The sequence below is a fragment of the Anguilla anguilla genome, chromosome 10 (assembly GCF_013347855.1).
Source record: "Anguilla anguilla isolate fAngAng1 chromosome 10, fAngAng1.pri, whole genome shotgun sequence".
NCBI lineage: Eukaryota > Metazoa > Chordata > Actinopteri > Anguilliformes > Anguillidae > Anguilla > Anguilla anguilla.
The window spans coordinates 45110005-45254183 of NC_049210.1; the positions used below are offsets into that span (position 1 = coordinate 45110005).

Sequence of the window (144179 nt, forward strand, 5' to 3'; positions counted from 1 at the left end):
ACCAAAGTCCTTCATGAGTACACTCAACATGTTTCAACAACTCTCCGGCTGAAACACAGTCCCCTCACATCTTCTTGAATGATCTTCATTGGCGGTAATGTAATACAAAAGTCATGCAAGACCAGAATTTCCCATTATACCACTTACAAGATAAAGGATGCTTCTTCTGAAGGCAGGGCTTTGATAGCTGGGGAAAAGCCTAGCACATGCTCAAATTATGCTCCTGATCCTTTTCTGCTAATTAACGCAAAAGTTAACCCTGTAAATGTCTTATGTTCTTAAAATGCAGCACAGAAAGATGATAAAATATGGCTAAAATGTCACTTTTGTCACTTTGGCTGAAGTCACTTGACCATGCACCGCCAAATGACCATGAGAAGCAGCACATTTTCATTGTACACTGTAACCGTGCTGAGCCATCTTCTGGCTTTGTGCATCCTTTTCTGCTGTAGGCACTGTTAAGGAATCTACATTTTGTATGGAAGATCATTATTATATAATCATTATACACACTCAGTTTTAAACTACTGACACAAAGCTAATACAATTAAGCTATATAATGATAATATAATTAACAAATTAACATTTTATCTAAACATTCATGACTTGATCAAACATCTGCAACTTTCTTGTGGAATTTTGCACCAATTCTCACATAGATCCTGGACAAACATTGATCACGGGTATCTTCAGTCCTTCAGATCTTCAGATGCCACACACACCATCATTCATTACATTACAGGCATTTAGCAGACACTCTTATCCAGAGCGACTTACACAACTTTTCTTCACATAACATGTACATTGCATTTATACAGCTATATATACTGAAGCAATGCAGGTTAAGTACCTTGTTCAACGGCAGTGTTCTCTGGGGGAATCAAACCTGTGACCTTTAGGTTACAAGACTAGTTCCTTATCCATTATACTACACTGCCACCTCACACAAATGACCAATGGGGGTTGGGTGAGACAGCCAAGAAGCATTGTTCTCTTAAGAAGCAGAGCACACTGGTCAGTGTATTCTTTCTTCTTTTCCTCCATGATTGTCATTCAAGAGGTTAAATGACCTCATCATTTCTGGAACCTCTACTCCTCCCTAATGAGGTGGGCAAAGTGTTTATGCAACTTTATTTCGCTAAATGCCATGTGCTGTTGTGCACGTATTTTGTGATATTGCATTTACATTTACATTTGCATGGTCAAATAAAAAAAATATATAAACAGTTAAATACACAAAATAACAAGGCCTTTAAAAAACAACAGCAAATAAAGTTTAATGCAGACAAACAATGACACAGCCATCACAGGAACCACTTACACTAAAGGGACTGACGTTTCAGTGTCCGCAGTGTCTATATGCTGAGTGACAGCAATGGTGACACTTTCAAAGGAATGACAAGACAATGACAAAATGGGCTCTGACACTGTATGTACAACGCTGTCGATGGCTAAATATTACTCCGCGTCGCAGCCATCAAAGGACATGAAGCATTCTGGGTACAGTTCTTTCGCTGGTCACATGACACAGGCAAGAATGAGGACCTTGTCGCCCGCCATTAAGGGAGACTGTTTGACCGCCATCAAGTGAGAGAGTCCAGTTGGCCCTGGATCGTCTCCAGCTGCAAGACAAAGACCAACCGACAATTAAACAAGACCAGGTCAAAACCTAGTATATGGCTGGACCTAACACACGTGATCCAGTCGAACCAATGGTGTAACTTCATAACTCCGCCGGCCAATGGCGTAACTTCATCACTCACTCACTCACTCAGTCACAGACATTCGCGTTTGTAGGGCTGGCCCCGCTGTTGCGGTCCAGCCAAAAACCATCCAAAGAGAGGCCAGCATTTCCGGGGGTTGTGTGTGGGAACACAGAGAGATTCTGAACCCACCTTGTTGTAGAACTGGAGCAGTTCCTGGTGGCTGAACTCCACAAAAAGCTTCTCGGCGTTCTGGAAGAGAAGGCACACCCTGAGCATTACGGGGCTCCCACACAAACACGTCCACCGGCTCTCTGTAAAAAGCCTCCCATGAATAATTGCTGCGTTTTTGTCCAGGCAAAGAGTCCATTTCCCTTCCCCCGCCATAAAGGAAGTGCAGCCTTTTTCATCTTTTCTGGAAAATGCACAAAAACCTCTTTCCACTGATTTTCACCTTTTCAGACACGACAATAAATGAAACATAAATATTAGGAGTGGCACCATATTGTCACGTATAAAATGCAACCAACTTATAACCAAATCAAAAAGCACAGTTTCCAACAGCATGCACAGAAAAGCATTTCCAACAGCAAGCACAGAAAAACGTTTTTTTGGTCATCTTTGTACCTTAAGATCTGACACGGTTACACTTCATTAAGTACCACCCTTAAAAGCTAATTATGAGGGCATCTACATACCACAGTTTTCATGACCATCCAGCAGTCATGCACGTCAGCGACATCATTTGAAGTCTTTAGCGAGAATGTTTCTCGCCAAAGCGAACGGTCAGCGCTTCGGGGCAAGAACCACAACGGGGGAGGGAATGTGTCAGGGCACATTAATGAGAGGGAAATTAATGAGAGCCTACATTATCATCCATAATTAAGAGCAACGAGAGGAAGAATGTGATGTTTAGCACAAACTCACTTGACAAGTGCGAATGTTGAAAAGTAGGGCAGACTTGGATTTGGATTAGACAAGAGCAACAGCTTCTGTTTTTACTCCGCATAAAACAACAACAACAACAAAAAAAACCGTACAGCAACAGTGCTTTCTATGCAAATTAACGGCAAACAAATGTCAAGCTATTATCTGCTTCAACAACGCACTGGTTACCCACACTTCTACCTTGTTTTCCATTCCACTGAACTGTATAAATGCAGAATAGTCATTTTAATACCATCAATACGAGAGCGAATCAATCACATCTCTCCCAACAAGCTGCATCACTGGTCCTCACAATGACCAATATGAGAATAAAAAATTAGAAGGGAAGAAGGCCACAAAACACAACGCCTGCTTATTTAAACGTGTCGTGACAAAATGGTGGAAGGGGTAAACTGTGTACCGTTGTTGTAAAGAAAACTACCACAAAACAGAAAGAATAGAGAGAGAGAGAGAGAGAGAGAGAGAGAAAACGTCTGAAACGCTCTCGATTTGAAACTTTCATTTGTGAAACGAAGCATTCATTCGTTTCAGAATTACCATGAAATTGGTTCTCGGGGTGGCGCTTTGATATCACACTTTAATTAGGAAAGGGAAGAGCGGCTCAAACAATGGGGAGCCGCGGACGCCGATGTGACCTTTACGTTCATTTCCGACAGAGATATCTCCGCCATCCCAGAAAACGGCAACGAGACCGACGGCATATTTGAGTTCCGCAGGTACGGTTTCCAATAGCGATTTGGACGGTTTGTGGGTCTTTATTAGAAAAAAGCATGTTGCGACACTGTTAATACGTCAGCTTACTGTTGGTTAACACATATTGTGTCCTGTGTCCTGTGTTAAGGTCATTCCGCTATAAAAAAAAGTCCTGGCCATGACAACGTTGTTGTGAAAGGCAGCCAATATCACTGGACTGGAAGAAGGAAAATCAGGATTTTTTTTTTCACTTAATCATGTGGGGGTGGCAAGTCAAAAAAATGGAAGGATGGAGGGATGGTGTGGGGGCGACGGCAGAGGAAAAGACACTAAAAAGAAACAAACATAATATTCCTAAGACCTGAAAACCTCACAGTCTAGTTTTAAACACACTTTAGATACTGCAGGTGAAAATCTACACACACACACACGTTCGCACACACACTCCACACATGCGTGCGCGTGTGAAAATAATGAATTATGGGTAAAAAAAAAAAAACACTGCAGAGATCCAGACAAAAATAAGTGTGAGGAGCCCCATCTTCACACACCTTAATTAGATCTTAATTTGATCTTCAGGCGAGTTATTAATGATCACATCATTTATTCGATCTTTGTGAAAAGCGTGGCTGCAGCACAACAGCGATTAATGTAACACGCCCCCCCTGAGCTCCAGAATCGTGCAAAATGACACTGCCAAAACGCACTGCGTGAAGTGGACAACTCTCAATGCACAGCCAATACTCTTCTAGGTTCACTGCACCTATATTTTAATCCAGAAAGTGTTTGCAAACAGTTACTTCACAAGGTAAATTTTGGGATAACTAGTTGTTTTAAATAACTTGTCAATAAATATAGGATGGATTGTTTAAGATTCTTTGTTAAATAATCCACCGCTTGCCAGTGCCCGTTTCTGGGTTTGTCAATCAGCGCCAGCACTTCCTGGACGGCTGACTTCCACTCAGCCAATCACATCACGAGGACATTACACCATACGCGCCAGTCCTCAGGTGAGTTTTCCTCAGGTAAACCTCGAGTGTTCTGAAGCGGTCTCGCCGTACAATTACACAAGAAAATGTTTCAGTTACCATGGAAATCTAATGTGGGATTTCCCATTGCCTCGAGAGGTTGCTAAAGTGTGCAACTTCCAGGAGGAACCGGAGTGAGAAATTAATGGAGTTCGTTCGGCTAACCAGCGTCACATTTGATTTAGTTTCTCATGAGTCTATTACCCAGTTAGGATAAATATAGGCTCGGTTCAAAGAACGCCTGTTGCATTAGTACATCTGTATCGTTTAATCTCTGACAGCAGTGAAACTTCCCGCAATCACAAGTTAATTTTGCTTCTATAACACATCCCCAAGAATATGTAAGCTGTAAATTGTAATTGTTCTCTTGCACAATTTTGTTCTTTGCAAATTCCCCCCGAACACTTTTCGAATATCTCTTTCTAAAACGTCCTTCTCCCTCAACCATACCAATTTTCCACTCTGAGAATACCTGAAAGGGACGAATACAAAATGTTCCAATGAAATATCTTTTAGAAATGCAAGACGTATAATTACAGCTAATAAATTGAAGAGTCTTTGTTAGTTGACAGTTTGAAGAAATCCTCATTAAAAGACAGTTCACAAAGCTGTTGCCAAATTATGTTCTTTTACCAGCTGAAAGACATTTTGATTTAGCTGATCATGGACAACTGAAAAGCAAAGAAAAGTAAGTAAAGAAGGCTGCAGGGTGATATTAAAAGGATTCAGTTACGAACATGTGGTGCCTGGTGGCTTTTTCAAAGCCTGACAACGTACTGGGGACAAACCTACAGTTCACCTGTTGACATTAATTGCAACTAAGTACAAACATACGCGTATACAGAATGAATTTATGCAGTGTTTCAGTAATACAAAATTCATTTGAAAAGCATGGTCATTTTATGTGTGGCAACAACAGCTCTAATAGGTAGCCCTCAACTATTCTCTCTTTGAAAGAGTTCCTGAAAAATGTTTTCATTGTTTTAAACAAAATGGAATAACAAACATTTTTAAATTTGATTTAAGATGGAAACAGATTGTCAGTGAACATATTAAGGGGGAAAATACCCATCAACTGAGGCTTTTTTGAAGGTTTAAGTTCTTCTTTGATGGCTCAATCAAACTCAACAGACTGTAAATGCCGTCAGTGGAATATAAACCAGTAATGAGTCTGCGTTTGCTCTCCACTGGGATTAACGAGGTGATTCATAAGAACTCTCCAATACCGAGGTTGTATTTTATAAAACATAAACATGTGCGCATTTCTCCAGCACGCGGTCCCATTGTTTGGTTTCATAAAGAAGTGTCAGGCGGGCGATGTCACGATGTGGAATCTGGAGCATTTGAAGAAGGAAAAAAAAAAAAAAAAACCGATGAGGAGGAGGGAATGTGTGTCAGGAGGTAAGGGTTAAACCCCCTCCCACGTTTCGACACGAAGGCGCCGCGCGCGACTCGACATATCTGGGCTAACGGTGACGGGTTCCACGGACGGGCGGAGCCAACCAAAAACAGCACGATGAGCGATAAGACGGGGGGAACTCCGGAGAGTTCCGCTGCGTGTTTAGTGGCTTTTCGCCCGCAACCCAGGGGGGGGGCAGGAGGACGCCGCGAAGATGAGGACGCTGCCGTTGGTTCTGCCGGGCGAAAAAGCTAAAATACAATCTCGCCACGGGGCTCGGACGACGCTAACCCCGCGCAGACGGCGAGCCAACAGAGACGGCTTATTTATGAGTTTTAAATTAAACATCAGGCATTAATGTCAATTTATCCGATGACATTGCAGCACGTAGTGTTTTTTTATGTCTCCTTGAGTTGGTACTGATGAGGAGAGCGAGACATAAAAAAGCACTTCTCATGAATTATTTGCCGGGTGCTAAAATTTATGGTTTCCAGGGGTTTTATTAAAATAAAATTTTTGACGTCTCTCGTTCCTGTACGCCGAGTGTTTCTGGTGAGAAGAGGGAGCTCATTATTGTTTAAAGTCCAGAAAAATAACCCTGCTAGAATCTCTCAGTGCTAATGGAGAAAGCACTGGACCCTACCAGTACTGAGAATGCTTAGTGTTTTTACATTGACCTTCTCTGGCAGAAGAACCCTGGCATAGCAGAAGAACTCAGGCATGCACTCAAAACCCTACACACCGCCACAGCCGACCCCCAGAAACAAGGGGCCAATTAAACACAGGTAAGACAGTCCTGATGCCACATGACTGGTAGAAAGTTGAGCTCCTCCAATCATGGAGTGTGTTGGTAACAACCAAAAGAACACCACTGAAGGCCATTGGAGGATACTAACTACTTCCTCATAATACCAGGGAGCCGGGAAGCCTAACCAGAAATCGACCAATCACAATAAGCACTGTTCTATTGGTTGTAACCTATGTCATCTCTGAGCGATTAGTTGCGCTCTGTTTTCTATACGTAGGGTGAGACCACAATTCATATCTCATACCTATTATTCCTGTCCAGAACCTGATAAAAACCAAACTTCCTTAAGACAAAACCAACGGAACCAACAATTATGCAAATTGCCCTACAACCGAGGCAGGATGATCTGCTTCCCGGTCTTCTTAGCTGCCAAACTGTCACAGGTGTTTTCGCCAGTTTGAAAGGTTATCAATCGCAGTTTTCAATTATCTTTTCTAAATGGGGGACCAGGGAGAAGAGCGTTAGACTCGCGCGTTGCTCTGGTGATTATCTTGCCTGGTATTTTCGAGACCCCTTGTTATTTCTGAGCGAGTCACGGTGAATGATATCCCCGCTGTCGCCAGTGATTTGAAAACTCTGGAAAAGAAGGGAGGCAGAAGTAACTTTTGAGTTACATTTTTGCGCCCTTGACTTAAAAAAATTTTTTTTTTTAAAAACGCAGCTCATTGGCCAGTCATAGATTCTTTACAAACAGTGAGGCCCTGATCATTCTATAGGGCTGGATGGTGTTAACAGCCACTGGGCTCCATCAGACCACACAGAAGAAAACTCTGGAAGGCCCGGTCATCAACAGGAAGACTGCGGGCACGGCACTTCCTCCCGATTAAGCCCGATTCAGACTACCAGAGTCCGTATTCGATTATTAACTTGACCCTAAATTTCACTCGCTGTTCATTTCGAGCGTTAGTTTTCCGACCTTTACCAAGGTCTTCGGGTTCAGTTCAGTGACCATCGAAAACTTGCACCTGCATCGAAGGCACTTGCACTCATTTGTCATTCTAATTCATGGACAAACAATTTGCTTAGAATTTACAAGTTGCGGTCTAAAGCTGTCCCACGGACGGATGCTCCGTTTAAGGAACGTCGCACATCGACAAAATACGGCTGTTTGCCATTCATAAATACAGCACGACCTGCATCTGCGTTTTACACGTCATTAAACAGGGTTTAGCCAAAACACAGCGGACCACTGTATACAAACTGGAACCCAGCAGCTGCTTCTCAACACAGGAGCCTTCAGCCAAAACATAATCTGATCAAACATGTAAAATAATCATTTCATGCACAACCCCGGTGTCAGAGTTAAGCAAATAATGAAGCTCCATTATGAGCAGGGGACGACGCTGTGTCCTGTGTGCCTTATCACAAAGCCACAGTAACGATGGAAAATGACTCCGTATGCTGAATAATGCCAAAATGCACTCAACCAGGCATCACATTTCCATAAGATAACACTGAAAGTGTCCTGAGGACATTACAATGTTATGGAAGGGGGGGGGGGGGGGTGCCGTTCACAAACCATCCTGGTCGGCCAACATTAAGCAAATTGTTGAATTTATTTCACCAGAAAACAAGTCCACAATGTTTTAACTTAGCGGGAAAGCAAGTTTTTCCCTCTTTCTCTGGCACAATTCAATCTAACCACAAAGTATTTTAATTATCCTCTCAACTGCCACACTTTCCAGAAATGTCAGTTAGAGCTACAATGATGTGTGGGATGAAAAATTTAAAACCCATTATTAATGTATATTTGGGAGTATTTAGAATACGAATTGAAACGTATTAATTAAATATACCTTCAAAATAACAGGATGGATTTATACATGAATCACTGCAAGCCACAGGCTCCCTTGGTGCCCTCCTTAGTCTTCTCTACCCTCCCACCCTCCCTCCATCTCATCCTCCATCTCGTCATCTGCATGTATAGTGCACAATAGGGTCAGGTCACAAACTATAAAACTGTCATCAATACTTTTAAAATAGGTTAAACCATAAATATGAACAGTATACTGATCTGACACATTCACTGGGAGAGGTATGTTGCAAATATATTTTGTAAAATAATCTAATATGACGTGGAGTACTTGGCACTACACCTTTCAGACTGTACTGAGCATATTTCATTATATGCATAAAATATCTAAGCGAAGTACGATATGAGTGAAGGGTAAGCATATTTATTTGACTGTCTCCTGATACTCGTTCACCTGAGGAAACACGCTTCCTCTTTGATACCGACACAGATAAAATATCGCAGTCTTCCTGCTCTTCTTGCCTCGCGAATGTCTCGTGGAAATCTTGATGGAAACAGGAGCTCAGGGCAGAGCTGCTTGTTTTTGGCACTTCACCCTCAGCTCCCCAAACATTCTTAATTATGAATAAAATCCAGGACTCCCGGGTTAACCAGTTGCCATGGACACCGAGCTCTTAAAACCCTTCTTGTTATACTACTAGGCTGTCTCAGTCAGTCTCCTGTATGGTCGATGTCTGGCATTTATTTATTTATTAATTTTGACTGGATAGTGAGCAAATGAGATAAATTTCAATATAAATGTAACTGTTCTTTTTTTGGGGTCGCTGGGAAATAATTAAATTTTTTTTGAAAGAAATCATTTTACTTTTCTTCTGTGTCAATCATTTCATAGGAACAGTGACCAATTCGCTCCCATGAACAGTGACAAAAGCCTCTGGTCTTTGAAGAAAAGTTCAATGAGACGGTCCACAGCAGACTGTCAGAAAAGTGTGTTTTTGTGTGTGTCTGTGTGTGTGTGTGTGTGTGTGTGTGAGTCTGAAAGAAAAGACAGAGATGGAAGAGTACAAAGCCAGTGAAGAGAAAAACAGTGACAGCTGAGGAAGAAAGGAAAATAAAACAGGGAAGAGACGCCACAGAGGAGAACTCCAACAGGACTGATTAATATTGCATAGCAATTCTTTTCAGCTTTATTGCGGAAACGTTCCGTCCCTTTGGAAAATAATATTTTTGCCGAAGCCGTTGTGATTTACACACACGCAAAACGGGCGACGTCTGGCACCCCGCCGCCTGGCTAATTTCCGTCTTTCGGTTAAATTTAACCGGAGAGACGCGGGCACACAGTGTGTGTGCAAGCGCGGCGTGGCGGCAGTGCACTGTCACTGATCAAACATTCGCCTAGAAACACACGACAGGCTTGTCCTATTGTAAGCCAGGCACAGGGACAGCTAAATCAAATTCTGGCATTCGCTATGCATTCACAGAGGCTTGTTCGAAGCACGGGTCAAAATAAATAAAAATAATAAAAACATTCCCCACCTTATTCGAAAATTACTAGCGCTCGTATGGAAACCTCAACCGAGTTTGGAAGTTGTTTGTTTCCTGGCTGACATCTAGCATTCGGGTTTCAGATGAATAGACCCTTAAGTGGCTGGCTCATAATAACAGCTCCCCCTCCCCCCCCGCCATCCCCCCGGTGCATCACCGGAATCCCAAGAGAAAGCGTTTATGAAGCCTCGCTCAAGCCGCCATGCAGAACAAGCGACCAATCAGACATCTGAGGGGGGAGGAAGTGATGTCACGCACAGGCTGATTGGCGTTCTGGAGCCAACGCCAGCGTGGGGTGCGCTGAGATGCCGAGCTCAGCGAGAGTCCAGAGTCAGGGAGCAGCGCCGTTCCCTCCTCTTGTTTACCAAACCGATAATCGCCCCAAAGAACGCAAGCCAAAGGTGACTTTACAAAAAGGGGGGGGGGGGACAAACAAACAAACAAACAAACAAACAAACAAACAAACAAACAAAAAACGACTCGGTGAAACTGGCAAAGATCTCAAATAGATAGGCAGATCATCCAGATTCCTGGAGCGTGCTATCAGCAGACAAAGGTGCGGGGGGGGGGGGGGGGGGGGCGCGACCTGAACGGTGACCCTCAGGTTACAGCGAGCAGGTGTGGGGGGGGGGGGGGGGGGGATGACGAACGTGCTGCCTCATAACCCGAGCTGGCCTCAAAACCCCGAACAGGAAGTCCCATTTTCACAGCCGTGTGCTCCCCCCCCCCCCCCCCACCCCCCGCCTCGGCCTTCCCGCCCAGCAAACCCACATCCTCCATCGCGGCGGCCTGGCGGTAGCGAAGGAGACGTGCCGCGCGCACACATCCGTCTCCCGCCGCCCGCAAGATCTGCATGGGGTGACCGCAGCAGCCAGAGCCGCTCCCTCCCTGGGGCTGAGGTCTGGGGCCACAGAGGCGAGAGAGAGAGAGGGAGGGAGGGAGGGAGGGAGAGAGAGAGCCGTTCCCTCCCGGGGGCTGAGGGTCTGGGGCCACGGAGGCGAGAGAGAGAGGGAGGGAGAGAGAGAGAGAGAGAGAGAGAGAGAGAGAGAGAGGGAGGGAGGGAGGGAGAGAGAGAGAGAGAGAGCCGTTCCCTCCCTGGGGCTGAGGGTCTGGGGCCTCCGAGAAGAGAGAGAGAGAGGGAGGGAGGGAGGGAGAGAGAGAGAGAGCCGCTCCCTCCCTGAGGCTGAAGCCCGGCTGAGGGTCTGGGGCCTTGGAGGCGAGAGAGAGAGAGGGAGGGAGGGAGAGAGAGAGAGAGAGACAGGGAGGGAGGGAGGGAGAGAGAGAGAGAGAGAGAGAGGGAGGGAGGGAGGGAGGGAGAGAGAGAGAGAGAGAGAGAGAGAGCCGCTCCCTCCCTGAGGCTGAAGCCCGGCTGAGGGTCTGGGGCCTTGGAGGCATTCGTCTGGTCAATCTGCCTTCAATTAGCCAGAGAGAAAGAAAGAAAGAAAGAAAGAAAGAGGGGGAGAGACACAGCGAGAGGGAGTAAGAGGGAGGGAGGGAGAGTGGAAAGAAAACAGGTTTATTGTCCTATTGAGGACTTGTGTCCCCAAGCGGGCTGAATTCACCACAGCCCGGTGGGGGGGGGGCGAGGGTGGGATTTTCGCAGGGCTTTCACACCCCCATTCAGTACAGTACTCAGCGGAGAGCAATAACCCGGCACAAAGGCAGCGATTGTCAGGAGCGGCTCTGCGCCGAGAAGCTCCTAATTACAGACCGGGGCGCACAGAGCCCCCTTTCAGACACGGCCTCATCCCTGGACACGGGTCACGTCTCACCTTCCCTTTCGGCTCCCCACAACATCCCCCCCCCCACCCTGCTCCCCCTCCCCCCCCCGCCAATTCACAATACCCCCCCATCCTCCACCCCCCACCAAGCCTGACCCCCGACCTCCCGGGGATTATGGGAAAGAGGTTCCTTCGACCCCAGGGCTCTTCCAATCTCGGGGCGGAGGAGAGGAGCAGGAAATCAGGTCGAGACGTCATTCCGACAGCCCGTTAGCCCGTTAGCGGTGCCGCGCTCCCGCACGGACAGCGAGGGAATTAAATCCGCGAGCCGTACTCCGCACGCCGTATTCCACGCGGCGTATTCCGAGCGTCGCCCGGGCTGATGGGTTTTTTTTCCCGTCGCTCTGTCTTCTCGACATTCTTTGACGTGTCCATTGAAAGAGGCTGTCGAGAGCTTTGGGGGGTGGGGGGGGGGCAGGGGGGGAGATGGGGCATGGGGCGGGGGGGGGGGGGGGTGCCAGTCAAACGTGTGAAAGAGCAGAGCTCTGACTGACGGGTTTTGTGCCGACGGGTCTGTGGTAAATGCCAAATGCGAGGGGGCCGGGCCGGGCCATCGGGGAACGGGCTTCCCCCCTTCAATCGCACGACAAGGGACTGGCATTACGCCCCGCTCCCCAAAACCCGAGGGCACTGCGCCCCGCTCCCCAAACCAGAGGACACTGCACCCCGATCCCCAAAACCCGAGGGCACTGCGGCCCGCTCCCCAAAACTGAGGGCACTGCCCCCCAGCACCCCAAAACCCGAGAGCATTGCGCCCCGCACCCCAAATCCGAGGGCACTGCGCCCCGCACCCCAAAACCCGAGGGCGGGGGGTTGCTCCACGTTTGGAAGCACGCCCCACTTCCTTTCGGCGCTTGCTGTTCCGAACCTGCCGGGGCTCCCAGAGTTCCATGCCCCGCGTTTCTCTGAGGGAGGCCGTCCAGACGGGCCGCCTGAGAGGGTGTTTCAGCCCCCCCCTTAACCCCCCCACCGCCACGGCCTCCCCCCCCCCCCCCCCCCCCCCCCCCATCGTCTGAGAGGGCGTTTCAGCCCCCTCCTTAACCCCCCCACCGCCACCACCCCCCCCCCCCCACCACTTGCGCGCACAGACCGCCACTTCCTGTGGTAATATCCCGCACGAGGCGTTTGATTGGTGGACGGCGCAGCGTCCTGCGGAGTAAGTGTCTTCCACGAGCCGGACGGCGCCCCAGTTACACGTAAACGCATAAAGAGCGAGCTCCCTCCTTCGATGAGGACTTGGAATGGACCCTGTGCATCTGCCGCTGTTTTTAATCTGCTTATTATCCAAATATAGAGCTCAGAAAAAGGAGTTATTCTCACCGTAAACTATGCATGGCTGGCAATCACACTCAACATAAAAAAATACTCAAAAAAGGAGTTTTAAATTATTTTCCATGCATTTATCTCACTAGTGTTCAAGATGGCCGTTAAACTATTTGTTTTGTAAACAGATTTTTCAGGGTATAAAACAGATTTAAGGAAAGGGCAACAGTGACAAGCAGTAAAGTAATGATAGCTGACAAAATGCAGTTGTCAGTTTAGTCAATTTTAGCAATGTTGACATGCACGCAAGCTCTTCGATTCTGAATCTGAGAACAAGTAGGATCCACCAGTGTGAAAAAAAACACCAACTAACACCACCATGCATAGCGTCGCCCGTCAATTGTGTACAAGAGAAGCTCCAAACAGCCCACCCCTGTGTTCTGCAAAGAGCCTAGTGTCACAAAGGTTAGTAAATATTCCTGAGGGCGGGCATTTTGTAAAACATCATGCAAAAATGTCTGGACTGGAACAAACTGTAATACAGCAGCTGCCATTTCACAGACTTTTCACAAAGCATTAATGTTTTCAAAAAGCTTATATGCGAGAATCTCGACAAACACGCGCAGCCTGTCGCATCGAACGTTACACATCCCGAGCTTTGGTTCGGTAAATAATCACAGGGACTTGTAATTATCCGCTTGTTTGAATGCCCTTCAATAGTTCCTGAAGATATGCAGGGTTTTTGTGTGTTTTTTTTTTTGTTTTTTTCGCGGGTCTGATGTCGGTGCCCTTTCAGCCGAACGTCGCGGTCGTCAGCGGCGACGGTGACTTGTTTACACCACCTACTCGTGTGCCTTCACAGAGAGCGCAGACTTCACAGGGCACGCATCACTCAGTCATCGAGTCATCGCGCTCGTTTGTTTGTTTGCGTCTCCTCTGGTTTCGCCGTCTCAGAGGACGGCGCGCCTCATTAAAAGAGAAAAAAGCGGTGGAGAGGGGGGGTGGGGGAAATGGGGGGGGGAGCGGTCCTTAAAAGTGGAAATAAGGCGCACATTTCCCCCCCGTCCCACGGCGGAACGCATTTCCATAACGCGGCGTTCGCGCAGGGCGGCCCGCCCTCATTAGCGCCGCCGCCGCGGAGGAAATTAGCGGCTAATTAGCATACGGGAGGGCCTCGCAACGACGGAGGCTTTTCCACACGACGGAGCGAGGGAGCGAGAGAGAGAGCGAGGCCAGGCAGAGCGTGGGGGGGGGGGGGTGGGGGCTGAGGGGGGGTGGGGGCTGGGGGGGTGTGGGAATCGGGGGGGGTGGGGGGGTTTGAGAGCGAGCGCGGTTCAGCTCCCGCGCAGCTGCTCCCCGGAAGCCGTCGAAGTCGCGGAGCCCAGAGACGTTCAGATCAACCTGCGGCGGGGAAAAAAAAATGTTAAAAGTTGCGGAGAAACGGAAGCGCTGGACGGGATACGGCTTTTAACGAACCCTGCGCCGGCGTCGGGCCCCCTGATTGGCGAGCGGAGGGAAGCGGGGCCGTTTCCAGAACGTTCCGCGGGGGCGCGTGTCGGAACGCGGCCGCACCAAAAAGACGAGGGCCAGACCGCTCCGCCCGTGCCTCCAGAGACTGCTTCTGTGAATTGGGCCCCGGGGGGGAGCAGATTAACCTTTGACACCGGCCTGTTATCAAAATGGCTGACTCAACTCCAACTGCCATTTCAAACTGCCGGATCGAGTAGAGGAGCTCAGAAAAGCGAACACACGTTCCTAATTGCTTCGGCGGCTTTGTAATTAGTCAAAATATTGAAAGTTCATTTCGGAGTGAGCACACTTAGCACGTTCACCCATGCTAATGGGAGAAGCTGAGCCAAGCAGCAGTTCTAAATGAACGTGAAAGCTGGATTTTTAAAGGGGTCACCCGTATTTGGATTGCACTCGGATTCAGGTCCTTTTGACTTCACTTTTTCACTTGACGTCAGGTAATCCATTAGTGAAAAATGAGTTAAGTGGAACAGCACCTCACTGTACTTTAACTTCACTGCCATTTAGCAGACACTCTTACTCAGAGCAGCTCGCGATGCGAAAAGGCATCTGCAAGTTTTGGGTCTGCATACAGGCCTATGTTTGCGTGCGCTCTGACACTCATTAGAGGGAATGCACAATCTTATTTCGATAAGGATTCAAACTGCGTTGAAAGCACTTAAAGGCCATGACATCCTGCATTTTGTCAGAAAAGATCCATATGCAAATCCATATCTTGTGCATATTTACACAGGTGTCTTCACCTCCGATTAGTGAAAAACATTTTAAACCTTAAAGCTGAAAGCACGTATCTTAGGATAAGTGCCTCGATTATGCCAACAAGCGCTCTGATAAGGACGGCAGACGGCTTAATTAAAGTCAATATATTACTGCAAATGCATAACAGCCTTAAGTTCTCCTCGTTCCAACTCCCCCGAGCATGCCATTAAAGGTGTCATTAATCAATATTTACACAGTTTAATTACATAGCGTATGTTTGTCCAAACTGCGCTGGCTGTCAAGCTATCATTCTTCCCACAGAGCAGCCAAACGTCAAAGAATCGCTAAACGTTTTCTTAGACAGCAGCGTGCATGACAGGCGAACAGGCCTAGGCCCAACAAGCAATTTTCTGTAGTTTTTTTTTTTTTTCCCTCCAAAGACTTTGAAAAAAAGATGTTGATTTGCTTACAGCCAGTAGAGTCTCCAGGGACTTCTTTTTTTCCCCACTCTTGCGCAATAACCCAGCTCGGCTGCGATCTCTATCGCGCCGTTTACTGATTTTTACCATACGAGGGTAGAATTCCACCGCAAAAAGCCAGAAACCACACGCGCCACACAACTCCGGTGCGGAAACGCGGCGCGACAATCGCGGATGGCACAAATGACTGGCAGCAGGCAAACTTCGGCTGGAGAGCGGCCTTAGCCGGTCTAAGATAGCGGGGGCTATCTTTATGTTCTCGGTAAATAAAACCTTCAGAGGATTCGCGCGGAGCCACAACCAGACCACCACACGGTTTCAGAGCTCTCATCTTTCAACATTAAAATGCACGAGCACGTAAAAAACACTTCTGAAATTTAACAATAACTTTCAAAAAGGAGAAGAAGAAGAAAAACAACCGTGCGGCTGAAAAAACCGAGCCCAACTGCCCATTTGGGGAGGAACATAAATCACTCGCCCCAGCGCCAGTCTTCGGCGGGATGGTGTCTGTCCTGATTTTTATATCGCCCACAGTGAAAAAGCAGAAGGAAATTAAAACCTCTCCTGGCTCTGAGGCTCACGTCAACACCTAACGACGGGGGGAAGGGGGGGGGGGGGGGGGGGGCCTCGATATGCCCCTCGATATCCTGCTATCGGCAGCCCTGTGGAAACGCTTCCCTGATCTGACGCAGAGAAATACCTGCGCGTGTACATTTCAGCATGAATTATTCACCGGCTTTCGCCTTAAAAATATTGCGGGGCAAACATTCCGAACGTATGGTTTCGGGTGAATTGCTCCGCATTGCCTTCGGGCCGTCGAATAACCAAAAACAGTTTCTTGTCAACGTACTGTAAGCGAAACACTACAGAGTGCTTTGAATGGCTGTTTTTTTTTTCCCCTCCTCCCCGACCAGTTAAGTCTTGAGCTTTCCTCCATAAAACTGCACACACTCTGCACAGTTCTGTCCGCTCTCCAGCACCGACGGGAGACAGGTAGGGAAGGCGAGCATCACGGCAGCAAGTTCCACGGACGAGCGAGCGCCCCCAGAAAAGCGAGTGGGCAAATTGCCTTCCTCCCGAGCGCCTTTCTTCCCCGCGCGACTGTGACCAAACGGATTCCGGAAGGTTGCGGCGTGGGCTCGGAGAAAGGCTGGCCAGTCGGGGTAATTGCCAAGGGCTGACTTTTCTCCAGCCTCTGAGTTTTATCTCTTTGCGCGGCTCCGCGCCGACGCGCCTCTTTAGGGGCTTCTGGAGCTCGGCGTCTTATCGGGGATCCGCAGGACCCCCGTAAAACCGGGGCCAGGACGTCCCTCAAAGCCTCGCCCACTCGCCCCCTTTCACAGCAGGACGACAGCGCCGCGCCGACACCCGCCGACACCCACCCCGCCCCCCCACTGCCCCCCACACATTTCCCCCCAAAAATTTTACCATCAGCGCTAAATTTACTTCTACATTGCACACGATATTAACGCGCGCGCTACGTAGCATATGCAAAGCAGGATTACTTATAAAAACGACCCATAAGATGACAACTACAGTAGCCAGAAACCAACCAATCATTAAAACCGATATTTAATGAAGTATTACATGCATGTCACACATATTCAGTTTCCATGAACTGGAGGTAATAAGTTATAATACAGTGAACGATGCTAACGTTGTACAGGCAGGTACAGAGAGGGTGCAGGCCTACGTCCGGTACGTTTGCCTGCCGCTCTTTAGTAATTACCGCGCGTGTATTTCAGAGCCCTGTTCTGTGCTGGCGGCCGAGCGGCATGAATGAAACCGTTCGCGCGCGTGCTGGCGGGACCGCGGGCCTGACAGCGAGACGGTGAAATACACGCGTTCTGTGAAGGAGGCGGCGGCGTGTCACACGAAAGATTTGATGCCGTTCCTCGCGGCCTCCTCAAGGCACCGCGCGCACCTCTTTTTTTTGCTTTTCTTTTCCCCAAAAAACCCCGCTCCGCACTTCCCCTCTTCATATTTCCTTTTGCCTCTCGCTTCAATCTTCCGAAAAAACGGTTTGGACCTGATATACGGCAGCAATCTGTCGGCGCGTGAAATGTGCGCCGTGCGCTCTGTGTGATATTATGGGGGGGATGGAGATGCCCTTCCCAATCCGAGATAGGCCAGTATTTTCAGACGGGTTTTTTCTCCTCTGAATATTATGTTGTTTCAATCATTTTAACGCGCTTCGCCGAAACGCGTTTCAATCATTTAAATATGTTTCACTCAAGCGCTCGGCGAAAATGTTTCTTTTTCCTACATAAAAATGACCTCAAGTAACTGGAGAACAAAACCAGAAGAAAAACACACACATAAACTTGCCTTCCTCAGTCCTGTGTCTGTACATTCCTATTTCTGATGAAGTCTGCTTGCTTAAGACGCACACTCTCACCAGTGCACAGTATAATTTCTCTCAGGCATTCTTGCTTCGTTGCATTTAATGAACAATAATAGGAACGACCGCGCGTAATGAGTTCTTTTTCTGGTTTGTTTCTGTACTTAAAGACATAATTATGAGGAGACGGCACTCTGTTTTTCATTAACAATCTATTGCCATCGATAGCTGGAAGTACACGGAGCAAGCTGATTGGCCCAATTTCGCCCATAGTGCAGCGGCGTTCACTCTTCGCTGGATTTCACTGTTACTCAGCCATTAATTGTTCAATTAAAGAAGTCGACAAAATGTGGTTACGCTCGATTCTCGGCCTGTTAATTGGGCCAGAATTGGTCGCGGAATTTAACGTTTAAAAAAAAAAAACCGAAAAGCAGCAGTGGATCTCAGCAGAGGCTCCGAAGGTCAAGTGTTGCAGAGAGGGGCGAGTCGAATTAGACGAGACCTTAATGATGCCTAGCCTTACTGTACCTCCCGAAAGGGGCCATCCTCTGGCGTTCTCTACCCTACTCCCCCCCCCCCCCCCGCTATGGGGCAAGCTACAATCTGCACGTCAGTCACAGCCAATTTCCTGCCACAGACTGAAAACTGACTTATTTAAACTACACCTTGGCTCGCCTAATACCAAAACATTCTGCATGGGTTTACTGGCTGTATCCATGCCAAATCGAAACCTACATTCCCAAACCCATTTACACCCCAATTCTGTATTCTCTGTCCCCATCCTGTGCCTCCCTGTGGCATCTGAAGGCATGTTGTAGGATGACGTGTCGTGTGTCACTGGTTGCGACCCAGATGGCCGGGATTCAGACCTGGATGTACCGCACACTGCTTATGTAAGCCGCTGTGGATAACAGGGGCTGTTAAATGACTAAATGTAAATGTACGGGCGAGTGACAGAACTGCAAACATGCTCTGGGAAATGCATTACACAGCGGGAAAACACACAGATGGGGAAGCTAGCGTAGCTCCTGTTTCAAATTTAAGGGAGGAGGGGGGCAGGGGGTCCCAGCAATCAGGCCCAGCAAGGTCTGGCTTACAGGTCTCGGTATATATGTGGATGAGATTACAGCGCGTTTATATGTACACAGAGTCCCAAATCTGCGATTCAAAAACAGCATAAAAAAAGCACCGCTGACTGTGACACCGGATAGCCCTGAGCACCGGGACAAGCTCAGGCCCCGCGATTATCCGCAGAAGCCCAAGGACTCCGCTCGACTGCTGAAGGTGACCTTCCTCCGCAAGTACGAACAGGCGAAGTCTGAGCCGAGACGGCCCGTCAGCCTTGGGAAGCCCGATTCACAGGATATCAGGATAAAATTACCATTAATCATCAAAACAACCCCCAGAGGCCTTAATCTCTGAATGCTTAGACAGGCAGGGCTGCAAAAAAAAAAAAAAAAAACAATAAACAGAAGTGCACGACGTCGAGTGAAGAACAATGCGCTCGCCCTGCCGAGCAGCCTTTGATTTTCGGGTTTTCCGGAATAGGGGCGTCAATCCGTCCAAAAGCCGCAACCAAATATGAGCGATCGGATGCGCCTGTGTGTGTGTGTGTGTGTGTGTGTGAACGTGGGTATGTGTGTGAGCGAGTTGGAGGAGACAAAAGACAGGAGGAATGGCGTAACCCACAAGCCTTGGCCAGGGCTCAGCGACAACCCACCTGCAGGATGCGTCACGCTCGGACTTCCTGCCCCAGGATACGGTTTCGGAAATAACCTGCCCGCGTCCAGGAAGCCCTCGCCTCGCAAATACGGTCACGTGACCGCTCTCCTGGAACGAACAGGCCCAGGAGAACAATGGGAGAGAGAGTCGTGCCCGTCCAATGAAGAGTTTCAAAAACAAACCGTCATTTTTACAGCGTTTACTCCTGGAACAGAGCAGAGAAGCCGCTAGAGAGAGAAAAGGCCTGATGGGTTGTGAAACATCAGCAGGAGGTTCTTCTCCAGTCGTGGGTTAGTTACAGGAATATAAAGGGCCAATCAGTCGCAGTCGAAGTCTAAACATTCGACCGAACGTTTATAGCGAGCTTCTCCAAATATTCTCAGAAAACCTGCCTTCTCTGGCGTATGAACCGAGCATCGGGGTCGACCGAGATCATTACGACGGTTTAAACCACAATGGGAACACAATAACCCGCCTCTCTGAATTATGTAAATCTCTTTTGAGGAAAAAAGATGGGAAAAGTTGGGCAACTGTAAAGTCCTGGGGAAAGGGAGCAGTAGTGCTGATTACCATTCGCCCAAGCACTGATAAGGAAATGTAAAAAGGGTGAGGATGCTTCATGTGTCCTCTTTTCTGTTGCTAAGCAACACCCAAAGAAAACAAAACCGTTTTTTTTTTCTCCATTTCAGCCTATAAAAAACCAATAAGCAATCATAAAAACAAAGCAATCAACCGCACGGCCCAGTAGGAGTTTCGACACGCTATCGGGCTAATTCCGAAATAAAACAGAGATAATAAATGACGGGTGATAATTTTGTCCCTCTCCGCATTCTGGAACTCGAATTTTCCTCGGTCCTTTGTCTGATTGGCTGCACACGGCTACAGTCACAGACTCTGCGGACCACCGCGGCGCAGAAGTTGAACATCTTTCGAACCCCCGCGCGCCAGTTAGCGCGCGCACGGCTAACGACCGGGGGGGGCGCTCAGCCGAACCCCTCGCCTTCCGCGAAAAACGGCGAATGGACCTTAATGCGCTACATTCGCCGGACGCTACGTAACAAGTAGCCACCGCAGTTAACGCAGCGATGACAAAATCAGGAAGTACAAAAAAAAACAAAATAAAACACGAAAAACAAAAAAACTAACGGTCCAGAAGCGGTTATGGACCGTCCTTCTCCACACCGATTTTGCCAGCCTCGTGTTTCCCCTGGCGTTTTGAGAAATTGCGGACGATACCCAAATTTCTCGAAACGCGTTCGGCTCACGCCCCACCGTCCGTTGCTACGCGGAGGAAAGTGCGCCTCTCGTCGCGACCTGGCGGCGTCTGTTCGGATGCCAGTTTTCCGCGCTTGCCTTTCTCAGCGGCCGCGCGGTCCTGCGGCAGCTGCTCCCGCGTTCGCGTCTGTTTCGCATCTCGGACGGCGCACGCGGATACCTCGGCGAACCCTTTTTTTAAAAAAAGCCCGATAGCGATCGCGTTTGTTTCGTGTTTCGGCTTCATCGTCCCAGCGTCCTAGACAGGATGTTTTAGTTCGCCTCGTAATTTCATTTTAATCTGATTTGGGGCCTGGATGTCGGAGACTGGAGTAATACAGAGTTATAAGTTAGAGGTCTAGTCAACGGCGACAGACAGACAGACAGACAGACAGACAGACAGGGGTTGCAGCACCATTAATGAGATGTACCCCATCCACACACACAGGTAATTACAGGGAGTTTCACAGACGACTTAACATTGTTTCATCTACCACAGTTTCATTTTTAAAGAGCCTGAACGCGCCACATAATGTTTTTGAAGAGCAGTTCACGCGTATTTATTTCAGGGCCCAAATGAAGTGCGTCTCCGTGGCGATCAGTCCCGCATTACGCGATCGGTTTCCTCTCGGGCGCCAGGCCGGCCCGTGTCATCCGGTACCAGAGGCCGGGATGTAATCACCGGCTCTCTCTATTTAGTTTGGACCGGCCTCTGCACTGCATCTCTGACACCGAAGCAATACGCAACTAATTTGTCATTCCTTTTTAGTTTATCATAACAATTACATTTCGTTAGGGTTTTTTTTTTTCCTTGCGCTTGCTCTTGATTTATGTTTTTGCCCGCTGCGACGTCTTTCCTGTGTGTGCACGTGTGTGTGTGTGTGTGCGTGGGTGTGCATGTGCAGGCATTTACATCTTTGGATGTACGCATGTATTCAAGGTTGTGCATGCTTGTGCATGTGTGTGTCTATGTGTGCAGGTGTTTATATGTTTAGGAGTATGCATGCGAGTGCGTGCATCTCTGTCCATGTTTGCGTGTGTTTGTGCGTGCATGTGTGTCTGTGTGGAGGCATTTTCATGTTTAAGTGTATGCGTGCATGCGATGTTTGCGTGTGAGTGTCCGTGTGTGTTTGTGTGTGCATGTGTGTCCTTGTATAGGCATTTTCATGTTTAAGTGTACGCGTGCATACGATTGTGTGCATGTCTGTGAATGTTTGCGTGTGTGTGCGAGAGCATCTGCATAAAGGTTAACCTCAGGTCACTTGACGGTCATACATCGTGACTAATTTAATCCAGTCTGAGGCGTTTGAGAGGTGCTAAGATGCCGCCATCTCTCCGTTTCTAAAGAGGGCGAGTTCTCCACTGACAGCAGACATGAAAGCGGCTTTCAGGACCGTCGCCGATGAAAGAAAAAGAATATTAAGCAAAACGGCACGTAAACAGGAATGCAGTTTTAATGGCCGCCCCTTAAAATGCGGGATGAATAATTTAGAGGGGGAATGCGCACAGCACCTTGATTACGCGCGCTCGGGGCCTGAGAGCTCAGCGGCGTGAGCGGCCCGTCGCGGGGAGCCTGGATGAGCTCATGCAACATCAGCACCGCCCACTGCCCCGCCCCGCCCGCTGCCCCGCCCCGCCCCGCCACGGCGGTCCACCGAAACACGCGATTACAGCCGCCGCCCAACTCTCTCTCTCTTTCACTCATTCTCTCTCTCTCTCTCTTTCTCAGACAGAGAGAAAGACAGACAGAGAGACAGGCAGACAGACAGATGGACAGACAGAAATGCAGACAGGCTGGCAGGCAGGCAGGCAGACTGACAGACAGAGAGACAGACAGAAAGGCAGGCAGGCAGGCAGACAGACAGAGAGACAGACAGACAGACAAACAGACAGAGACAGATACACTCCTCAGGTGGTGGGGACAGGAAGGCCAGTGGTGGCAAGCGCTGCCTACCACCTCTGCTCCGTGGCTGGGAATTACAAGATATTTACGCTCCTGTCACTTTTCCTGACGCGTCATTGCTCATTTACGCCATAAATATCATGACAGTCCACTTAGCTGAGAAACAGCTCCCCAGTTCCATACAGGCCCTGAAACAGTTTGCAGGTCTTTAAAAAAAAGTTTCCAAATTCCATAAACATGCCATTTTAAGATAGTGCCGCATAAGTGTTCCAACACCACCGTCAAACGCTTGAAGAAAAACAAACACAAAAAAAAAACGAGATAATTTGCAGCCATACAGGCGAAGCTGACTGGAGCAGCCTTTCATTTCGCCAGCTACAGCAGATAAAATACAAGGAAGTCGCGCAGCTGGCGTACAGTTTTACGAGTTGTTCCACAGGTTCCCGTGGGAGACAGACCTCGCATCGCAGCCGAGCAACCCCGCCGCTCCTCATAAACGCGCGTCTTTCAGGGCCGGACCGCGAGTTCACCGGGAGGCTACGTTTCATCGGCGGCGGCTGTCGGGTCGCTGTATGACGTCGCCCAGCGGCTCGTGTTAAAAGTTAAAAGCGTTTATACGCTCCCGTTCCGTCGAGTGCGCGCGCTCGCTTGCATACCGATCGTTTCGGTTACGAGACGCACCCGATTTGTTTTTTCTTCGGCTGTGCCGTGCCACCTTCTCGTCTGCACCCGTTCCCCCTGTGACAATTAACAACCCGGGCTACATTCCGTTAAAGTTTGGCTTCCCAAAATTTTTTAAATTAATTTGCTTCCTCAAAACTATCTGAAAGCTAATTTTAGCACGGAGACGGGAAAAGAGATCAGCCTGTCTCTGAACCGATAAAGAAAGAGGGTCTTCATTTTAGCTTCGACCATTCTGTATACTTTCAGCGTTCAGCGGGAAGCTACAATGAAACCGTTTTGACACTTTGTCATCAATTCAGACGGGATTGTTTTATATTTTTATATTATTCCTCCACCAGACCAGGAAGATTGCTGGCCAGTGAAATTAGTGACAGTGAAAGGAAATTAAAAACAGCGATAATAGATATAATATCACTTAGACAAGTGTAACAGCTACTTTAATTCACAGCTCAAAGTCGGGAGATGAAGTGCCATAATAGTTTCATCGAATGCCCCCCTTAGACCTGCTTTCAGTGTCTCTCAATGTCTAAAGATAAACAGACACCAGAATTACCATTTTAATGAAAAAATGATGAAAAACATGTTTATTTGAAGCCAGGATTCTTGCAAATTAATGGATGTCCTATTTGCATAGCATTTCGACCGGTCAGATTGGGGATTTCTGACAGTAGAGAATAGATGCGTTCCCCGACCCCCCCCCCCCCCCCCCCCCCCCCCCCGTAAAACAAAGAAAGGCTTTGATTTTTAGGGCCCCCGGTGACCAATCAAAACAAAACAAAACAAACAAAAAAAAAAAAATTTGGCGTGATTCTTGTAGATGTTGCCCCCCTTGAAGAGTATTTTGAGGACTCTGCATCATAAGAAATTGCACACTTTTAAGGATACGATCATGTTGGTCACGTAGGTCAACTGAAGATTGAAAAAATGAAAAGGAACTTTAATGTTCATTGATATTTCCAAAAACCGTATTCTCCTATGAAGTACCTGCCACACAAAACCAGCGAAAGCATTCACACTGCCCCTGACCTACATAACGTCTTTGAAATCCTGAAAGTAAATGATCAAAAAGTATCCCAGTGGATGGTTTGTTTTTCATCTTTTGGATGGATGGTGTAAAATTCTATGCTAATTTTTACTTTATAAAGCTTTTTAAAGCCATTGGCCAACCAGTGTGAAATCAAACTGGGTTAACTCATGATTTTTACTTTGTTGCAACTCATTTCAGTCCAACCAATTCCATAAATGAAACACACTTGGCCAAAAACACCTTACAAATGCCCAGGACAGAAACTGAAAATCAGCAATATACACTACATGGCCAAAAGTATGTGGACACCTGACATCCAACATTATTGGCATTAATATGGAGTTGGTCCAACCTTTGCTGCTATAACAACCACGACTCTTCTGGGAAGGCTTTATACTAGATGCTGGAGCATTGCGGCAGGGATTTGCTTCCATTCAGCCAGAAGAGCATTAGTGAGGTGGGGCACTGATTGGGCGATTAGGCCTGGCTTGCAGCTGGCTTTCCAAATGATCCCAAAGAAGTGGGATGGGGTTGTGGTCAGGGTTCTGTGCGGGCCAGTCAGGTTCCGCCACACCGTTCTCGACAAAACCATTTCTATAAGGACCTTGCTGTGTGTATAATAATCCAACACAACAGCAGTATTGCCTTCGACATACAGAACACACACTATGCTTCATCTTTGATAAATCCTACAGAACTCAAATTATAACTCCATTTCTCCTTTTAACAATTTATTGCATGAATTAAAAAATATAAATACAAATAATTCAATTTTAATTAAATCACGATTTCCTCCAATATTTGTCACAGCAGATGAGCACAAAAGTACTGCAGATCTCAAACTGAGTATTTTATCCCAGCGTTGCATTACCCCACCATTCAGTAAAGAAGTGCTCTTGAGCAGTGGGTCGCACAAAAGATTCAATAAGTCAACGTGGCCTCATGGAAATTCAGTCGAGTTCCCACTGTTCGTTCCAAGGCCACGAAAGAAATATAATAATAAATCTATTTTTGCTTTCTGGTAAGGGATGGGAGGGGGTGCCCACACATCCCAAAGTACTTTTATCCCAGGTGCAACAGAGACAGAAAACAAAGATAAACACGTATAAAGGAATGAAAGAAACCACAGCACACTGGGATTTATGGCGAGTCTCTTTAATTGTTAAGTTTTCGTCCAGGAGCCTGAAAGCTCCGCTATTAAAGAGATTTCCAATAAATCCCAGGGTGCCGAGGTTTCTTTTGTTCCCGCTTTCTTGGTGCCGCGAACATCGTTCCAACAAGACATTTCTTCGGCGGGGGAGTGCATGGGCGGATATTGTTCAAGCGATGTGAAACCCCGATCAACAGTTCAATAAAAAGCCAAATAATTATTTTTTTCGAACACCGTCTGGCCGGTGACGTGACTGCAGCTTTCTCTGCCGATCCAAGGGAGCCCCCCTCCCCCCAAAACAGTACACCAGCGGCCACTGCTTATTTTCACTCTGCTGGCCGACAGCTGCTTGCTCATTGGGCCTGAGAGCAGGCAGTAGTCTCCCATTGACCAGAGGGGGCGCTCTTGCATATCATGATTCAGAATTTGAGTGGGGGGGGGGTTCTCCCTGGTGTCCCTGGCTAAATTCCCAACCTGGCTCTCTCAACCTGCCCCCGAATCATCCCCCAATTTAATTTGCTAAAATAAAACTCTTCCACTCCGCCTTAGCTGATGTGTGGTGAGCATTCTGGCACAAAATGGCTGGTGTTCTGGCACAAAATGGCTGGTGTTCTGGCACAAAATGGTTGGTGTTCTGGCACAAAATGGCTGGTGTTCTGGCACAGAATGGCTGCCGTGCAGCTGGGATCTACACATTGGTGGTGGTTGAGGCGAGTTCCCCCACATCACCGTATATAGAGCCCTCTGAGTACCTGGAAAAGGGCTATATAACTGCAACGTTTCATTCATTCATTCATTCATTGAGAAATGCAGAACTAAAGCACTGGAGCGTGTATTTATGGGCAGGTAATCGGGGAAGAACAGCTCGTGGAAGCCGCAGAAAAAGACGGGCGCACTTCGTGGGAAACAAACGCTCAGTTCAGCTCCGGGGAGCACCAGGTCCACGCAGTAAAACGACAGAAGCACGACAAGAACCGCACGAATGTTCAAGCACACAGTGTGCCTAATTGCGCTCATTGTGTCCGTTGCTAATGTTCCATTTGTGTGGCTGGTTTTTTTCAACGGCGCAATTTGGAACGTCGCAAACGACTGTGTACAATCACTACCTCCAGGTGGCTCCTACGACAATGAGGTTTTTAATTAAAACATTTCAAATAAAATACATTTTATGTTTTCCCATCACTTTGGGGAAAAAAAATGTACAACATCGCCTCGCAGATGCACATTACATTTTAGTAATGTATTCGGGTATATACTGAACAATTCCTGGTTGTTCTTGGTTAGTGGCTTGCTACCCATCTCTATGAAGACAACAGAACAGGAAAGAATACAGTGAATATAGAAGACAAATGCTGCAGATAAACAATAAATGTAAGTTGTAAGAAGGGTTCCTATATGTTTCCTAAGCACTGACACTATGGAAAATGTTGATTCAAACAACTGATTCAACTAATGGACTAATCATGGTCAATCAAGACCTTGATTAGTTCAATCAAGTGTTTTAAGTGCTCATTGGAACAGAGCCATGGCAGCCCCCTCCAGTCCATCCATCCATTCATCTGCTATCTAAACCCGCTAATCCTGGTCAGGGTTGCGGGGGATCCGGGAGACTATCCCAGCATGCATTGTGCAAGAGGCAGGAATACAGCCGGGAGAGGTCCATCACAGGCCACTCCAGTCCCCTTTTTGAAAAAGACTGGCCATCACTGCACTACACTTATCATTTTTTTTCCCATTATTGAAACATTCCATGCAAATTCCACATTACAACATTACAATTTCACCTTAAGCGTCCGAAAATGAGAACGCCTCTGTGAAGGCAGCCTCCGCAACCTTACCCTGTCCGCCCTTTAAACCTGAACTTGCGTCAGGTGTCATCGAGTTCCGCACGCAAGTCTCGCGTTCGAAACCAGAGACCGCTTCGGCGACGGATACGCGCACCGGCGGAAGGTGCCGGGCTCCCTCGGCGGTATCAGAAGGGTGAAAAAAAAGCCGCCAGAGATGAACTCTCCGGCCACGTGCTGGAACCCCAGACTGCCGTATTTCCTCGGACCGAAATACTTCACCTCAGCTACCCTCTACCTCAGCAGCTCCCGAGTAAATGGCTTAAATAAAGCACCAGCCAAGAGTTACACAAGCCCAAATAGACCCAGAGTTGCGTCACAACGTCTCACAAGGTGCTCTGGACAGGACAGATGCATTTTTGCTAAACAGTGAGATGTCACACCATCATAATTGACACTGTAAGACTTCACCCGAATATGAACAGCTTTACTGAACGTTAGCAACAGCTAAATGCTCCTGAATACACTGTACACATGCAGGCATCGTTCAGTGATGGGGAGGTGTCATCAGCCTATTTATTCCACGTTAGGTCTCGCGCAACAAAGAAGAAAACCATCAAAGACGTTCAGCCAGCGTTTCAATATCTATTTTGCTCAACGTCTCAAAGATCTATTCTGCATCTCACAACGTCACAGTCACTTATAGCAGACGATCTAAATCCACGGTAACTCGAAGGGGGAACATCGTTGTTGGTCTCAGGAACAAAAAAAGCGTGATGTCACAGAGGAGGCGCGGCAGACGCGTTTATAAACCGGCGACTGTGATGTCACACGGTCGCCATTCTCAATCCTCACAGACCACCCCCCCCCCCCCGGTTACCGAGTGGGGAAAAGCTTCCTCTTGCGTGCGGAGCTGAAGGCCACCCCCGAGGCTCTCCAGGTAGATGTGACAGCCCTTCCTGGCCGTTTCCCAGGGTGCACTCTGATACGGTAGGGGAAGCACGAAGCGACACACTGATGCCGCCGCTTCTTTTCTGTATCTATAATTCATCTGCCCCTCTCCAAACAAAGGCCTGAGCACACAGGAATATGACTGCACACACACACGAGAGAGAGAGAGAGGGGAGAGAGAGACAGAGAGAGAGAGAGAGAGGGAAGAGAGAGAGAGAGAGACAGAGAGAGAGAGAGAGAGAGACGAGAGAGAGGAGAGAGAGGCCGACAGAGAGAGAGAGACAGTAATAGACAGAGAGAGAGAGATGGAAAGAGGGAGAGGAAGAGGGGGGGGGGGCGGGGGGGGGGACAACGGTGACCTGGGAGCACTTCTACAGAGTCAGATCCGAGGCACTCTTTGGGTAAGTGTCTCTCTCTCTCTCACTATCCCTCTCCCTCCCTCCCTCCCTCCCTCCCCCCCCCCCTCAGTCTCTTTAAATAATCATCTGGGTGTGCATTATTAAGTGTTCCTGTTCGGGCGCAGACCGCTTCGGGACAGAGTGACGTAACTGAGGCCGTCTCTAATCGCTGGATAGAGCACAAGCTGAGCTCACACAGGCCTGCGTTAGAGGCTAAACAAATGATGTCGCGGCACAAACAGACCCGTACCCAGAATTTATGGCGCACGCAGCAAACGGCACCATGCTGTACCTTCAGTGCAGCCAGCCTCCAAGACAGTGGTAACCAACCCTGCTCCTGGAGATCTACCATCCTGTAGGTTTCCATTTCAACCCTAATTTGGCACACCTGACTCTACTGATTAGCAATTGAACAAGAGCTCCAGCTGTAGAATGAGGTGTGCTTTGGAATGAACCTACAGGATGGCAGATATCCAGGAATAGGGTTGGGAACCAGCCCTCTAATAGATGCTCAACAATAAAAAAAGAACACCAAACAGCTACAACACCCACAACGATCAAAGACAACTGAAAAAAAATCAATTAGTGAGAAGTAAGAAAGAAGAAACGCAGACATGCTACCCAGAGAGTCAGGGAAGTATTCACACTTTAAAAGGTCAGAAATAAGTGCTTTTTCACCCTATCATGTGAAAAGGGCAGGGAAATATGAGATTTGGTCAAACATTTGTCCTCTGTCCTCATTCAAATTGCCAACATTTTTTATTCCACCATTCAAACACTTTCAATCAACATCAGTTCTGTGCTCTTATACTAGAGTTGTATGCCAAGAAATCCCAGATATTACAACACTGCCATTTTTATTATGATATTAATATTTCAATGATCCTGCAATGATTCTGACTTTTATCAAAACATTTTTTCTGTATACCATTTGCAAAAAACAAAAAAACAAAAAAAAAAAAGAACAGGCAATGCAGATGTTGTGTTTGTTTCACAGTAACAGACTGCTAGCAGGACACTGTTTTTATTTTATTTTTTTATTTATTGATTCATGGCATTCGCTCGGTCTATTTATACGGGTCTGACTCATCCTCTGGTCAAAGATTTCACACCGGAAACCTAACAGCTTCCTCCCGTTCGGTCCCCGGTTCCTCCATCACCGAAAACGGTTCGGCGCGATTAGAACGCCCCGCCCCCTCAGCAGGCCGACGGAGAGGGCTGAGACCGGCAGAGCACACTGAGACCGGCAGAGCACACTGAGACCGGCAGAGCACACTGAGACCGACAGAGCACACAGCCACCGGCAGAGCACACTGAGACCGGCAGAGCACACAGCCACCGGCAGAGCACACTGAGACCGGCAGAGCACACAGCCACCGGCAGAGCACACTGAGACCGGCAGAGCACACAGCCACCGGCAGAGCACACTGAGACCGGCAGAGCACACAGCCACCGGCAGAGCACACTGAGACCGGCAGAGCACACAGCCACCGGCATCGTTCTCTGAGAAAACGCGTGTGTGTTTAAACAGAGAGAGGCGAGCGCCAACTGGGGATTCGGTAATCCCATGCGCGGCTGAACGATATGCATTAAAAAAAAAAATTAATTTAATAAAAAAATATGCAATTGGGTTATTCCCAAAACATACCCTCAGCTCAGAATACATATTTTGGCAGATGCTGATTTTATTCACAATTAAAAAATCAACCCAAAAAAAGGCATGCGTGCAGTCAAGGCCACAGTATGACTGTATGGCGTTCAGGCAAACGCCTCAAAACCTTAACGTGTTTTTCCACTAATTACTCAACGTTATGGAGCGAGGTCCATGTTATAATGTTCTGTCACTGGATCTGAAATATGACACCAAATCAGAGAGTGCGGTTTCAATATTTAGTCGAGGCAAAGCACTGCACACACAGATCTTAATTTAACACAATTCTTTTTTCAAAGTCGCCAATGTAGACAATACATAATGCCTTTTATGGACATGTGTTGCGACTCAGAAGAAAATTAATTACAGGGATAAGCCATCTGCTTACTGGAGCAGACTCCTGATACAATACGCGCGCAGTTCTAGCTTACGCGATTGCTTTGGCACACGTGCCGTATAGCATCTTTGACAGCGCTACCTGTGCTGCAGCCATAATCCAAGCTGTATTCTGCCAGACAAAAGATGCTCACAATGGGCGAGAGGACACAAATGAATGCCTCTCACATCCTCCACGATAGCGGGGACGATGAGGAAGTTGCTGAAATGGAGAAAGCTTTTCAAAGGGGTGTATTCCATCCACCTAGAACCTTTGTCAGAAATTTAGATGAAAACATATCCCTGTTGTCCTCATCCACATAATTTAAGCCTGAAACGTATGATAGATAGCCAGGCTAACACATCCATTGTTAAAAATATAATTTGAGCAATAAAGTCTGTACACAAAATTTATTCTTTTCCCTCAAGAACTAAAACAGCGAATAGGCTTTTGTCGCCAAAAACATCACTACCTATAACTAAGACGAGCTCTTGTGCTAGCAACTTAAAAATATTAACTGAATGTATGGCCTGTTTTAGATCAAGTTTTGTCCTTGGAAAAATCCATGTAAAAATGAAAAATGTACACATTTTTTTACCATTTCCAGACTTTAAAACAAACACCAAGAGAACAATGCACACATTGTCCTGCTCTAAGATAATACTCCAAAAATGTAAAACATATTAACCATAATAACCATATGTATCTGGGAAGAACCAGGTGTAAGTCCATAATAAGGACATGGTCTTCTTGTTTTCACACGGTGCAAACATTTGTCGTTTTATTACACACAAAACCAAAGATAGGAAAATGAATTAATCAACATGCTGCGTGGAAACTTCCACCAGACACAATTCAGTCAGCGCAGGCAATTAAACCCAGACAAAAGCACTTTGTATGAATGGAAGCAGAGACAGCTACATCACAGTGTACCTGAAACACGTCAAAAATAAATGAGGATGTAGCACTTGCTCTGTTGCCCCGCTCAACACCTGTAAACAATCACGTTGCCATGAGAAGTTTCACGCTTACAGAATACCTCAAAGTACCTTGGCAAGCGGCAGGGGGTGTGCAGAACGAGACAACCTCACTCAAAATCTTTTGCCAGCTAATAATTTTTCTATGAGTTTGGAGGCATAACCTGTTGGGACACCTCAGAAATTCCCTGTACTATAATTTGGGTTCACTGAATTGTGTGGGGCCCTGCGATAGATTGGTGGCCTGTCCACTGTGTGTTCCTCCCTTCTGCCCAGTGCACGCAGGGATAGGCTCCAGCACCACCCGCAACCCTGCCCAGGACAAGCGGGTATAGATAATGGATGGACCCTGCCCAGGATAAGCGGGCATAGATAATGGATGGACCCTGCCCAGGATAAGCGGGTATAGATAATGGATGGACCCTGCCCAGGATGAGCAGGTATAGATAATGGATGGACCCTGTTCAGGATAAGCAGGTATAGATAATGGATGGATGAATTGTGCGGGTGGGACAGTGCCGTACTGAATGTACTGAGGCCATCACAGCTGTGAGGGAGGGTGATGTCATTCAGATAGAGCTACACAGCAGCTAATGACCTTTAATACTCTCCAGTATTTAACTGCATGGTTAGCTACATGGTAACAAGCCTGCTTACTCTGTGGGCAGCCATAGTGAGATTCCCCATTCACTAATGTGTCTAGCTATCGACTTATGCATCTATCTATCTATCTATCTATCAATGCACATCTGTCTATGTATATGGTTCAACTGATATGGATTTAAATACCCACACATGAAAGCTGACCGTCTGCATTTTGTGTCATTTTCAAACCCAATGTGCCAAAACAGCGGTATACACAGACATAGCACAAAGAGTGAAAAGTGAATGCACTAGAAGAAGAAAAAAAAAAAAAAAGAAAAGAAAAAAGACTACTCCTGTTGTGCAGCAAGACCACCTGGTCCCGTTCCCAATTTTAGGGACTAAGCAGAGATCAGTATGCAGGATTCCGCAGCCTTTTACTCCACTGGCGGATAAATGGAATTTGCTGGCCGTACCTGGTGGGGGTGTTTTCGCAGTGCTGGGTGGTATCTAAGCGCTTCCCCACAGAGACACCGACTCACCTGGAGGGATGACGGATCCAAATGTCAAACGGCGCGGCGGTGAGCCCAGGCCGCGCCTGAACGCGGAATAACGACGTTGCCCTGGACACCAAACGGGGCGGCGCAAACACAGATTAAAGAGACGGCCATTACAGGACCTGAAGGGCTCGACAACATTCGCTGGAAATTCATTAGAAATGGACTTTGACATAAACAGCCAAGTGCCTGTCTGGCGAAGGATAGTTTATTTTTTTTATTTTTTTTAAAAAGATTAATGGCAATGGTCTCCACTCAAACAAAACTAGGAACTGCAGGCCAGTGACAAAATTCCCCTGCTCCTGGGTAGAGGACACTGTCACGAGTATTCATGGGTGAGTCGAATTTCAGTCACAAGGTAAAAAAAAAATCAGGGTTTTTTTCCAGCAGATTTCAAACCTGATCCTTTATCATGCAACGACAAAAAACAAAAAGTTAAGGGAAACAATGCAACGCTGTTTATATGTTCCCTCCCCCTGTTTCAGAAGTGAAGAACGACGCTTTCGTAGACAGTACAGAGAAAATGAAGCTCACTGTTCTGTTCAGACAGGGGTGTGTACTCAGGCTAGTGTTATGAGGGATCTCGCAGTGGTTAACCACAAGAGAAGTTCTCAAATGCACCCAAAGTGAAGCATCATGCAAAAACTAAACCACCATTTTGGTGGATAAAACCATTCTACAGTGAAGTAACTGGCAGTAAGCACAACACACTAGTGCCAAAAATGTCTTTTAAAAATCTCCCAGGTTCAACCCTACAAACTGCGCTCTGTCATTTAAACAATCTGAATAAGCAACTGTCAGATTGATTTCTCCTGGAACGTTTAAACCCCAACTTACTTTTGACCACTTAAAAGAACAGAGCGCACACAATCTGCGCCCTAATTGTATTAAAAAACGATTACAGAGCTAAATAAATATATCACTGAACAAAAAAGAACACCAAAACGATATCAAATACGGTCTTGTGGAACTTCAGGAATTTCAACTCCACACGAAAAATAAATGCTCCACACAAAAAAAGCCCTCCAAGCCAGAGAGACTGAAAAGGCCACTTTCTTTCTTCACTTTTCTTCTTTTTTCTTTTCTTCTTTCTTCCTATTTTCTTCTGCCTCTTCTTCTTAAGCACTCAATTTGACTGCATTGCCAGACTTAAATCTGGCAGGCTCACAGTCCATAATCTATGGCTCTTAAATTTAAAATAAAACAAGAAAGAAAGAAAGAGAAAAAGAAAGAAAGCCAGGCCAGAATGCATGGCCTGACACATGCTTTTCTGGACAGAGTCCTGCACAGAACGGCACAAAGATAAGCAGCTTACAAAAGCCGAAACAACAGCCTTTATTATATAATACGTGTATGCCAACAGACAAATACAGCCAATGCTCATTCACATTATACACGCTTCATTCAGAATCGGGACCGTGCCAAAGCGTAAAACAGTGGCATACGCACAAAATGCGGCCCCGTGTGTGCTGTGTTTTCACGTGTACAACATCATAATTGCTTTTTTTGGTCGTATACGGGGGTCTAGAATCTACACCAGACCGGAGAAAACGGCCTGCTTCTGTCTCAGGAGTACGTTCCACTCCAGTAATTTTATAGTCCTTGCGAAAGAGGACTCTACTGAGGGGCGAGCAGTTTCCCAAACGGCTACAGCTCTCCTTAAAGACCAGATAAGAAACACATCTACATTCTTGTGCAAGTCTCTGTCATCCTCCCTTCCTGGCCCAGCCACACATGAAACAAAGACAACAATGATCCTATTGTGGGTTGTTTTTTCCCCCACTGAACTTTCAGCAAGCTTGCGACTGGGCTGCTAAAAAAAAAAAAAAAAAAAAAAAAAAAAAGTGCATACTCGTCCTAATCCGGACAATCTAAGCATTAACTAATCTTCCTTTCTGGAGAGAATGTTCCGGGAAGCATGTCTAACCACGACAAGTCCTTAACGCTGGCTGGAGAGAGCACAATCAAAACAGATTAACGCTTTAATTCCGCAGAGACGAAGGGGAGAACAAGCGCGCCATTACCATAAGCCGCAGTGAAGCGGCGAAGGGGAGCTCCGCCTGATCAGGCTACAAACGTGCGCTCGCTCCAACTGCCAGCTTAGCAGCCCTTTCAGCGTCGGCGTTGGCGACCACGGTGGCGGCGACGACGGCGGCGGCGGTGGCGGGCCCGGGGACAAAGCGCCGCGGTAAAAATGCCAGAAGCCGCGACACGCCGAATTCCGTTGTCGTCGCCGCCGCCGCGCACGCACAGGGAAATGTGCGGGCCTCCATTTTGAAACGCTGGGCCATTGTCTGCGATGTGCGGCGTGACCCGGGGGGGGGGGCATGGGGGGGGGGAGCCGCCATTCATAACCGCAGAAGAACCGCTCTTGTGTGGGGGGTGTGGGGGTATGGGGGAGGGGGGACTTGAACGATCGCCTAGGCACCCCTCCGGATCCTTCTGGAATGCAGATGCCACAGCGTTGGAGAGCCAGAGACCGCAATCCGCCCCCCCCACCCCCCATCCCGTTTATTTATTTATTTTTACAGTAGACTTGTGGGAAATGGGTGGATATTTGACCCGCTGGACGCCCAGCGCCGTAGGCCAGAAGGGGGCGCTCCTCCGTCGGAAAAAAAAAAAACATCAAAACCGCGACCGCACTACGTTTCGCCGAATTATTTCTGCGGAATCCGTCTAAAACAGAAAAGAAAAACGAGCTTCTGCCTTCAGCTCTTCCGCAGAGCAAGGCTACGCGCCTAAACGCCGAGCTGTCTGTCCGTAATTTCTCGTCGCCCGTGTCACTTTGCGATGCGAACGCTAAAAAATTCCACGAGGCATGCAAATAATTCTCAGGCGACGGCCTGTCACAGTACAGGAATGAGAATTAGCGCCGGTCCACACCAAGACCAATGACAACAGACAACAAATCTAAATGCAATGAGGACGAGAAGCGGATTTATAAATGAGGAAAAAAAAGAAAGACTGCAAAAACCAACATGAATCAACAGTGTGTGCAGACAGATTAAACAACCCATTAAACAGACAATAAATAAATGTATTTTACGCCATTTAAGCTGCATTTTACAGATTCACATTTTTCACGTTTGCTAATGCAGGCAAGGCATTGTGGGTAAAAGCTGGAGACCCCTCTTGTGAATGAATGCATTTGCATACACCGCAAATGTTCTTCACCTCCCTCTCTATACGTCAGTCGAGGCTTTCTTCTTCGACATTGCTATAGCAATGGCACTAGGCCACAGCTAGCAACAGCAAAACCATGGCAACGAAATGCATTAATAATTTGGCAACTGTATTTGAATCAAACAACCGCCCCCCTTCCCTTCTCGATAATTTTGGCCACCCATGGATCAAGCACCACACAGGAGCAAGCCGTAACAATACGAACACACAAAACCAGCGAGTGATCTAATCAAATGTTTTATAGAAAATAAACCACACATTGTTCCCCTGCAATCAGCAAACCTCAATTACATGATTAAGACCTGATTTGGAATGAGGACCTGGATCCTGCAAATCTCAAGTACACAACGGTGGGCTTACAGAACTTCACAGAACAAATCAGCGAAGGGAACAAAAAAGGTTTCTTTAACGTGACAAACAGTGCGGAACTTTCTATGGACCAACATCCATTAAAGCAAATCCCTAACACGCAAAGCTTACAGGCCAGCAAACAACCGAGTGCAGAGTGGCTGTGGAATTTCTCGGGGCTCTCTCTAAAGAAAGAACTCACTGTCAACTTCAATCACAAACTCCTCAGATTAAATTAACGCTGGTGAAGAAGTAAAATCGCTCAGTGGCGAACCAAAACCATTGCACATTCAAAAAAAGTCAGAGCAATTCAGCCGAATAACCCCACCTAGCCAAACTGGCAAGCTGTGGTCACTACACGACACCAACCCTAAGCAAACTTGTACGTGTTGTTCTCTAATTGAAAGCCTAATTTATGTACAATTGATACCTAAAAACGTCTTATTTGGCAAACTATGAAACAATGCTGCAGCAGTGCAGTGACACAAGCTGGTGGGGCACAATCCACAGGGAAGAACTCAAGGGGCCAGGCAGACTCCTCCCAAAGATATTTATTATTTATATTGTTTACTGTTGACATTATTAATTATTTGGGGCACGTCTCTGGTTCAAACAGTATTATTTATACGCAGGGTTTAAAATTTTTTTTTTTTTTTTTAATTCTCAACTTCACTTTTATCATCCAACCCTGGAGTGTCAATCAAGTCAAGATTTTTTTTTTTTTTTTAAATACAAGATTTTCACAATTTTTACAGTCGATGCCTTCCATTCCCTTTGATGTCCTCGACCTGTTAACGTTCAATAACACATCCCATAATTATTCATGAAAATACGAAATTAACCCTGTGAAACCCTGTCACTTCACTACAAGTCCTCATTCTCCCTCTTCGTCGATTCTGCCCACACACACACACATACACAGACACAGAAGCAGGAACGCACGTACACACACACACACACAGTAATTCAAAATATTGATGTTCTATAGCCCAATAACAGCAAAAAAAACAACTCCAGTAAGCAAGTGGGATTAGCCTGATAAAAACAGCCTTTATTTAGAAAAAATAAAAATTCTGAAATTTCAAATAACATTTTAGCTCAAAGTCTTTCATACTGATAAAAGTTTACACGCTTACGTATTCCAGCATGGCAGAGCCTACTATGTTTTTACTCACTTTTAGATTAAAAACATTGCAGAGGCAATACAGAGTCTTTTACGGACTCTTTTACCTTTTAAGATATTTTAATATCTACTGTGCTATCAGGGAAAAATAAAATCAGGGAAATGGCAGTATATCCAATCAGTGCACTCCAGATTAATTTACTCCACCCTTAGGCCAGCGAGTGCATACTAGAGACCTCAAATGAACTCACCCCAATAAAACTAGTCCACAGTATCTCCTTTTGTGAACCATCCAAAAATTGTGACTGTAGACTTGTTTACTATTTGGAAAATGGGGTAAACAACCTGACCTTATTTTGTGACAAAAAAAATCCCATAATCTGCACCTTGCATCGAATTTGTAAGAATAAAATGGCAAAATGCATACAACACAATTCTTTGTTCATGGCAATGTCAGATAAACACAGCATCACTGCATTTTCTAGTCACTGCAGTCTCTAGTCCTTGAAATCATAGAATATAATCTGCCTACCAAAGTACAGAAATATGTCATTTACATCATTCATAGGAGAAGAAAAATTTCACCATTTTAGGTTTTACAAAAAGATACTCTCTAGCCTGATCAAAACTTGGTATGTAAAGGGGCACAATCTATTTGTAAATGAGAGAACATGTAAATGAAATACAATTTTAATATGCATTAACTAAAAAAATAATTTGCAAGCACAAATATTCGAACTACCACACTATACTCTTTAAATATCCAAATACAGGAAGAAGTGCTCATACCCGTATACCAAGTCAATTTAAATACCACCCTGAATAAGGATTGCATGAACTCCTGAAACCCGTCGTGAGTGATTTCTGCGTAAACACTGCGAGCGTATTTGTGAGCGTGCAGTTGCACGTACTTGCAGGGCAGACCTGACAACCTGTACCGAGAGGCAATCCAGAGAGCAATTTGAATAAATTATCCTCCTGAGGTGACCAACAAGAGAAAGAAAAAAAAACGGAATTCTGGAGGCGCTCACAACCGCGTGCGTCCGCGCGCCAAAAAAAAAAAGGACCCCCAGGCAAGCTGTTAAGAAAGAAAAAGGCAAAGAGCTGAAAAGAAGCGCTGGATCGGGGGGTTAGATGAGGGGAGAGCAGAGGAAATCAATGGGCAAGGCACAAAATGTGACATCACCGGCCGGGACGCAGAGACCATTACACCAACTGGGCCGTGCACATCGGCAGAAGAATGGATAATCGTGGAACAATGGGAGCACAGAGCAGGATCCCCGAAGGACAAAAACGAATCACCCGGGAGAAGCCAGCCAGAAAGACGGGAGCAAAAAGCATTCGAGGGAAAGAGGACCGGGACGAGCCACGGGACAGGCAGTTTATTGTGGAGCCCTACGGGGACTTAACTCTCGCGCAGCGGTGGACTGACACCGTCTGATAAGGCTGACGCGCTCGCGTGAGCACTAATGGCGCGCAGAACACAGGAGGCATTGCTCCGGCCCGCAATTGCATCCGCTCGCTCCCTCGCTCAGCGAGAAAACAAAAAACTTTGTGTGCCGACGTCAAACCGCAAGTGTACCCAATACGTTCTTCTGAGCGTCGAAAAAAAGCAGTGACAACACGGATCTGTTGCAGCATTAAAATGAAGGATTCCGCTGAAAGAAACGTAAATCACATTCCAGTCAGACAAACTGAAATATTGTCATAAACAAATTTGAGGGGATACATTTTCAGCTACACGTAGCAGAAAATTAGTTCAGTATTCCAACAAGTAGGCTAGCCTACATTCTACTGGCATTTCGTTTTAATCACATTTTATCATGTGAAAACGAATGCTTCCCCAGCAGAATTAGCATTGAGCACATCTAATCTAAAATACCTAGTCTTCAAGAATGCTTGTGTTGGAGGCTCTTTTCTTTTTCATTCCAACCAGTTTCTTGATTGAAGTTATTGAAAAAGTATAAGTTTCATAATTTTGTGCCACAACTGATTTTAACCTTTTCTTTGTATTTAACTATTCATTCTCTGTTAAAAAACTAAGTAAATAAATAAAATAATTAATCACTGATTTCATCTGTAGCCTAGATCTATTGCAATTAAGCAGCCTGAAATGTAGCCTACCCTCTTTCGAAAGAAACCCCGTTCCACAGAATATTACAAAAAAAATAAAAGCATTAGTTGTTTTAGAATTGATGACTGGCTAATAATCCTAAAGTAAATGTGGAATACTTGTTGGCAACGTCACACTCTCTGTTGCCCGCAAAACGCGGCTTTAAGAGAGTGAACCTCACCGAGGTTATGCCTCATTAGACAGTAAGTGCCTGATTAAAAACAATTAATGCTTGTTATACAACAGGAGTCGCAATTAAGGCTGGAATGAAAAGCAGCACACACAGGACAAGGGCTGGGAACTCCTGTAATAAAATAAATGAATGCTCTAGGCCTACCCTTAAGATGAATCACATTCTACAATGGCCAATTGGCAATTACGTGTTAATGTTATTTAAAAAGGACAATTGGAAAAAAGTGATATTTCACACGACAATTTGTTTTGTTCGGATACACAATGAAAATAAAATGGACAATGCTCAAAGATACATTCAGCGCGTGCAATCTGAGCAGCGCTTCACCCCTCAATGAATCCTACTTGCATGACGTAACAAGAGCTAAGCTCATTAGCGGTTTAATTTAAATGCCGAGGAGTCACAAAAAAGGCTACGTCATTTCGCAACTTTCTGTCTGCCGCGCACTCGCACACAACTTCCCAGGCAACAGACCCAGCAAAGTCATTTCAATTTAGTAGATGCGGTTGTATTATTGACAGGAGGGCGATATTTTCACGGGGGCAATAAGCGGCTTCTGTTGTCTCGTTGCTTCAAGGTTAATTGACAATCCTTTTATCCACCTGCTACCGTAAACAGTTTCTGGAAGCTGATCTGCTCTATAACTCGATAGGCGAGCCTTTCCGCGAGACAAGTTAGAATAGAACAGCCAGATTTCTTCTCCATCCTTCTGTGCCCTGAACACAGACAATAGCTCTAATTATTCCATTAGCACCGGTGCTCAGGGAAGTAGCCATACGGGTAATGAAACTCGTTCTTCCCGAGCGTTGAGCGCAACCCTAGCACGAGCTTTAAATTATAGGGAAAGGTGCCGTATCTGGGGGAATTCTTTCCGACGCTGCGGGTTTGTCGCTGCCGAAGCTCTCTCTTCATAACTTCCTACGGAGCTCTGAATGGGGCCTGCGGTGCAGTGTTTATCAGTGGCAAAGATGTCAGAACCACAGATGGCTTCCAATGAAATGATCACAGCGCCTCTTCACAAGTCAAAATTGGATATTTAATTGTGTTCTTTATCTCGAGGTGATAATAAATGAGGTCACAGTCTTCGCCATGTGAATTCCGACAAAGCGCTTCCGCTCCACGGCGGCTGAACCCAGAAAAAAACAAATTCCAATCAGCGCGCTTTTCAAGTCAGATGCGCCGATAACAATTATGAAGGTTTAGTGGGAAAATCGGATTAGGAAGCACTTTTGCGTAAAATGCCTGAAAGTTACAGATGAGACAAGGAAATTGCAGAAACCCCCCACACAAAAACAAAAAACAAAACAAAAAAATAATAATAAAAATACAAGACAACCACCATAGTCAGAAGTTAAGGAAATGTCACGTTATACTACACTTAGCATTCCGTTTGTTCTCACCCCTGTCTGGGTCATTTAAAGTCAAGGCTAGGGAGTGGGAGCAGTCGGCGGTCTGCAGTTTAATAGGGTAGAGTCAGCCCATATTAAACCTACAGGCATTCAATATTAAAGCCTGGCAAAAAAAACCTGGAATTTGATGGATTGTATTTGTTAAAATTCAGAGAGTTCGCCCCAGAAGACAAAAAGGAGATTCCAAATTCTAACAAAGTACACATAAAACCGAGTTCGTCTCGAACTTTCCCCGTGGCTACAAAACACACGGTTGTTAGACAACTCATCAACTTTTTAACGGTTCCTCCAGACGCTTCGTGCTTGCGAATGCAGCGCGCTTTCTCGTTTCACTACAAACGAGAGAAGTTTCAGATGTTGAGCTCATGGGCTCTTTGGAACCCGTCAAAGGATTTGACACATATTAAACATTGATGAAATCACAGGGCTGTGGCAGGGCTTCCCACTTAACCCAAATAAGCAAATGCCAAAAAAAAAAAACATTACCTCAGCAGCATGTATCCCCCACCTTACTGCAAATGAAAAACAATAAATTAAAAAACCATCATTTTAATCACATCTCGGTGCTAACAGATCCCGGGGGGGTCAATACCGGTTTGAACTTAAGCACCCGAAGCGCACCCTGGAGTATTTGGGCGGAAATGTGCACCGTGAACTCCGTCCGAGCTCCGCGACCCGGCTGGAAAGTGCGGAGGTCAGCAGAAACTTGCAGGCGCTGCCCTGCGTTGTCTCTCTCTCTCTCTCTGGCCTGCCGTTCAGCCCCTTCCGAAAGTAAACCGCCAACCCCGCCACTTCGCGAAGCCACCTGTCGAGCGATCTTCAACCGCCATCCCACTGCGGCGTCTGACTCACCCCCAATTAGTCATTTAATTATTACTAATTATGTGCAATCGCATGTCGATTCATGCGTTTATTGACATTTTATTCCACACATTTTTATTCAGGGCCTTTTTCGAGATGTGTCAATAAAACAATCCACGTTAACCAGTAGCAGTCAGTGATTTGTCAGTACATGATTTGATTTACAGCACAGGCCTTCCAGTTGTTGAAAATGTTTCCTAATATTTGTAAAAAAAACAATTAGCTACATGACACATGAATCATGATGATGTAAGACTAATACTAATAACAAAAGACTGTCTTCGAGCGCCACACAGAAAATTAACTTGGGCTATTTTTACTTTTAGGTTATTCTGTAAAACCAAGTGTTGACCCAGAGAAGTCTTTAAAAAGTTCTTTCTTCCATTCTCAAAAAGTTATTCTCAAATTGTTGCACAACACAAAATGGATTATGGTTGGACTCTCTTAACCTAAGTAGTCAACACTTAAACACAAGACATCCGGATATCAGCAGTATCAGGGAACTATACAATGAGTAAAAAGGCCTTTATAGATACCATGCACTTGACAACACTGAAACACTGAACTTCAACCTAAAATTCTGGAACTGGCTAACATTCATAAACAATTCATCCACCCAGCTCAGCTTTGTTTTAAAAGTTTATTTTGCTTTTGAAGCAAACGAGAGAACTGCAAACGTGTTCAATCCGGTAGAGCTGAGCTCAATGATTATTTCGTCCGAAGATTACTTTGCATCCACTAACTGTATTACTGCATATGAACCTGCAGTACAAGGTAACACCAGGGTGCTAAAGTTTTATTTAACTTTAATTATTTTATTTTATTTCTTTATGGTGGCGCAGGGACCAAAGGTGGATAGGCACACTATTTTAATTTTCTTTCCTTCTTTATTTTTACCCAGCCACATTCACAAATAGCAGGAAAAAAAAACCACAACGGAGCGTTTGTAGACCGCGATAAGCAACATCTCATTTAAAGCAACAAAATGCAATATGGCAGCCACTTTTCAAGTTGACATTTTCAAAGGCTTGCAATCAATCAACCATTAGACACGGCAGCCTATAATACCATTTGCTGTAACATTTTTCTAATTTACATTGGCTGGTTTCGCCATAACAGTTCCATGACAGATTATTAAATATGTGCATTTTTTAAAATAATAATTATATATTCTCGGGAGCTGCTATCTGAGTCATGCCAATCTTTTCAGGCATCACAAATGGACTCTGTCGAAGCTGGGACGTTGAAAACAAAATGGCCCCTTCACGCAAATTCAAGAGCGGTAGCTGACACGTCAAACACGTATTTGCACATCTCATTCACCTCTGTATCGATCCAGGTCACGTTCGGTATCTACACTACGGGTTGTAGTCCGTAAACAGACGAAGAATGCAACCCGTTAAGTATCCCAGTAAAAAGAAATTCATGTTTCCATTCCCTGAGGTCACAATGAAATTACCCCCTCATTAACCGCCACACATGGGCGTTACATTAGTCCTGAACAGTTCTGCACGCTCTCGAAGATTTGCTGGATTATGCATGCAGCAATGCTGCAGCTATGAGCTCTCCAGACTGCAGATGTATTGAGGCATTTTGTTAAAAATGAACAGCACAAGCAGTACTGACAGATCATCTGCGCTTGCAGCGATATTTCCAGTTTCAGTGGGGGAATAAATCTATTATCAAATGCATGACCCAGCTGTGGGCAATTTTTGTTCAGCATCTTATATGAAAAGACACGGAGCAGTAACTGAACAATCATCTGCAGAATTCCATAAGCAATCCTGCAAACGCTTAATTTCAAAAGACCTTTTATCCACACTCAGACATGAAAACACCCATAATAACTACGCCTGCAAAAAAAAAAATCATTGGCATCCAAAGCTGACATGAACAGAATGTTTGTCTTCTTTTAGGAACGCACAGAAATGCCGGGGCTCAGACTTTATAAATACCTAGCGATGATTTCTAAACCCAAGCCTTCAGCTTCAAAGCCAGGCTCGCAACTCTCAAAACATCAAATGTTAGATGCAACTTCTGCAACGCGAGGAGAGCTAGTCTATTCTGTAAACTTTCTCAGAAATACGCACTGCCTGTAATGAATGTTACAATACAGAGTGTCAACAAACAACATGTATTATAAATGAAAGGTTCTTCGGTGCGGGTATATTTAGAACGATGAGCAACGGATGATTCTAAGGGAGAAGAAAACAGGAAGAGAACACCCCCCCCCCCCCCCAGACCCCCCACCCCCACCAATACAATTCTTAGAACTATCTGCCAGCCTCCTCAAAAATAACATTCATCCGAGAGCATCTCCTGGCGTCTTTGCAGCAGGTAATTAAGTTGTGTTTGGAAATGCAACTACCATTATCAATCCAGTCATACCAGCTCTCCTTGCTTGCTCTCTTTCTGCACAGGTTATGAACCACAGCAATCGCATATGATCTTCACAGTGACTTATATTACCAAGTATCGAAAGCACAGTTGTCCTCCATCACCTCAGTCCAGTTGCTTTCTCACATAAACATTCCTCACATAAACATTCGAGTGATACTATCAGACCCGCACATTGCTTAAAACGCAGTGCGGATGACCACAGACTTCCTTCTGCAGTAATATTTTTTGTAGTGAAAGTAGCCTTTGTCAATGTTTCGCGTATTTAAAAACCCACTAATCCTTTGGATTCATTTCTCATAAAGGAAGCATTACTTTCCACATAACACATGCAAAAAAAGGCAATAAAAACCAGGTAAAACTAGTAATATGAGCAAAGTATTGATTATACAATGGCTACACGTGTAGGCCTTTTACATGTTTCATTTTCACCACATAGCTTACTGGAATTGTGTGGGAAATATGTTTTAGTGTACCTGTATATTGAGTGAACTATTAATATGCTGGAATTATTTCTTCTCTTGCGTTTCATTCTTTGTATAATTCATGCACATTAAAATATGTTTTTGTGTTATGGCTGTTTTTTCTTTTGAATAATACACATTTTAAAAAATAAACAGCTGGGCTTAGGGACCTCCATGTTTTCTATCCCAAAAGCATTGCGTGCCTGTTTGGCATTATGATTTCTTGATGTCAAAAACGTACTTGCAGAAATTGGAAAAATCAAGAAAGGAAATAGGAATCACCAAACACTGATTTGTAGAATATGGGCCAGAAGTGCAAATTCAATGTCTACATTATCAGAAGCAAGATAAATATAACACATATTCTATCTGAATAACATACAGGCAATTCATCTCCAGCTGAGATTGTGAACAAAGCCCTTTCACACTGCCTTTGATATGTAGCAACAGCGCCCCCTGTCGAGAAACAGAAGCGTAGCACTTTGGCAATAAACTGTGGCAAACTGTCGCTACTGTTTCCATATTACCTTGGCTGGCTCCAGGCTTTTATTTAATTCCCACCAGATGAAATGTCATTAGATTCAAATAAATGAATCCCTGTTTTAAGAAATGACACTCGCACAGGAGAGATATCCACGCTCATCCAGGGTATCCCCAACAGCTTCCCAGACAGACAGAAGAGAAATTATCGGCTTGCTAATGCATGAGAACCGAACCGTTCTCGGTCTTACGGTTAGCTGAATGCGTGACGTGTGAAATACACAAGTGGCGTACGTTTTAAAAAGGCTAAATTGCAATATCGCGCAGCCTAAGCGCCATGGTGATTAGGCTTTTGTAAGTACACAGGCACAGCGTGCATCGCTGCCCCACGAACACCCGGCAGCCGCACCGCGTTGAGTCGGCAGCAGGGGGGTAAACGGGGCACCGGGCGAACCGAACGCCATCGCCACGGCACGAAGGAACCCATCTCCCCGAGTCCAGCCAGCGGAGCTGCGGGCCTGATTCACTCTCCTGGGGGGGGTAGGCTGGGGTGGGGGGGGGGGGGGGTCAGGTTATTATGACAGCTCCCTCATGCAGCTCTCTGCAGCGTACGAGCGGGCAGGATGCTGCGGGTGGTCCATTCATCATCAAAGACGGGCCTTTGGTTCTGATCCAGTTGTTGACCGTGCAGAACCCGCAGAATCGCCGACCGACCGACCGACCGTGAATGAAAAAAAAACCCCGAGGCTATCGGGGGAAAAGCACCTGACGCCGTGTCTAAGAAGCCTGATCCCGCGTCTGCTTACCCAGCATGTGAGTCGCCAGGTTTATCCGCGGCGGATTAGCGGGAATGCTCGGCGAGCCGGGCGGGGCGGGGGGGTGCGGGGGGGGGGGGGGGGGGGCGGCCGCGTGGTCCCGCCTTCTCCGTGCGCGCGGAAGGCCGTCGGTGGGCGTGGCCCGGTCGCGGGCGCACGGACCTGTTTCTTGCGGACGAGCGGAGACCTTTCACACAGGCAGCGCTGTAGCCCGGCCTCTGGAGACCGCTATTAACGAGCTCTCCCCTCCACACCCCCTAACGCACCCCTGCGGGACACGCGCAGAATTAGCATCCATTTGAAGGCGGGAGGAGCTCCCTGTAGGACGCGCAGAGTAAACAGCCTTGTTTTGTGTGTGTGTGTGTGTGTGCGTGCGTGCGTGCGTGTGTGTGTGCGTGCGTGTGAGAGAGTGTGTGTGAGTGTGTGTGCGTGCGTGCGTGTGTGTGAGAGAGTGTGTGTGTGTGTATGTATGTGTGTGTGAGTGTGTGTTTGTGTGTGTGTGTGTGTGTGCATGTGTGTGTGTGTGTATGTGTGAGTGAGTCCGTGTGTGTGTGTGCGCGTGCGTGTGTGTGTGAGAGTGTGTGTGCGTGCGTGCGTGCGTGTGCATGTGTATATGTGTGAGTGTGTGCGTGCGTGCGTGCGTGCGTGCGTGCGTGTGTGTGTGTGTGTATGTGAGTGTGTGTGTGTGAGTGTTTGTGTGTGTGTTTGTGTGCGTGTGTGTGTGTGTATATGTGTGTGTGTGAGTGTGCGTGCGTGCGTGCGTGCATGCGTTTTGTTTAAATTCTCTGGATTATTTCGGTGTAAAGGACGCAGTCTTTACCTCGGCCTCCTCCCCGCCGATCCCCAGCTCCAGCACGGCGTGCGGCGACTTGAGCTTGGCCTGCGAGGACTGCGCCATCTGCAGGTCCAGCTGCCAGCCCACGTGCTCCAGCTGCAGAACAAACGAGACCGGGTCACAACCCAGCACACGGCTGGACCGCGCATGGGCGTGCGAAAACCCTGGCCAATTTTGTTACGGGGATCAGCCAGTGCTAGTGTCTGTACGACCAATGGTGTAACTTCATCACTCACTCGGTCACTCGGTCACAGACATTCGCGTTTATAGGGCTGGCCCCGCTGTTGCGGTCCAGCCAAAAAAAGAGACGTTTCGCTTCAGCCTCGCGGCTACGCAGCGTGTGGGTTTCCTCGCAACGGTTAGATAGATCAATTCCTTGGTAATATTATTCTTTGTAACCATTTGTAACACAAATTTGTATTTGTATAATTGATTTCAGTAACACTTCAGCCTAACCGACGGCTTAATTGCTATATGTAGCCTGCATAAGTCCCACGTATACAGGAAAGCCCAGGAGAGTGCTCTTCTGCTCACTTTACAAACCAGGATGAAAGCAGCATGCTGGACAGACAAGCAAGCAATCCAAGAAGTGTTTTTATAGAACACACAGCTAGCTTTAGAAGCTAGGACAGCATGCACATTTGACACAGAAACACTTTCAGCACAAAACATCGCACCACATCACAGGATCCGGGCGCAATTAACACTCCGCAGAGAACCATTTCATCCTGTCAGTTTCACTGCTGATACATTCATAGAGAGTTAAAAAAAAAAAAAAACATGAATGGAAAAACACTGTCAGGCAACAGGCTCGGGGGATGTTATGTATGGGGGTTACCTAGTCCAGGAAACAGGAGACCATGGGGGTGATAAACACCTGATTTACTGTCAGACGGAGCGTCCACCTGCCCCGCCCGGGATGATGGACTAACAGACCGGTGAGGAGGAACAGCATTAAGTGTTTTACGGGGCACTCGCCGACACATTAAAAAGTAAGGCAACCTGGCGCGCCCATCCCGGTGGTGATATAGGAGGCGTGAGAAGCGCGGTTTGCACGGGGGGGGTGGGGGGGGGGAGCCGCACGAGCACTCCGAACCTCCGCCAAACGCCATCGTCCCGGGCGCGCCCTTCAGGTGATTCAGGTGAGTCACGTTTTAGGACTATTCTCCGCGGCGTGCCGGTTTTTCCGTCTGAAACCGTGTCGGGTTTCCGAGCCGCGATGACACCACGGGTCCTGGTTTTTTTTTCGTTTTCTTGTCCACCTGTGATGACATCATTCTCGCCAAAGGGAAAACGCGCAACCCTAAACGGCAGACGTCACCGAACAGAAAACCCAGCCGCAGGTGCACCTGGGGTCGCCAGGTGAGCTTAGTCACGTCTGCTTTTCAAAGGCCCGAGAGCTACAGATCTATCCGAGCGACAGCGGCCTGGCGGGTCAGGCGTACCGACGCCGCTACGCTATTACACCCCCGAGCGAAACACATCAGCAGCTAGGCAGCTCAGAGCTTCTGAAATATGCCTGTTTTCGCTTTTTTAAAACTTTTTTCATTGTACCATTTCATCAACTAGTGTCTTGTATTTAACAGTCACAATAACTTCGATACAACCATTTTTAATGCACAAACAATTATAAGAGACATAAATAAAGGAACATACACAAGGTTATAACATATTCAAGACTCACAAAATAAAAAATGTAGAAAACAAACAGGGAAAAGTATATAAAGACATACAAAAAATATAAAAATCCTCTACATAGCCCTGGCTCATACACTTTGCTATACTGCTATTATGAAGCCTGTATGACGCACCACACTACATTCATCCAATAGCCTTGTTTACAGGGACAACACACTCATCCATCTAATACATACCCCATTCAGGTATTCATGAACAAGGTTAACCCTCTTACTATATGGCCCAGATACTTGCTATTCCGCCCGGCAACCCAACCTCCAGCCAATGAGGTTACGGACAGTGAGACACGGGGAGCCAGCGTACCCTGCTTCGATCCCCAAACCCACATCCCTCTCACCTTCTTCGGGGCGAATATCCCGTGCCGGAACTTCTCGACGGTGTCCGGCCCCGCAGAGGCCCAGGCCTGGGAGAGGGCGTCGACCTTGTCGGGGTCGAGATGGACGCCTGCTAGCTGCTGCTGGAGGGCGGCAGGTTTGACGTTATGGTAGGCCGCCTGCGGGGGGGGGCGCGGGGGGGGGGGGGGGGGGGGGGGGGGACAGGTTCAGTGGGGACAGCTGACAAGGCCCGAACATTTCAGTTCTCCATCAACAAAAAAAAAAACACACATAAGTCTACCATTCCAGACCAAAAAGTGTACAGAGTAAAAAAAATATTATATATATGGAGGAGATAAAAGCAGCCTGCCATTGAAAGTAATGTTTTACTGCACACAGCAAACCAAAAAAATATATAAATAATGTTACTTTCAATACAGTTCCCATAACCTTGGGAAGACAGAGATGTAAAAGAATATATATAACAATGTGAAGCTTCAATCTGGAAACAGTACATGGCCAACTGTGTATAAGAGACTGCCATTATTAAGAAGATATCTACCTGACTCTCTTTCATTTCAAGGACAGAACACTTGCAAAATCTATTCGCTAGGAGGACGATTAAATCTTCTCAGATGATTTCTTATGGTAATGATGAATATTTTCAGTATTTCATATCAGTTATTCCTCAGCAACGATCAGAGAGATTTTATAGTACAGAGAGTACACTGTGCCCGATCCAAATGTCAGGCTGGGCCAAGATCAGGACGGAACCGTCGAACCTGACCAAATTCGTCTAATTTGAGGCTGAAAGCCTTTTTAAAGCAGCCATCACTGGCTAAAGGGTAGAATTTAGAACCATCGATGCGTTCCGGTGAGATGCTCTTAGCTTCCGTTTCAAAAAGTCAGCCTCCGTCGCTGATACAGGATTTCCCGTGGAGGAGAGCAATACTACGAGGCGTGTGCTCTGTCGGCAAATTGATGGATTTTTCAAGCAGGATGCAGCCGGAACAAAGGCTCAAATCTATTACCGCGAAGGCTTGTAAACCTGTCCCCTCTGCCCACGGGCCTGTGTGATGTCGCCTAATCAGTGGCATCTACGTATTCAAAGTATAACAGCCACCAGCATGCTGGGACTTCTCACAGAGCAGAGAAGGGATTCGGCTGCAAGAGCTCATCTCCCCTACGAGCACTTCAGACTTCAGTGCGATGAGAACGAGGGGCAAAAGGTAAGAGAAATCAAAAGCGTGAGCCCAAATCGAGCCGGCAGCCATGACACCTTGCAGCCTGTGCTCGTCAGACAGCTTAAGCTGAGCAGAGCTGGGCTCGTCAGTGCATTGGGGGGGGTGGGTGGTAGGGGCTGGGGGGGAGAGATCAAAGAAAAATCTTTGACAAATCACATCTGTGGTTTTCATAAACATGTGGTTTTCACAGAAACGGATGAGTAGGAGGAGGTTTGCCTTCCCTGACAAAGTAAAAATTAATTTAAAAAAAACGGAAACCGCACCTCAGTGGGTCGGGGCAGTCGCAGGACGAGCCGGCAACGCCGTGTTCGCACAGCACCGGCTCGGCTCAACCAATCAGGCCGGTTAATCAGGCCTCCGTTTAACCGGCTAATGGAAAAAAATCATCGGCTCTCCACAGGCGGCTGACACACGGCGGCCGCTCGCCTACAAAATGGCCGCCATGAAACGGACCGCGAGCGTCCGAACCGACCTTCCCCGTCCCGCGTCCGGCGAGAGGAGACGGTGAATGTCATCGCCGCCATCACGCGCTTCCAAAGCAATTTCTGCGGAACAGATTTTGAGTAGACATTTCCCCCCCTCCACTGCTTAACAGCTAGCTAATTTGTAGCAACATCAATGCTTCAGATTCGCCCATTTAGCTGCGATTAAGCTTTGTTTATGTACAGTAATATTCTGCAGGCCCAGAGACATAATGGTAGCATAAACGACCGACGCAATAACTATTTATCAAGCCTGCCTTTCGATCGGAGCTGTCATTTACCAACTTGACGATGCATCGGATGAACTGGAAACACTTTTCCTCCCTCTCCCTTTTGGTTTCATAAGCTTCTAGCATCCCATGATTCACCTTGCCGTTCACCCTGCGATGCCACCCACTGTCTGCATTTCGAACCCGGGACTGGGGGGCAACAGCGCTACTCACTGCACCACCATGCCGCCCCCAGGACTTTGAATCAAGTCAAAATGACACACGAATGACCTTGTTGCTCATATCTTTGTTCAATGCCTTTACCTTACATACAGTACACAGCCACTAAAGGAACATCATAATAATGTAAAAATGAGCATAACCTGCAGCGCGATCGCCTGTGATGTTGGTTAATCCAGGGTGCCCACTGATTTCAAGACAATATTTTCCAGGACACACGTTTTATGCGAGGAACATCAGTAATATACTGAGGGGGAGACTCTGATCCTGGACCGGGGGTGGGGGGGGTTGGGGTTGAGACACTCATTACAATTGTGGATGGGTGGGGGGGAATGGGGGGGGGGTGTATTTCTGCAATCGCAGACTTTGGGGAGTGGGGGTAGATTGCAATCTCAGACCAGAGAACCTGTGGCTTTGACCTAAACACTAAAAAATACTTTCCCAGGCAATTTTCTCAGTTCTCATTTCGTGACTGAAAAACCGCATTATCAAAGTCCCCCAGGTTTTTGGAGGGCAGGGGGGAGCGCTGGCACCCGAAGGCTCTCTCGCGGGGGTAGGGCACCCCCCCTAGCCTCGGCCCACTGACCTGCTCCAAAATGAAAGAGATGGTTTCCAGCACCAGACCCAGGGCCTGCTTGTCCAGCGACAGCGCGCTCTGTAATTTCTCCTCCTCTTCCTCGCTGAAGGACCGCTCCGCCTACGGGGGGGGGGGGGGGGGGGGGGGGGAGACACGGGAACATCAATCACCGGCGACGAACTTCGAGGCCCGGGCCGAGCACGGGGAAAGAGGCGAGCTCTGACTGCAGCCGGAGACCGAAGAAACCTCATCAAAACCTAATCTAATCCAATCAGATCTGCTGTTCCCTGGAAGAGCGCTGAGCCGCGCAGGCTGACTGCGAACACAAACACACCCGCCCCGATACGCCGCAGGGTTATTAGAGCAAAATGAATTGAGCAGTGGGGCTCGTGGGGGATGTACGCAGCCAAAGCACCTGCTCATTCAGTACAGCACCGCCGCAGTCCAGGGGCATATTTCAACAAAGCTGGATCACTGAGTTAGCTGGATAACTGCGCTGAGCAGAACCTGGAACCTTTCACCAGATTTGTGAGGGTTCCCAGTTTTACTCTGTGTTGTTATCCAGCTAACTTAGTGATCCTCCTTTGTGAAACAGGGCCCTTGGGGGTATTTCACAAAGTAGGATTATTGAGTCAGCTGGTTAACTCCATTGAGTAGAACCCAGAACATCTCTTTTTACTTCAGTCCATGTTCCAGAGGGGGAAAGTTTTCTAACCGAAGCATTCACAAGCAATGACTTAACGCATTTAATACGATACCTTAAGGTGGAGCTTCTGCAGGATCCGGGACAGCAGTCGGGAAAACTTGTTTATGTCGATCGCGTTGATATGCGTCACTGCTTCTTTAATGCTATTCAGAAGTGAAACAAAAAAAAAACCTTTAGTCAGACAAACACAAAACTGCACAGTAATCAGCCCCACATGCCACAGCCTTTCCGCCATGATCGTAAACATCGCGAGGTCATCAGCCACCATAAAGTCAAGCCCTGCGCATCAGCCGAAGAGATCGGATCGGCTTTCTCACGCAGTATAACTGGAGAACCACTGACACAAACAGAACCTCCGCCTAGTCCGTGTGCGATTAACAAAGCTTGCAAGTTTAACGGTCTCCCACGGTAAACGGCGTTTGTCACCGATATCCACTAAACAGAAAGTGCTGTGCTGGTTCTGAAGCCCTATTTGAACACTTTTTAATAGGGATCATCACACATCCCTGTATAAAATGAACACAAAGGTCCTCTCCGGCTTCAGCGACGCAGTAAATCTTCTCGACTCGCTGTAAAGGTGAAATATCAGCTCTCCACTATGGGCGGTTTTACATCTATAATAACTTTTATGCAGCACTTCTCAGAGCACGGCCCCCAAAGTGCTTTCCACACCAAAAGAGAAGGACAGGGCCTTCCTCTGCCAGGAAGTAAGTTCACAGTTTGGGTGCGAGCCCAATTTCCTCACTGCGCTTGAAATAAATATTTGCAACTCCTTTTTTTCCCCTAAAATTTTACTTCTGATGTTACCACTGTGCTTGATTTTTTACACCACACACTACTACAGTAGCACCAGAAAGTGCCGATTTGGAGGACAGGCGTATTTTTCACCAGCTACAGCCGGAACCATGGGGACTCCTGGCTGACCTCAATTCACCCTGTTTCTTTCGGGACAAAGCCGGCTGTGTTCAACCATCGTGGTGAACTCTAATTATTTAACATATTAGCTGTGTGCATAGCAAGCACCATTACTGACTAAATCACTCAGAATCCTCGGGGAACCGGAGACATTTCCAAAGAGCACAGTTGTTTATTGTCAAAATTCTAATTAAAGACTATTCATCTGTACAAGGTGACAAAGCTGTACAAAGGTGAACAATGTATCCCCCCAACGAATACTACCTACAAATGGCAAGGGTCCTTTTCATATTTAGTCTAATGTCTAATTTAGTCTAGTCTAATTAATTTTATTATCTTACAATTTAATATTTGAAAAAAAATCAATTCCTGAATTTGTAGGTCCATAATCGGTCTTTGCATGGTCTAGTGTGTCCATTTAGGACACCAAGCAGAAAAATTCTTGTTAATTTTTTACAGAGTTCACCTTCTGTCTCAGCTAAAAATATAACGCCAGCGGCAGAAGACAGATGGCTAAGTGTCACGTCATCGTCTTCACCCCCAGCTACCTCAGCATTGTACTTTACTGGGCCACATCAGCATATATAGCCTAAACCGGTGAAAGTACATCACCTCAGTTAACTCCAAACGGAGTTCAGAACCATACTGAGTACAAACAAGAGGCACACGTTTTATTTTGTTTGTTTTTTTTCCCACGAAAAATGTTTCATATCATTTTTCATTAACACCCTGCCAGTACACTCGAATTTACCCAGTTGAAATCGTTCAAGAAATCGATGCAACAAGCACATTTGCCTTTGTGTTCTTGGTAGATCCGCTGTGCAAACTGCATAAATGTGGAAAACATATGCCCTTCTTTTATGCAATCCAAGCCGTCCTCCAGCGCTCGGGAGGCTTCAAGGTAATGGGATAACCTGATTTGATCTTTGTAATGCAAAATGTTTATACTGTATGCGGATCCCTCTGAAATTTATTCAGTAACCTGAATTCGCTTTTTACATATACTATGACATGTCATACTGGTCGAACCTATCTATTGATCTAAACAAAAATCATCCGGTTCTATATGGATGTTATTATTAATACAAGAAAGTTACAGGCGGGGACAGCTAACCAGTAAGCATATTCAGCCATCACTGTTCCAGCTAAATGTAGGCAATTAGGTGCTATAAGCTAAAGTTAAGTCCTGGTGGTGTGACATCCATTTTTTTATATTCTAACGGTGATTCGGGAATTTTACCTGGATAGTGTGTGTGGGCACACGCTAGTTCAATACCAGTTAGCACTCAACAGAGACCTAGACACTAGTCTAACGTAGCAATAACATAAACTATCTAGAGTTTTGTGAATTATCAAGACTGAGTTCGGATACCTGGTCCACACTACAGTCTTATTACTAGTCTGCATCGTTTTTTGAAGGAGTACAATAAAAGATATAAAGCAGGATGCTGCACAAAACTTGCTAACGTTTGCTTCCTAAGCTACCTGTCTGATTAGCAAGCTAGTTGCTGTTTTCCCTTCATATCACCGATCCTTAACCAGCAAGTTAAATCCATACAAATTGCATTTCTATTTTCATATCAAGTTCTCTCACCTCGGGGTTTCTTTGATAATAGATGCCATAATGACTTAAGGAATGTATTCGCTTTAAGCTCGCTTCTCGGCTAGCTGCATATAATTTTCTTATTTTTCCATTTTACTTTACTTCCTAGTCGGTCACATGTTTTGTATCATCAGTTTCGACAGGACGCCCGCGGTACCAAACAGTACAAATGTTTAAGCGATCGCATTCTGTCAGTCTGTGTTCACGTCGGCGTCCCCCAAAACAGCTTCGAACAAATGTTATTTTGCGTTATTTGTCGTTACAAACAATTGCGTTACTGCATTTGCATGACTAAAAAACAAATACGTGCTTTTTATTAATTTATTTTTCATTCCATCTTTTAAGATTGCCACTTAATGTTATAAAGGATTAAAAAACCTTTCAGCACCAAAGAAAAGAACAGCACCATAACCCTTTCATGATCGTTCTAACCTGTTTAGGTGTTCATCAGAACATTCTACGTGACCATTGTGATCAATCGTGAAAATTGTAAGAAGATTGTAAATCGCTACAGATAAAAGTAAGACTGTAATGCAATGATTTGTTAAATATGTAGATTTTTTTATTTTATTTATTTATTGGTTTAGTTTTCAAAATTAGAATCTAACACAAGCAATGTCAAAAACAATAATCCTTAATTAAATACCCAGGTAATGTAAGCCTACTATGACTATTAGGCCTAAACTTTGAAACATTTCACTATCCCAAAATTGCTTTTTTACTGTAGGGGTTTTTAGAAACAAGTGGCTGGAGACAAACATGGAACAGTATTATGTGGCATTGAGCCAAACTGGAACAGAGATGTAACACCAGTTTGCTAAAATGACATTTAGAACATGTCTTCTTACACATTTAAACTTCCTGGCTACCATCCACCAACCGCCAAATATGATTAAATAGGTTTGCAAACAAGTAGCATTTCATAGTGGATTTTGGTATGGCAAAGGACTGCAGTTATTAAATACATCTCATTTTCCAGTGACTGGTACTGCTAATGTATTATTCCTGCCACTGGAGCATCACAGCACAGTCACACTGTTTATCCAGTTTAAAATATGACACCCTTTTCCTAAATTATGCAAGCTAGAACTCTCACCAGGCCACAGCATTTAGAGGATTTAACCATGGGAAGGAGGCTTAAGTCTGCTAGAAGAGAACGCCCAGACTACTCGGCAAATATAATTCCTTTCATAACAGATTAATTATTCCCCCTCTTATACAGTACTTCACATTTACAGAAATACTCCCCAGGACTGTGTGTTCCAGTTAAATAAATTAATGACCTGAAGGGTGGAAATTTGAAGTTTTCTCTCCAACAGCCAAAAAAAAAAAAACAAGCCCTCTGTACCAGAAATTAGATTCCTTTCCATCACTGGCTTCTACTGAGGACATATAAAATATAAACAAAAACAACATTTATGCTAAAAAGCAAAGTATCAGATATCAATTTTATTATGTGTCACCACCAAATGCAGACAAATATTTTAAGGACAGCAAAACAACAAAATCTAATTTAAAAAAGTTCTGCAATGCATTTTGGGAAGAAATCAACAAAATGTCCTCCCATCATCGCAGACCAGCTTCAGAGGAGGCCGCGCGACGGGGAAGACCAATATTACCTTCAGCGCAGAGAGATGAGAAATCTGTCAAGGAAACACAGCTGGACATCCTTCTTCATTACCTTCCCCCGCAGAATTCATTTACAGAAGTCAATGAAGAAAGATAAAAGATATACTGCGCTCTTCTTTAGGCTGAATTTATTCATTCTCGGGCAGGACCTGGCACATGAGCTAATGAAGTGGAAGAAACTGGAAATTAAACCATTATGAGCCGTTAAACAGTGTCTCAGTAAAATGACATTAAGCACATTTAAAGACACTTTCATCCCAGGGTTCATTATGAAAGATGGGGCACCAAAAACGTAGCAACATTTAACGGTATTACACTACTGCAATTTATCTTATTAAAGGCTATCCTCTAATGCTAGAGAATTTGTAATGTCAAATGAGAGGGGGGAGAAACACAAATGTGATTAGAATTTCAGGGGCCATGTTTTAAATATAATGAACAGATAGAGGTTTGAGCAGGCACAAACAACAGAGACGAGAGGATGGTCTTTGATCATTGACCTCGTCACACGGTCTGGAATGCACAGTTTCTATGCATGGCAACACAGTAAAATGTCCAGTGTTTAATTCAACACTCAATAGATAACATTTGGTCCCCTCATTCCAGAGTGGAATCAAATGTTATCTGTTAAGAGTTGAATTAACATTTCACTGTGTATTGGTGGTTCATATGGGAATGGTTCTCTGTAACGTCTAAAAAGTAAGAAATGTTCAGCATTAAAAAAAACTTTGAAAAATTATTTTAGCCAAAGTTGGTAAGTAGGAAGTGGAAGTTCACAATGCAGTACAATGCATTTACTTAAATTCCACAATGAGTAATTCGACAGATTTTGGAATTTGTGAATAAAGTGTGACAGAGCCCCCTACAGGTGACTCTCAAACTGCACAGCATCCCTGTGAAACAAATATTAAATTCAAATACACTGACACCATACATATGACTCAATACTTTATTATGATGCAAAAGAAAAACAAAACAAACCCTCACATGCAATGATTAAAAGAAACAGCATATAATCGGCTTCAAGTACTAATGAGACCATTTTCATTAGACATCCAATATCACTGCATTCCAATAATTCCCACCATTTCATCAGACATGCCATTCCCCATTTTCTGCAAATTTGTTTTCCAAAACCATAATTATATGTATAAGACAATAACAAAATGACTTTATTTTTTTAATGGCTGCCAGACACACCTACGTGATTCAGTATCAGCTCACAATCTTGGTCTTACCAAACCATCCCCGTGATAACAAAGGAGGTTCAAAAATGGTTTACAAAAAACAGTGGCTGAGAGAGAAGCAGAAAGTGGGTGAATTAAGCTACCGTACTAAAAAACTGAAAAAAAATAAACTCTATATCATACAGCTACAAGGCAGTGCGTCATTTCCCCGTGATTGTCAGACTGTTAATGAACTGAGCAGTTTGACTGGACAAGGCCAGCATCCCATCAGAGTAGAGAGGAGAGGCTTACTTTCGCATAACCTCCTCGGTGTCACACGGGAAGGTAAACCGCAGGTAATGACAGGACTTTGCAGGGCACTCTGGCCAAGCAAACGCACCGTGTACCACCTGACTCTCCAGCTTACGTTGTTAAGGCTTCAGAATGCGGGAAAGAACCATGTGACAACGAGGGCTTTGTTGGAATGTAACAATACCAGATATCTAAGAAAAACTGTTACTTAAGCCCCTGAAAAAGATATAATTTATACATTTAAAAGATTTCGAATACATATAAGACAAAACAACAATACCATATATTGTATAAGTACAGATTTTTAGATAATTGAATACAAGAATATTTTAGTATGCTTCACAGGGAGTACTGCAGAAGTACTCCGTTTCTCCTTAAAATACTGTAGCAGCCAAGTCATAAGGGCACATCTTCAGAAAGGGAAAAGGAATGTAATAAATAAATACTGTAAGAAAGAAAAAAAGCCACATAACTGACATTCATTTCCAACGTGGGTACATAAAAGGAACACAAAAGATAAATCAAACAGTACCTTCATTTCTTTCTTTTTTTTTTTCTTTGATAAAAGTTATGTCTTTGATTTTGGTAAACAAAATTTAAATCGTAAACATTTGTCAACTTCCGCGAGAGCCGTCCCACTATTTGAACGAGGGTAGATTTGGCACTTTTATGCTGATGTCTCCAATATTGATGTTTCGCGGCATCTCCGGGAGGTTCATGTTCTTAACGGCCGATACGGCGCGGGCTGGTGCCCCAGCGATGCCAGCCTGCACACGGGGCACAAGACGCAGAGTTAGAGTCGGCGCCAACCGTCGCCATCGTGCGCGTCCACAATGCAAACAACGGGCACGCCAAACTCACTCGACGTACTGCACGGACACAGGCATCGACATACAAATGTGCAAAGCATCCACGGCACGCATACACGTACGCCATCACAAACAAATACCCACGCCTCCGTTAACACACGCGCATGCAATATTGTGTCGTCGGCCAAAAGTGTCTTTTCGATTCAAACCAACAGCCAGTTACAAACAAACGTAGGCAACAGAATAAGACGTATCTCAGGAAACTGAACATACGGCAAATTTATACTAGCAGAGGCAGCGCGGCTTAAAAAGGGAACCCACCAAGCTCTTGTAGACTGCAAAAAAGGGATAAAATGCAAGGAGAGAGTGGCGGAAAAGCAGAAAAATGGATTTTGACATGAAGGAGAAGAGGAGATATGCCAGCTACAGGAACATGTACATAATCCTTTCATCCGAATTTTCGGAGGGGAGTGTGGTGAAGCCGTTTTGAAGACAGAGGCAAGGCTTCCGTTACTCGAGAGGAAACGGTTGATCTTGCAAAAGTTGAGATGAAACGCACAAGTTGCACAAGTTCCACAAAACAGAGTTTTATTAAATTTTCTTACGCAGGAATTAATTGGCGTTGAGCTGAGCCACTAAAGGGGGTCTAACATCTCAGCTGTCTCCATTCTGAGACGGCTGGATGTCTTATGGGGGGACACTGCTCTAAAAAGTAGGGCATTGGGCCTAGTCTGACGTGAAATAAACCAGAAATGATTCGATGCCTTTCTACAATTCATGCTTAATATAATGTTCTCAATGTATCCCACCCCTATGACTTTTCAAATGAAGTGCCAATTTCTAATGGAATTCACTCGTTTCTTTTTCCAAGAGCATTTCACAGCTTGATAAATGTTAAATTTTATGATTTGAAAGTTTACATTCAGGGCTGTGTCTAATTTTATCTTTGAAAGTTTATGTCCCAAGTTTCAAATTGGGCTCAGATTCACTCGTCGAAACCACACTCTGGGTTTCAAAATCAGCCGTGTAATCGAAGTACGACTCTCTGAGGCATCGGTGAATTTAAAGCAAATGTCAGAACAAAAATGTGCTCCAGATGGGGTCCCAGACAAAGATTGAATACAAAAACAATCAATACGTAATATATGCTGGTTTTTTCACAACAAATCTAGCGATTATCCAGGGTGAAATGACACGTTTGACTTGTGAGTCTTGTTTGCAGTCTGGCTGCAGCATGTTTACAGATGATTTATATCCCAACATACCTGAATTGCTTAATACTTCAAAATACATGACGGCAGATTCAATATTTTGAGCATTTGGTTGATCTGTTGTTGTTTAGATCTTCAATGAACAGATTGGGAATCATAGCTCTTCTAAGGAACCCGCTAAGGGCATCTTCAACAGTCAGACCCAAAAATGAATATTAAGCAGACAGAATATCACCTCTCTAATCTATTAGCTCCATAAAGCATACTGACAGTTACCAAAAAGATTCAGATCGTTTGAGAACAACGGATTATTGAAAAATATGTACAGGTCCTCCTTTACATATTAGTGTATGTGACCCTAAAAGCTAGTGTACAGGCAGTGCATCTTTAATGTTCCTGCTTGATGTTGCTCTCGCAAGGTCGCAATATACAATCTTTACAATCCCAGTTAGAGCAAGCCAGATTGGGCAGTCGTGTTCCAGGCCGCGACAACTTGGAGGTGCGCTTGGTGAGCTGCCAGCCAACTGTCCGATGGCTATCGCGGTGTTAAGTGGTACAGTGAACCTTGCTGGGCCAAGGCAGAGACCATAAATCACCCGGAAGGCTGCCTTCCACATTCCTCGCCAGTCAAGCCGCAGGGCCTGGCTGCAGCTTTACAGCCGGTCTGATTGGCTGCGGCCGGAGTGAATATTCATGAGAACGCTGGATCTGGAATCGACTTCGGTCCTAAATAATTCTACACATGTTCACAAGAATACAATCCAAAGCAATAACAGACTTTCTGTCAATGAATATTCATAAACACCTGCCCAAGTTTTTTTGTTTTTTCCCTCCCCCCCCCAGTTTAAAGGAAGATGCTACGTGCACGTTGGTACGAGTCGCAGGCTGCCGCGATGGATAAATAAAGAGTATGTACAACAACAGCTGCATGTTAAAACGCCCTTTTCTGTAGCCTACACATACATTTTTGGCATTTGCCACATGCTCACTGCCCCGCTGTGCCTCTAAATTAGTGCTCTCATCTTCACTGCTGCCACAGGGACTTCCCTTCAGCCCATTTCAACACAAAGGGGCCGTGCTAGTGGCTCTGATTGAGAACAACAGTGAGATGAGTCAGTTATAACCCAGATCTCACTGCAGCGGGCGGTGTTGTCAGGTAGTGCCGGCGGTCACGGCGGGCGATCGCGGTCGCTCCGCGGCCGTTCTTCTGAGGTAAGGTTGGCGGGTGCCGTACCGGCGGAACGGCGCCTCAGCCATCCCGCCGTGAGGTGTCACCAGATACGCTGCCTTTTAATTGGCCGCAACAACCGTGAAACGTTCCAATCTAAAGCTTTTCGGTAACTGTCAGTACCAAATGCCTATCCTAAAATCACCAGCAAAACTACCAGCATGTGTCTGGGTCTAATACAAAGAACACTACAGCTAATTTAAAAAAAAAGAATTTAAAAAAAAAGCAACTGCCGGAACTAGGAGACTATGGAAGACACGCTACAGTGCAGAAAAAAATGTGAAATATTTAATTCAAGAAATGTTCCTGGTCATGTGATTTACTTGGCTCCTCCCCTTTTATGTAGGCCTACATTAGTTGTGACCAATTAATAGTTTCAATCGTGGACCTCTGAAATGTCTGAATGATCTCATTCTGAAGGCATCTATCCAATTGCACAACAGTGGTGAGTTATAGGATGCTTAACAAAGTCATTTACAGCTTCATTACATTTAGAAAATAGGTTGAACGAGTTTCAAAAATGAGAAATAATGCTTAAATTAATTGTCGATTCAGCAGGTACGGCTAACGAACTTTCGCGGTTAGAATGAGCAGACGTGTCAACAGCAAACGGGCGGGAGGCAGTGACACATTACACAGTACTTTACAACCCGAGTCAATGACTTTACCGACGATAGAATCAAATCAATAAAGCCTCATTATAACCGCAATTAGTGCAAATGGTTAGCAGCTCATGAAGCCCTGCGTAGCCCATTGTGATGTCATCATATATCAAATGGGGTTTATTTATTTATTTATTTTAGAAAGCTTTTGCTTTGGCCAGCAAGTGAAAATAATTCATTAAACAAATTGGGGACCTTGAGATGTTCAGAAACAAATCACTTGACTGCCATAAAATAATAATTTAGCAATGGATATTTGAATAAAACTTGAGATTATTATTATTATTTTTTTTTATTTTTTTTTTAAAAGAACCCCAGCATCTCCTTGAAAACAACCCCAGGGAAGGTATGTGTGTTAGATTGTACAAACCACATGCCAAGTGGATGAATTTTGTAAAACTAAATTATAGCTGCTTTGCAAGGCCAAGAAAATACTTAGCCTGGGTTTTACACTGTTTTGCCAGAAGCTCCCAGAACACCTTTTAAAGATAAGGCTTAAGGGCAGTTATTCAAACTAACTCAGAAAGATGCACTGCAAAGGAACCTATATTATATTCAAACAGGCATCTGGTCATTAATATTAACGCATACAGATTACAGAGACAGAAACCGCCATGTTAGAAATTCTGTTACGTTATGATTAGTGTCACAACAAACAAAACTGTCCCACGCAAGGACTAACTGCAGATTTCTTACCTTCGGTTTGGCAAAGAACAGACTTTTTTGTTTGTTTGTTTGTTTGTTTGTTTGTTTGAAGCTACAACAAAAGCAGGGTTGGAGCACATTTTTTCCCAGGTAGCATTTTTGGGTCCACCGTGAAGCGTTAACCTTCGGAAAGCTACTAAAAACGCGTGTTCTGCAGGTTACTTTGCATGAGGTTCAGCAGTACCTGTGTTCTACCTGTCCTGTCTGGGGGACTGAAAGATAAACGTCTGCAAAGAGAGAAGAATGGAAAGAACTAGACAAGGTCAGGAAAGAGAAATGAGGAATGGTTGTTAAAAACATAGCAAAATTAATCACAGTTCATATCATAGGACCAGAATGGAGTGACCTACCATAGACCGCACGGGTGAAAATACAAACGCCAAGCACTCATTAAGAACCATCAATGGCCACTACCACCGAGGGTTCTAGAATGAGAATCTGCCCAAATTCTGGCTGCTAACAATTCCATAATAAGCTTTCTTTTTAAAAAAATAAATAAAATTCACAGTGGTTTTCAGTTAAATTCAAGTTCCGGTACTTTGAATTTCAGCTGAGAAATTTTGAAGCAAAGTAAAGAACTGCTCAGTTTTACACAAACTGCATGAGATAAAAACCTATGCATGTGTGTGTGTGTGTGTGTGTGTGTGTGTGCGTGCAAGTAAGTCGGTGAATTAATTAATGATTGAATGACTGAGTTACTGAGACCCCTTGTGTGCATTTAAAAGTCCTTAAAACAGTTTAGGAATAATTAACTTTTCCTATTTGCCATCTAACAGAAGAGTTCCGTTTAGAAATAACAGACTAAAAAAGTGTTTTGTGATGTGACATGATGACTTTAAACAAGGCTTTTTTTTTTCTTATGGTGATCTTCTGAGATCTGATTGAGACTTACCCAATTAACTACTTATGATATTTAAAACTAAGATATTGCGGTCTGTGGTAGGTCCAAGAAGGAAAAGTCAAGAGAGCAGATTTGATGTTTGGGAAACTGTCAAAGACTCATCTTACATCTGTCAAGAATGATTCAGAGAATACAGCTTGCGCAACTCCATTATGAAACATAAGGTAGTATTCACATCCATGTAACTTATATTTAATCCTGCTTATTGGTAGTAGACGCATGATTGTTCAATGTTAATGGAATATGTGAACATGCAATACCTTGAGAAAAGGCAACAATAAAAAAAATAAAATTTCTCTTGTAAAAATCCATTCATGGGTTAAATGGCTTCATATTAATTTATTTTAGTCTCAACACTGTTAAATCACAGCATCTCAAAATCAAATCAGTTGAAAACACTACACATGACTACACATTTTCACACAACCATGTACTACTAACTGCAGTGCTGTGCAGCCAAATGTCAAAAAAGGCAGAAGCAAACGCTAATGATCTGATTTTAAAGGGGGGCATTCGATCCAGCTAATACATTAGTATCTGTATAAATACAAGCCAATGCTTTTACCTGGAAATGTAGAGGATTCACTTGTTAACTATTCACTTCACCTTTAATCCTTTAAGGTGTGAGGTCACAAATATATGATTAGAATGTTCTTCACTGAACATTCTAATGCTGATGTAACAGTCACTGCTGGTAATCGAAAGCAATGTAATTCTAGAACACTCACTTAGAATTTTGAAAAACATCCCAAAAAAGCCTGCTCTTCAAAGTGTTGAAGTTCTGCACATATGCACAGGCAGCACAGCTTGCAGTCTCTACCACCAGCCCTCCCCAACACTACAGTGAGGTCTAAGACCCCTACTTCCCATTGGACGGCTTTTCTGCCAGTCATCCCGTACTTACCTTCTGGAGATATGTCCCATTACACGATATGGGTAATACAGTGAAAGGTTGCTGATATTTTCTCCATCTGTTTTCACACACAATGTCTGCCAAACTAGGCTTGATCAAATGTCAGTTGTGTCATTTGTAAGGGCAGCTCCCCAGCAGTACTGTCTGTAACTGCTGTTCACGCAGCATCGGCGGGTCTGAGCCGAGCTTTTAAATTCTCTATTCCAGGCACGGAGATCTTTTCAAGGCTACGCTTTGGGGGAAAAAAATTAATCTTCCGCGACTTTTCTGGATCGCGATTAGATCTCATGACGCGGTTTCGTGCCGCGCGGCTAAAAATATGAGCGTATCGCGTCGTGACTCAGGCCGTGGAGAAAGCATTGCTGTCGCTCGACGGGAGCAGACGTTTGCGACCGAAACACTGGATGGATTTTGTATGATTATTTAACAACAGAATGATTCGTGTTTGGGGGCGAACTTCTAATCACCACCGTAATGCTAGTCACAAGGGCTGTGCTTTTGGGCTCAGATTATAAGACTCATTTTCTATGGCAGCTTGGTGAGCACTGCTCTGCAGTCAGTAAAACCTATTTTAATACCTTTGGTGTAGAAATATCGCTAAATCACTTGGTTATAAAAAGACGAAATAGTTCCCAGACTTCTTATCGCATTCATCTGGGTCAGGGCATAACATGTCCTTTTCTTGGTGGTCACCAAGTTTGTTTGGTTTATTTTTGTCCCCAATTTGCGCAGTCCACCCCATGGCTTTGCCATGTCACCTGCGTCTCGCTGTTTGGGACTCCTGCTCACAGTCAGCTAATGACAAAACGCACGCCTAGATCGGCAGGGACTTCGATTAGGGGCCCAGGCTCATTTCGACAGTTTTTTTTTTTTTACCAACTCAGTGACTCATTTTTAGGAATAAATACAATACACTGAAAAAACTTGGACTGAAGTTCTGTTGATCTGCATATTCACAGAGGAATTAAACCTGCAGGGGTAATGCCCTTTATTTAAAAGAAGGTAACAAAAAAAATAATGTCACCTAAAATCAAATCAACTGACTTTATGACTGTTCACAGAAGGGGTGGAGCTAAGAGGGTATAATGAGGTTGCCTAGGCACTAGCAGATCCAGCGCCCCCTGGGGGTGGTGTGTGTGTGTATGTGTGCGTGTGCGTGTGTGTGTGCGTGTGTGTACATACAGGGGACACCTTTTTAAATATTTTTCTCCCTGCACAAACAATTTATAGATCCATCCCTGGTTCTCAGCAAAGAATAAATAAAGAATACAGAAACCAATAGTTTCGTTTTTTTGTCCTTCCCTATTTTGTTGATGCTGAGACCACACAATGGGCCCTATTTAAAGTACGGTTAAGTTCTTAAGTTCGTGGTCTATATCCCCTTTTTGTTCCTGAAAAATAAAAACCGCTTTCCCCACATGAATTATGCCTATTATAATCGCAAAAAAAAAAACTCCTGGGATCCCCAGGAAATATAACATGCAAACGGCAGTTTACAAAGGCGACACCGTCAGCCCTTTTCAGACACTTATGAACTTTATGATTTATGGACCCGTTCCAAGCATCTTCGGGGAAACAGGTCACAAAGTAACAGCTACAGTCCAGCGGCTCCGGGCGTTCGGCCAAAACGCTCGATATGCCACGGCCAAATTAGTAGAATAACATTTGTAATGCGTCTAAGTCATTGTTCATTTTTTTTTCGTAAGGATGCCATAATTCTTCGCGTTTCTGAGGACCTTCTCTAATCCCCTTTCGCATCTTTGAATTTCATTTTAATAAGCTTAAAACCCTGAACCCGGGGACTCGTCCTTGCAAAAGAAAAATTAAAAGTTCAGACGTATGACACACATGGGAAATATATTTCAGGAGTTTAGGAAAACATGAAATCAAATTTACTCAAAAAATCACTGAGTAACTGTAAATAATTTGCCTGAATCACAGACCAGCTGACACTCCAGTAGGGATCTGATGGATGAGGCAAATTATTTGCCATTGGCAAAAAAGAGCAAAATAATAATTATGAAAATAAATAATGATGTTATGAATACAGAAAAGGGTGATGATGCAACATAAACATTTTTTTAAAATTATAATAATGATAATATTTTAATTGACACAATTACCCTTCAAAATATTGCTGCGATATGTGTTTGGACTCAAAAGACGAGCATGCATTTTGGCTACAATACAAGCACTTCAGCACAGCCTGAAGAATAGCAGATTTGTAGCGTAAATAACAGATAACCTAAAAAAGCTTCACAGCCACGGGTAGCAGGAGCCTCAGAAAGCATGCTGTGATCATGAGGTATCGCACAAAATACTGGTGCTTCACTGCGTAGTTCGCTATGCAGGAATTCATTATTTTAACAGCGATACGTGGACCCAACAGCTGGATTCATTGCCTGCATAGCAGTGCCCTAAGGAAGCAAATTTAGTGATAGCGCTAGTCCGAGTGCTGAGATTATAGCACCCATTTCAAATTCACTTTAATTTGCCCCTTTGAAAGAATGTTTGGGAAAAGAACTATATTTCCGTATGAGTGTCATACTACCGAACGGACACCGAAAGCCACAAATGAATATGGAATGAGGTCTGCAAATTAAGGACTTCTATTTTTACCTCAGCGGAAGAGAGGTCACAGCACGTTCTCCGAACAGAAGAACAGCTTTAGGGAAAAAAAACGGCTGAATCATTCAGACCAGATGGCAGATTCTGTGCCTTCCAGCTGTCTTTGACTAAAGCACCATCAAATCTCACTGGTTTTTTTTTGTTTTTTTTCCTGTTCACCACCCCTCCACCCACTCACCTCCCCATCCCCCAGCCCCACCCGAATATTCCTCCCAGATTCTAAGAGGAAATACAACTGGGACTGGAACTCAATGAGCGTGTAATAGTAGCAATGAGAAGTGGTGGTGAAATGCACTGCTATTCGCCTCTTGCTTCTCCAGGAGGGAGGAGCCAGTGTTTCTAATGAGGACTGTAATGTAGAGGAACAGAGTCGGGTTTGACTGCATGTTCAGCTGGGATGCCCAGGTGGTAATACCGGTGGACACCTGAGACGGATTTGAGTCTTTCTGATTGGACCTGACGGGGTGGTTGGGGGCGGAGTCTGTCCCAAGTGTGCGGCAGAATCGAGCGGCAGTGGCGGGGGGGGCAGCGGCCGGAGGGGGGGGGGGGGGCGGGGGCAGCCGGCCAGCGAGCTCGTGCACTCCGTGCGGGAGGTGGGGGGAGCGGAGCAGCGAAGGGGGGAGGAGGGGGGGGGGGCATCGCGGGAAACATGCAGAGTTCCGCGGTCATGCCGGCACAGACCTGCAGGGGGAGCCCTCGCGGACGACGGCACACTTACCTCGGACTTCTCCATCTTGTTCTGCGCGTCCACCTGCATGATGATCTCGTTCATGTTCGTCTCCAGGACCATGCCCCCCATCACCATCTCTGCCAGGATGTTGTGGACCTATCGGCAAAAGGCAAATACAACTGTAACATCATTCTGTCAGCACAACGTTCCACATGATGTATCACGGTAACCTTTTGAAAAATTCAGTTATACGCATCTTTTTTTAAAGTCACACAGACCAAAATTACCATACTACACTGTGTTAAATTACCATACTACACTGTGTTAAATTACCATACTACACTGTGGAAAATTACCATACTACACTGTAAGGATTCTAGACATGCATGCTGCATTTTAACAAATAAATCTACTTTTTTTCCCCTGTCAAAATAGTCAGAATTTTAGTTGAAAAACAGTCGCTTCAAGCCAAAATGCCAGGAAATGTAAAATTTCAATGTGAAGCTTTCATATAAAATTCATCACCTTGTCCACGTGGAAAATGAGGTCCAGTTCGCACACGTTCTCGAAACATTTGTCCAACGTTTCCACAAATACCTGTCAAAACATTCACAACGGCCTTTTCAGGAAACCGAGCAGTGCAGGGGAACGGGTAGAAAAGGAAGGTCAAGCGACAGGGACAACCAAGGACGAGATGGAGGGAAAGGCAGGAGGTAATAAACGACACGCTGGTAAGCAAACGAATAAACGGATAAACAGATAACCTCTGCTGAAGCACACGAGCAGTATGAGTGAGAGAATATTGAGGTGTCACGGAAATTACAAGATGAAGATCACTGAATAATGGGAAAGATATTTATAAAAAATACGATATACATACCGTGTGTGTGTGTGTGTGTGTAGGTGTTTCTTTCTGTGTGTGTGTGTGTGTGTGTGTGTGTGTGTGAATATATTTTTAAAACTTCTTAAGATTTACTCACCTGAATTAAATCTAAAATGCCGAGCTCGCTCTCTGAGGAGTCCACGCAGAACACAAAGTAGAGCGTGGCGTAGTGCCTGTAGATCAGCTTGTTGTCAGAGCCCCCGATCAGCCTGAGGAAACAAACGCGCGTCACATCAGGAGGAACATCACGATCAAAGCTTGGGTTTGTTTACACGAACAGACCATTTGGAATTTGTAAAATAAATAACGTTATGAAGGGAGCTGAAGACCAGCGCTCAGAAGCCTCCCAAATTAAATTTGGTTTCAGACGGAATGACCCTACAGTGTCATTGCACATTTTTAGTATTTTACGGGACCATTTTGCTCTACCCTTAAGAGCTACATTTACTGAGGAAAAAACCTGTGGCATGAAAACATTTCCAATATTTAATCTCTGTTGCAGTAGCAGATGCCCAAATAGGCAATCAGAGCAATGAAATGCTCTCATATACATGTCTGCACAACCCTGTGGGAACTACTTCGGCAGTCAAAAAGCAGCACAATCCTTCAGTAACTCTGGCCCACCAGTAATGACAATAAACTATTTTAAATCAGACCTCGGTTAAATGTGTGTTTTGTATAATTGATCTCTTCGGATGAAGGTAAAATTTGAAGTCCCTGAAAATTCCTACCCAAATCTACAGCCATATGAAGGAATAGCCTACTTTTGTTCTGAGTTTTGGTGAAAACATTTGTTTCTTTTAAAATCAGCAATAATCAGCCGGTAATAAACTCGTTTCCACGGGTTTACATCATTTCTTATAAATAATTAACCCAGGTTTGTTCACAATGAAGAACCCACAGTACATACCATCTGGTGAAATAATTTTTATTATTGTATTATTCATAGTGACCAATAATTCATGAAGATGTTCAATATGCCCATTCCCATTAAAAAATATTATACAAAATACATGGAAATCTATCATCTCATAATTACACTAATTGAGTGCCTCAGTCCAGCATTATTCCTCTTTAAAATATGTTTAATGCATAAATGTTCAACCAAGAGCTTTGTAATAATTAGGACCCTCTCAACACGATCTCAAAAGCTAACAGAAATAAAACAATTACGTAGCTATCATAACACATTGAGGGGAAAACAATCATCAAGACAGAGATGCCTTTGCTGACTATATTTCAGGTACATCCATGATTGAAGAGAAGGACTTTTTACCAACCAAGCGGTCAACTTTAAAGTGCGACACCATTCTAATCATAATGTGCAACACCACGCACTGCAGTCACAAGTTCTGTCAATAATTACCGTACACACATGGACGCCACATGTTCGCAATTCAAAAAGACTGGGAGCAAACAAGACTTTCGATACGAGCAGGGGATGGCTATGTATGTGTGCCAAGGAGACATTAGGACGAACTACCCGCAAGTTTGCAGCCATAAGACTGCAATGACTTTGCAAAGAGACAGGAAAGAACATGGCAGCCGGCCAAAAGAGGGGTTTTACGCAGATCAGTCCTCCGAGCCATCTGGCCAGGCCGCACACTGCAAAGCGACACCCCTACAGAGCATCAGACACACTGCGCTGCCACCGACGCGTCTTCAATTAGATCCACCTGAGCAGGTGAAACAGATTAGTGCCTTTATACGCCAGGTACACAGTGACACACAGGTCTATTTATGGAACACTGCAGGTTCAATCCAGGACTTCTTTCTGACTCAGGAATAAAGAAAACGTCCTTCCGCACATACTTTTATTTACATTTACTGTAAATGTTTCAATCATCGAAACGTTGAAGATACTGTTGTTCAGTTTTATTTCATTTTATTTTTCATTTAAAATTCTTAACTAGATTTATTAGCCCCAGAGACCCAAACATCTTGGAACACTGTGCTTGTTGATTTCTTCTTGAGGTCTTTTTGACCATTACGAGTTTGACATCAAAGGCAAAATCATTATCAATGATCATGTGACTGCATCACATTTTTAGGCGTGTTTCAGTGTTTACGCTTACATTAACATCCACATACAAGACCACGCACCATAGAAAAAGTCGATCATGTCAGCATAAAAATCTAATGCGGACAATCATAAAATACAGCTGAAGTTTAAAAGTATATAGTCTTGGTGATGAACAGAAAAAGATCTTTGCTACCTTCCTGACACATCCACCACCACCAATGCGTTTTATTGTACTTGTATTACTGTGTTAACCTACAGCAGCAGGGATGACTGCTATTGCAGTGTAAAGGTTAGGGAACTGCCCCAGTAAGTGGAGAGGTTGCAGGTTCAAACCCCAGGAGTATAAATGGATAGGATGGGAAAAACAACTCTGAGCTCTTAGCAACTGTAAGCTCTTGTCTGTGGATAAGGCCATTCTGCTAAGGAGATAAAAAATAAATAAAAAGAAAAACTCAAATCACATTCTGTAAAATCTTTCTGAACAGAAAGTCTTCTTTTATGTATACTGCTCACAGACATCATGTGACATGAACTTTTTATGACAGTGTAACTGGTAACTACTGCAATATGTACAGACTAGAAGATGACAGGTGTTTTTTCCAGACAGACCATAAAGTCAAGGATAAACTTTCTCTCATATTTAGCCTTAACGATGTGACTGCATTTATCATCTTGTCGAATTTCCCTTCGAAAAACACCTGAAGCGAGGACGCTGCATTAATTCGATAACTAAAGGTAGTATTTTTCCCCCCAGTTTCATAATATTTAAAGAGCTAAGCAAAGCCAATATGACAGTAATACTTATGATGAATACACATCTATGGAAACCCTGGCACTGCAGCCAGCAGGCGATGGGGAAAAGGGGCGGGTCCAGCTTCATTATGAGCGAAACGGGAGGCCAACGAATCGGCTCTCAGCCGTTCTCACATATCAGGCAACAGAAGGCCGCTTCACATCCGATCAAATATCAGATCCCTCACAACGCACATGTAATTCAGTATCCGCTCCCTGGAGCCCACCGGATGAATAAGTTATCGAGCGCTTCCCTACAGGGCCTGCCCAGGTATCAAACTGTTCGTATGCACAGCACGGCCCAGGTATGATTCCATGAGGTTGCACAGTTCCTCACTGTTACTTTTTTTTTAAAAAGAGACAGCTTTGTGTTTGGGCAAGTTAACTTGTTTAACTCGCCCACTGAATATTTAATATCTCGTCATTTTAGGGCAATACCATGTCTCGTTTGGTTATAACATCCACCGCAAGAGTGGACATTAGAGGATGGTTTTAAAGTATATTTTGATCATTTTAAAAGCCGTTAGAAGCAGCTCAGACTGTTTTTTTTTTTTTTTTTTAAATAATAAAGATGTTGTCGTTTCTGAGGCTGTAATTTTACCGGTAGATTTTTGTTTTATGTCCCTCAAAGTAAGATTACGCTGTGAGGTGCTCCAATTACGTTCCTATTACAGCCCGAGAAAGAGGTGTACAAAGGCAGTTCAGCTCAATATTGTGGATAAAATCTCATCCCCCTGCTCTAAATGCAACGCACTCTGTCACTGAATTAAGGAGATGTGACGCTCGCCATTAAAGTAACGTCTAGCCTCGCTCGGAGCTACAGTGTGTGCTTTTGAAAGCGGCCTTCTTCTAAAAAGCAATGAAAAAGTGCCTTAATGGGAAGAGAGCCTGGTGTCTGTGTTTCTGGAGAAGAGAAGACGTGAGATTTATGGAACGGCTAGGCCCGTCTCAGGACCTCTCTCTCACTCACAGACGCAAACTGCAAATAAACGGGAGGGAGGCTCTTACATTCCGCCTTCCAGGAAATTGCAGACGTTCTCGTCGCGCTTCGACACCAAGTGGAAAGTTTCTCGGATGATTTGCTGCTCCGTGTCTTCGCTCTGTCCGAAACGGAGGGAAAAAGGTTAGGGGGATATCAGACGACAGCGTCCTTTCTTTATTCGCCCTTCAGTCGATAAATAAGCTCAAAAAAAGGAAGAGTCTCTTCACACAAAATCTCAGTTCTACATGTCGTTACAGTACATTTTTGCTTACTATAGCTAGTTAGCAAACTCAGCAAACAATAGCAAGATTTCACATTTTTAAATAGCATACAGTTCAGACCCCTCAGTGCTTACACAACTACAAAGTACATTTACCACTGCTGGCCTCAGTCCAGAGACAATTAGCATGACTGCTAACAGTAGGGTAAGCTTAAACCCGATTACACATTATCCACAGATTACCCAAAGGGCTGACAATTCACAAGGCCCAGCCACACCAGCTGGTCGAACTTCACTCATTAATAACATCCCTCAAGATGACCTGCAGTGCACACAACCAATGGGATGTTTTCATGAACTGCTTCTCAGCCTTCAGAAAATAATGACACAAAAGATAAATAAAATGTGGAATGTCTAATGCTAATGGAACTCCACTGACAGCCATTAGGCCTACTTCAGTTTGCTATTTGGCCTTGAGTTTTACTAAATGTTCTGAGTGCGTATTGCGTATTCACCGGTTTTCAAGTGATTATGGTTGTTTAAAGGGTTAATAACAAATATGTGATTTTCAAAATGAGATTTGCTACAATCCACAGAGGAAATTAAGGGCACAGCAGTGCATTCTGGGCTTTGTACGAAAGGTCAGAAGTTCACAACAACATGACTGAACAACAAATTTTGGTGTTCCAAGTTGCGAAACTAAATCAATATTTTTTTTCCCAATATGAACACCCACTAAAGGCAATGAACAATGTTTTGCATATTAAATGCACAATTATAGAATTTCACCCTTAAAATGAAAAAAAAAAATTGTTTAGGTACATTAAACGGCCTGTATTGTAGCATTTCAGTCCGCATTCAGAGTTACACACAAGTCAGTACAAACAGTACAAACACTCGAGAGGAACGCAAATGCCAGGAATGTGAAGGCCGAACATTTTCATTTCAAACAGACGCTCCACATAATCTCCAACCGATAAGGAATTTTGTCCTCTCTTTCTCCTCCCTTCACTGCGCTCTCTTTCTCAGTTTGCTCGACAGGCTGTGCACTGCTGAGCAGACTGACTTTCAAGGTCCTCCCTGGCCCTGTGTTCTCTCTTCAGTCTTTTCCATTTCTTGTTCTTTTTTTTTTCTTTTTTAAATCTCCCCTCATTTTCTCGAAATCATCGCTGGCAGAGTCTTCCATTTTTTCCACTGTGAAATCTGTCATTCTTTCATATCTGTGGTGGTTCTCTACCCCTGAGATGAACTACTCGCCAAAACCAGACTACTTTGTTGTTTCTATAAAAAAAATTTAAAAAAACTTCAACATTCTACTTCTCATATGCCAATAAGTAATGCATTTACTTGGAACTTATATTCATCTCAGTGGATTCTAAATCTGCAGTTTTCTCATTCAAAGTGGCAATGTCTAACAAGAGACCTCTCAACCCCTACTGAACAGAAGAGGAAGCATCACGTGGTGAATTCCAGAGAGCGACTCAATACGTGCTAAAATGTTATTTTTTAAGAGCCCTACAGACCTGGGAACCTGCCTGCTGTTATGCAGAGCTGGGAAAGTGACCACATGCATACGACTTCCACAAATTAGGCCATTTTTTTTCTGTAAATGTCAACAAGAAGCCAAAGCATGAATTTTCTTTACAAAGCACACCGTAGAATACTCGTCTCCAAACAACTCTGCATCCTAAAGTGTGCATTGATGGACTTCAGAAATGTTCAAACTGATGGGCCTAATGTGGATTTGAGATGTAAAACTAAATAGGTCACACCAACTAAGATCACATGGGATCATGTAACCCTTTACTAACTGCAATTATTTTACCAACTGTTACAGCAACCTACCATGGGTGAAATTGTAGTGCGCAGGCTAAGTTTGACCTTTGTGTGACCTCACATTTGGAATAAGAAAATAGCCAATTTTGGGGTTTTTTTTGTTTTATTTTTACAGAAAGTGCTTATTAAAATGCGCCAGCAGTCCACCAAGACATGTCTGTGAGTAAAGGCCACGTCTACAATGCAACCTCTCATGACGAGCAACGGCTACGCTTGGTCAGGTGACAGGAAGCATGGGACATCGAGAGGGGCAGGCCAGGCCTAGGGAGCGGGGGGGGGGGGGGGGGGGGGGTGGAAGGAAAGAGAAACAGCACCTCACTCCTCTCGACCCGCCATACCTCCCTCCGTCCTGAAACGACACCGTACACCAGGGCCCGGAGACGAGCTGATTACATTTCCTTATCTCCGCTCCCCTTCTGTTCCACGCCCCAGCAGCCAATCACGCTGCTCTCAGAAGAAAAGCGCTTTTCTCTTTCTTTTTTTTTTCTTTTTTACTGTGCAAAATTTGTGAGCGACAGGCCGAGCATATTTCAGCAGTTTACCAGCGGTGCGATAAGCCTTTTATATCATTCCGCTTCAGTCTGCCACCGGCGAGATTGTTTAGTTTAAGACCCAGGCCATATCAAAACTTCAGCGTGCAGAAATAACAACAGCGAGTCTGTTACAGTGTGCACCCAATCACGTTACGGCTGAGTTGCATCACCGTCACCATGCTATTGCGGGACAGAAAAGCAGTTTTTTGGGGAAAGAGGAGGTCGTGTGTAACTGAATAAAATCCTGCCCGAATCAGCAGACTGTTCTGCTTTTCTTTGCCGGGATTCTCCTACAACCAGACCCTATTTTAGCCAACTTTTTCTTGAGGCTCATAACACACTGACACTCAAAACAAGCACCAAAAAAGGCCTTCTTATCTCTTAGACCTTTTGATTCCTGCAAGGTATTGTTGCTCAAAACGCTTGCAAAATGCTGTGGCATCACAAACTTCTGGTCCTGCATTAGAAGTTGAGCTTGCTGCAACTTACTGTACTACTGTACTTTTCTCAGATGCAGAGACCATTCATTGTCCACTCTAACAAAAACAAAAATAAAAACAGGCTTCATAAAGTCCAGATGCTTTGGGCTGGTATGTGTTCAGCTGGCAGACAGTATGGACACTCAGCAGCAAGAGCAATATTTAAACTGGCATTTCACCTTGTCCATCTGCCATCCCGGCCCGTTGCTACGCGAGTCACATGACATCACATCACATCACATCTGAAATGATGCTCACTTTCCTCCATGGCTGGCTACAGCTCAGCTGACTGCGTGCTGTTTCCATTTCAAAACGCAGAAAGAAAACACGCAAGGTATAATCCATTTTGAGGTCACAAAACTGGACATCATTTTAAACAATAACTGTCAGTTAGTCTGCTAACCTAATGCTTTGAGATTTGAAAGGTCCATTGAAAATCATAACATTAATTCACAGTGCCAAACATTCAAGGGAGAGGACTTCAGAAAAAGTCACTCAAGCAAGAGCAAGCTAGCTAACGTTAGGTTCGTGCCACGGTCATAACAGAACACCATCCATCCAGCCCCTGTGCCCATGATTTCATGAAACACCCAGGAAGTATGAGGTTTTCACTTGTGACAGTCTCGAGGCAAAACGCGTTTTTCTTTTCCTCAAAATTTTAACGGAACACAAAGACAAAAAGCTATCTTACATTTCAGAGAGAAGTTAAAATAGAACCATGCGCTCATTAGCTATGTTACACAACTAAGTTAGCTCATTAACGCTCGCTTCTCTGATTATCATGACAAGAAACATAGCTAGCCAACCCGATTAGCCAATAAGATAGCTATGATGCAAATGCTGAGACAATAATTTAGCCATCATGCTAACCATTGGAAAAGGAACTTCCTACTGCATAACACAAACGAAATGGCTCGGTAGCTTTGCTACTGGCTGAGTTTTTCTAGTGGTTGACCACTAGAAAAACTCACTTCGTACGCATTGTTGTTATACTTCAACTAGCTAGCCGAGTTCAGCTACACAGATGTCAATCACTGACTCCGGCTAGAGTACGCACATCTAGCTAGCTAGCTAGCTAGGCTAGCCAGATGGATTTCTTGTTGTCCATACTCACATAGTGCTCGTAGAATTTGGACAGCCGAGGTTTGCCATGGTTGTTAAATATTAATATGGCTTTAATCATGGTTTCACAAAAATGTGAAGGGAGCGACGATACAACGATCAGTCTTTTAAGACCGGCTCTCTCAGTTTTAACCCTCTAATCTCCAATCTACCTGAAACTTGGCTAGCAGCAAATATCTCTCAACTGCATCTCAGAGCGGAAATACTCCACGTCAAACCATTCATCTTCTTCCAAGTACGGGCGCCGAAGAGGGTCTAAAACTGCGGTCACATGTAAATATCTCGACGTAGGAAAGGAGGCGCCGTATTTATTCCTATTTGGCGTTTTCCTAACAAGACCGCCACGATTGCACACGGTACTGTTATTCAATGAGTCGTCGCACTTGTCGAGCTGCACTGTTTAAGAAAATAGCAGTGCCTTTAAACGTTGATAAACACTGATGTGTCACAACTCCTCATAAAATGCATGAGTGTAGAAATCCATGCATGCACCCGTAAAATAAACATGCTGTAAACGTATGAAGTACTGATAGATGGAAGATTTAATTGCACACATAAGAATGCACTAGCCAAGATTTTTAAGCCAGTTGTCACATAAAGGAATTTAGACCTTTGTTTAAAAAAATTTGACCAACATGTGTACTTCAAGATGGGTGGCTGGGGTGTGTGTGTGTGAGGAAAGGGCTGTTAAAATGAGAGCAGCTTGTCGAAATGTGGGAAAAGAGGAGGATGGAGAATGAGAAAATCTACACAGAGGACTAAGACAGAAAATGGGGCAGTAGAGTGGACAGTGGGGGGCCTCTGTCCAGAGAACCCCAAGATTAAGGAAATCTGGGAGCCCAAGGAGGGTTTACATCGTACTTCCCAGAACACCGACGCCAGGAATGCACAGCGGGGCGGTTTTATTAAGGGAAGGAATCCAGGGGGCAAATTTTAGCTCAGAGCGAGACGCTGAGGCAGGGACAGACAGAGACCTAAGATGACCTTCCAGGCAAAGAGGTACCCAAAATCAAATATTTCACCGCTGCCAACAAACCCATTGGCAGTAATATCAAAACAAATCAATATTGAGTATTGCCAGGGCCTCGAGAGGCCTCCTGTCACAATTATTGGCTCCCCAGAAATTCTTACAAAAAAAAAAAGAAATTTAAAGGAAATATATTGTCTTTTATATTTCATAAGTTCATTGTATAAGTTCAAGAGTCCTCAGGAACGCTCAAGTGAAGGCTTCCCATTTCACTGGGGTATAAATATGAGGCGGTATATATTGTATGCCATACTCCCTTAGTCATCATTCAACATGAAGGTGACAGAATGCATAAATATAAATGTAATGAGACAACAGGTTGTTTATGGTTGCTTCAAACAGCAGGCGATGGGCTAGAACAAAGTCCAGAAAATATCAATCTCCAATATTAGAGCAATAATTACAATGTTTAAAGAATCTGGAGCTGTGATGATCCTGCCTGGGGGAGGATGAAAGTGTATTTTGCACTCCCCCCAACTTTCATATTTTCATATTAGAGTGCGCCAGTGCTTCTGGATGGTACTGTTGGTTTGTTATATTTATGCATTTCTTGATAATGAAAAAAATATGGAAACTACTCTCATTACTCATGAAATATTTTACTGAATTTAAGCATATGGTCCTCTGCACTGATTTACCATTTATTGTTTGCACCATGAACAAGTTGGGTATTTGACTCACAGCAGCAATGACTGTTCATATGAAACAGTAATTTTATATACACGTATAATCTGGTATTTGCATATAAAATATTCAATCTCTTATTACGATATAATTAGAGAATTGAACAATTAACACTGTCATGTATCATTTTGTCCACCAGATGGCAGAAATGGACTGGTTATTGCTGTGAATGACACACGAAGACTTTGGTGTAGGGTGGAGAGTGATTGAGTAATGACGAATTCAAAACTGAAGAGAATTTATTTATGTCACTGCCTCCTGAAAACCCTGATGGTGGTTGAAAGGGCTGAAACATTGTTTTATGACTGACACTAAACATCGATGAAACTGGAAGGAAATCCAAAGTGTCCGATTTTTCAGCCATATCTCAGCTTTCTGTGACAGTTCAAATTTTTGTGATTTGTTTAAATTGTCTATTAAGCACTGAAAAAATGTATGCAATGAACACGTGCCCCAAAACCCAGAGAGGAGGAGAGAAGAGGAATCAATCCACAAATAATAAAAACACAACAATGAAATTTAATGTCCTAAAATCATGGTTTCTGTTATGAAATCGTTCATCTACGCTTGCTGCCACACTGAATAAGTAAACGGAGTAAAAAGATGAATATGCATTCTTAATTACTCTGGTCACTTGTGCTACAGTCACATACTCTGAATCTGCTTTCACATAAAAGAAAGGTTGCCAGAGGAGGATCGCTTTTTAGTAAAAAATTTAACAAAAGACTTTCAACATCAGCCAGATCCAACTCAGCCCAACCGTGATGCGATTCTACATAACAAAAGTTTAAGGGCAAGAGTAAGGTCATTGTTGTCCTTTAAAGAGTTACATCTATGAGATCATTGCCCCTCGATGTCCACTGCCAACTGAAAATGCCTGCCAATGGTTGTAAGTCTGTCAGAAATAATAAGGTAGATTACTGGCTGCTGCTTACTTTGCTATTTTCAAACTCAAGGTATTTTCCAGAGCCAGTATGAAAAATGATACACTTTGATTTTGAAGACATACTGAATGACTATGAATTATAGGTTTTTAGTTGCATTTTAAATTAAATCTTCATATTTTTGTGGTGATGCAGCTGCGAAAGCTTTCAAGCCAATGTGTGAGAGAAACATTTTTCACATCACATTATTACATTCAGATTACTTTCATAACCTTCTTTTCATTGCTAAAATGTAGGTAATCAGATCATCAAGGATAACAGTAAGACGTGTGGGCGTATGGTTTTTAAAAAAGATATTATCATATGCTGTGGAATGATAATTGATCTTGTAGATCTTGATATTAAAGTTTCAGTTCCCCAACATGATTAAACACAACATTCTTCTTCCTCTTCTTCTTCTTGTTTATTATTATTATTATTATTATTATTATTATTATTACCCAAACCCAAAGGTTGCAAAATGTTGATCATTTATACTTGCTAATTTTAAATATGTTGCAAATCAGCTCTGCTTAGATAAGAACAACTTTTTTGTAAGGGAGCTGGGTCGTTGCCTGCTTCCCTTTCTTGTGTATTTCTTTTTTCTCATAACTAATAGTTTAGAAAATAATGTTAGTTGCTTATACTGGTGCAAGACGAAGATCTACTCGCCCTGAGTTTTCAGAGGACTTTGTATCAGTTCAAAGGAATCTTTAGAATAGCTAAGCTTATTGTCACAGAGCTGAGAGCTGAGCACTGGACAAAGAGGATTAAACCATGACCCCACAGCTATGAGGGGGTTGAGTGAGGCACTTGTGATTTTTTTCTTGGGTAAAATAATAATTTCACGCATAGAGCTTTTATTGTTTACTATATATACTATATTTAAATTAATTTAACTCACCCTGGTCATGGGATTTCCCTAAAAATATGTTCAGCTGCTACAATATAGTTGGCATTCACCATCGATTGTATTGGTACAGTCCAACAAAACTTCACCCAAAATTTCTATAAAGAGTAAGCAATGCCCGTTAATTAAATACTCTCGGCGTGGCAACGGTCCCGATTAACAATGGAGCAAACCGAAGTCATGAAACCTGAAACACTAGATGATTTGATTAAGATTTTGCACAAGCTCTTTGAAGGTGATAGCATTAATATTGAGGAGGTGCAGAATATTATGGAATCTTATGAGAGTAAACCGCACGAATGGATGAAGTACGCGAAATTCGACCAGTTCAGGTAATGATTTTGATAATTATTATTGTGGTGATTGCTAGCCTACTGTGTTGTTTTTGCGATTGCTGCTCCTGCTGTTGAATCATTGTCAAATAGTCCTGCATCAAATATTGCACTTCTAGCTTAATTATTTGAATATTTCAGGGGGGGAAAGCTGAAACCCCCTTTCTGTGGCAGTGCTATTTGTGGGGTAGTCATAATCGAATGGAGCGTAGACTACTTCAGTGAAACTGGTGAAGAACATTAACCTTGAAATTACTGACCAACAAATCAGCACAATTAAAGGTCTGCCATTCATATAAATCTTTCACAGAAATACATAAGAAGAACGACTTGGGCTATAGAGGACTTCAAAGGAGAATCCTTCATGGAAACAAAACCATCACATATAACAGCCTTCCTTATCATAATCTTTTTTTTTGTCTGCGTGTACGTGTTTGTCCCGTACAGAGGGTGAGCCAAGGGACGTAGCAAGAGAACAGTTAGCTAAGAGCTGCAGTTTCATGTCTAAATATAGACTATATCGTTGCATGCACTGGCTAGATTTAGAATCACATTTAAAAGGTTTACTTGGGGGTAATCAAGGCTTTTGTGTGTGTGTACATACATACATTCGTACATACACACATACATACATAGGCTATATATGCATGTATTGGTTTAGCAAATAAAAAATAATTTCAAAGATTCTCTTATCGATATTTCGTTGTGTTCTGTTTTTTTTTTTAAAGTAAAATCAACACTTATAATGAACTGCATTGACGTAGATTATGTTATTTAATTATTTTATTTTTTTACTGAATGCACGATTTTCCATATGTAGAGATGGTCAGTTCTACAACATAGAATATTGGATTACTTAAAAACATCGACTGCTTCATGACACGTTCCTCTTTAATAGTCTAAGACGGGCTTTTAAGACAAATAGACATGATTTTGTGGAGTGCGCATAACTGTTCTGCGTTCATTTCAACGTGAAAACGTAGGTGGCGGCAAATGGCTTTTCAAGTCTGCCCGTGAACGTTTTTGAGTGGACATGACTGCTGAGGCAACGGAGGGTGGGGACAAACTTACCAATCAGAGGCCGCATACAGCTCACACCCGCGGACCTGGTTAAAATATGATCTGCGCACTGCTGTGGGGTTTTTTTTATGACGTCGACGTATTTGCAACACCAAGAACTGTACGTCCAGAAATTCGAACCTGCATCGACTGAGATTTGTTTTTCTTGCTGTTCGGTCTCTCGCGCACGTCTGTGACAGTGTTTCCGCGGATAGCCTGCTGTGCTTTTATCGTGCTTCTGAAATCAGCGTCTAAATTGGCCTACGAGATATTCTTGCACGCGTACACTTGTTAAAATGCGTCGAAAAGGATTCTGAGCGCGTTGAAGACAACCTCATTTTCTGTTTTCTGTGTCACTTGATATCTTACGCTGGGCGTTGATCTGTGGAACACTGTTCATAAATATATCCCCATTTAACCGAATTGATCTATGCAAGTTGATACCTGTCTATTTTTTATGAACTATATTTAGCGCACCATAAAAAAGGTGTAGCCTACTTTCATGAGCCATTTTCTTGCTCATAAATAAAAATACATGTACGTTTGGCCGTGTTGAACTTTAGTATAATTGCAGAGGAATAGAATTTTATGTTTTCCCCTGTTTTAACAATTTGGTTGTTTTTTTTAAACTGACATTTGTATTAAACAACAATAAGAAAATGAATACGTACGTATGGTATACGTTTATTCACATGGGTGAACAGTTTAAAAAATAAAAATCGCTTGCGTTGCGTATACGTTGTTAAAGATTCCATGTTCTTTTTTAGAAGAGGAGGGGGGGCGGGCTCGCGTGCGATAGGGCTGTCTGGTATATTGCTCTGGAGCTCAGAAACGGTGCTGCACCTGGTATTCAGACCGACAGTCTCCTGGCTGGGAGCCAGAGCTGTTAATGTGAGAGCAGTCTCACTGTCGCTTTGAATTTCCAACCACAATGACCCCCCCCCCCCCCCCCCCCCCCCCAGTGTTTGTCCCCCCTCCCTCTCCAAAGAACAGCTGATTTGCAACCGTTTTAAACTCCAGGTCTCACTAAAAACATGTAGCATTGCTGCAAGTGAACCTTGAAACGAGACGCAACGACATAAACGATGGAATTGGTCTGAAAATATACTTTGAAAACAACCAAAGGTCATTTTTGAAAAAGTTTTAGAAAGTATACCACACTTCTTGTGAATTTAACATGTAAGCCACAGAACCAAGGGATTCTCAGATTTTCCAGATCACTTGCTTCTAAGGGGAGGTTAGGGATGGACTAGTTCTTACTTTGGGGTGTTAAAGATCACATTGGGCTACACATTGGTTTTGTTGTGAGATTTGGGCATTTAGTTGTCATGATATTTTCTATGTGGTATGATGAAAAATGTGAGTTTGTGAATCTAATTTTGGAGCTTGTTAGACTGGAGCTTTAAGAGAAAGGCTGTATGACTACCGTAAGTATACTGTTTGATAGAGTGTTCTTCTCACCTCCTCCAGGTACACCAGGAACCTGGTGGACGAGGGGAACGGAAAATTCAATCTCATGATCCTCTGCTGGGGTGAAGGTCACGGCAGGTGAGGAGTCTCTAATAAACGTTTTCAATCCGCCCAGGCGGAGAGCGGAGAGTAACGAGATTGCACCCCGGGATCGCTGTCAGAAAACGGTGCATCATTAGTTCCGTGACTCGTGAGTTTTCAGCCCTATAGAAAAGCCCAGAATTGATACTGTCGCATGGTAACAAGATATAAAGACGGCTTTCTCTTACAGTCAGCAGGAACGAGACAATCTCTCAAAACCAGGGTCCTTTTCAAGGCTACAGCAAGGAGCAAAGTGTTTCTTTCTGATTACGAAGACTGCTTCTCCTGTATTATTATAGAGAGGAACTTTGTACTTCAGCACCGAGTCGGAAAGCCAGACTTCCACGCCTAATTACAAACACATGTAACTCTGTGAAGTCCTGTTTGCTCGCAGCGATAAGAAACCACAGTTCGGTGAGACGGGGAGGCCCTTGATGATATCTGCTTGCAAATTAATCCATTATTTAATGGAAATAATATTTTGATAAACATTTCTGCAGCTTATACTATTACCTAAAGTAATATACAGTGATCGCCACATATCCAGTGTCAGAAAGTTAATTAGCAACGACCGAACACGAATCAGCTTAGCGTGTAACACTGAATCTTGGACAGAACTGGTGCCCACAGGCTAGCAGTTGTTGATAGTTAGCTTCCACTCCAGTTAGCGCTAGCTCTGTCATATGTACAGTCTGAAACAATGACTGGTTCACAGGTGGGCACACGAGAGGAGCGTACAGTACATGCTTCAGCTGCAGTGCCCCCTGTGTGGGGGAGGGTGTCATAGCACCAACCCTGAGGCTGAGTTGGCGTTTCAGAATGCTGCTTAAAAAAATTAATTGAGGGGTGGTGGTGATAGGTTTCCCCTGGACGGTGCGGGAACATTTCGGCAACCCCAAGCCCACCCCCCCCCCCCCCCTCTGACGTGTGTCCGGGTCCTCTCTCCCACCTGCAGCAGCATCCATGACCACACAGACTCCCACTGCTTCATGAAGCTGCTCCAGGGCCAGCTGAAGGAGACGCTGTACGAGTGGCCGGACCGCAAGTCACAGGGAGAGATGAGGCAGAGGTCTCAGAGGATCCTGCAGGAGAACCAGTGCGCGTACATAAACGGTGAGATCCGAAACGCTTCTTACCCCTATGCTTTATAGCCCCAGTTTCCCGGTACGTTACACTGAACCAAATTAAGACCAAAGCACTTTTAAACGCTTGTGTTGCGTTTCCTCTATTGCACAACATACAGAAATAATGAAGTGCTTTTCCGAGCACAGTGTATTTCTACATGTGTCTGTCAGCATATAGCCCTGTGTGTGTTTTTCTGAGTTTACACATTTTAACACTGCCACACTGTACAGCCGCCATTAGATTGGAACATGCATGATAAACAGAACATTTTTTGCCGTGTCACTGTTGTCTCCATGCACACGGTCCAGTTTGGTGCTGCGTAAGATGTGAGTTGTGCTGAAGGGGTCCTCTCCTCATTGGGGGACTCCCCCACACATACATGCACCGCTGGCGAATGACTGAACGCCCTGCGCACGCGCTCTGTTTTGTCCGACTCAGACTCCCTGGGCCTGCACCGCGTGGAGAACGTTAGCCACACGGAAAGTGCCGCCAGCCTGCACCTCTACAGCCCCCCCTTCCAGCACTGCCAGACCTTCGACCAGCGCACAGGACACAAAAACGTGGTCAAGATGACATTCTGGAGTAAATACGGAGAAAGGACTCCATTTGTAAGGAAACCATTTTAAATTACTCACTCACTCACTCCCAAATCCTCCGACCCCACCAATCACACGGCCATTAGTGGCTTCTACTGTTCCTGCAGATAAAGCTGAGGGGCTGACCTTCAGTACACTCAAGCTTCAGATGAATGCCAGTTGACTTGACTGAAGACTTCAGTGTCATTTCATTTCATCCGTCAACCGTCGCGTAAAATATCAGTGTTGGATCTATGGTTTCATTCAAGTAACATTTATGTCTTGAAAGAATATCATGAGCAAACTATCCCGTTTCTGAAACACACACACGTATGACTGGCCCTATAGGCCGAGGTGCCAATGAGCTCTTATATTAGAACGAGTATGAGCACACGGGTGCAATGTGTGAAAGTGCAGAGAGAAGAGTCATAAACTCACTGATAGGGCCTGAATAACCTCAGATCTCAAAGTGGCAGTTAAATGTTCAAATGGCAGGCCGCTATTATTTCAACTGGCAAGTTCCTCCATGAATTATGTCCTCCAAACCAAAGGTTGCATTTCACAGGTAATTTATGACAAGCGCTTTCTGGCTGCACTGCTTTAATGAATTAGGGCGGGCACGTGTTCGCCTGCTTGGGTTGAAATCAGGCGAGCGGCGGGAGCAAAAGGGGAAAGAAAAGTCATGTTGCGGCAGAGTCCGTGTGAAAAACACCATTGATCAGAATGCGGCTGTTTTTGTTGTAACTAGGTGAAAATAGGTTAGGTGTCACCCTTCTGTTTGGGAGTCATGCAAGCAGCCTATTGTAAAATGTGTGTACAAATGTCAGAATGAGTTTCGAGCTACCTTTTGTGAGCGAATCCCCTGGACATTCACGTAATGCGTTGAGCGCACAGTGCTACTGCACATTCTGTGCATTCTTATTAAGCACAAAATTTTTTTTTTTAAATGCAGGTACTCCTGAATGAAAGTAATTGTCAATCCAAGTAGGAACGTTAGAATTAGAGAGTTAGAATTCTGTGCACTTCACTGTGAAAAAGTTAGTGTCCATACCTCATTTTGCCACAGTTTGGCAAAACCTTTCTGTCTCTCAGTTTGGCAGTGGAAAAAGAGAGCCACGTTTCATAGGAGAGGTTGAGTCAGGTTCGATGCTTTGACCTGTGTGCAGCAACAACAGACAAAACTGGAAACACCTGCATTTCAGAGCTTAGAATATAGGGCAGCTCAGTACAGAAAGCCAACGTCACCACAAAAAAAAGACTCAGCAAGATATGTTTAACTGAAATTTTTTCCCTTAGCAGTTTCCTAGAGCAAAATATTTGTATTCCTCCTGTGTTTGTCTCTGTCATCTGTTGAAATATATGCCCTGTAATTTGCATATTTTATACCGAATGTGATTTTTTTTTCCTTTTTTAATTTACGATGCGGTGTTCGGACAGCGACGCGATTTGTGTTGTTTTGGCTCCGTACTCGAGCACAGTGGATTTGATACGTCTTTGGGCCTTTTGTTGAGAGTCAACAGCAACAGACTCCAAGAGGCAACTCGAGACCCTTTGTTGTGCATGGACTAGTGATGCAATGACCCACAAGCAGGCCAAGAAACAGCTGAATAGCTGAATGTCCAATTGTACTTGGTACTCTTAAAATGTGGGAACTTTGTATAAACAGGGTTGTAATTTCTACCCAGGTATAAATACCCTCAAATTAAAGCCTACTGTTTGCCCTTTAACCTTATATTCATAGTTTAAGTGAATATAAGGTTAAAGTGAAGCCTGTCCCTTCATCACAATATTCTCTTTTCCTGTGAAATTGGGAAAGTGCTGAGAGGAATCATGATTTAATTAAGACTGTCACACTTTTTTATGTTAAAATGATCGACGTGCGCTTATGCTTACCCAGCATGCACTTGTGATAGTGTTGATCATTCAATATTAAGCCCTAACACATTTTTTTGACGTATTAAACAAAAGTTCAAATTGTTCATGAACATAAGTTCACTGGCGGTTATTAATATCTGGGCATAACAGCCTAATACGTTACATTACAGGCATTTAGCAGACTTACATTGTGTCCAGTTATACAGCTGGATATATACTGGAGCAATGCAGGTTATATTCCTTGCTCAAGGGTACAACGGCAGTGTCCTACCGGGGAATCAAACCTGCGACCTTTAGGTTACAAGACCAACTCCTTAGCCATTATACTACACTGCCACCAGTAATGCTGTAATACTGAGCAGTGCGAGGCCTGCTTTTCTGTCACGTCCTCCCCGTTAGACACGGTCACTGGAGGAATTCAGGGGCCTCGCTGTACAGTATTTTCAGGGTTCTTTAAAAAAAAAAAATACATATCTGAGGTCCCTTTTCCAGACAAGGAAGGAATTCTGGGAATCTGTTTTCACAAGTCAGCAGATGTGTGGCTGAAAGGCCGTTCCTTCCATCGGGGGGGGGGGGGGGGGGGCGAGGGTGATGAATTTAACGTGTGAAAGCCTGCACTGTAATAAATGTGGAACACATATTTTTTGGGGGTCGTTTCTGCCAGCTTTTTGGTAAATAAAGAGGGCTTATCTGGAGCTTCTGCCGTTGCTTAAGCTTGCCTTGAGCAAACTGCTTTCTGGCCCCGAGATCGTTACAACACCAGGCCTCTGATAAGATTGGACCATCCTCTCTCTCGTTTACCTCACCATCTCCTGCTCTCTCTCTCTCTCTCTCCCCCCCTCCCTCTTCACCCCCTCCCCATCTTTCCTTGTTGTTCTTAGTGATTTACTTTGTCAGGACTTCATGGTCTTAAAGGGCACACAGAATGAACTGGATGTGTTTGCTTGTACTTGAAATGCATCCCCCCCCCCCCCACTCCCCCAAACATCATACAGGATTCCCACTCAGTAGGGACCATCGCTCGCCCAACGACACATTTAACTGGGTTTTCATTTTTTGAAGTGCTTGTTGTCTTTGATCAGAGGGCTTGAAGGGAATGCAATATCAAATTTATATATAATGTTTGTATTAGACTCATATGTAGATTATCTTTGGAGAACATAAACTGTGTTGTGGCATGTTAACATGATGTTTGTTATTGCAACAATGCATTATAATGTTATAAACATGATAGATGTGTTATTATAGACACATTATTACAAAAATGAAATGTCGCGATGGCTTAACTTTAACTGAGGTGTTACTGGCATGTTGATATTTGATGCTGACTTATCCTATTCCGTGTCTTTTCTTTTTTTTTAGGAAACCACAGTTTCACAGGAAAACAACTAGGCCACCGGAGTCAAAAAGCAACTGTACGAACACGGCTGCGGAAAATTCTGGTGAAAGGAGACCGGCAAAAAATAAAAATAAATAAATAATAAAAATATACGAGCGAGCAAAGCGAAAAAAACAGCCCACTCTTCGACAAATTGCGAGGGTCAGTTGAAAGGACGCGTCGGTAATTGGAGCTGCTTTATCGCGGCCCGGTGTACGCTTGGCAAACGCTGATGAATGCGGTGCGGACAAGTGAATAGCGGCATTAGGTTGAGCGACGGAATGAATCTGCTCTTTGTTTGCTAGGCTGGAGGAAGCCCTTGCCAATAACGGCATTCCTATGTTTCTGTGACCTGTGTAATTACACCTTTGTACTGTTATGGGGGATGAAAGTGGTGGACGTGTATAATGTAAAAGTAGAGAAAAAAAAGAGCGTGCGTCTGGTCGCAGTCATGCATGCTGACAACATGTAAAAACGATTATCTGCAGGCCTTCTGTGATCAATATTGTTCTTTTACACACAATTGAGCACTTTTAAGATGTATTGATTTTTTTTTTTTTTAAACGTAAATTGTTTTAACATTTGTTTAAAATGTACAGACATAGCAATTCATGAACAAGCGGAAATTTAAAATGGTAGCATTAAAGCTTTTTAGATGTACTATTTTAAAATGCAATACAGGTAATTTATATTTACAAAACAGATTATTTTGGTGTTAATTGGTTTTTGTTACTTGAGTACCACGCCCGGACATTTGTTTTGATAAGTATTAGTAGAGGTGAATTATAGGTTTGTATGACTGCCTCTGGATTTTTAGAGCGTTATAATAGCCGGTTAAAATAATGACTGTATGTGGAATGAGTTGTTCTGTAGAACAAGACTCTCGTTCTTCCTCTCTCTCAGGACTTTTGCTAATTTTGTAATTGTAGCTATATTTACAAACGCTTTTTCGCAGTGCAAGATAATAAAATCAGTATCTATTTTAATGTATATTCTGGCTGACTTTGATCATGGAATGACCTGCTGTGAGTGTAAACCATTAAATATTTCCTCTTGTCAAATAGCGTTTTTTTTTTTTGGGTGGTTTGTTTAATAACTGTCATTGTCTTTTCCAATAACGGGGCAGGAACTCATTCAACTGTCAGATTTTTTGCCAGCTGCTGATAAATGTCGTTTACTGCGAACGTTTGTCATTTTAGGCCTCGCCTCATTTTTCTCTATAAAAAATATTTGTTCACATATGACAGAAACACCAGAATCATCTTTGCATACTCTGCAACGCTGCTCTGTTCTCGGCTACTGTGTTCATGGCCATGAATAATTGTTACATAGCCCAATGTGTATTGCATCTTATCGGAACCGTGTTTTGTATTTTTTCCAATGACCTTCGGTATGCACTTACTGTACTTCGTTTTGGATAAAAGCGTCCGGGAAATAAATGTACTGTAATGTTCTCGCACTGTACCAGATCACAAACCACAGGGTGGACAAACCGCAAGCACGTTTGCAATTTTCGAAAAACTAAAACAACTCCCACTGTAACAGAGCACCAGAGTGATCCAAGTACTGACTCACCAACTGCGTTTTGCGAAGATGAAATCTGCACCAACCACGCTCCATGTCCTTTCTCTTTTGCAAAATGAAGTATACTGTGTGTATATGATCCATATGCATAAGAATTCAATGAGAAACTATGATTAAACTATGCTGAGTCACTCCTGTACTTGAGAACAACAAACTCTTTAGGATACACTTGCAATCTGTGGCTGTAGCTGGAACGACATCAGATTAAGATATGATTAATTGAATAATTAAGATAAGAGAAGAAGTTAGCACCAATTCAGATCAGCCCTTGTTGTGAAACCCTGGGGGTTATTTAAAAAATGGTACTGAACACATTCCATCAAATGGAGTTCTGAGCGACAGTGTGGTTGCAATGAAAACCAGCATACACAGGGGTCCCCGTAGACCCCTGTTGCTCAAATTATGGTCCAAGAGCTGCTGGTTTCCCACCCTCCCTTTACCTGGGAGTCAGGTGTGAATACATGTGGCCAATCAGTAGCTCTAATTGTTCAGTTAATTACCTGAGGGATTAGAAAATCAGGGCCAGGTTTGGATTTGAGGTGCAAATTTGAGTATCCATGCCCTAGATCGAAGGTAGCTTTGACAGAAGCATGCGCCACAAACTGCTGTTTTCCATAAAATCAAAATCGAAAAAAACTGATCAAAATCAGCAGATGGGCCAGACAGTTACGCTTCTATATTTTATTCATTCTTGAAGGAAATTCCATCACAGGTGATTCAAACGTTTCCACGCTGATGCACTAAACCAAGTGTACCTCACTGCTATGAATTCGTCTTCAGTCGTGGATGAATCGAGAAATGCTTAGAGGACTTAGAGTGCCTAGAGTTTAAGGTTGGAGTGAAGAGTTAAAAACCTCACATTTTCATTTGAACTGTGCACATGACATTCCCACTTTCATTGATTTTTGAATACACCTCTGCTGCAAACAGTTTCATTATCACTTATTTATTTACTTATTTTTTCATTTTAATGTGTCTTTCCCAAAATTACTAACCAAAACCAACATTTTAAAATATTGCCACATGGCCACATGCGCAAATAACCGGACTAAATTTAGCAAGAGCGTTGCCTGCAAAGCACACTGTCAATCATTGTCCGTTTAATTACTGGTAATTACTTTAAAACCATTTTCCAAAAACTTTGGTCAAATGGCTTGTTCCTGGCATCAGATGACTCATCTGTGAGCACTGGCAAGCAGTCACCCGAAAGTTCACAACCCCGTGGATGATGCTAAAACCCATTTTAACGGTTCCCAGAAGTTTGTGAACTTTATGTAAATGGCGGATCTCTGCCTTTTTGTCGAGTGTTGACTCATAGAGTACATACTGAATGTGACTTGATCAGTTCCTTTATATTTTTTAAATGTGCGTCAGCAGCTTTTCTTCCACTTTTCTTTCTTTTTTGTGCTCTGATGACGGATGATTCCCCCTTGTAGTTAGTCTCCATGTAACAAGACCAAATATGGTCTTTATTGTAAACGTTGGTGTATATCAAGCACTTTTTCTGTTTTGCTGAGGACCCAGTTAGACAGTACAGCGTCCAGTATTAATTCAACCCTAACAAGTTTTTTTTTTTCAATAGGAACCACGTATACACAGTAAAAGTTACATTGACACTGAACATTTTACTGAAAATCTGTACCTGCCTGGTTGGATGTCAGTCACTATCTGCAGATTATTTCCAGCCTTTCACTTGCACTGATGTGTCATATACATCACATTTGAAAGAGCACATTAACTATTGGTACAGAACAGGGTTTAGACACGTGTTGGCAGGTGATTGCTGTTGTCAGTTAACAATTCCTGGACAGAGTTGGACAGAGACTTGTTAATAATTACCATAGTAACCTGCAGGACAGAAAGCCTTCATATAACTGTGTGAGAGGCAGTTCATGTAATAATCAAGCAAATTATCAATTTATTTTAAACTCAAGGCTACTTGTTCATTGTAACAAGCCAGGACAATACAAATTGTGGGTGTGCCTGGGTGTGTGTTTGTGTGTGTGCGTGTATACGTGCATGTGTAGTGATAAAAATCAACACAGAATCTAATCAAGAGAGTTCTCGTTCAGTTGGATGGTCAACAGAATCCAGCGTTACATAATTTCTAAAGGTATCTGTAGGGCATCAATCGTGGTCACGTGATCTTTTTATCTGACGGCAAATTTGCGGCAGTATCATGGGACCCAATTCAATATCTATGCAAACATAACCTATGTGCATTTGAACTTCAGTGAGACATTGTTTACCTTTAAGGATTGGTAACGACAGGATAAAGAAATGCTCGTGCAGTATTCAGACAAGTAAAAAAATTATCACCTTATATTTGAATGTCACTGAAGAGTCTTTTATTTTGTAAGGGTTGGGCAGAGCTGTGTTTGTTCTTTCACTTCTCCAGCAATACACATACTAAACAAATCCCAAAAGTAGTTAATACTTGATTTTGGCCAACAAGGCTCCATTACATGGCCTGCTCTCATTGAGTTTTTAATATTAGTATGTTCCTGTACGTTCGCCTGTGCTTGTGTATTTTTAATGTTTCTTTTCTTCTTTGGACTTTTCTGGACCACCATGTGATGATGGGACGACATAGCTCAGGAGGTAAGAGCGGTTGTCTGGCAGTCGGAGGGTTGCCGGTTCGATCCCCCACCCTGGGCGTATCAAAGTGTCCCTGAGCAACCTAATCCCTAATTGCTCCCAACAAGCTGATTGGTACCTTGCATGGCAGCCTTTCACCGTTGGTGTGTGAGTGTGTGTGTGTGAATGGGTGAATGAGAGGCATCAATTGTAAAGTGCTTTGGATAAGAGTGCTATATAAATGCAGTCCATTTACCGTTTACCATGCTCGTTAGTTGAAGCGTACTATTGGGACACTGCTGCCTCAGTCTGAATGATTTGCTGTGCCTCTTTGATCAGACACACTCTGAAGGCTGACAAAATGAAGGCTCGTGAAATTAATCTTCATCTGGCGTCCATGTTCAGCCACCCCTTGCGTAAGGTCCGTAAAGCGCTTCTCCAGAAAAATGACCCGGAAACTCAAAAAAGAGAAGCAGGAAGGCGCTCATGTACTGGAAGCTGGAAGTACTGAAATAACTCTGTACTGTATGTACAGTTGGTGATTGTGGAAGGAAGTTAGGGCAAACAGGTTTCCCTTTCGGTTGTAAGATGCTGACAGTAATACAGTCATCATCGGCGGTCACTTGAGGCGAGTATGACTGTCCTCGCCATGGGGTCTTCTACTTGTGGGTCTTCAGATGGCTGTGGAGGCCGATCCGTGATCCGCGTACTTTGGTGCAGCGTGGGCAGGGGAGAGTGGTGGTGGTTGGTGGTGGCTGAGCCTTTTTCTCTCTCTCCTTGCGGTGCTGTCGCTTTACAGTAATACAGTAATGCAGTACAGCCCATTAATCCAGATGGATTTGTATCTGGGTTTGGCACAAGGTGTGGACCTCAAACGTTCTGTCTCACAAATCATGCGCAGTCTTTTATAGAAAGTGTCTTTTCGAAATATTTTCCCTATTATCCTGTTAGTACTGTATGTTCAATTGACTGTTTCAGTTTTTTTTCCACCTACTACATCTGACAATGCCCAGTGGTGAAAATTTTAAATGCACTTAAAACATTCCCATCTGTTTTCTTGGCAGTGTCTGCTGGATATTTGTAGAAAAATGGTTTAAGTACTTTTTGTTCTCTCCCCACCGCACACACACACCCATGTGAGCACAAACACACACACACACACACACACACACACACACACCCATGTGAGCACACACACACATCACACATAGCTCCACATGCTACTAATGATCTCATAGCAATTCTGTGAGTCAATCATATGGAGTATAGCATACCAGTGAAAGATACTTTCCACAAGCAGAAAAGTTCTGTCATAACTAAACCAAAACCATCGAATGAAGTTGAAAATATCCGTAGTTACGTAATTTGTTATTCTGGTCACACTAATGGTCAAAAGTATTAGCAAAAGTTCGGGAAAACAACAAGAACTTCTAGTGGGTTCAAAAGTGAATGCAATATATCTTTCAACACAGATAATGAGTGAAGATATATTCCAGCGAATCTCCATTGAAGTGCTGTATTAACATTCGTTTTATGGTTATTTGGTTCGCCTACTGTGAGGGGAGATATCAGCTTGTTCATTGTACTCTCATAGCCCTTATCGCCGGGGACTGCGACTATCTTCGAAAAAGGTACAAGCAGGGAGCCATAAACCTCCTGTTCTTTTGTAAAGACAAATGCTGATATCTTGAAAGGAGGAAGAAGTTTCATTTCATGCGCACGTTCTGTTTCCACAAGACTCGGTGAAATTGTGCTTACAATAAATATTATATAATAATTATATCATATAATAATTATATAATTATCGGTAATTGTAGCTCTTCCTGTCATTGCAACAGTGTCATTCGATTCAGGACGACACGCAGCATGTCCGCACTCTGTGGAATCTCTGCAATACACTGACAAAGTGGCGCAGTTACTGTCCTGGATGACTACACAGTTGGAACAGCCAAAACTCGGGCCACCAACACACCAGAGAGGCTGTCATTGGGTCACGAGGCGAGAAAAAGTCCTACCATCACAAATATTTCCTCACTGGGCGAAGCCCTGGCACATTACACAGTACCCCACGCAGCTGGCAGTGCTGCAGTTAGAGCTTGATCAGCCACACAGACAATACAAACAAGTCACTGTATATTTGAAACAATGATTTTGAAAAATGAATTCCTGATGCCTCTTCGGCAAAGAAACTTTTCTTTTTTTTCATCCAGTTAAAAGTGGTGCACTATTCATTGTGTCGATGAATTGAAAAGACAATAAATCATACGGTTTGGTAGGTTCTGTACCGTAGAATATGGCTCGTCCAACATGATCACACTACAACAAGCAGATGAAGAACCATGCAATGATTTCACAGGAAATATAGGGAATACATATGCTAACCTGATGACATCACAGGCGTACATGTATGCCAGTATTTACAGAGAATTTTCATTTATAGCTTATATTAAGGGCTGATTTTAAGGTTCTCCTCCCAACTTTCAAAACACTACAAAGACTGGCACCAGTGTACCTATCAGCCATGCTTCTGCCTTAAAGCCTGCAAGGGAACATAATCCCAACATGCTTCCCAGAATGCAAGTGACTCCGGGCCGGATCTGGGCCGGATCTGGGCTGATTCTGGGCCGATTCTGGAATAGGGAGCAGATCCGGCCTGCAGCTGCTCGCTATGCGAGTAGCTATCTAGCCATCCTGAGAACTTCAACAAACATAATGGGTGGAACTTTTTTCTTACAGAGCTCCTCTTACTATGAAATAACCTTCTGAGACATGCATGGGAATCAGACACAATCCCTAATATGTTAGTGCGGATTAAAAGCAAACCTTTACAGAAACCCCAGTGATCGGTCGCAGTATGGACACAGAGCAGGAGGAGACGTGGGCAGGTTTATTACCCGCTTGGGAGGGCAATAAACTTTCCTTACTGTCTCCTGTCGACAGCTGTGACCCCATTTCTTAATGGAGAGGCTCTAGGAGGGAAGGTGGATTCCTCGCCTTTCTCATGACTGTGCAGATTCTCAGGCCCGGTCCCGGTGGTTATACTCCTGGGGGGGTGCCGTGCGGCCATCTCCCACATGCAGTGTCGGGGAGACTGCTCGAAGAGCGCCGAAATAGCTTCTCGCTGAAGGTAGTCTAACTACAGCAAAGCTACTTTACGGAGAAATGTAGCTTGCAAACCTAACTTCTCAAAACTGTAGTTCAAACGACTAAGAAATGCAAAAATTATCAAGAAAGGTTATTATTATCACGCTCCCCAGCCATGGGGTGAGTAGTGCCTTCTTTTTGCACATGGCAAGAACCATACAGCTCAATGGGAAGCACCAGCAATGTGTGGCGATTGTCAGTTGATCGTTGGGAGCTATGGTGGAGCAGCGTGCTTCTTACCAATCAGGATTAGAGGGAAAAGAGAGAGACGGTGATATTTGCTCAAAGGGTCAAAGGGTTTTGGAAAAAAAATGTTTTGGGGCAAAAGTAGTTAATAGTTCCTGTCGTTTAATTAATAGTTGAATGTAGTTGAACTGCCAGTAAACTGTTGCAACTACGAGTTTAACTACATGTAGTTAAACTACTCCCCAACACTGCCTATCTGCAACCCATAGCTCTTCCCTAACTCCCAATTTTTGTTTCTTGTTACCCTCAGGTAGGGGCACCTGCCTCCTGTCCCAAGCCACTCTTGAGCCTGCTATTTGTTTTTATGATACAATATGTATCTTCATTAATTTGTGAGTCAAAAATGGCACTTGCTTGCTTTTATGAGGCATCTTGCACCACCAATAAATGGCTTCAGCACTCCTCTGAATTCACTGTGTTCAGACATTAAAAATTAAATTAAAACCGTGTTCATTTTAACTCGAATGATCACACACAAATATAAAAGAGCGGGTGTAAATATCTACTGCATGTTGAAACTTTGGCAACATTCCCGTGAGCAACCCTGAAAAAGCAGCATGCTCCTGCTCCCCTCCAAAATAATAATGTTTGATCCAAAAGTACATATCGTTCCCAGTTGGTTAGACGACTTTGCAAAGGAAATTTGGCTGCCTGCCATAATTTTACATAACCCAATGAAAACAGCCAAAAAAAGACAAGGGGAGGGGTTGGACTAAAAAAACATACCCAGATGTGGGGTTTTTGAGCACCATCTTGCCTTTGTGCAAAGATCTTCACTCATATTACAGAGAAGTCAAAGCTTGCATGAAGAACACCCAGTTATCCCTCGCTGAGACAAACTAGAGTTTTTGAGTTGATGTCTATTTTTACCCTCTACTGTGTACAGTAATAAAGACTCCCCTTGATCCTTCTAGAAACATTTAGCACTAGGAAAGTCAATAAACTTTTGCTGAGTTTGTACATCTGTCATTTCATGCTGCCTGAACAAGCCAGGAAATGTCTTTAGGCTTTTAGTAATCACACTTTCAGAATGCTGTTCAACCACAATTTGTCAAAACGGATGTCTGTGGTAAAAAATATTGTATTTCGTGTGACTACGGATATACTTTATCTTTGTTTGGATGAATGCGTAATAGTGTTCTTTTTACTAAACTAATGCTTGGGATTGATTGTGTGAACAATACTGATTCTGCTAACACGATGAAAATATTTGTGTAAAAATAGATAGGAATGAAAATATCAAGTCTGTCCATTACAAGTTGCTTCGGCAATTTTCCCTTTAAATGGGAACTGAGGTGTTGAATCTGTCACAACAGATGAATTGAGTACAAATGCTACCAGTCACCAGTCCCTGGTGCTAATTGAATCACAAACATGAAATAACTGTGATCAGCCCAGGTTCTGAAGAAAGGAGAAGTCGTAGACGAGTACTGTCTCAGCATCGCAGGCACTGCCACCCGAACATCACAAAAAGGTTTAAAAACACGGACGCGTTTCAGATCACCCGAGCCCTCGTCAGGGTTTCAAGAATGTTTTATTTATTTATTCATTTGTTTATTTTTTGGAATTGTAACATGTCGCAAAGTCATGCAAGTGGGGGAACTTTTCCAAAAACTGTCTTATATTGCTGATGATGTGTCCAGGGTCATTCAGAAGATGTATTAGTGCTGTGTAATCAGCACCAGATTATCAGCAACAAGCAACTGCCTAACATTGGATATTCCCTGCCCGGCTGCAATAGCACTTGCACCAGAAGCCTACAAACTCCCCAGATGATGGAGGATGTCGCAATGTTAGAATGGGTTTGCAGATATGTTTGAGTAATCCTAATTAGGGAAATGAAGAAATTGGGGGTTAGGGGCGGGAGGGCATGTTGAAACTTCCTGGCAGAAGATCATTTATCATAAACTGGAGAGTTTATTCAGTGAAGCGTTATCTGTCGGGCAGTGTACGGTCTGCTGGAAGGGACGCACGTCATTTTGGGCAGACTTGGAAGGGTGCCTTTAGCTGTCAAGAGAGAGAGTGTGCCTCATTGGACGGTTCGGGGCTGAAAGTTCAGGTCAGGGGGGGTCGATAAGGGCAGTGTCATGCAGAAATAAATTGCACAAACGTGGGTGGTTTATTTCTACTGTTTAGGCCGATGAAACAAATAGAGGTTGAAGGCTTAGTGCTGGTGTTGAAAGTAGATACATTTGAATTGAGTAGAAAACTGGGTCTTTTCCCTCTCTCAGCACCTCAGGATGAAACAACCACCAGGCACAGACAAACAGGCCCAACCAAATATTAATGACATAATGTGTGTACATGCATTAGACAGACACAAGACAAGAGAGATTTTTTTCACGGTCAGCATGATGACAATGATGTACTAATATGTGCATTATAATGGTGCACTCGCAATTTAGTAATGAATCATGATAAGGCCAATTTATGGATCAGAACAAATATAATTATGTAAAAATCACAGACACTAACACTGGTACTTCCCAGAAAAAAATATGTTTGTGTATGTGGTATAATGTTACATCACACCGTATTCAAAAAGGCTGTGACCCAGCAGAAAATGATTTAATAAAGCTGTCATCTGTTAGGTCGAGGGTTGCCATATTGTTTATGGAGCAAGATCAATAGTGGACATTTGATAGAGATAATTAGCAAGATTTTGCATATCATTACATCTGTAAATGTCATCAAATGTCCCTAGGAAGAGATTTTGTGAGTGCTTCATAAAACATTTTTAATGCTCGTTCCTATTATGCATATCTATATTTAAAAAAGAATATTCCATCCAATATAGAACAAACGTGACACATGCCCCCAACGCAAGCTGTGCATGACCACTTTTGAATATTACATTTTTCACCAACTGTTAAATAATTGCCCGTATCCTTTTCTAAGACGGAAAATCACTTTAGAAGCATCTCGTATAGATTTGGACTATGGTAGACCATGGAATAGACTTCTAGGGTAACATGCTGATTGCAGCTTTATTGTGGCAAGCTGAAAGACAAAATTAAACTATACATAAGAGTTTGGCAACAAATGGCTGACAGGTTACCCGTTCCTGGAAGGGTAATTCATTATGAAAAGGGAAGCTCAAATGGGCTGAGTACTACTGGAATTGACCCAAGTTCCTCTGGAAACTTGCAAGCCAGCTTTCAGCTATGACTGGGCACCTCTTCAAATGGGGCGAAAGTCCAGGCCCAATGCCATGCCAAGGCAGGGATGATGATGATGATGATGATGATGATGATGATGATGATGGTGATGATGGTGATGATGATGATGCATTGGTGAAGGCAATAATGATGATGATGATGATGATGGTGATGATGATATAATACTAATAACTAAATGGCAAAAAGGCTAATCCCATTCATTAAACAAGAACCAAGCAAAGGCAAAAGTCCCAATGTTTGAAAGATTTGTACTGTCGATGCATAACAGAAAAGTATCAACCTGGACATACATAAAAATGCATCTTGCCAATGAGTCATAGAATTTCCACCATTTCATGAATCTACAGACTGTTTGGTCCACGGCAGGTGTTGTGTTCATGCAGCGACATCAGTCACAGACATTTGGTAGTGGTGCCAAAATACCTAAGTACCAAAATCTTACACACCATTATGTCTGCAAAACACAGAATAGGTTTATTAGGTTTTTGTATTTGTAAAAGATTTTCACTGAAACTTTAACCTGGCATCAACCATAAAATATCAATGACATTTGCACTTTTTATCCTGACACCAGCAGAAAAAAAGTATTTACATTTTTTTGACAAAATTCAAGTGTCTTGGATTTAAATGAAACATGCTGCAGTGACAACATTTTCAAAAATATTATTCGTTTTATTTTTATTGAATGTCCCTTGTAGTATAGGTTTCAGTATAATATAATATCCTGTTCCTGGGATTAAGACTCATGTCCCTAACAGGGGACAAAAATTCTTTGCTGGGTCGCAGGGTAGTATAAGTACACTCCAAACATTGCATGGCTTCTTCTGAACACTGAACTCTTTACTATTGATTAAATGATAACATATATTGTGTTTGTAAAAAGCAAAATATTTCATTTGCGGTAGGCTGAATCCGGAGGACCTTATGGGTAAAATTTTAACTATAGTTTTAAAGTGGTGAGTTCGAACAGGCAACGTTAAACTGAAATGTACATTAATTAACCCGCCAGAACATTGAAGCAGCTCTGATTCTGAATGCATTCTACTGCTCTTTGTCTGCAGCAGATGTGTTGAAAAGCCTAACATAATTTAAACAAGCAGGTAAAATGCAACTTCACCGGAGAAAAAAAGCATGCATGGGCAAAAAGATAAACCTCATTCAGTTTAAATGAAAAAAAGCGCAAAACTTCAGTGAAAAGGAAAGTGGCGCTACTTTTACAGCCACATTAGTGTTTATTTGCTTGAAACCTCAGATCCCATACATCAGATTGGGTGTTTCATGTCAGCAGTGACCCTTTTCCCTGAAAAAGCCATTACGAAGGCCTCCGAAACAGCATGAAACAGGTTTTCAATACAGATGACCTCCCAGTACTATATACACTGTATCTATCTCACTTGGAAGTCTCAAAGCATTGTGTTTAAAATCACTAAAGTGATGAGTTGAACAATTCAAGTTTCCTCAGTTCATTAACAGGCATGGTGTCGGATTATCACACTCATTCCACAGTGAAATGGAATGTCTGAACTGGCGTTGGACTGTGCATGGATAATTCTCACTAATGTTATAATGGGGATAATAAATGATTGATTCCGTGAAGCAGTCAGCAGATGAGCAGTTTGTCTTTACTTTAGCAGGGAAAAAAGGTAGCGTAATGTAACCTGAATCATCTGGAAAGAGAAACAAAAGATAAAATGACACAGGCTCAGTGAATCATCAACAACTGGACAAACATTTTGTGCTTCCCCTCCCGGAGTCCCCTGGATTAGCCGGGGTGGTATCACCCCTGGTGACGAACATGAGCAGGGGACACTGTGCCAGTGGCCGCAGATTTGTCCTCTGCGACGTGATAAAAGTCACGCTCCTTCTCACTTTCAGTTTTACCCAACTCCTGGTCCAGGTCCCAGTCCCGCTGCATTCTGGCAAATGCTGTTACCTTCCCGTAAGCGTGTCAGCTGGTCTCTGCTGGTCATATCCGCTTATTCCGAAATTTGAGGCTCAGCTGTTGACCAGCCTCCTAGAATGCGTCAATATATTCTATTACCTCTTCTTTACCTTTCTATACTAGCTACTACTGCGTGCATTTATTTATTTATTTGACTTAATTTTGTTTCTGCATGAAACGTGCAGTGGTTTACTGAAATAAGAAAACAAAATTTATAAAAGAACACAAAATAAAACAGGGATACACAATGCATAATGTATGGAAGACTCCCCCACCGGTCCCCTCCCCACCACAGGAAAGGAAGACAATTAAACAGATAAAATCAAATACAGTGATCAAGGACACAACACCTCAACACACAATCCGTCATCAGACCGCACAATCCGTCATCAGACCGCACAGTCCATCATCAGACTGTACACATTATTATTATGTATTATTATTATTATTATTATTATTATACTGTCATATAGTCCATATAATTCAGAAAGGACAATATTTGCTCAGAATGTAATTGGAATACCACTGCATATTTCACTGCCGACTCACCCGTCCAGTAACTCCTATGATAGCATTCTACTGCTATCTGGTGGACACTGTTATAGCAATGCAGCAGACCAGGAATACGCCAAGTCTCTGCATCTACCCCACGATCTGGCGAGTTGTTGTATAGCTTACATTGAAAACTACGTGTTAAGAAATAATTCCTGTTAGTTACGCCGAATCTTTAACTCATTTCAACATAATGCCCCCTTATGTGTTCCTTAAGTTAAATAAAATGACAGGCATAATTCCAGGGACTTAATAGAATAAGTGTCGGATAGACAAAGAAGGAACAGCACGTGCATTTTGGTCAGAGAAAATATTTATTACCCTTTTTAAGATAAGAAGTCACGCTCCTTCTCACTTTGAGTTTTACCCAACTCCTGGTCCAGATCCCAGTCCCGCTGCATTCTGGCAAATGCTGTTACCTTCTGGTAAGCGTGTCAGCTGGTCTCTGCTGGTCATATCCGCTTATTCCGAAATTTGAGGCTCAGCTGTTGACCAGCCACCTAGAATACGTCAATATATTCTATTACCTCTTCTTTACCTTTCTATACTAGCTACTACTGCGTGCATTTATTTATTTATTTGACTTAATTTTGTTTCTGCATGAAAAGTGCAGTGGTTTACTGAAATAAGAAAACAAAATTTATAAAAGAACACAAAATAAAACAGGGATACACAATGCATAATGTATGGAAGACTCCCCCACCGGTCCCCTCCCCACCACAGGAAAGGAAGACAATTAAACAGATAAAATCAAATACAGTGATCAAGGACACAACACCTCAACACACAATCCGTCATCAGACCGCACAATCCGTCATCAGACCGCACAGTCAATCATTAGACTGTACACATTATTATTATGTATTATTATTATTATTATTATTATTATTATTATTATTATACTGTCAAATAGTCCATATAATTCAGAAAGGACAATATTTGCTCAGAATGTAATTGGAATACCACTGCATATTTCACTGCCGACTCACCCGTCCAGTAACTCCTATGATAGCATTCTACTGCTATCTGGTGGACACTGTTATAGCAATGCAGCAGACCAGGAATACGCCAAGTCTCTGCATCTACCCCACGATCTGGCGAGTTGTTGTATAGCTTACATTGAAAACTACGTGTTAAGAAATAATTCCTGTTAGTTACGCAGAATCTTTAACTCATTTCAACATAATGCCCCCTTATGTGTTCCTTAAGTTAAATAAAATGACAGGCATAATTCCAGGGACTTAATAGAGTAAGTGTTGGTTAGACCAAGAAGGAACAGCACGTGCATTTTGCTCAGAGAAAATATTTATTACACTTTTTAAGATAAGAAGTGTTCATTTGTTTGTGCTCATTGCAAACGACTGGCTCCATATGCTTCGTCGTAATGCAGTCAAGCGTCCAGGTTCACCTGACATGTCTTTAGACACATAGCGCTACGGAAGTTAGAAGAAAAAATCTCAAAAATTCAGAAACAAGTGGTCGTGTGAATAATATTGTACTCAGTAGTTTCCAAGACCTGGAAAAAATGAAGATCAAATGCTTCTGAGTCAAAAATTACAACTTTAACAATTTAGCCCTATCTCGCCCCGTCATTTAAGAGGTTGTTTGTACTTACTAGTGGCAGGGGGCGCTAGATGAGATATTGTGGCTTCTTCTCTTTAGTAACGTTGGTATTTCTTCCGTGATGGAAGGTCAACACTTCCGCCACAATAGAGAATCCACTCTCCAAATTCCTTTTCTGCACAATAAGAAAGTTCCGGTTTACACTGAAGAACTTTAAATAGTATTAAGATCCGGGTTTTACGACAGCGACGATAGAACCAGAGCAGGGACCGACCTTTCCGGAATTAACAATACAGAGTTCAGTATCTTATTAAAATATATAATCTTCGAATAATCATTTGCCACGCAGGAGGTGCTTATTTGCTTTCATCCGGGTGAGGAACTGGAGGTAAGCTGTGCGTAAAATCATATTGTGATGACAATTATTTAAACGTAAAATAGAATATATGTCTTGACCTGCCACAGCTGTTTCGGTCGCTAGCTATAATTTATTTTAAACCACTGTGTTAACAACGGAACAGCCTTAGAAAGCAATTAATTCAACGAGCTAAGTCAGCGAGCCAACTAAGCGTTGGAAATTCTTCTTGGCCGATATCGGCCGAGCTAGCTTGCTAGGGCTAGCCAGCTATATCCGGGTTTGCTGGCTTTGTCAATCCGTGTGTTCATTTTATTCGTTATATCGGTTAATAAATACCCTAAATGTTCGTTTGGTTCTTGAGTCGGTGTTGCCGGAGTTACACTGTGTGATTTTTAACCCACAGGAGCGTGTTACTTCATCAGTTTTTGCATATCCTTGCCATCCAGTCATTAAGATGTGCGGCGCCCATCACGGACACGTCAGAGCAGTGGTTCAGGTGCTGTGGGCCCAGTTGCTTTTCGGATGGGTGTTCGGCTCGGAACTAACCTTCGAGCTTCCTGACAACGCCAAGCAGTGCTTCTATGAAGACATCACGATCGGCACGAAGTGCACGCTTGAATTTCAGGTATACATTTATTTCGGTGGCCGAGACGTTTTATATTGTTATTATTATAGGTGGAGGCGGGTGTGGTAGTAATTAGAGTAAGATGTAAAAATGATTTATATATGTGTATGCACGTATGTGTGTGTGTATATATATATATTTTTGTTTGTTTGTTTTAATCTACGTGCATACATGCAACTACTACCACATCCTCCACCTATAAGAATAATCATCATCATACAGTTTGTGGTGTCGGCATGATGTATATTCATTTAATGGGTCATCTCCCATTTTTATCTGAATTGAATTTAAAATCAGTACAGTATGCAGACAGTTGGCTTGCCAATTAAACTTGGGGCATTCACTTGGTATCAGATTGTCCAGTTGAGGATAATTCCAGTCTTTAAAGTATGATGTTTTCATGGATTCTCTCAGTTATTGATACCCATGCATTAAGAATAAATTCATAAGTAACCTGTCTTAATGAATTTAAAACGCACCGTAACTGACACAGTGGATTGAAAGCTCTGATCTGAAATCAGATCTGGATGCGATAATATCTTCTGCCATTTTAGTTGATGATAAACATTTAGAATTACTTCGCAAACTGTCCTGGCTAATCTGGAGTAAGTGAAGACAAACACATTAACTGTGCTGTATGTCACAGCTGAGTGCTTCATTTGAAAATCATTTTGCTAAGTGGATCTCTACTCTGAGACGTGTCCAGCCTAACTTGCGCGTGAAAACAGGATGTGTTGATCACGCACAGGTGGTGACCGGAGGCCATTATGACGTTGACTGTCGCCTGGAGGACGCGGACGGGGTGGTCCTGTACAAAGAAATGAAAAAGCAGTACGACAGCTTTACCTTCACGGCTGCGAAAAACGGGACGTACAAGTTCTGCTTCAGCAACGAGTTCTCCACGTTCACACACAAGACGGTCTACTTTGATTTTCAAGTCGGAGAAGATCCTCCTCTCTTTCCCAATGAGAACAGAGTGACTGCTTTGACCCAGGTATGCAAGGAATTTAAAAAAAAACTTTTGGTCTTTGGTAAAATTACAGTTGAACTGTTTGAGTCCAATTATGAGCCCAATGCTCTATTTCCTATTTCCTGTTCCAGTAATGTTAGGAAATGCCTGTAATATTGGTGTCTAATGTCTATTTTTGTATCTATGTTTGTGTTTTGGTGTAATCTATGACAAAACTTCATGTGATTTTTTTAAAATTTAATTTTAAGACAGTGGTTCCCAAACTCGGTCCCGAGGGACCCCTGTGGTCGTTTTTTGTTCCAACAACAATTGCAGTCCCAGAATTTTAACAGTGGGTAAAAAATCCCCCTAAACATGAAAAGCACTTTAATTAAGGAAAATAACAGCCTGTTAAAATTCAGGGATTGGAATTGTAGTTGGAATGAAAACCAGCATAGGCAGTGCTCCATCAGTACTGAGTTTGGGAACCCCTGTCCTAAGAGACAGTTACAGGTAACTACAAAGAATTCTACCAAATAACTGTCATAATTTGATTTTCACGTTCATCTTGTGTCCAGGATGACTTGTTCTGTTTTCATAGCTTCCATCTCTTTTCTGTCAGTTAACACAGTTGTAGTCACAGTGACTTTTATGACCTGTCAACAGAAGCCTTATCCCTTCCCCCTCCACTCCTACGTGACCGTCTCCCACATTAGCTTCCTGCCAGATATGCTATTCAGTTTTTTGAAATTGTGTCAGCTGTCGTGCTTATTTAAATTTTTACCGGTTTATCCAGCCTTTGCTTTTACGTGCCTCATATCTGGACTCGTTAAGGTTGGTTATGGGGGAGTGTAATAAGCAAATTTAGACGTGGTCGTCCTCTAAGAGTTAATCGCGGTTTGAGTGGGAAAGCATGTCACTGTGCATTCTGGGAGGGTACTCTATTCACGTAAAGGGTTAATTTGTCTTAGGTTTAGTAGCAGTGAGTACGGGTTCTGACTGAAAGGAGAATGACTCCAGACAGGCTCAGATAATGGCCACAGTTTGTTGAAAGTTCTCTCAAATGCATTCCTGTAGGGGCGAGGGCAACATGGTAAATGTAGACCTAAATGACCACCTGCTACCTGGTAAAAAGGAGACCTTTGGGATCTCAAAGGGTGGACGCTGGGCTGTCATGTCGTCTGGAACGTTGTGTGTTCACAGCCTTTTCCAAACTGTCTTTTCAAACTAATGTGAATTACTTAAATTATTTCTAATCTCCTACAGAAGGCTGCCAGGCATATTATTTGTAGACAAGAAGAGGAGACCACTTTGAGCTCCGATTGATCTGTCGCTTGTTTTCCTTATGAAGTATCGCTCTTATGTTGCTTCTGTTCTTTCACAAAGCATGTGTTATGTAATCTGATGCTATGCATGCAGCTTTGTTAAGCCCTCATTAAAAGGTGGAAATTTGCCAGAAATCATTGATGCCGATTACACGTATGGGTTTCTTAAAGCAAAGCTGTACTTATAACACATTGCTGTGTTTTATGGGGTGGGAGAGGGCACTTGAATCCACTCAGGTTTGTCTGTAGAGAACCTCGCGGGGTGCCTCGCGCTTTCCCGCTAACTCTGGCTCGATGTCCTCCCTGGCAGATGGAATCGGCCTGCGTCTCCATCCACGAGGCCCTGAAGTCCGTCATCGACTACCAGACCCACTTCCGTCTCCGGGAGGCCCAGGGCCGCAGCCGGGCTGAAGACCTCAACACCAGGGTGGCCTTCTGGTCCATCGGCGAGGCCTTCATCCTGCTGGTGGTCAGCATCAGCCAGGTGGTGCTGCTCAGGAGCTTCTTCTCAGACAAGAAGACCACCACCACCCGCGTGGGGTCTTAACATCTCCCCTCCCAAACCCACCCCCACCCCAGCTCTGGCTCAGAGCCCCATACCGGATGGACTTCGACAGACTGACCACAGCCAGTGGAAGTTCACAAGTTTTTTTTTTTTTTTTTTTTGTTTTTTTTTTTTAAAGATTCCATTTTCTTTGTTAATGCGTAAAGAAGAAAAAAAAAAAAAGTCACGCTCTGTATTTACTTTTAAAGACCCAATTAATTATTCTAAAGGTTGTAAGTGCAGGAAATGCTACCTGGAAAGGTTGCAAATTAATTTATTATAATAAGGATATGGGTTTTTTTTTTTCTTTTTGGTTTTTTTTACACCACTGTGGACCTGAATATATGAAAATACTAATATTCTGTCTTGCAGGTCTTGAACTTGAGATGCTTTTGATTCTTTATTAGATGTTAAACTGTAGTGTTAGAAGTTAATTCATCTCTTCAGAATGCACCACTCATGCCGTGCCAGCAGTCCAAACGAGGAGACTCCTCCCCCACGTTCCAAATCTCTTTCACTGCACCGTCTACAGCGATACAACTCCTACCTTTGAGTCAGAACCGAAATGTAAGCTGAGGTTACAGAACTTTTATTTTTGGTGTACAAAATTGTACAAGTTGGGAGATTGGCCTCTCCTTTGTCCCACTGTTGAGTTGTTTTTGTAAATTTGGCTTTCGTACATTATCGGTTGATTCGAGAGCAAGTTCTTTCTTTGAACGTAATTGGTCCCCTTCTCTGGTATGTATAGTGAAATCGGAAATAAATTGAAAAAAGTTGTAAGCACATAACTTTATGGTATTGTTTTTTAGCCCGTTCTTTTAATTATGTGGTCTTTGTTTCCGCTGTTAGGGTATGTTCGTATCGTTTCCACACACAGACGGTTTTGTCAGAACTCATTGGCAATGACATCTGTCTGTTTCACAATGGCGAATAAACATTTTGTGTGAAACCCCACTACTTTTGTAACCCATTTACTGAACAAATCTTACACCCAGGATGACGTTTGCACAGATCTGTGCCAAAACACTGTGCAAAGCACAAACGGTATGCAAACAGGATCAGTTTGTACTGCTTCAACGAGTTCAACTTACCTTTGGCCAACTCGGTTCAAATCACTGTATTTAGTTCTCTTAGTTTTTAGACCTTGAATATCAAGGAAAAAAAGAAAAAAAATAACTGCACTCTGGTATGAATTGAATCCGTACTGCTAACATTAGAGTTAGCCAATGTGAATGTTTAGCTTTTTTGCCAGGCTATTGAGCTGTGCAATTTTTACAAGGAGCAGTATTCAAATGATATGGACTGGCACCTCCAAAATTCAACACCGCAGTTGCTAGTTTTTAATTCTGGGCTTGTCATCTAAATTCAATTGATGGAAAATTTGTCCATTTTTGGTCTGCACTTTTCCTTCCTACAAACATATTTTAATAAAGCAAATGTGAAAATACAGTGGGATCTCCAGCTACACTGTTGTTTCACAAACACATTTTTTTCATTTGTTTATACTAAAGTAGTACTTGATGAGGTAAGTTCTCACTCATCAATATTTAACTTTTTTTGTAATGTTTGAATTGAATGCATTCAATTGTGCAAATTGTTCCACGTTCAATTGTGGAAGCGTGCCGATCTATATTTTCTGTTCCGCTTGCATAACGCCGGTCTGTTTCGCTGTGTTTCTTCCTTCAGCCACTAGGAGGAGGTGTGATAACACAAACCTTATAAATGTGTCTGTTGCTCCACTGCATTGAATGGTTCCTTTTCTTCTTCTTAGAACTGTTATCTTTCCTGTCTTTTTTTCCCAATTCAACGATTTCTTGCTCATTTTATCAAAAAATCAATAACAAAAAATTTTCTTATCAGGCGTTACATTTACACAAATATAAGAGTACATAATGATGGCAGGTCATTCGTTCAATATGGGCTTGTCATTTATCAATTATATAAAAGCATTTTCAGAGTCAGGACTCTAATTACGCATACTTCACTAAGCCTTTTAAATGCACATGACTGTAATAGTTTGTGTTGAAACAGGTAGCCCTCAAGACATACTCCTCAGTGAATACTACTCCACATTTTTCCATATAATTATGGTCCTTTAAAAATTATAAACCAATATGATATAGTATTTTAATATAAATATACAACAGGACCCAAGTGGAAATGAGTCAAAGGTTTAATAAGTAGGACACTAGTTTCTCTTCAGTTTTGATTCACAACTTACGATCACGTGACATCGGTGACAAGCTTCAAATGGAATTTGGTCATGGGCGTTGGCCTGTGCATGTGCTCTCTTCAATGAGCTCACACCTGCCAAAGGTGTGGTGTATACAGATTATACAAGACCAGTTTCTTCATCACACCTTGACTCTTTACAATGTTCATAGACTATGGAAAAGGTGACAAGGTAGGTTCTGTGTTAAAACAGAACAAGGAACATTTTATTATGCATATCAAACATTATTTGTAGGACTACACGCTTTGTATATTTTTGTTACCCCAATCATAACCTTCCCTGAGCTTTGTCCTAAAATACATATGAACATTTTTTTTTAATGAGAAAGCTGAATTGTAAGAGACCATTCCGCCTATAAGGCTCTTCATTTTGCCTACAGTCTTAACTAGGTACAACATCCAACACTATGACAAGCCTGGTCTTGAATAGTTCAAAGTCTCTGCTAACACTGGAATCCCTGGTGAGCTGTTCTATCCGTTAATAACTGTCTGTGAAGAAAAACTCACAACTATAGCTATTAAATTTACCTTTTACTCATGTCCACGTGCGTCCTCTCGTTCTGCCGTTGGCTCTTGAAATGACTTCATTAATCCACTTTATGAATGCCTTTTTTAAGATGCTGATGCTAAAGACCTTAAGTGTAACTTTTTTTTGCTTATACACTTATAATAATTATATTTATATATTTTATTTGCCATTTTTACAGTATCAGCCAGGGTCAGCCAATCAGATTAAATAATCTTGACAAAATTATTGCCAGCCTGTACAACTTTGCATTTGCAAATATTCATATAACTTTCCAAGCTTTAAATGTAAGGTCTACAGGGGCTAGCTTTGCCTCATGGTGGACAGTGGCCAATTCGCATAAGTTCATCACAGAACACTTAGGAAGATTATATATAAAATGCTGAAACATTTGCTTTTCGAAGTATAACCATGGTCAAGTAGGCCTAAGCCTCCCAGCACTACCTGTCTTGTTTGATTTGGACGTCATCTTCACCTGGAAGCTCACATATAATTACTATGTAACTCGTAAAAGTTAATTGTTTAGCTGTTCTTAGTCACCATCACCAAACAATGATAATGTCACAAAAAATTGGCTGTCCATATACCTCACACCAAGCTTAATCAGAATGGTCTGCAGTTTAGACTCAAAATTTCCCCAAATAGATTATTTTGTACTCGAAACCTCTAAAGTTGTAAATATAAACTTAACAACGAATGTACTTTCCACCCAGGCTTTGGAACTTCGCGAATTAATTTTAAATGAGAGAATAGGAATGTATTCAAATAGCTTCAAGAACATTTTGCCATACCACAAGACCAAATCGTTTTAACAGTTCAACTCCAATAGCCTGCTTGCTTTAAAAAGTGTTGCATATTCATCAGCGTCATCGACATCGTGATCATAGTAGCTGACTAGTATCGAAAAGTTCTGAATCTAGCCGCCTGGATATTGCAGCATTTTCCATTAAGCAACGGGGTAGTAATTTTTCGTCAGAATGCCGTAGCAGTATATCAGCGCTGTGATTGGACCACAGCCCTGTCAATAAACAGGAGAGTTAAGAAAGCTTTGTTTTTCATCAGGCAGAATTGTACTGTGGGTATTAGGTCGTGATGAAACCGGCGTGTAGGTGGACGGGTACACCCTGGTGATTGGTAGCTAGCTATTGAACAAGTATACATATCGACACTGTTATTGACGAATGTTTATTTTTACCTAATAGAGATTTATGGGGATTTGATTTACTGGCATCACCAAGAAATCGCATTTTGATAAAGTGTTTAGGAAGACGGCGACCAAAAGAAGGGACTGGACGTCATCATCATCTTTTTCTGGAGATACACACAGGAAACCAAAGCGGGGGTGGAAGCATCTAACTAGCAGTCCGTGAGCTACCTCGGTTTGGCCCACGTTAAATTTGATAATTAATCGGGAGTACTATTTTAAGGTATCATGTCTAAACAAACTGAATTGATTCTTTAAGAAAATGTCTCGTCCTTGTATTTTATCGAAAGCGGAGCGACAGTTTGCTGTTATGGAAATCGACGTCGAGGATATAGCAGAGTGACCTAGCAAGCGATCTGAAAGAGTAGCTTGCGCGCTAACTAGCTACAGTAGCTTGTTAGCCAGCATAAGCTGCCGTAGCAAGCCTGTTAGACAAAGGGGGGAGGGAATGGTTCACGATTATCAAATAAATAATAGCAGTGTGTAGTTTGTATTCGGATATCTCCACCCACCCCTAGAAATTGTTTGTGGTTGTTTAACTTGCCTATCTGTGAGAATACTGATTAGCTAATTAATTAATGCTTGTTGGCTAACCAGGTACCGTGACCTGTCCGGACTAACAAATCTAGTTTGACTTGCTTGATGGACAACGTATTTCTAGCAAGGAGCTAACGTAAAAGATACACCCCATTATTTCCTTTCTTGCTGCTTGCGACGCGGTGATAGTGTAATACCTCAAGAGTAATTGGCTAGCGTTTGCTAGTTGACTAGATCAATGGATCTCAAGACGGCAGTGTACAACGCAGCCAGGGACGGCAAGCTGCGGTTGTTACAGAAGCTTTTGGAGAACAAAGCTGGACATGAAGTTACCAAGCTCATGGAAGAAAAGACCAATGGAGCGACTCCGTTGCTGATGGCTGCGCGCTACGGGCATCTGGATTTGGTCGAGTACCTTTTGGAGTGTTGTGCTGCCCCGGTTGAAATCGGTGGGTCAGTGAATTTTGATGGCGAAACCATCGAGGGAGCTCCGCCGCTGTGGGCCGCCTCTGCTGCCGGGCACCTGAAAGTGGTGCAGTCATTACTGGGTCACGGTGCCGCGGTGAACAATACGACGCTCACGAATTCAACCCCTTTGCGGGCCGCCTGCTTTGACGGGCATCTTGACATTGTGAAATACCTGGTAGAGCACAAGGCTGATCTGGAAGTAGCGAACAGACACGGTCACACCTGCCTCATGATATCGTGTTACAAAGGACATAAGGAGATTGCCCAGTACCTCTTGGAAAAAGGTGCAGATGTTAATAGGAAAAGTGTTAAAGGTAAGAAATTGCATTTCATGTCTGTGTAGTACAATATTGACTTGGTGTTTAACACAGACTGGTTGTTCAACTTGCAGGCTGAACAAGGGCCCCCCAGCAAATTCATTCAAATTGGAGCCAGCACAAGATTTATTACAAAGATAATTAGTTGTGTGTGTTTGATTAAAATGATTTGATTTACTACCTGTGGTATGCAAAAGAAAATTAATATGGTGCAGGCCCATCACTGGCCAGTTAGCTGGGAAAAGTCTGATTGTTTGGCAAGCTTCGTAAGAACTTCCAGTACTATGAGTGTATGCTGTTGGTTGTGACAGTTTGACTGAGGGGGTCAGAAATTGAGCAGGTCCCTACAGTGGGGGGGGGGGAGGGGGGGGGGGGGAGGGGGGGGGGGAGGGAAGAACAGAGGTACTGACAGAGATGGCCGGTAATTAGAAGCACGTGCGTGCAGGGAGAGAGATGAAGGCTCACATGTAATACTGGCAGTGTGGTTCACTGCTACAAGGTTCACCAGCACCAGTCTGCTGAGATATGAGCGGTGCATTTGTTGGCCAGTCGGGGGTGATAAAGAGAAGAGGTGTGAACTTGGAGAATTTGTGTACTGGAGGGCGGTAAATGCACTGCAAGTCCATTCAGTCCTGTGGAATGACTGGAAGAGTGCCGTGAACCCAAAAAAGGCCATTTTTAAATCCGCACTCTTGGGGAGACTTTTGAAGCATCAGTGGAATTGTGGGTAATCGGTCAATGGGACAGCAGGATCCATCGTTGAGCTGGATCGTGGGAAGACTTTGTCATTGAGATGTCGGTTTTACGATGCGCGTTCCTACAAGGCTGGCCCCTTTGTCCTGATAGGCTCTCAACATGTTGTCCCCAGTTGTAAGGCCGGCCTCTTTGCCCTGATAGGCCCTCAACATGTTGTCCCCAGTTGCTCCGTATGTAGATCACGGCGATTGAGGCTTTGAAGTGTCTATTTTTGTGTTTGATATGTTGGCCTCATAGCAAGGCCTGAACTCAACCTTGATTGAACCAGTCAGGTTGGCTTGTGGATGAGGAAATTCACTAGTCACACAATTATTTATACATACATACATACACACACACATATATATATATATATATATACACACACACACACACACACACATATACATACAGATGGCTGGCTTCATATAGCGTAGTGGTTAGGAAACCACCTCAGGGGTATAACTGGAACAGTGTCTTACTACATAGCTTTGAATGATGTGCGCACTTAGCATTTTAATGGTGAATGACTTGATAATGTCCAGTGTCCAATGATAAGTATATATTTATCAAATTTAGAAAATTATGGACTTATATGGTTCTTCAACTCATGAGGGTGTGTTAATTTGCATAATCCATGCACAATGTGTTATGTTTACTTGGATGATTTGGACCTTCCTGATAACGACTTCATATTTCGTATATTTGTCACCTATGAGCTAAGAAGTCTCTCTCAAACAAATGGGCTCAATGATCTTCTGTTTATTAGGGGCTTGCACAAATTACTCGGAGCCGTAGTGGTCATTTCCTTCCCAACCTTCTATAGCCAAAGTCATTACGAAGTGTTTAACTCAAGTATGAATCATGGGGTGCTGTTGTCATTGTTAAGGGCAGTACTCAAGCCCAATATCAGCTAACACTAGCATGGGCTATTATGTCGTTTTAAATTTTTAAAAATGGTACACTGTTGAGCTATGAGTCCTAGATGGAAACTGTAGCCTACTAAACCATTTTAATACAAAAGGGAACATCCATTGAATTTGACAATCAGGGCGGATGACGTTGGCCATCGAAAGTGGCTTTTATCCAAATACGGCACGTGCTCATTTCAAAGCTCGCACGACGTGTACTTGTTACCTGTCAGGAGCATCGCCTTTTTATGAGCTGCTACATCCGTTTAGCGACATCAGTCACCGAGGTCAAATCGAGAACCAATTCAGCCAATCAGGGAGAGCGGAATTCCTGTGCGATTCACTCCGTACCTGCCCGGCCTGTGAGCTTTCCGAAACGAGCTGCGGTGCATTGCGGTGTGGGGAGTTGGCTGCGCAACGCATCGCTCAGCTGTTCCCGGAGATTCAGCGAAATTCACAGCGGAATACCTGGGGGCAGGAGAAGCCTCGCACAGGCCGCACTGATGTGGCGCTCGAAGGTGACGGCGGTAAACAGAGTAGGCTGTGTGAGGTGTGTTTAACGTGCGCTTCAGAAACACGAGGGGACGCGACCTTCCTGCGTTTTTAAGGCCGGATTCTGCAGTAATGGGGACACTGCCCATGAGCCCCTGTTCATTTCCATGTGGCCTGCTTGCATAGCAGTTTCCCCAGAGGAACACAACAGGAACGCAACAGGAACGCTCTCTGAGCGGGACAGAAACGTGACTGTTTATATTTGCTGCATTTAAACTGTGGGCTTTTCTCTCTCGTCACTTCCTTGTAATTTTTACAAGTGTTTCCATATCAAAGTTTCTCAAGTTTTTCCACGTTGGGCCATTTGGCCCAATTTATTCCTGTTTTTTTCCCCCATTTGAACGGTCACCTCTGATGTGCTGCCACCAGAACCCGAATATTAGCCGACATTAAATATTATATTCTATAATATAATCATTCGAGAGTTGTGATTTTGGACATGCTACTCTTTTTTTTAAAGACCTAGTGCACTTTCTGAATGTGTACTGAGCACTGAATATCCAGCAGTACTGAGTTACAGGTGTGAGCCTCATTCAAATCTCAACTGACTTTTTATGTACAGTATCTATTAAGTCATATTTTTTACTGCTCAGGGTCTTTTATATGAGTGCCTGAGCGTGTATCACAGGGTGATTAATCGGGATCAACAAATGGGACTTAGCAAATTTCCCTCCGACATTTAAAAATGACTTACTACAGCAAATACATTTTCCTATGTTTTGAGGGATCTTGAGAAAAGCCTTCATAATGGAGAAGTTGTCTTGTGAATATTCTGCATTGATTTGCGAGTTCCTTTTTCCCATCACTGTTGACTGAGGCCTTCTAAGAATCTCTCTTCTAAACCAAGTGGCCACACAGAATGCTGTCGCAAGCCTATAGTTTTAATGCTGTCAGTGTTATTTGATTGACTCTTTATTTAAATTTACCTGGGTGTGCTTGTAGCTGCTGATGGGATTTGGAATTGTACGATGGACCATTTCATATAGCTATAAAACTTTATTTTTAGTGTGGGGTGGAATTGTATGATACTCCATTTCCTATAGTTGTAAAACTTCATTTTGAGTGTGAGGTGGAATTGTGTGATGGTCCATTTCCTATAGTTATACAACTTTAAGTGTGATGGGTTGTACAGCAATTTAAAGCACTGGAAAGAAAAGTGTTTTGTTTGGCATATTGGAATGCATTTGTGATCTCTGAAATTCTTCAGAGCCATTGGGAACTAATGCGGGTCCTTAGCTGGGAGGCTTGGAGATGCTGGCGCTGAGGTGTAGCTGATTGTGGGCGTGGATGTCGATGGGCGGGAATCCTGTCTTTCTGGTGGAATTAGCAGACGCCGGGCTCCGGGTTCTTGTTCACACCCTCGTCTCAGCGGCCGCTGGTTGTGGGAGAGCGCTGTAGACGCGTGCGATTTCCCCCGGTGAACCGCCGTTAGCGAGCAGCCCCGTTAGCGAGCAGCCCCGTTAGCGAGCAGCCCCGTTAGCGAGCAGCCCCGTTAGCGAGCAGCCCCGTTAGCGAGCAGCCCCGTTAGCGAGCAGCCCCGTTAGCGAGCAGCCCCGTTAGCGAGCAGCCGCGTTAGCGAGCAGCCGCGTTAGCGAGCAGCCCCGTTAGCGAGCAGCCGCGTTAGCGAGCAGCCACGTTCGCGAGCAGCCACGTCGACGAGCGGCAGGGCTGGTGTTCCGGGCCGATGTTGTCCTGACTTACGGGTCATTGGCATAGTAGGTGGAAGTGAAGCAGAGATGAGATTCTCCTTCTCCTTGCCGCTCCTAGTGCCAGGTTGTGACTTGAACACCTGGCGGTTGTGATTTCTGTCAGAAAGTTTGAACCCGTTACAAGGAAGTTTATTGTACTTACTTCCAAAGGTCTTTTGCTTCTGAAGTGATACTGTCTAAGAATGAGAAGTGATATTGTTACCATATTGGAATTTTTTTTTCCCCACTCTGAAACACGTGTATGAAACTGAAACTGAATTTTTTTTTTTCAAGTCTGATGTTGACATTTATGCAAACAGGAAGGCCAGTATCTGAATGAGTGGGTTCCCCCCCCCCCCATTAGGGAAAAAGTTTGTAAATACTAGGTGTGAATTGCAGGTGAACTGAGAATTGTTCTCCAAATATTGTGCATAAATAGCTGCTGGATTATGCAAAACGTCATCCTCAGGCCAAATCATGTCTTCTTTTTGACAAAATGGCCTTGTACAAAATGGAGCCTGTAGCCTGTCTTTTCCCTGGCTGGCAGTGGTCTTAGCTGATTTTTGTGTTGAATAGGTGGAATAGGTGGTCTGACACTTTATAGCGTAAGTTCATTGTGTTCTCTGTTAGTTATGCAATAAATTTCAGACAGTGCAGTGCTGCAGGGAGACTGCGTTGTGCAGTCCGTACGGCTGCCGGCTGACCTTCGCCCTACGTGCGAATGTCGCAAATCCCCCCCCCCCCCCCCCCCGCCCCCGCCCCCGCCCCCGCCCCGCAGAGGAAAACAAAATAGTCGTGGGACACCAGGATCATTTCACCTGCAGCCGTCTGCCAGTGAGCAGGTGGTGACAGTCCGCCATGACGGTGGCGTTCCCGTGACAACGGCGCCTTCCTCTCTCTCGATCTGGCGTGTGCAGCTCTTCGCTTCTCTGAGCAGGGTTGAGAACGCGTCGGTGGTTTCTCTGCGCCAATTCGGAGTCCCCTCTCTGCACCCTCATCCTGAACGGGGCGCGGAACGTCACTGTGCTGCAGGTGTTGACTCTATACACCCCCCCCCCCCAGGTTAAGCAGATTCTGATTGATAAATTGAGTCCGGTCGGCCGCAGTCAGTCTGTGGTCGCTGGCAGCGGTGAGAGCCGGGTAAGGTTCACCGGTTAATAAACAGCGTGACATCATCAGCGCCCAAGACAGATCGGCCGTAAAGATAGGCTGCGCGTTTCAGCCGTGTCATAGTGGGCGTGGCTGTCCGTCTGGCTGCCCGCTCAGCCTGCATTTCCCGGGGGTTTACCCAGCGAACACGTTCACGCCGCTGAACAGACTCCGCACACACCTGGCCCCGGCAGGTGAACCCGCACACCACACCCTGTGTGGGCCCCTAGTGCCGTTTTGGCTGCTGTTGGAATGCATTATGGCAGGTTTGGGAGTTATTAAGTAATGTGTCATTATCAGGCTAGAAATAGCTCGGCTGTAAAGATATACATTTCTGCATTGTCATAGTGGGCGTGGCCTTACGTCTGGCACCTGCTCAGCCTGGATAAGTGATGAGGAAACATTTTGTTTCCATTAATCAGCATTTGTTTTTCTTTTCCTCCTTCAAAGTGTTAGTTCTTCCTGGAGTGATAAACTTTGCTGAAGCTGGTGTTTTTATTTTCCTTAATTAATAATTAATTCCTGTTAATCCTTTCTGAAGCGATGAACTTTTCAACTTTGCTGAAGCGAGCGAGCGAGTGAGTGTGTGTGTGTGTGTGTGTGTGTGTGTGGGTGTGGGTGGTACGGTGGTTCTTGGTTTACCTGTGCCGTCTTTTTCCGGTACATCTGAAACGGACGAGGTGTCCCGCCTGTGCTCCGGCTAACGGCCTCTCTCTGTGCCCCCCGCCCCGCTGCCCCCCCCCCGCAGGTAACACGGCCCTGCACGACTGCGCCGAGTCGGGCAGCCTGGACATCATGAAGATGCTGCTGAAGTACGGGGCGCGGATGGAGCGGGACGGGTACGGCATGACCCCCCTGCTGTCCGCCAGCGTGACGGGGCACACCAACATCGTGGACTTCCTGACGCAGCACCAGCAGACGGGCCGGCTGGAGCGCATCAACGCGCTGGAGCTGCTGGGCGCCACCTTCGTGGACAAGAAGCGCGACCTGCTGGGGGCGCTCAAGTACTGGAAGCGGGCCATGGACCTGCGCCACGGCGACGGGGACGGCGGCGGCGACGGCGGGGGCGAGGTGCTGCGCAAGGCCGAGCCCAAGCAGCTGATCATGGCGTACGACTACGCGCGCGAGGTGGACAGCGCCGACGAGCTGGACGGCCTGATCTCGGACCCGGACGAGATGCGCATGCAGGCGCTGCTGATCCGCGAGCGCGTCCTGGGGCCCTCGCACCCGGACACGTCCTACTACATCCGCTACCGTGGCGCCGTCTACGCCGACTCGGGCAACTTCGAGCGCTGCATCAACCTGTGGAAGTACGCGCTGGACATGCAGCAGAGCAACCTGGACCCGCTCAGCCCCATGACCGCCAGCAGCCTGCTCTCCTTCGCCGAGCTCTTCTCCTTCATGCTGCAGGACCGCGCCAAGGGCCTGCTGGGCACCCAGGTCTCCTTCCAGGACCTGATGGGCATCCTGACCAAGAGCGTGCTGGAGATCGAGCGGGCCGTCGGGCAGCCGCAGCCCGCGCCGGACCCCGCCCAGCTCAGCAAGGCGCTGTCCATCATCCTGCACCTGGTGTGCCTGCTGGAGAAGGTGCCCTGCGCCCCGGAGGAGGACCACGCCAAGAAGGAGGCCATCTACCGCTTCCTGAAGCTGCGGCCGCGGGGCAAGGGCGGCTACAGCCCGCTGCACCTGGCCGTGGACCGCAACACCACCTGCGTGGGCCGCTACCCCGTCTGCAAGTTCCCGTCCTACCAGGTGGCGTCGGTGCTGCTGGAGTGCGGCGCCGACGTGGACAGCCGCGACGAGGACGACAACAGCGCGCTGCACGTGGCGGCCGCCAACAACCACCCCGACATCATGAACCTGCTGGTGGCCAGCGGCGCGCACTTCGACGCCACCAACGCCTTCCGGCAGACGGCCTGCGACCTGCTGGACGAGAAGGAGATGGCCAAGAACCTGATCCAGCCCATCAACCACACCACGCTGCAGTGCCTGGCCGCCCGCGCCATCGTGGGCCACGGGCTGGCCTACCGCGGCTGCATCCCCGAGAAGCTGGAGGCCTTCGTGCTGCTGCACAGATAGTGACCGCCCCCCCTGCCCCCGCCTCCCCCCCCCCCAAACCCACCGCCGAGAGTGGCTGCCCGGATGGCGAGGCTGAATTCAGTGACCTCCTCCCCCTCCCACTCCACCCCCCCACTGTGTGCTTCATGATTGTACAAAGACAAAAATAAAAGCAACTTTGTGAGACTTTTTTCGATGGCTTCCTGCCAAGCCAGAATCGGACGGCGAGTTCACTTCCTCGAAGATTCTGTAACTTTGGCCTACACAGAATTTTGTACAAAGTTTGGCTTTTCTTTGTTTTTCTGTTTTGCTTCTCTTTTTTTTTGTTGGTTTTGTTTTTTAAACTTTTTTTGTTTGCTTGAAGGATTTCTTCATATTTCACGCTACTTATGAGGATCCGCGTGAAAGCCCTCTCCATGACCCCTTCTGCTTTCCGTTCCTGTCACTATGCAAAGGTTGCAGGGAATTGTGGGATTCGTTTGGGTAAACCTTTTTAAAAAAATTTAATTCCTCTGCCAAGGAAGGACATTCTGTAAATTTGCATCCCTGTAAAATGCTTGCTGTGCTCTTAATTCAGTGCTTATGTTGTCAGCGTCGGTTGCACGGAACTGAGTAGAGTGCACGGAATGGACTGTTTTTTTGTTTTTTTTTTAATTCTGTCCAGCCACAAAGAAGCTTTACGAAGTTTGGATGTTCATGTTTGCAGATACCGTAAGTGCTTTACTCTTCCTATGCACAGGCTATGATATGCGACTGTTCTGTGTTGGCACTCGTCTGTGCAATACCTACGATTTTTGTGATAAATGCCTGTTTCTTTGAATGGATTGTGTTTTGTTTTGTTTTTTTTGTTTTGTTTTTTTTTTTGTTTTTTCCTCTCAGAACTTTCTAGAATACGTTACACTACGCAAAAATGGGTTAGGGTGTACGGATTTCGCTAGACCCGTCTTGAATGAGTCTGACTGTAAGTGAGCACGCAGACTAAGTAACAGAAGTGCTTTTATTGCATCCCAACAAAGAATGTCTTGTGAGCAGGAGATGATGTGTGTGCAACATTAACAATGCATTGTCATGTTCTGTGGACCCCCCTGTTGTCGTCAGGCAAACTCTTCGACACGAGACGAGGAGTGTTAAGGGGTCGGTCCAGCGCTAGGATTGGAATGTGCATGTGGTTTAAAATTTTTTAGAGTAATTTCTCATTTTCACCTCTCGAGCTTTACGCAGCGTATCGTTCAGAAAGCGTCAGGAGGCCCGCCGATCTCGAGGCCGAGCAAAAATTTGTTTTTACTACTGCTGACATCGTTTTGAAGTCGGCAACGGACGCGCTGCCTTTTCCATACAGGCAGCACTTTGTTAAAAATGCACATTAGCTTTAGTCATGTGGCGAAAAAAAGGGCTTTTCATATTTTTAGGAGCAGATTTCCCTACCGAAGGAACTTTACAGACAGACCATCAGGTGATTGACTGTATTGCGCACTTTATTACCACAGAGTACAATACTTCATATGGCAGTATGGCATAAGTCCTGTTAATGTCTTAAGAGCAAATTTGACAATAAACCCATGTTGCACTTGTTCTGTGTGTTCAGTTATTCCCCCCCCCTCCCCGCCCCCCCGAACTCTTGGGCATCGTACGTTTGAGTTGGACGTTTTGCGGAAACGCGACGTCCAGCCGGCTTGTTGGTTTGCGACTCGTTCGCCCGTTTGGTCCGTGGGGGTGAGTTCTGTCGGCCTCTCCACTTCCTAGAAGCTACAGAATGTCACACGGCCGTAACGGAATGTTCCCTGCTTGATGAGTCATCGTGAAGTTGCCACGGCGATGTTTACCGTGCAGTTCTCCTGGGCTTTTTATTGTGGGTTGTAGTGTCTGCCAAGGGAGGCGGGGTGGGGGTGGGAGGTGGGAGGTGGGGTGGGGGTGGGAGGTGGGAGGTGGGGGGGTGTTTGTATTGCCGTTGGCTTTGATACTTGAAAATGCGGAACTGGCTGTTGATCCAGTACGCGAATGAAAAGTGTGAATGGGATTTTTATTTATTTATTTTTTTGTTTATTTAGTCTCGTACTTGAAATGTTCTCACCAGTCTGGTGCGAAAGGTGGTGTATGGAGGTTATTTTTAGAAAGCGTGGAGGTGCTCGCTGTCTGCACCAGCCCTGTTAGGATGGCTGAACAAGCCGTATCCTTTCATCTCCTGATTTTTCACGCCAGACCGGGAGCTGTAAATGCTTAAGGTTCCTTGAAATCTGTTAAATCAAATTTCTCACCCTTCCTCCCAGACACTCGACTCGCGAAATATTTCTGTTAACGTTCGTGATTGCATTCATCAAAAATGTGACACAGGGCGAGATGGAGTTTCTGGTTCGGTAGTTTTTAAGAACGACTTTACATACCACGCATTTGAATTGCCAGTGCCTTGGAGTCTAACAGGGGAATATGGAAAAAGATCAAGAGAGGAGCAGGAACAAAGCATACTGAGGTCCACTCACTGCAAACCGAATAGAGTAGGCTTTTCAAGACTTTAACCTGAAAGGAGATGTCCATTGTAATGAGTGTCACAGAGCCAAAATGGCGGTTCCGCTCCGGGTTGCCTGGAGGGCAGTGAAGCACAGGACCGGAGAGGGCCCATGGCAATACACGGTTACTCCATTTCTCAGGTTCGAGGCAGGACCCGGGTTGTCAGCATTAAGTGTGTCGTCATCCCGTCCCACGGGTGGGTCAAAATTTTTGAAAACCCGAATCGTGTTTGGGATTCGTTCACTGGCCAGTTTCGCTTTCAGAGTTCACGCTGAAGTCTGTTCTCCAGTCCTGCTCTGGGATGTTCTTCAAGGAATTATACCTGTGTTGTAATATTCCGACTTTCCCCCCCGGCGTGTAATGAGGCGGCCATGTGCTTTACTGTTATCGGTGACCTGTGTGATCTGAAAGAGGGGAAGACCCATTCGACGGCTCCTGTCCCTGCGTTGCGCCATCCAGACCTCCAGGTGTTGCGTAACTCCTCTCTGGCTCGCCGGTGATGCGTGCGGCGGGCCTTTCCAGACGCAGTCACGCGTCGCGCCTTCGCGGCGAACCTGGCCCGGCCTGGCGTGCTGTCAGGTGACTCGCCCGCCACGGAGGTGCGCCTCCGGTCTCGGGTGTTGAAAGCCGGAGTCTTCCCCGTTCTTCCTCCTCTTCGGCCTCGCCTCCTGACGCTCGGCCTACTTCTGTTGTGTCTTAAAATAGCCTCTGAATAATGCCCCGCTGAAAGCGCGTCCTACTTTCACGGGCTCTGGCTCCGGAGCGCCCCCTCAGGTGCCGGGAGGCGGTGCGAAGGAGGGAGAGGAGCACGACGAGCCTGTTTCCCCCTGCATGATTGTCCCCCGAATCGTCCTGCTGCTTGCCAGGTAAACCCCCTGCTACACAGTTCAGAGTTCAAGTCACTCCAGTGTTCTAGAACTCCACCGCTTTCAGTCACCAGTAGTGACTGTGACATCATCAGCATTAGAATGTTCAGTTAAGAACATTCTGATCACGCATTTGTGATCTAGGGTAAATGCCTTGTGACTCCACACTCAATGTCCCATTTTTTTTTTTAGCATACTTAGAAAACCCTCTGACGAATTGGTTTATATCGTATGGCTTTTTTTTTTTTTTTTTTTCTATTCTTGTTTCAAAATGCTCTTACTGGCTTTATCTGGAAAGGTGCATGAACAAGTCTTCACATGTTGAATAGGTTGTGTTTCTACATTTTTTGCTTGGGCTTCTTTTTTTTAACCACTATCTTTCCACTTTGTCACGACTATGGGCAATATGGCCACCTTCTAAGTGGTGGGGGAGGGTCTCTCTGAGGGGATTTTCCTCCTCTATGGCTGGAAAACCTGCAAGCTGAGATCGACCATTAAATACAGAAAGCCGTTCATGTTCGATGGGGAGTCTGTGGTGTGAGGTGGGCGGTGGGGATCCACAGAATTGGCCCATTACAAATTCCACGGACCGGAATGAGCGTCGGGCCCGGACGATGGGACGGATGTGCGTTGGATGTGTTAACGGGGGCTATAAAGAGCTTCCTCTCGCAGCTCGGCTCGGGCCTCTCTGCGGGGACGGATCGCAGGGTCCCCGGAGACGCGGCGGGCGCTCTATTTTCAGCCGGGACACGGCGGGGTATAATTGATATTCTATTGTTAGCTCTCCCCCATCGCGCACGGCCGCTCCTGGTCCCTGTCCCTGCCCTCCCGTCGCTCCGCACGCTCGCTCCGATGAGACACTGCTTTCACAGCGACTGACTTCATATCTTCCTGCTCCTGGATCTCCCTTCCTCCCTCCCCCTCGTGTGTGTGTGTGTGTGTGTGTGTGTCACATGGCAAATAAAAGCCAAGGATGAAGCCCTTGTGAAAATGGAGGGATTTTTTTTTCCCGCTCTTTTTTTTAACTGACATTTTGCATTGTAAGGTTGTGTGACAGGGAGTGGTCTTCCGAGGGGGGACACCTTGTCCTCTGACCACATCTCACTACCGTATGATGGGTGCAGGGATGTCTTTGTTCTAAAGGGTTTTCTCCAAAATCACATTCCTAAGTGCTAATTGTCATACGTGAAACCGGAGTAGCTGTTGGCTACGAAGGACATTATCTTTATTTCAAGCCAGTTTGTTTCATCAGTGTCTCTGCTGGACCAGGGTTGAGGATCACTAAGAACTGTCATTGACCGATATTAACGAGTTACAGATTCAAATTTAGGGTTTAAAATTCTACGAAGAGGCTTTATCACAGGGGGGTCATGGACACGGGGTGCTTACATAATATGGAGACAACACATGGGTTGAAAGGGGGAACTTCTTAAGACTAGAGCTTACTGATGCCAGCTGACAACCTCATCTCCTGTAGGCTTCAGCCAGTCTCGTATGGTGGGCTGCTTTACCAAGGTCTGAAAAACAACACCTCAATGGACAGCTGTTAACCGCACGCATGGAGCCGCTTTGAAACCAACACTAGGGGCCCGGTGAAGATCCTTCGGGGTGTCAGCGGGACATTAAGGCGAGAATGCTTCGATCGACGAGGGCGACACACGAGCTGGCCGGCATCCGCCAATCGCCGCACGCAACCACTTTTCCCTTGGTCATCTGTGCGAAGAACAAACATCGTATTTATAGGGCGAGGGTGGCGGGATTCAAGGGCGGCCATTTTGACGTCGCTGTTACAGATTCTGTTTTTCTCCCGTCTTTAACAGGGGTGGTGTGTCGGTGCTGTATTTAACTGCAGCGCAAGCTCGCGACAGGTGGGAGCTTTTTATTTCAGTTTGTGACGACGCATTAGCCGGGATTAATCCCTGCATGTTGGGCGAGACCCTTTCGCCCCGGTGTCAGATTCCTGCATAAAACGAAATGATTTACGACTGAGAGCGATCGGGATAACGTGCCACAGGGAGGATTAAACACCGAAGCCCCCCAAACGGCGACCAAAAAGAGAAACAATATTTTTACCTCAGAGTCACATGGCAACGCTGGCGAGTTCACTGAAGGCCTGAATATTTTTAACGGACTCAAACAAAATCCCGCGGCCCGAGAACAGCACAGCAGTTTCCTTATTACAAACCCATATAATGGTTCTTGATTTTCTTCAAAAGGACCGTGATAAAGCACTTGGGTCAGATGACTCCGATCGCGATACGGCAGTGAATGAGGAAATGTAGGCTGCCCAGCGCTAGCGCCGTAGCATTGTGACGTCCGATGTCTTGATAACGCTTCAAAGGGAGATACGATGCGCCTGGGAAAACGGAGTTTGTTCTGTTCTCATCTGGTTTCCTCCCGCGTTCGTCTGCTGACAAACAGGGCACAACAAACCCACGGTGTGGTCCCCAAATTGTTGAAATATGGCCACAACGGGGCAACTGCAACCAATTTAATTCAGCAGCAGATTAAACCTCTTATTACACCGCAGAACTGGATCCCATTTGGAACGGCTACTTCCTAATATGTGCGATAAGGAGCAGCTGTTCCTGCTGTAATGCTGTTCTGTGGTTTGGGGAGATGGGCCTGAGGTGTGTTGCAGTTGCTCCCTGTGTCTTCACATTGTAAAGGTTAATTTTTTTTTGCAGGGCGCAGACATGAAGATGAATCTCTGCACACCTTTGGCTTCAGTATCATAGACTGTGCAACCTTTTAAAAGGGATATTATTGTAGTAAAGTTATCTATGAGTCCGTTTAATGGGGGAAAAAAACAGGTCCTACAATGTGCATCTTTTGTAATGGAATTAATTTGCATTATGAAAAAGCTCGTTATGAACATTTTCAATGTTCTCTGTTCAATGTTCAATGTTATTTGCCCTCCCTGTGAACCTGACAGTGGTGTTAAGTAATCAGACTCCAAAAGGTGACATATTTATTACCCGAAATGCTGCACCCACTCTATAATAATCCATAATAATCCATAGTAATCCACTGCTTTTCATGTTTAATATAACCAGGTTTTAAAATACATTTCTATTTCCAGTACACCAATTCAGGGACACTGTGCACATAGTAACAGCAAATTATCGCTTGATGTTTATACATTTTAAATTGCATGTACCCTGGGAAACAAACTTGTGTCCCTTCACTTTTTCCAGCCATGACAGAAGAAAATATTTTCAGTAAGCTACTGCAATGCCAAAATTGCAACACTTTATTTTTAGCAAAATTTCATGACAGTGCACATGATGTTTTGGTAACACGAGAGTGGTGGACAATGTAAACAAAGATATATTTTAGAAACATTTGGTATAATCCAAGAGATATCAAGTTGCTCTTGTTAAGAATGTTTTTTTTGTTTTTTTTAGATTCCTGGCCTGACAACCAAACATATTTGAAAAATAAAAAGGAAAGTGTTCAACTTGGTCAGTAAGCATGCCATTGAAATATATACCATGTGTATGTGAGTCATCAAAAACTTTGGAGAAAGGAAACTGCACTACTTCCTATATTTGTACAGATTAAATGTGTTCAGTTCTGTAATGTTTTAATACACATTTTTTTCCAGTACTGTCCTGCAAGCTGTGCTTTACAGCACAGTGGAGTATGATGATGTGTGTGTGTTCATTCTTCCTTGGCTGTTATTTGTATAACATTGTGTACAGATTTTTACCAGCGACTTGAATTTTTCAGTGGCGGTGAGGAGGAGGACTGGGGGCGTTGTGGGGATTTTCAAGAGGAACGAAGTCGGTGTGCGCCGAGCTAGGCCTGGAGTGGTTAAGTTTTCAGTTCTGCCTTTCGGTTGATCTGAGGAGGGCGGACTCATTCAGAGCCGGGGAGTCTCGGTGGAGCTCCTGTTTACCAGGGACGGCGAAGCCCAGGGAGGCGGGCACTCGATCCGCCCGAGAGTCTCTCCTCGAGCGGCCTGGCAAGGACATCCAGGCCCTGGCGCAAGCGGGCGGTGTGTGTTACTCTCGATTAGCCCCGATAGCCGCCGACACGCGATCCTCCCATGCCATGGCTCTCGGCTAACCGGGAGATTATATAACTGACGGGGGGGCTCTGTCTGGCCTGCCCACATCCTCAGCTGCCACCTCTGCGGACCTCGGGATGATTGGGGAGTCTGGGTGGGGGGCGCAAAAAAAAAACACGAAACTTAACTTTCAAGCAAAGATTAAAACACATGTATTACACACACACGGACACGTGCACACATGCAGTATAATTTGGCTTGATATCGGTGTGATATTTTCAAGGAAGACGAAGGAGACCGCTATTGTGCTCAGGTGATTTATTTGACTTAACCCGTGAGCGCTGAAATTGAACAAGCAGGGGCAGCTTGTGTGTGTGAGTCACTGGAAAGGGACTCGCCCTCAATGACACAATGGGAAACTTATTTTCAAAAGAACTTCCGAAAATGAGAACTGCTGAGTGTCATTAGAGGCGAACGCAGTGATTTTTAAATAGTAGTAATGGCTTATTATGGAATGGCCATACAATACGAAAGGAGTTTTTCAAAGTGGCAGCCGGGAAATTAAGTTACTGAGTCTCAGAGTAATGGAAACTTCAGCAGAGCTGAACGTCTGTAATGGCTGCTGACTAAGTGAGGACAGATGACTGTAAAGCCAGATAGACAGATGGGGTTAGCTCAGTATGGCCAAATCTGTGAGTGAATTAACCATCGCATGCTATGTGATGAAATCTCAGAACAGTTACCCGTTAACATGGTAACACCAAAGACGTTCTGTTTTTTTTTTTTTGTCTAATTTAAAACCGAAACAGGTAACAGATTGCAAGTTATGGGCAATCCTGTTTTTCAAATGAGAAAATGACCTGTGTTTAGTTTACAGCATCAGGGAGCCCATGTTCTTATCAAATGCGTTGTAACAGAACAGAATCTTTTTGAATTGACTGTATTTGTATCACAAACACCCACTGTGTTGTTCAGTCTCTAACTTGAGGTAAAAATTTGAATCGCGTGGGAAGTGTTTTTAAAAAAAAAAATTTTTTTTTTTTTTATAAATGAGAACCATCACCACATTAAGCAATCAGGCTCAGGCCAACTTCTGCTTTGCCTCCCAGCTTCAGTAATACTTCTCAGACTCAGAAGCCCGGCAATAAGACGTGACTGAACAAGGTTAGACGTCAGACAGCAAACCGCAGCCTTAGTTTCCAGGACAGAGTGAGACTCTTCCTTGGCTAAAGACAGGATTTGTTTACCACTTGGCAAGCTGATCAAAGATCAACAAACTCACGTGGAATATATTATGCTCAGGGTAAAGCTACTCTTGGATCAGTCTCAAGCTTTGTATAATTTTCTAAAATTAATGAATTGGAATAAAATGTGTGCCTGTTTAAATGTGTTTCTATGAATTTCACTGCCTAATCCTAATAATCCTAAATGTTTCTCATACTCATAGAAACCTCGGCTTCAGCAGGTAAGAATAAATAATGTTTTAGGTTTCTTTCCATTTGTTTGATTTACATTTATGAGCAGCCTTGGGCTTGTGAATTTCATACTGTTAAAATATATTAGGCTATTAAGTGTCTTATAATTCATTTCAGTTGCTGCAACTAAATTAGTTAGGAGCAGGAATGACATTTAATTAGGACCTTGTTAGTACCTCAAATACATCTTCCCATTTTGAATAAATCTTCCCAATACTGTGTGGATTTAAACACCCATTCTGGAAGCAGGTACCATCTGTGCTCAGATTCAACAACCACAACAATATGAGCTTCTGAACCATGTTTGTACACTTCTGTAATATTTTTATAATTCTCTGGTCATTCAGAGCATAGTGTATGTAGCTGTTTACAAGCATTTCAGTGTGCCAGTATATAGGCTATAAGCAGATACCATTTGGAAGCAATAGTAGCTCCAGGTAATGTACAGATGAGGGTGTGTTTTCAATATTTGTTTAGGAAAATCTGACAGTTGTGAAATGTGTTGATGGGACTTCCATGTTGCCAAGCAACAGCAGACGAGGGCTTGTAATCTGAAGCCATAGGTTCACATATGGCCAAGTCTAGGGGTTTTCGAGCTTGATACCGGGAAACCAATTTGTACGCTATTTTTTGCTGCAAACAAAACTAAATCCTAATTAGCTGTCTATTAAAGGTCACATTATGTCAGAAATTGATATGTACACTATGCCATAAAGGCTAAATGTCACACACTCACATTCACAATTATTGGGGTCCTAACTGGTCCTAAGGTGTGGGCACCTAGTCACTGAAACTAGATAATTTGAAGAAAATGAAGAGTCCAAAGACAAAGCCAGTGGAAATGAGCAACACCTGCACAACATTAAAACACATTTAAGGGAAAAATTTGTGTTTGAACAGAAACACATGTTTTCAGCAACCTCGACTGATCGAGAGATTTGCTGTAACGAAAACCAGAGTTCATGTTGGGTCCTTGGGACTGAGTTTGAAAACCATCTGGCAGAGCCCTAAATTACCAAACACATGCATATGATGCTGCTTTCTCTACACGGAGGTATGCATTTTAAAATGTAACCAGATCAAACCAGTCATCTTTCCCTGCCACTTGCTCTGTGAATTACATTTCTCAGTATTCATTGACATTTTCTCAGTACTTCACCCAAATTGATTATTATCTATTTTGAATATTTATGTTTATGCGGCTAGCGTTCTATAATGAATTTCAGCTTAATATTCTCTGGTTAATTCTCATTTTCAATTTCACATTTGGAATATTTCCCTTTTTGTTCCATGTTGCCTGTTTCTATGGCCTTTTTTATGTTTAAAAAATGTTCCACCAAACAATGGAATTCCATGTTTTTTAAAATAAGGGCTTTAAGTATTTGTAAAGAACTGAGTCAAAATGACACACACACACACACACACACACACACACGATGCAGAAAAGCCCTTCTCTGCTGTGTACTGCATTTTGCTGTGTACTGCAAGGTACTTAACCTGCATTGCCTCAGTATATCTCCAGCTGTATACATGGATGCAATGTAAATGGATGCAATTTAAATCCTGAGTAAAAATCCGGATAAGAGCAACTGCTAAATGCCTGTCATGCAATGTCCATGGATATGATACATAGCATGGCTGCTGTGTTAGGTTCCATATCACCTTGGCACGGACTGAATCGTTTACGCTACGGGGGACCCACTGGCCTTATACATTTACATCCCCCCCCCCCCCCCCCCCACTACCGGATGCAGTTGAGGTTGCATGTGCAGTCTGGCAGTCAACACCTACCTTACTCTATCTAAGCAGCACACAGCAAGCCATTCTGAGCATAGCTCCCCCATTCTCGAACCCACACAGCGTACACCAATGACCATGACATACTTTCCTTCGCCACAGCTGTTATTACATCACTGTTCAATTTCAATGCTCACGGGTTAGGCTGAATAAATCACTTGAGCAAAAATAGCAGTCGCCTTTGTCTTCTTTTAAAATACTGCAGCGAATCGAACCAAATTGAGCCGGTGCGTATGTGTTCATGCATGTACAGTGCATGCGTTTTACATCTTTGTTGTACATCACCATTGACGCTGTGAATTGAGAATGTGTTGCAACTTGGTTGCCCTTCAGGTTTGCTCTCTTTTGCGGTCAGCCTTGACAGACAAAGTGAATCAGCTCTCCACAATTGCCTTTGTTTGTCACTGGGGGATTAAGCAACAATATTTCATTTATTTCTTAGCTAAAGTATGAGGTTTTCTTGGGAACTTTCACTCTTTGAAGTGAATTTGCTCATATGAAACTGTACTAAGGTGCATATGACAGTATGGTATTCCACCAGGACACCCCTCTGTCTCAGATAAAAAATGGTCTTGTTGTTTTTATCACGCTCGGGGATTTGTTTTCCATTACCAAAAGCATCTTTGCACTACTTTACTCAAAATATGTGCATTAGAAACAGTCGTACTGCGAGAACAAGCTTGGGTCGCATGAGAAAAAACACGGATAAACAAGCGTGTCACCATATTTCCCAGCCTCCTGATGGGAAATAGGCACCACTCCCACATGTAATGGCTCATATAGATAATGACAGATAATGGCTCATAAACTGTTAGCAGTTTTTCACACTGTTTCACACTGTTAGCATTAAAAATATTTTAAAAATCAGCTGTGAATTGCACACTAAGGCAAAGAAAACAAAACTAGTCCAGCCAAAATGAATTGTTGTGACTTTCATAGCTGGGTTTAAAAAGAAAAAAAAACATTTATATAATAAATAGTAAACTTGAAATTAAGCTTTTGTCTGTTTGAGTCTTTATCTTTTGGAGTTGTACCACATCCTCTTTCTTCTAAGAGGTGGGGCAAATCTGATCACAGATTTAAAGGAATGCGATTTACTTTGTGTAAGACACTTCTGTACAATTAATTTAGTTAAGAACACAGTATAATTTCAAATATGATTTGATTGGTTGTGTACGAAAGTCTGGCCCAAAATAGCCAATGCATGACCATTGCCACAGTTTCTCTCACTAGGTTTTCTATGAAGTGTCAGACACACCAGAAAAATAAGCCTATGGCTTCTATGAATCGTCAGCATCGGCAAGTAAACATAGGGGTTGTTTACCTTCCTAGTATATGATCATGTGACCCCTTCTTCGGAAAACAGACGAGCGTTTCCCCAGAGCTAGTAAACTTAATGGAGCTGTCTGAAATCAGCGGAAAGCTAGTATCAGCGTGACCGTGTCACAACAGCCTGTGTTTCGTCTACCCAGCTAAGTATGAAGTCTCGTACAGTCTTATTCGTGGAGAAATTATCCCGCCGTGACCCCGTCTGATAGCTTCTTCACGGACATGCCCTGCTGTCGCAGAAGAGGCCTTGCAGATGTAGGGGCTACAGGGGTAAAAATATTACTGGTAGCGTGTTCGTGTAGCGCTCTGTGACGCAAATACCGTTCCAAGAAATACAGTCCTCATGATTTCAGAATAGCTCGTGTGGCGGTTGGCTTCTGGACGTATTTATTAATAGCCCTGGAAACGCAGCAATCCCTCCTCATGACCTCCTCAACCTTTTTCCCGCTGCGAAGAAGTAAAAGGCCACGGCGGGTTACGTTTTCATTAAATGGAAGATTCCCAAGCACTCGCCTTACTTGCCCTGTTCACCTTCCCCTTGCCCTTGCCCTGGGGCGGTACGGAGAGACGTCACGGTTTCGCGCTGTAGGTATTGAGCGCATATCTTATGAGAAATAAAATCCTGCCCGATACTTCTATTTTGCTGATTCATCGCCGCTGCAGGGCAGACTAGCCACAGTTCAGCTCAGTCTGCAGTTTGTATTTTTGTACTCTTTTTTTTTTTTTTTGGAACTGGACACATCAGTGCAGTGGCGCTGCCTAAATTTGTGCGTAATAAGGCCCATTGTGGTTTACATCTGTGACATCTGTTATTAATGACGATGATTGATTTTAATATCGGTCAGGCCATGTTATGAAGTACTAGAGCAGTGATTCCTTTAAAAAATATGTTGTTTTACAGCAGCAGTCCCTGCAAGCAGTCTGCACATTATATATGGAATAATATTAATATCATATTAATCATTAATACGTCTAAGCACTTGGTGTTCCTTCCATATTTGGCAAAGGAGTTTCTGTAGTTAAAAAAGTACTTTAAAACTAGCGTAAGAAGCAATTTTGATAGAATATCAGGTTTTAGTCGTTATTATTTAATGTTTAATATCTTTCTTAAAATTGCGCCCAATATCTTTGGTACCAACAGATAAACCAAACCTCCATTAAATCTTACTTCAGAGTCACAACTGAAGTGATGCTTTAGTTTCTGGTTGCAACAAATTACTGTGCGCAGTAACTCCAGGCCTGAAAGGCTGACGAAACGACACAATTATTGTGGCATTGTAATTGCGCATTGTAATGGTGATCATTTTATGAAATGCAGTGATGAGAATACAGGTGCAGTGATTGGAAATTTGGCAGTTTTGGCTCGGAGATCCATCCCAAACACTCAAAGAGTTACTGAAACAGTGTGGGTTAAGTCGTTTACTTGCACCGAGACTGATCACCACCCAAAGATCCTGACAGCAGTCACAGGCCACTGGTGCCCCAGAATGTTTATGAATATCTGGGCCGATATTTAAAAGGCATCTCAAACTGAGAGTATGGATTTAGGATCAGCTTTTCTTTTTTCGGTTCGCAGATGGACGGGGGAATCCTAGATCAGTACTCCTAATCTGAGGTGCTTAATAAACATGGACCCTGAACAATGGTTTCTGAAAGTGCTGAGTCAGGTCTGACTGGTCCAGTAAGAAGCTTGCCTGGCATCCTTGCCTCAAGTGCGACAAAATATAAACAACAGAAGTAATTCAGCACCATTCATACACGGGTAGAATGTAGGGGCGTGTAGTGTAAGGTTTCGTCAGTCACAAATATCCTATTGGCCACAAACCCTTCAACACACACACACACACACCCACACTGCAAAGAAATGCTCTCCGTCCTCAAAGGAATGTTTTACTTTCATGGCCAGATAACCTTTGATGACTGCGGCTTCTGTCAGCGCTGAAGACTGAGGGCTGCCCTTTACGACACCAAACAGTTTGTTTACGCAGGTGCACTGTAAACGGAGCGCTCAACGTCGCAGTGTGCAGCGTTCAGACACCTTCACTCACCAGCGCTAGTCCTGATGCCCGCCTGACCAGGTGCTGAGCGTGTAAGAGCCTTCTGACTTTAAGAGATCGGCGAATACACAGACCTCATTTCCCATCTCGAGTGACCTATTTTTTCCCCCATTATAAAAACAAGATCATTCTGGGTGTTTCCATTTCCTATTTCCTCTCAAAACCACGCTGTTGTGATGTTAGATTAGATGCTGCATTTATCCTTTTTTATAGTGCTTTAAAAAGGGAGAGGCTGAAACAAGTGGGTTTTTTATCTGCACAAAGCTTTGACTCATTTGACATTTTTAATAAGCGGGCCAATGATTTGATATGTACACTGACAAAAGGGCATTGTTTTGTCCTATTCTTGTCAAAAATTAAATTAGGTATAATCGTCCTCTTGTTGTAGAGCTGCAGAACGAAGAAACAATAAGCATCGCCACTTTGGTGACATTTGTATGCCATTTATTTAGGTCATTACAAAAATAAATCTCCTTCCGGTTTTGCTTGAGATTCTTTCTCAACAACCCACTGGGACGTGTCTTCCCCTCCACCAGAGGTCTGCAGGGGTCTCCACCCTGATCCAGAGATATTTAGCGAGGAGGATCTTTCTCTAAAAGGGCTTCCCTGTGTGTGCCACCGAAGGAAATTCACACTACGGGCACTTTCTTCCCGGTGATTGTAGGCTCACCCCGATGTGGTGCAGGGTGACCTTAAGAGGCCTTTAAGATGTAAGCGCAAATCGCCGTCAGACTTGGTCCGCTCAAATTTCACACACGGAGCAGTAGCACTGCTCTGACGACAGCTGAATTTACTGCGACTCCGAGCGGGGGCCCATCGAAGTCTGAGGCCCACAGCGCTGTTGATGACAGGCTACGCTAAGCTGACGTAAGGGCGTCGACCCAGTGAGACTGTTGCAATCAGGAAAAGCTGTCCCACGGTAGGCCGAATTATTTAAAAAAGGACCTCTTCCTCGGGGGGGGGGGGGGGGGGGGGAGCAACCGAACAGGGAATGAAAATGAAACAAGCCACTCGTGACACAAAATATCCCAGTTGCACAGATTATCAAAGGCAGGTAGGGCTGAAAGGTCTAAAGAAGGTAGAGGCCTGTACAGCTCCTGTTTTCTTTAAGTTTGAATCATAAGACAGGAAATTTCCGGACAGACTTAACACCGTATTATTTCACAACAGTGAAGTCATACAGATTTTTTTGAAGAAAGTACTCAGATTCAATCACACTTTGAAATAAATACACGATCTCTGTCTTATTGTGCCTTCAGCAATCACACTGAATTATCACCAGACCATTATGAAAATCTGTAAGACAGGAAGGACTGCCAAGGACAGAACACAAATAATTTCTGTTGGTTACACTTAACAATGGTCACTAAAAAAAGATGATTTTCATTTAGAAAATTATACCAGCATGAGAAAGCATGTCCATGCAAGCGCACAGCAGCGACAGATGAAGATTTCATCCCAAATTAGCCTGATGCTATCAGAACCACGTCCAAAGCAGCTGAACTCTGGAAAAGGTGACCTGTATACTCAGCCAGGGGGTATCAATTTACCAAGCACAAAAGTGCAACTACTACTGTACACTGAACATTTGCAGAATATTTGGCTTCATTGTGGAATCTAGCCCTCTGTAAATTAATCAGAGGTAAGCACTGCAGCTCCTGTGTAGTCACAGACATCCGATATTCAGGAATTTGGAGGTTCACAGACACTCGGTTGCCTATATGCAGTTCCCATGAAAATGGTGGCCGTTCCTGGAAGTGCTGTGAACAACTGCCAGTGACGCCTGTGTCTTTGTTCCACAGATCCATTCTTTCTGGCTGAGTTGGAGGCAAAATTAGGAAGCCGCTTCCCGTTACCAAAATCTCTTAGGGCTGGTTGCTGTTTATGTTGTTAGGACAACTATGACTTCACACCAAGAGCACAGAATATTTCGGATGTCACCACTCGGTGGATTTGAGCTGCTATTCATAGTTACAAGCTCTTTAGATTCAACACAGGCCTGGTGAACTTTCAAAATGAAACCTGTCACTTGCCATACTGGACTTTAAAAGAAACAAGCTCAAGTCTACTATAATATGACTATGAATTTCCAACATATTTGACAACCCACAAGGCTTATCACAGTAAATTGCGCTTACAATGGCCATATAAGTAAATGCTTGCTTTTTCCATATGTTTCAGAGCAGACATGGAATTAGAACATTGTTTGGAATTCTACTGTATTAGACCGATAGAATACCATTTACGGTCTTGTTGACCAATAACGGAGTCCGCTCCTTTTGGTATTTTTCCCATAGACACTCGCCTATGCGAATAGGTACGTCTAAGGGGTGAGCTTCCCCTGCTGGTGTAAAATGGTATTAGCAAATGCTGGTCTGCGACAGGATCTTGGTTCAGCTTGTCACTAAAGTTTTCTTATTCAAAATAGAAAATGGCTGACCTAGCAACCGCGGCGTCTGGAGATGCACTTCACGACGTAAGTAGTTTGTCTGAATTATTGCACAAATTTAATGTGTACAGGACGTTACTAATGGACGCCTTTGCTTGTGTGTATATTGTTAATTCAGCTAACTTACTTAGCTAGCGTCCCACCGACTTTTTACCGAGGCTACGCTATAAAATCGTGGCAAGCTAACTGGCAAACTAATTAGGCTCCGTTGCTAGCTTGGTAACTACAGCAACCGGCTGCTATTCCAGCTTGCTAAATTATGATTTGGCTCACTAATCAATGTACTGTAGCTAGTCTCATTGAAATATTTAATGTGAGATATAATTAAATTTTAGCTGAATTAAATTCAGTAATGTAAAATATTATCCATTCACAATGTATATTTTTAAATGTTTTGGCACATGTTGATTTAAGAACACTTGCAAGTTAGGGAGACTAACCATGTTAGAAATTATACCTAGATAGCTAGTAAATCTAGACTATACTTGTATACTATATACGTCGCAGTACACCAGTTATCAAGGTGTGTTTTTAGACTAGCACCCTTCAACACATGGAATAATGAAACAAATAAAACATCCTTCTGATTTACAGACCTGTTCCAAGGATAACTAGACCCACCTGTTTTGAAATGAGAATTTTGACGAAAACGAGGATCATTCAAATAATTGTCAAGTTGACTCCCACATTATCCATAATTGTGTGTTTCCACAGAGTGGGGATGGGAATGACATCAGGGTTGCTGGTCACCATGGTAATCAGAACAGGATGGAGAAAGCTTCGCAGGGAAAAAAGATGCAGTTCCTTCGAACCGCGGAGAACCTCAGGAGACAGTATGTATCTGCACGCACAAAAATGCAGTCCAGATTTGGAGAGAGAATATTGCATGTTGCACTGTATCCGGCATGGGAAGTTTCCATATATGTCCTAACTGTCAATGCTGAACTGCTCGACTCTTACCTTATAGTGCTGTTAGAAATGCTATTTTTGCTTTATTTGTAAAGTTTAAATGAAATCTGAATTTGCTTGGTTTGTTTAAAGTTGTGTGCTTGTGAAATGACATCATAGCTATTGTTGTATTTATAGCTATCATTCTGTTCAATTTGCAAATCCAGGGTTGACAAACTTGAAAAAGAAAAGGGCCTCAGTAATCAAAGCAGGAATTTGTTTCGAGATGACTCCGGAACGATAGAAGACTTGGAAAGCAAACTCACGCATGACCGTACAACGGAGGGTATGTGGACTCTTTAGCCAATTGACGATTTTGTTATCACTTAGGCTAAGTGCTAAAATGGGAAAAACCAGCAGGCATTGTGGTCTTGCATATTATGGTCTCAATTATTCATGTACAGGTTGGACTAAATATGCTTCTTTCAGTTTGTTGTTTCTGCTGTGGTTGCTGACGTAATAAGCCAGACATGAATGATTTTGTGGTTTACAGCATCTCAGCTGTTGACACACAAATACTAGCCATCGGTTTTAGCATTGTGTGTGCCCTTAAGACTTGTAGATTTTAATTTCATTTTTTAAGATTGAACATAATTAATCTTTTTTTAATTGCAGTTTCATTCTGATTGAAGGTTAAATAAAACTGGTATGTCAGCAGATGTAGCCTAGTTAATGGTGGACTGATCAATCTTACATTCTCTTCAATAACAGTTCATTTTTCCACCTTCATAAACTCCAAATCCCAGCATCCTCTGCACCACATCCCCCTCAGTCATATTCTCAGTACCTGTGGCAATGGCATTATCAGAAAAAGGCATTCCTCCTGCCCTGAACTCTGTCATGCCAGGTGCCCCTTTTAAAAGAAACTTTTGTCTCGGTTGGTTTTACCTGGATAAATAAAGGGTTAATAAAAAATCTCGCCCTGGTCACCAGTCTCTCACTTGGCAGGTGATTGGCTCTTCACTTTAAAAGCTTTTTTAGGTCACAGGCTGATAACACATCGCCTTCTAAAGTGCCTCTCATCTGTCCTTTTTCCATTAGCCAGCCCACAGTCTATCTGTGTACCTGTAATCATTTGAGCGCTCTGGCACGATTGCTCTACAGGCCTCCATTTCCATATCTTCACATTTCTGTTTGCTTTTTTTAAATATATATTTTTAAATGCATCTGAATGGTAAGAGATAGGGCAAGGCAATCCAAATGCCATTTTAAAAAATGAACTAAAACGCATTCAGTCGTGTATGCTTGTTCATTTGATGCTGTGACCTTTGATGAATTGGAAGTCATTTCACTTTATATGTGAAGTGGTACTGATTTTAATCAGACACGCGCAAACACACGCGCGCGCACACTCACACACACACACAGAAACACACAATCAGTCTTTTAATGTTCCGTTAAAAGGCAGTTACTGACAGTGACCTTTCTGCTGAAGTTTTCTTCTTTGCTTTGATCCATCGGTCCACTTGAGCGATGATGTGAACGTGGCGTGGGCGCTAAGATCTTTCTCGCTTTTCTCATAAAACTCTCCAAAAACTTTCCTCTTCAAAAAGATGCGTTCCAGCTCCACAGTAACGGTAGCGTTGTCCGTTTGAGAGCGGCATGCTGGGATTTGCAGTGCAGACGAGGCAGCGCTCCAGAGCGTCCGTTACAGTGGCTCTTTCCCTCCTTTTCCGACAGTAACGAAGCTGCAGCAGCAGCTGAAGAAAACGCGCGCCGGTGTGACCCGGTTCCAGAGACAGCTGATGGATGTGAAGCCCACGCCAGAACGTAAGGCCTTCCTCAAGCAGTGCTACAGAAATGTGCTCCGAGTGAACGCAAAAACTCAAAGGTGTATACACACGGAAATAAAAAAATTTAAATAAATAAATAACTGTATTAGTCCTGACGTTGTGTTTTTCAGTAATTGAGAAGCTGAAAGAGATCATGACCGAAGTTGAAAATTCCATCCGCACTTTCAAAGAAGATAAACACCAGAGGTACGCGAGCGGGAGTTAAAGTTATGCCTTGGCAGGGGGCGTGCCCTGTACCTGTGCATACATTTTTCCAAAGCCTTGTCAAAGTGTGCACTCTTTCACTTTAATGTATAACGTAGTTAACAATCCTTATTTTTAAGGATCACAGTGAAGAGAAATATATATTTTACTTTACACATAATAATATAGAAATTTCACATCTTTGACTTACCGAATAATGGTACTGTACATTGTCACTAAAGTGCTTTTTTCACTCTAATTAATTGTATCCTCCAGCATGAAGTATTACACTGCCTGTTAATAGCATTCTCTCACTGATGTTGGCCTGCCTTTACATTTTAACTCCTCACACATTTTAACTTTTGCGCTTTAAAACAGTAGTGCAAATATTCGCATATTTTCTGTATATGCCTCTTCATTATTTTACACATGTAACATTGTATAATCATTAATGTTTTGTAATGATTGATGGTGGTAGTGATATGTCTCTGCAGCGGGGGTGGGCAGTTCCATTCCTGGGGGGGCCGCTGTGTCTGCAGGCTTTTGTTGCCAGCGGTTACCCAGGCTCAATTAGCTAATTAGCTCTGAACACGAACGGCGGCTCGCTCATAAATTAGCTCACGGTAAAATGTGTCATACAGGGACTCAAAGCGGCTATCGGCTGTGATTCATGGGTTTATTATTAACGGACTTACCAAAAACGGCAGGTCTATAAACGGCCAGCCCAGTTAAATAATTAAGTTGGCACGAAATCCAGAAATTGATGCAGCCCGACACAGCACCCCCCCCCCCCACTCTACAATATATTAACACAGCACCTCACCCCCCCCCCCCCCCCCCCCTTGTGCTCTGTGTGGTTTAGCTACGAGGAGCTCTTGAAGAGAGAGTACACGTGCTGGCAGGAGGTGTGCACCCTGGAGAAGAAGATCGGGGCGTGGGCCTTGGCCGGGGCGTCGGGTTCGAAGGCCCCCCTGGCCCCCCCGGCCCACGCGGCCAAGGTGTGCCTGCCCAACGCGCTGCCCCCCGAGGTGAACGAGCTGGAGCGCTTCCTCCTGCTGACGGGGGGGCGGCAGGGGGGGTGGGACCAGTACGACCACGAGGTCTTCCTCCGGGAGCGGGGCAAGAGGAGCGGGCGGGACGTCCTCCCCCACGTGCCGGGGAAGCGGGGGGAGGAGGTGGTGCAGCACGAGGAGTGGTACCAGAGGCTGCTCCTCCTCGAGGAGAAGAAGAGGGAGGTGAGGCCTCCCCTTTGCCTGTTTTTCACTTCTTCTCTGTTTAATAAACATATAGAGTTTAGGGTGAATAATGGTTGCTGCTACCGTGTGGTGTATTGCCTTTCTTTTTGTGAAATGCTTCCAGAAAAAACATCAATATCTGTTGTTATCTGTTGGATGTTAATAAGACAGCCAATCAGCAGGAAGATCCTGCAGCTTCCATGTGATTGATAAAAACACATCACGTGATCACATCACAAGCTGTGGGATCTTGTTGCTGATTGGCTGTCTTACCAACACCCAGGATGTTTTTGTTTGTCTTTAGAGCACAAGCTGCTTCAGGACTATTTAACTGAACTTGCATTGTTCCGTGCTCCTCTGGGTAATGCGTGGTTGCCAGGCGATCCTCAAATGGAGGACTCAGAAGGAGCGGAGCAGAGAGCAGGAGCTGAGGCGGCAGAAGGAGGAGGAGGAGGCGGCGAGGCGGGAGGAGGCGGAGCTGGCGGAGGCGCAGCAGCGGCAGGAGGAGGAGGAGCGGCGGGAGGCGGCAGCTCGGCTGGAGGCCTGGAAGGCCGAGAGGAGGGCCCAGGAGGACACGGAGCGGGAGAAGCAGGTCCGGGAGGAGGTGCTCCACAGGAAGAAGGCCAAGGAGGAGCGGCGCAGGCAGCAGGAGGCCAAGCTGGCCCTGGAGGCGCACATGCGTGCGCGGAGGCAGCAGCAGGAGCTGCTCCTCATGGAGAGGGAGTACCAGGAGCAGGAGGAGATGGAGGAGAGACAGAGGGCTGCTGCCGTCGGGATTAAAATCTTCCAGGAAAGGGTGAGCTTCAGTGCACAGCTGCGGTGGCTAATTCTGTGAGGAGAGGGTTATTCAGGGAACAGGAACACTTTCAGAAAGTTGCCGGAAGCAGTATATGTCGAAGTGGCAAACCACTCTGGAAATTTGTTAAAAAATGGTAATATTTATTGTGATGGGGTCTAGGTTAATATTATCATTCTTAACCTAGTCAAGGGGTGTGTCATCAATAGTCATCGGAATCTGAATGTCATTTCAAGGAAGGGTGCATTGCTTATCATGTAACATGTTCTGCTGTGACTGAATGTAAACTATGATGACACGTACTCTAATGAAATTACATTTGAGCATTTTTACTGAAGTGGTGAGAGAACGTATATGTGGCTGTAGGATCTTTTCAGGCTGGAGGTAAAACTGCAGGAGAAACAGATCAAGGAGGAGGAGGAGGCAGAACGACAGAAGAGGCTGGCCAAGATGAAGGAGAAAGTGAGTGGGGTGCAGTGGGCCGGATCATCTCTCTCTGCGGGGTTTATGGAGTGGAATAAAACGGAGCTGGTAGACCGTGTGGTGCAGCGCGTAGGGCAGCCAGCTGTTTCAAATTTAAAGCGGAAAACTCTCTGTTCTGTATGGATACGGGATATGCTCTGGCAACCCAGGGCATACATGCCGTGCCAACGTACGGGGTTACTCGCTTAAATTGTCCGTCAGTCACTGATGGCTCATGTTCTGCAGCCCATCAGAGTTATTCAGTTGAAGTGGGTGGCAGTCAAGCTCGCCGCTCTTATGTAATTATGTATACACGTGAAACGTTTGTAGACAAAATGCAGCTTTAGCGGTGTGTACCTTGAGAATCGCTCTCCCGGTCACGGTCTGCCGTCTGCCGAAATGATGCAGGTGGAAGCGCACGTCAGCCGCGACCCGTCCAGACTGTGCAAGCCCACCCAGGGGTGGCAGGAACGTACCAAAGTCGTCGGGCCGACGGGGGGAGGACCCGTGTCGCAGAGGTTCCACAGGTACTTCTCACGTCCCGTAATGCAGATGCACGCGACCGGCGGACCGTTTTCATTGGCTGAGCGCAACGTGTCAGTGCGGACTGTTTTCATTGGCTGAGCGTAACGTGTCCGTGCGTGATGTCATACCCCTCACAGAGCTGTGCCGAGCTGGAGACGAGACTTATGACCGGGAGCCCCGCCCCGCCCCGCCCCGCCTTCCAGAACGGCCCTCCACATTCGTGTACGCCTTCACGTGCAGGATGGACTTGCACACTGCAGAAACATTATTTTTATGTCTGGCATGTCATTTTGCTATCAAGCTGCTTTGTATTGAATGTATTAATGTATTGGACACTTGGAAGAGTCATTCAATTTTTTTTTTACATCGTCACAATGATTTGATAGCTGTATCAATAATGTATGAACCCTGCTTCCTTTTACTCTGATGGTACTGGGTCAGTTTCCACCTCATCCTCCAGCTCTTGTGCTGTAAGTTGTCTTTACCAGGCTTTTCTGTATGGTCCCTTCTGTACGATATTCCGAACACACACCTCAAAAGCAGGAACACCAGGAAAAACGGGAATGGAACGTGTGTACGGAGCAAGTTGCTAAACTGAACAAATGGTGCTAAAATGTAAGCATACAGAGTAGTTTTAGCAAGCATATTTTAAAAGCAACAGACGCAAATGTAGAGCCACATTTTAAATAATGTATAACATGATGAAGTTCCAGCAGCATGTATACAGTATTATATCCAATACTTTCACTTAAATATTAAAAAGGTACGACTGTGCAGACTTATAACCATTATCAAACTGCATTCAGCGGTGAAACCGAAGGACTCAATCTCAAATACTGCTGCTAAGATATAAAAGCAAAAATAATTATACTTGAAAATTTCAGTCTAGTCTCCTCTATCAATATTGCATTTTCTACATACATTTGATCTCAGAAAATGAGGCTACGTGTAGATCTGTGTCTTACCGACTGCTGATGAAATGTTCTACAGTGCTGTGACTCATTTCTCCTTACAACTTCGCCATTTCTGCTGTAAGAAAAATAAAGTAAAATGTCTATCCCTGATGGTTTACTTCCTCATTGCACATATTAACGCAACAATGTTCTGGGTCTGCATTACTCTACATCACCCGGTCCTGTGTGTCAGAACCACCAGTTTTTTTTGTCTTAAATCTGTTCCGATATGTGACAGACTGCTTTATTAAAGCTAACTTTCAGAGTTTTAATGCAAGCATAAAATATCATGTAGGAAATTGGGGCACAGCAAATCATACACATCACTTGAAAAGCCTACTTAGAAATGTGTGATTTGGCAAACTAATTTGATTTAGCATTTGTAATAAAACTGCTTATTTAATCACATTACAAGAAATCTTGTGGTTGAACCCACTGTTGTGGCTGGTGCGGTAGTATGTTTGACTTGCTCAGGTCCTATTCAGTCAAACAAGGACACATTTTTGAGAATTTACGCTCAGAAGAGAATATCTGTGGAAGGGCTTGCATGCACGGTGAAATGACACGTGGGTGTGTGACAACACATCCCACTAGCCCAGAGTCCAGACTGTTCACAAGCACAGGTGTTAGTCTCGAATATCCAGCATTAGTCAGAGCTATGCTTTTGCATTCTGACAACTTTGAGAATATGCGTCAGCTGGCACTTAACGGCCATGTTATGATTGATGAACTTTGACTGGTGATGGGAATATGACCAAAAAACTGAAATGGATTCTGCATTGGTTATGTAGACCTTTGGTTCCCTGGGTAATAATTTTCTATGCTTTTTTAAAATTCCCAGCATGCTAATGGTATGTGTTGTTAACTATTTCTACATCACTGCCACATTTCAGTGGTATATTACTACTGTGTATAATGCACGTTTCTGGAGCAGCTCTTTGACAGGTAAGGCCTTTAAGTGCTGAACGGTTGTGACCCGGCAATGCCGTTTGCAATAACGTGACAAGATAACTCTGGAGATGAGTAGACGAATTGCAGCAGAACTGTCTCTGATTGCAGTCATTGGGAAATGAGCTCCCTAACGGACATCTTTGATTCTGAATCATGATGTGGTGCAGATGACGGTTAAGATTAGGGTTTTGCGTTATCTTAACTCAGTTATTTTGGCATCAGCTATTAAGGATCTTATAAAGTACATTAAATAGTTTTTTTTAAAAGAGTTGGCAGGCTCAGAAATGCTGGGTCCTCTAATTACCCTTACAAAGACACTCAGTGCACTCAATAGATCAATCTCCATTGTAGTTTTTTTTTTAGCATTAAGTCCTATATTTCAATTTCCGCAGAGTTAGCGGAACGTCCTGTTTACACCGGAAGCTACGTCAACGGAAGTGTTTTCAAACTCAAAGATGGCGGAAGAGGAGAATTCACTTGCCGAGTTTGAAGAAATTGACTTTCTCAAAGACAGGCATGTACGTTTTTTTCAGAGATGCC

The 144179-nt window shown here is 44.2% G+C and overlaps 7 protein-coding genes across 11 annotated transcripts in view; 5 read left to right on the top strand and 2 right to left on the bottom strand.

Moving 5' to 3' along the window:
* Positions 1 to 1251: 1251 nt before the first annotated feature.
* commd10 (COMM domain containing 10) lies at positions 1252 to 55342 on the bottom strand. The gene is made up of 7 exons (XM_035380160.1): positions 55187 to 55342; positions 52730 to 52820; positions 51981 to 52091; positions 49243 to 49398; positions 47193 to 47303; positions 1896 to 1955; positions 1252 to 1622 (listed from the first exon to the last, which is right to left on the bottom strand). The coding sequence occupies exons 1-7, from the start codon at positions 55213 to 55215 to the stop codon at positions 1584 to 1586; spliced, it is 597 nt and encodes a 198-aa protein (XP_035236051.1). The 5' UTR covers positions 55216 to 55342; the 3' UTR covers positions 1252 to 1583.
* Positions 55343 to 57759: 2417 nt separating this feature from the next.
* On the bottom strand, positions 57760 to 77147 carry LOC118237442 (AP-3 complex subunit sigma-1). 2 transcript variants are annotated; one of them, XM_035436150.1, is made up of 7 exons: positions 76892 to 77147; positions 72736 to 72827; positions 69010 to 69121; positions 68555 to 68626; positions 68078 to 68185; positions 63102 to 63144; positions 58983 to 59069 (listed from the first exon to the last, which is right to left on the bottom strand). In XM_035436150.1, exons 1-6 carry the CDS (start codon positions 76958 to 76960, stop codon positions 63109 to 63111), a joined length of 489 nt encoding a protein of 162 aa, XP_035292041.1. In that variant the 5' UTR covers positions 76961 to 77147; the 3' UTR covers positions 58983 to 59069; positions 63102 to 63108. The 2 variants fall into 2 exon arrangements, with proteins under 2 accessions (XP_035292040.1, XP_035292041.1); XM_035436149.1 differs by lacking the exon at positions 63102 to 63144 and having other exon boundaries at positions 57760 to 59069; positions 76892 to 77145.
* A 3225-nt stretch (positions 77148 to 80372) lies between these two features.
* cdo1 (cysteine dioxygenase, type I) lies at positions 80373 to 89401 on the top strand. Of its 3 annotated transcripts, none has more exons than XM_035436146.1 (5): positions 80373 to 80775; positions 83305 to 83382; positions 84341 to 84498; positions 84949 to 85118; positions 88323 to 89401. In XM_035436146.1, exons 1-5 carry the CDS (start codon positions 80606 to 80608, stop codon positions 88350 to 88352), a joined length of 606 nt encoding a protein of 201 aa, XP_035292037.1. In that variant the 5' UTR covers positions 80373 to 80605; the 3' UTR covers positions 88353 to 89401. The 3 variants fall into 3 exon arrangements, with proteins under 3 accessions (XP_035292037.1, XP_035292039.1, XP_035292038.1); XM_035436148.1 differs by lacking the exon at positions 80373 to 80775 and adding an exon at positions 82939 to 82959; XM_035436147.1 differs by lacking the exon at positions 80373 to 80775 and adding an exon at positions 82989 to 83013.
* Positions 89402 to 103387: 13986 nt separating this feature from the next.
* tmed7 (transmembrane p24 trafficking protein 7) lies at positions 103388 to 107880 on the top strand. 2 transcript variants are annotated; one of them, XM_035378979.1, is made up of 4 exons: positions 103388 to 103513; positions 103930 to 104108; positions 104857 to 105102; positions 106693 to 107880. In XM_035378979.1, exons 2-4 carry the CDS (start codon positions 103938 to 103940, stop codon positions 106927 to 106929), a joined length of 654 nt encoding a protein of 217 aa, XP_035234870.1. In that variant the 5' UTR covers positions 103388 to 103513; positions 103930 to 103937; the 3' UTR covers positions 106930 to 107880. The 2 variants fall into 2 exon arrangements, with proteins under 2 accessions (XP_035234870.1, XP_035234869.1); XM_035378978.1 differs by having other exon boundaries at positions 103401 to 103513; positions 103887 to 104108.
* A 2757-nt stretch (positions 107881 to 110637) lies between these two features.
* On the top strand, positions 110638 to 120875 carry LOC118206361 (protein fem-1 homolog C-like). Its single transcript, XM_035378977.1, has 2 exons — positions 110638 to 112207; positions 117994 to 120875. Exons 1-2 carry the CDS (start codon positions 111664 to 111666, stop codon positions 119322 to 119324), a joined length of 1875 nt encoding a protein of 624 aa, XP_035234868.1. The 5' UTR covers positions 110638 to 111663; the 3' UTR covers positions 119325 to 120875.
* Positions 120876 to 135772: 14897 nt separating this feature from the next.
* LOC118237261 (coiled-coil domain-containing protein 112) lies at positions 135773 to 143013 on the top strand. The gene is made up of 10 exons (XM_035435774.1): positions 135773 to 135820; positions 136508 to 136626; positions 136909 to 137027; positions 138422 to 138511; positions 138645 to 138720; positions 139580 to 139952; positions 140332 to 140748; positions 141115 to 141210; positions 141619 to 141737; positions 141873 to 143013. The coding sequence occupies exons 1-10, from the start codon at positions 135776 to 135778 to the stop codon at positions 141901 to 141903; spliced, it is 1485 nt and encodes a 494-aa protein (XP_035291665.1). The 5' UTR covers positions 135773 to 135775; the 3' UTR covers positions 141904 to 143013.
* Positions 143014 to 144042: 1029 nt separating this feature from the next.
* The window catches only part of pggt1b (protein geranylgeranyltransferase type I, beta subunit), a 16892-nt gene continuing 16755 nt past the window's right edge, over positions 144043 to 144179 (top strand). Inside the window, exon 1 of the mRNA XM_035380475.1 lies at positions 144043 to 144179. This exon is cut by the window's right edge and continues 43 nt beyond it. Coding sequence (XP_035236366.1) covers positions 144095 to 144179 — 85 coding nt within the window. The 5' untranslated portion in view covers positions 144043 to 144094.

Bases quoted from the DNA above. Each gene is read 5' to 3' on its own strand.
- LOC118206361 (XM_035378977.1), top strand. From the start codon at position 111,664: ATGGATCTCAAGACGGCAGTGTACAACGCAGCCAGGGACGGCAAGCTG. The intron at 112,208-117,993 runs GTAAGAAATTGC...CCCCCCCCGCAG, and splicing joins TAATAGGAAAAGTGTTAAAG to GTAACACGGCCCTGCACGAC.
- LOC118237261 (XM_035435774.1), top strand. From the start codon at position 135,776: ATGGCTGACCTAGCAACCGCGGCGTCTGGAGATGCACTTCACGAC. The intron at 138,512-138,644 runs GTAAGGCCTTCC...TGTGTTTTTCAG, and splicing joins TGTGAAGCCCACGCCAGAAC to TAATTGAGAAGCTGAAAGAG. The intron at 141,738-141,872 runs GTACTTCTCACG...TACCCCTCACAG, and splicing joins GTGTCGCAGAGGTTCCACAG to AGCTGTGCCGAGCTGGAGAC.
- LOC118237442 (XM_035436149.1), bottom strand. From the start codon at position 76,960: ATGATTAAAGCCATATTAATATTTAACAACCATGGCAAACCTCGGCTG. The intron at 72,828-76,891 runs GTGAGTATGGAC...CGTTTCGGACAG, and splicing joins CCAAATTCTACGAGCACTAT to AGCGAAGACACGGAGCAGCA. The intron at 69,122-72,735 runs GTAAGAGCCTCC...TTGTTTCCTCAG, and splicing joins AATTTCCTGGAAGGCGGAAT to GCTGATCGGGGGCTCTGACA.
- tmed7 (XM_035378979.1), top strand. From the start codon at position 103,938: ATGTGCGGCGCCCATCACGGACACGTCAGAGCAGTGGTTCAGGTGCTG. The intron at 104,109-104,856 runs GTATACATTTAT...GATCACGCACAG, and splicing joins AGTGCACGCTTGAATTTCAG to GTGGTGACCGGAGGCCATTA. The intron at 105,103-106,692 runs GTATGCAAGGAA...CCTCCCTGGCAG, and splicing joins GAGTGACTGCTTTGACCCAG to ATGGAATCGGCCTGCGTCTC.
- cdo1 (XM_035436146.1), top strand. From the start codon at position 80,606: ATGGAGCAAACCGAAGTCATGAAACCTGAAACACTAGATGATTTGATT. The intron at 80,776-83,304 runs GTAATGATTTTG...CACCTCCTCCAG, and splicing joins GCGAAATTCGACCAGTTCAG to GTACACCAGGAACCTGGTGG. The intron at 83,383-84,340 runs GTGAGGAGTCTC...TCCCACCTGCAG, and splicing joins TGGGGTGAAGGTCACGGCAG to CAGCATCCATGACCACACAG.
- commd10 (XM_035380160.1), bottom strand. From the start codon at position 55,215: ATGGCATCTATTATCAAAGAAACCCCGAG. The intron at 52,821-55,186 runs GTGAGAGAACTT...ACTTCTGAATAG, and splicing joins ATTATCAAAGAAACCCCGAG to CATTAAAGAAGCAGTGACGC. The intron at 47,304-49,242 runs GTGAGAGGGATG...TTTGTTCTGCAG, and splicing joins GGATATTCGCCCCGAAGAAG to CTGGAGCACGTGGGCTGGCA.